The sequence below is a fragment of the Trachurus trachurus genome, assembly GCF_905171665.1.
Source record: "Trachurus trachurus genome assembly, chromosome: 18".
In the NCBI taxonomy this organism is placed as follows: Eukaryota; Metazoa; Chordata; class Actinopteri; order Carangiformes; family Carangidae; genus Trachurus; species Trachurus trachurus.
Genome location: NC_139909.1, coordinates 11571903 through 11693798, shown reverse-complemented (window position 1 = coordinate 11693798; position 121896 = coordinate 11571903). Strand labels below are relative to the sequence as shown.

The following is a 121896-nucleotide window of genomic DNA, read 5'->3' as shown; positions in this document are numbered from 1 at the left end:
AAGTCTTTATCACAAACTAAAACTGTTACGTTAAAAGTGTCACTGTTGTGATGTAAATGGTTACAGCTTGAAGTGGCGGTGAGGTACTGAAAAATATTGAGAAGGTCTTGAAAAAAGTCTTAAAAGGGTATTAGAATTAACTTCAAGATTCCTGTATATACCCTGTGAGTGAAATTGAGTAAAAAGAGTATAATATGGGATCTTTAATTTTTTTCCAGAGCTGTATATACAGTATGTTGTTACTTTATATGTACATATGTTAATTCAAAGTAGTACCCTAACCCATGTGTCTTTCTCCTGACCTCTGTTTCTTGTAGTGTTGGCGGAGAGGGGGCAGAGGGGGGGTGGACTATCTGATGTCAGCCTCTCACACATGGACCCGTCGACTTCCTCCCCGCTGTAACAGGCAGCCTGAGGAAACTCTAGAAAACACACACACACACACACACACACATTGCAGCATTTTCTTCTACTTCTACTTCTTGTTGAGCCTCCAGTTGTGCGAGGGGGGATGATGAGGTAACAGTGTGTGAGCTCAGCGTGTGTTTCACCGGGGAGAGGAAAAGAGAGAAAAAGCTGCTGCACGGTGGAGACAAGAAGGAAAAAACAAAAGAAGATCCACATGGAGCTGTAACAGGCAGACAGGGACCAAAAGACGGAGAATGTGAGTGAGTATTAACACAATAACAACAACAACACAGCAGCAGCGTCTGTGGTCTCACTGTGCAGGAATGTTATGTATTCAGGGCGTGCTGAGGAATGACAGAGAAGCAGCTCTCTCCTCTCACACTCAGCTCAATCACTGGAAAAACGACTTGTTCCGACTTGTAACTGTGTAGATTTTATCGTTTTGGGCTCATTTTTTACATTTTCATACTTTGCATTATGTTATATTGTTTTTTCTCCCCCCCCATAACAATCTAAGTCTACATCTGTGTTGGTGTGAGGACAGAGGATGTCAGTGCATGTCCTCGCGAGAAGCAGAGCTATTTAATTAGATTTATTGGCCAAGTCATGACTTTACATCCAGGCAGATTTACTGGAGGAGGGGGTTGGGTTTCATGCAGGGAAACCCTCAGATATAATCTCATTGATAAATTCATGCTTAAACAGTATTTTAATGTTGACACTTGTTGTGGTGGTGTGTTATAGCAACTTTAACACAAACTATCTGTCTTCACTCTCTGGAACATGTCAGAGATGTTTGAAGATGCAGATGGAGACTGGAGATGGTTAACAACTACACTTTGAGATATTAAAGTCACTTCTACCATTTAAAAATGATTGAATATAACAGATTAGTACTTGATATTTATTTGAAATGAAGAATTTATATGTTGATCTGATCCCAACCTTGAGGACAGTGGCAAGATACTATAGGTACAGCAGACTGTGGATGGTTGCAATGTACAAAAGAAAAATACATGAAATCTATCGTATTACCTTTTATAGTCCAAATGAAGTGAAGTGTTCTGAAAATGCATTGTTTTACAACAATATTGTTTATTTAAACAATTACTTTGTATTGTATTTACAAAAAAAACAATTGAGAACCGTTCTGTCTTTAGTCAAAACTGTCGCGATTTATCTTTTCTGTTGCTTATAATGCGGAACATTACAAAATAATTCCCAAAATAACTTTTATATTTTCTTAAGTGTTAAATGAGGTTTTATTGTTAAATCTGTTCTGTTATGGGAAACAGTGACATAACTTAATATGTTGAAACAAACTGTTGTGACATGGGGACAGTGACAGAGTAATTTTTTTATTGACTGGACAGTTGCACAAAATCACATGACCAAACCGGTAATAAAACTTTTAATTTTCACTATGACGTTTTTAAGGGGAAGTGTATTATTGAATACTTCCCTCCTGAATGTGTTTTTTTGTCTTAATGGTGTCTGTATCGGTCTGTAGTGAACTATTTAAAGCTAAAACAGTCTGGGACTCACTAAGGACAGTGACGTGCAGCACTTGAACCAATGAGTTTTGTTTTCAGGGACTGTAAACATCTGAAGTTTGGACCTGTTGTAACAGGAAGGGCACATGTGTAACCACCACTAGTAGCATTTACTGTAAATGTGACGTGAAGGTTGCTACTTGAACGGTCCATAATCTGCTGATGATGATCTGTGAATTTGGTTTTGTTTTTGTTTTGCAGGTTCAGCTTCAGGCTCATCTACATCTTCTCGTACAACCTCCTCCAGTTCTGCGGACACACATGGATACTGGCTAACACCATCGCCAGGTTCTTCATGTTTGGGCGAGGTGAGCTTCGTTTAAAAGCAAAACTAATGAGTTATTCTACCAAAACAGGATGGTTTTACAACTGTTTTGGCATTTAATTGGGCGTATCAAGGAGATTGTCTCCTGTCATTGACACAGCGCCCCCTGCTGGCCTGGTATTACACTACAGTATGTAACTTTACATCAACGCCTGTGGCCTCGCTATAAGAAGCTAGGTAGTGTGTTGGTCATGGCGGAGGAAGAAGAAGACGATACCAAAGAAGACGTTGATGGAGCAACAGAAGAAGACCAAGAAGAAGGGAGAGGAGACCGGACAAGAGACAATCCTGGACTGGATTTTACTGGTTGATGAGAGGTCAGAGAAAAGACACGATGGAAGGCCGATGCGATCTTCTTTCTGGACCAATCAGTGATGTCTTTGTCGGTTACGTCGGCTTCAACTTGTCAACAAATGCTGGTGTACTTCTGTTTGTGAGTGGGATTCAATCGTGACTTGAATTTCCGACAGTGCCGCTAAAGGAAATTACACTTCCGCAACTGTAGGGGGAGCCAGAGGGCGAAAAAAAAAACCAAAACAACCAAAAACAGTGGGGCATTAAAGGGATAGTTAAACATTTTGGCAAATTGGCCCATTGCCATAATCCCTATAGTCATAGCAGTAGGTTTGTTACCTTTAATTGTCGGTGCAAGCTATTTTAGAACGGCGGAGCAGAGCCGTGAGCTGCTCAGAGCTACGCTACGGAGGCTAATGGGATTTCTTGGTTTCCCTCATCAAACTCATCAAATACACAATCCAACAACTCCAAAACGCTCTGGTGGACAAGTTGTGACCTGCACATTCACCACGCTATGAGATAATAACAGAACGTGCTGATGCGCGTTCCCGTCGGGGGCAGTTTTTCAGCGAGCAGTCTCTGTATTTACCTCTAAAACAACTCTGTCTGGTAAAGTTCTGTTATTATCTCATAGCGTGGTGAATGTGCAGGTCACAACTTGCCCACCAGAGCGTTTTGGAGTTGTTGGATTGTATATTTGATGAGTTTGTTGGGTAGCTTTATTTTTTTGTTTTGTTTTTGTTTGTTTGTTTTTTCTCTGCTATTTAAAAATGTATTTACTACAATATATTTAAATACTGGTAACCTTATTGGTTCCGTTTTTTTGTTGTTTGTTTGTTTGTTTTTTTCCTCTGGTTTAGTTTAGTTTGTTCATTAGCTTGTTTGTTTGTTAGTTGTTGTTTTATGTTTGTGTTTTATGTTTTATATGGTAAAAATGCTGGGTAGCTTAATTTGGTATGTAGGACAGGCATTAATATAAGCATCATGCTTCTGCCTGTGCCTTTTCAGTCACTATTTTGTCGATAATGTTTTGTGTCGATAATGTTATTGTGTGATGCGACTGAATAAAGAATTTCAATCAATCAGTTTGATGAGGGAAACCAAGAAATCCCATTAGCCTCCGTAGCGTAGCTCTGAGCAGCTCGCGGCTCTGCTCTGCCGTTCTAAAAATAGCTTGCACCGACAATTAAAGGTAACGAACCTACTGCTATGACTATAGGGATTATACCAATGGACCTATTTGTCAAAATGTTGAACTATCCCTTTAACTCATCAGTATCAATGCGATATCTGTCCTTTATGCCAACATGTGATGATGGTTTGACGTTGCAGATGCCTTGGCCGACACCTTCTACTCCGTTGGCTTCGTCATCAGTCTCTGCCAGCTGCTCTCCAACCTCGAGCTCTTCCACATCGCCGATGGGCTCGAGAAAGCCAGACTCCTCCCTCGCTTCATCCAGGTGAGCGACCTCCTCGTTGATCCAGTCGTCTGGAGGTTTAATAATCTGAAGTTCTTCGTGTTTGTTGATGTTGTTTTTGGTCTGTTTCAGGTCATGGAGAAGAACCTGCTGCTGATCCTGGTCATCGTGCTCGAGGACCTTCAGAGTAAACCAGTCGTGTGTGTCCAGTTCTTCTTGTGGAACATTTTGGACCTTTTACGGTAAAGACATCAACACGACCATAAGGGATAGTTCACCCAAAATTGAAATTTCACTCATCATCTACTCTCCCTCATGTCGACTAAGGGCTGGGAGAAGTTTCAGAGTCCTCCGTGGCTTCTCTGAGTTATAGGGGGTCTCGGCGTAGGAGTGCATGTCCATATAACGGTTGCAAATGGATACCAACTGTCTTCGTAAGAAAAAGACACACCAAAAAACATCCAAATACCTCCATGCTGCTCGTATGTAATGTCCGTCTTGTATTGAAGCCCCGAAATGCGAAATTGTCCCGAAAAAAATTAAATAAGTCTATTTTTCAAGCTTGTTTTGTAGCGGAAGCTTCTCGAAGCTCCTCTTCCCGGTTCGTCCAAATTTGACGAACTGGGAAGAGGAGCTTCCGCTACAAACAAGCTTGAAAAATAGACTTATTTAATTTTTTTCGGAACAATTTCTCATGTCGGGGCTTCAATACAAAAGGGACATTACAGACGAGCAGCATGGAGGTATTTGGATGTTTTTTGGTGTGTCTTTTTGGACAAAGAAAAGTGAGCTCCGTTCGCTACCGTCATATGGACATGCAGTGCTGCACGGAGCCCCGCTGTAACTCAGAGAAGCCACGGAGGACTCTGAAACTTCTCCCAGCCCTTAGTCGACATGAGGGAGAGTAGATAATGAGTGAAATTTCAATTTTGGGTGAACTATCCCTTTAAAGGACAACTGATGATTGTTACTGACTGACTGTCCTGTGTGATGCAGGTATCCACACGAGCTGCTGTGTGCGATGGACACACCCTCCATCGCCATGCTGTGGACGCGCTACACACTCTGCATCCCCGTGTACGTCCTGTCAGTCGCCACTGAAGGTACAGGAACATCTTTTATTATACTACTGACCCTTCACAATAAGAGCCTTTCCTCCTCACATGAACGTATCGAAGACGTTGTTGTTGTGTAAGGGAACGTTAGTGTGTATATACAGGAAATGAGTTGGCAAAGCAGAGACGATGATAAAATGTCAGGAAGTGTGTGAGGAAAGCACATTCCAGTTCAGTGTGTAGTGTGTGTGTGTGTCCATTGCAGCCAAACACACACATCAGTGCCAGACACTGTTAGTCATCGCAGGAAACAGCTTTTACTATCAGGTTCTGACAGATAATCAATAATACGGGCAATGTCAAAAATATTTCCTGTTATATGCAACATGTTGTGTTATAAAACATATTTTCACATTACATGTTGCATTATTAAAGTTTGTGCGGTCGTTTCCTCCACGGAAATTTGGTCTCAACCTTCTCCTCTTGAGTTACAGCACTGAAAAAGTGTTTTTACAGACCACAGTGAAGTTAACCTTTGAACTTCTAGATATAAAATGTGATCAGAGACATAACAACACCTAAAATATAAAATGCAATAATGTCATTGTATTATAATGGAAGGATAATAGGGGAATTACTGTATGGAAATATTACGTAACCCTTTAATTTACAGGCCGCTAATTACATTATAATGTCAAGAAATAGGCAAGAAATAACAATTGATTGCATCATAATGTCAAGAAATAACCAAGAAATAACAATTAATTGCATCATAATGTCATGAAATAGCCAAGAAATAACAATTAATTGCATCATAATGTCATGAAATAGCCAAGAAATAACAATTAATTGGGTCATAATGTAAAGAAATAGCCAAGAAATAACAATTAATTGGGTCATAATGTAAAGAAATAGCCAAGAAATAACAATTAATTGCATCATAATGTCTAGCAATAACGGTCAACTTCAGAGTAATGTCAAAAAATATAGCCAAGAAATAACGATTGATTGCATAGAAAAAGCCAAGAAGTATCGGTCTATTGAAAAGACTTGGTGGAGAAAAAATTCTGGCCTTTCCCAAAAAATTCAAAGCATGAAAAAGCATGTGTAAGCTTTTGCCTTTATGAAAAACATGACATTACTATGAAACTGACCGTTATTTCTAGACTATTTCTTGACATTATCACATAATTAGCGGCCTGTAAATTAAATGGTTACCAAATATGACATTTTTTGGTACTAAAACGTTGTGATCTGTTTGTGTTTGTCCAGGCGTCACGCTGTACCAGGCTCTGTCGTACACTGAGCCAACTGCACTAAACTCAACCTACAACCACTTCCCTGTCGTCCTGATGATCTACCTGCCTGTTCTCGCTCTCGGTAAGACGACGTTCACGTTAACGTTCATATATACTAACTATGCAAGTCCGGTTGCGTTTCCTCTGTTTTGCTAACCCTCCTCCCGGCCATGTGCATTTGTTTTCAACAAAGCCGATGATAATAGAGCGGTAGATAACGTTATTTATCATGTAAGATATTACGATGTATATTTGTGTAGTTAAATCTGTCATAAACAAGAGATTACGGGTTACGGGGGTGCGTTTGTGTTGTGGTGCCGCTGAGACGAGAGCTGGGACACCGGGTAGGAGGTTCTGATCTAATAAAGTTGGTTTTCGGCCAATAGACGCTACATTGAAGGCAAAAAGCCTTGATTCTCTCAGTAACAAGTCACTTAACCATCACAATTCCTCCCAAATTGCTTAATAAATGAATAATCTAAATTTAATAATGGCAAAAAAAATGTTGCATAGTTCCTCTTTAAAGCAGATATCAGTGGAATGTTTTTGTTAATATAAGTCCTAAATAGTCCTATTTTCCGTCAGCAATCACTTACATGAAGTATTTCAGCCTAAACACGAGTCTCTCCGTCACTCTGCTCTGCTGTAACCCGAGGAGAAAATTTTCCTTGTGGGATACAAGTGTTATCCAATGAGGAGAGAGAACGGCATGAAGGGCTGTGTGTGCAGCCAAGGGATGCGCGTGAATGTGGTGACGTAGCACGAGGACCAATTGATGCCTGACAAGGGCGGGGGCTGCTAACTCATGGTGCGTTCAAAGAAACTCGTACTTTGTGTTTTTCCTTCCTGTGAAGTCATACCAGTTCGATCTGGTACGAGTTCACGGGTCGGAAGTTACGAGTGGCCGTTATAGGGAACTTTCACAGACAACAGGATGGTAAAAACACGAGCTACGGGTTACCTGGAACGCTACCAAGTCGTAGTTGTGACTTGAAGCTGTAACTTACGGTTTCAAAAGCCTGCCTTGAACGCAGCATTAGCCGAAACGGCCGTGAAGCTGATATCTGCTTTAAGTGTTAAAGCTTTAAGTTGTTGTGCTCTCTAGCTCCCCCTACAGTTGTGGATTGTAGCTAATTAGCTTTTACAGTGCAGTTGTAAATACAAGTCGAGAATGAGTCCCACTAACAGACAAAAGTTACATGAGCAAACTTATGTCTAGGTAACTTGCAAAAACGTTACTCACCAGTCCAGAAACAAGATGGCGTCCTTGTTTCCTCCTGTTTTTTCTCTGAGCTCTCACCAACCGGCCAGTCCAGGACTTCCCCTTGTCCAGTTCCTCTCTTTTCTTCTTCTTCCATGAACGTCTTCCTCTACCTTGACCAAAACACTGAGAACAGTGAGCTAGCTAGCTTCTTGTAGCAAGGCCACATAGATATATCTACTGTATGGAGGTCACAGGTGTTGATGTTGGTGTGACGTATTGTTGACGTGATGTGATGTGTTCAGGTGTATGGAAGCCGGGTGGGAAACCACAGTTACATAGTGACATCCCTATCATTTTAAGGTTGTTTTTTTTTTTGCACTTTTTTTTCTGGCACTTGTTAACAACTTCAGTTTAGTGGATGTATCCAAATCAGTTTCTAACAGGTGAAACAGGAATCTAGAAATTATCATTTTTATTTTCGAAAATGTTGAACGAGTCCATCAAACTAACAGAATTCAGGAGCAAAAGTTTATCAACCTCATATATATATATATTTTAAAAAACAAACAACTAATTCCTGACCTTCGACTGTAAATAAAGATGGACACATTATAGAATATAGCTGTTATTCTGTTTACAGCCATGTTTATATACGTGGCACATCATAGACACATCTGTAACGGCCTGACGTTAAATACAAAATAACCACAGACTCCATTTTGTTTAGTTTTTTAGCCGTCTTTCTAACTGTTGTCGTCCTTTCAGGAGCGTCAGTGACCGTGTGGCAGCTGCTGAAGGAGAGACAACGTCGCCTGGAGAGATGGAACAAGAAGTTGAAGAGGAAATAGACGTAAAAAATGTCCAGTCAACGGACCGTTTAGTTTCTTCCTGGAAATTCCTGGACAGTTTTTTTTTTTTTTTTTTTTTTAATTCAGTGAGTTTTGATGCGTTAAAGCAAAAAAAAAAAATCAAATTTACAACCAGACCATTTAAAAAAAATCGTTACACTTTATTTTTGTATCGTCATTAATACTGTTTGACAGAGCAGCACTTTTTTTTTGTTGTTGTAGCTGAAGCAGAGACGACAGCGGTGCAGTTTTCTTTTTCTTTTCTTCTGTGTCCACGTCCGTATGTTTACAAAATCGTTGGGAAGACTCGCCTCTGGGCCCGTTGTAACCATGGTTACAGTTACGACGTGGTCACCAGCCGTAAGCTCTGGTCCACACGGCTTTCTTCTTGAACTCAGCGGACGACTTCAAGGCCAAGAGAGCAGCTGGAGGAGAGAGAGAGAGAGAGAGACGGATAAACAGATGAAACACTCAGAAACAGAAACAGTTTGTTTCTCGCTCTTGTGGACGTGTGATGTACTTGAGGAAGAGAGAGGAGGGAGATTTGTCTTTTTGACTGTTAACTGTCGTGTGGCCAAACAAATTAAATTTTCATCTCATTTTCATCATGAATCTGAATTCTTTGTTGAACCGAACGCAGCTTTTGTCGACATGTTGCACGTTATTGTTTAGTTTTTCTTTATCAACAAGTGTCACTGTTGTCGTTGTTGTAGTTTTCAAACAAAACGAACATTGGGAAAGGATTTCTGGAGTCCAGGGTCTTTCTGATGTTTTTACATGACAGTTGAAAAAAAACAAATTATGGCCTTAATCCAACTAGAACTGGACGACTAAAGTGCATGTAAATGTGTGAATTCGACTAAGACCGGACCTCTCCAGATCCAACTTAAACACCCAAAAAATGCGATTGGAAACCGTTTTTCTTCTGCGTGTTTACGCCTTAATCTGACTGAAACTGGACAACGTATGTGTGCGTGCTAGACGAGACAAAATGGAACACAGAAGTCGGCCCGAACCTGGCCAAAAACAAAACAAAACAAAACAAAACAAAAAAACGCCTGGGCTGATGCGTCGAGTCAGTGCATTTCACACAATACAACCAGTGAGAAGATGTGTTTTATGTACAGTATATACAGTGGGGAAAGTAAGTGTTTGATACCCTGCTGATTTTTGGCCTTATTTCACTTGATCAAATGTAAATTAATTTATAACCTTGATATGATGATATTATTTCAGGATTGTTTTGGTTGATTTTCTGTCTTTTTCTGTTAAAATAAACTTACCATATAAACTATAGACCGTCCATTTCTTTGTGGGGGAGCAAACTTACAAAAACAGAAGGGGATCAAATACTTATTTTCCTCACTATATATACATACAAAAAAGGAAGTCTGACCCGACCCGAGTCATTTGTTTATATTTTCAGCCCAGACAGGTGCGACCGGTCTGGAACTGTAGCTGAGAGTTATTTATTTCCATCTTTTTACTCGGTGACAGAAAAGACGATCGGAAAAGGGGTTTGTATGAAACGACGCATATCGCCACGTAGTGTTGAGGAGAAGGACACCGTCAGTTATTTGATTTTTCCTGTTGCATGTAAACTGGGACAACGAAAGAACTCCGAAGAGACCGATCTCTGGATTCATGTTCATCAACAGGAGCGTGTGTCATGTGACCTGTGAGGCGTCCTGTAGAGTTACTGTTAGAAACTCTCCTGTGTTTGTGTGTCTCAGTATTTTAGAGACGATTTAGGGATGTCATGATTACTTTTTTTTTCACAATTAATCGTGGTATTAAACGCCACAATTAATTAATCGTAAAGATTCCTAAATACCGTTACTTCCCAAAAAAGATTGTCTGAACCATATCGACAGATGTGCGCCAAAATAAAGGTAAATGCTCAGATACTGGTCAATTTAACGTAACATTGAATTGGTAGAAATTTAAATAGTGTCATTTGTATTAAAAAAAACAAAACAAAATAAAAAACGATTCAAATAAATGTAAACATTTGGTATAGATGATCATTTATGACCAGAATATTTCAAACACTTCCCCTGGGGATTAATAATTGGTCATATATTAATAGATAATTACTACTTATAATACTTATATTTTATAATTAGTAATGTATATTTTGACTATATTTGATTTTACACATTCATAGTGTTGTGAAATTAATTAATGCATAATAATCGTGATAATCGTTAGCTACACCGTGATTATTTCTCCGAAAATAATCGTGCCAAGAAATTTTATAATCGTGACATCCCTACTTCAGACACACGTGTTGTATTCATGTGTGTGTGTGTGTGTGTGTGTGTTGTTCACCTTTGGCTGTGCTGATGGTCGTCGTCGACACGCTGTGGTCAGGAGCTTCTGTGATGCTGAAGAGCCAGTCGATGAACTGAAACACACACATAAACACTTGTCGTCTTAAACTAAATCCCATCCTGAAATAAATGATTTGACCAGAACGTGCAGCGACACCGACCTTCTGTATCTGCCCGCTCCACGGCTCCTTGTCCAGAAGCAGAGCCAGGCTGTGGGGCAATCCCAGCAGGCACTGGGGCAATGCACCGTCACAGAGCGACTCCTCTCCGTAGAGACGGTGTCGCAGAGCTCCGGGTTTGGCGTTCGCTTCCCATGGAAACCACTTGGCCCGGACGCCGTAGAGGAGCGGCATGAGGTGGTCACCCCAGGAAACGACCGCGGCGGCAAAAACCTGGAACAGGAAATCTGTGGCCTGAGGAGAGAGGAAAGAAAAAGAGGTAAATCGACTTAACACCGGGAAAAATAATATTTCTTGGAGTCTGTTAATACAGATAAAAAGGTGAAAGATTAGGCCAAGAAATACAGTATACACACAACTCTGGCCAATTATGCTTCTGGAAAACAAAGGTTACACACGAACCTCCACACAAGACCTTCTCTTCTCTATTCAAAATCAACAGTTTCCGACTCCCCCTGTAACTTTTTGGACTAGAGGAGTGAGATTCTGGTGGTCCGACAGACATTTATCCGTGTTCAGTTTGTGTTCGATCATTTTCAAATTTTTTTTTTTTGCCTCCCCCAACAAAAACCCTCCTTCTTTTCCTCCAACACCGGATTAATCAACAAATTCACGTTTTGTGCTTCCCCGGGGTTATTATAATCAACTAAAACTAAAACTAGCAGTGAAAAATTATTTAGGAAACTGAAATAAACATAAAAATGACTGTTTTTCCAAAAATGAAATTTAGGAAACTGAGATAAAAAAGTAAAACTGAAAAACTAAAAAAAAGAAAAGAAAAAAAGAATGGAGAACATTTTTTAAACTCCTTAACGGCAGTTGCAGCCGGTGCAACAACGCGCTCAGGCTGCAGCGACGGCACGATTCATCCTATTAGATGTTTTTCTACCACTTGAATGAGTTTAGAAACATTATTTTAAAGACATGCTATGTAAAAATGTCTTCTCACTAGCGGTGACGTTGTAAATCGCAACCAACTGAATCGTATTCTTTTTTTTTTTGCATATATATTTTAATTGAAAGTTTAAATAATAGAAATAAACATTTTTGGTGGTGTACAGACGTCGTAAATCTCAGTAGTCCAGAGGGAGGGGAGGGGGGAAACAGTTTGTAGGCAATTGAGGACCAGGCGTATACAGTCTGTATGAGCTCAAACTCACCCTTAAGACACTTAAGTTCTCTGGAAAGAGGGTAGCCTGCCCTGCGTATCATATTAATTATCTCTCTCCATAAGAGCTGTTCCTCATTACACTTTTCCAGAAGATTAGAAGCAGCTCCCTCCAAAGAAACCATCCAACCATCTTCCCATTTCCAGATGGTCAGCATTTTTCCAATTGGTAGCGATGAGTCTTTGGCCGTCATACATCCAGTTATTATAATTTGTTTGTGATCATTGGGCCAAGATCCAGAGGCCATATAATTCAATAGACAAGGTGTTGCACTGCATTCAACGGAATCGTTTTTTTTATGCTTCATTCATTCATTCAGAAAGACGGACGACAGCCGCTGCACGTAACGGGATGAACTAGTGGAAAAATAAAAGCTCACCAGAACACTCGATGGAGTTAATTACTAATTAATGAAACACATAGTTTTGAACAAATTACTAGATTTTTGCAAACAGACAACAAGAGAAGTTAGACACTGGGGCTTTAAGGTCAAGAAACTACAGTGTTGCTTTTAAAAACTCTTCTGCCTGTGCAAGATAAAGGATCGGACGCCTGCAGCGTGGCCTCGGGGGGTCGGGAGGGAAGACGAAGTAAAAAACCAGTTTGGGTGTGAAACTGTTGAAGAGGAGGAGACGCCTCCGCTGCAGCGTTCCCACCAACTTCTGGAGCGACTAGTTGTTCCACCTGAAGACGTGTCGACACCGACGACCTTCAGGCTACAACACACACACACACAGCTCCTAACATGTAACATCTCAGGTAACACACACACACACACACACACACACACACACACACACACACACACACACACACACACACACACACACACACACACACACACACACACACACACACACACACACACACACACACACACGGCTGAGGAACTCACCAGTTTGACATCTCCACATGTGACCGGTGTCGCTCCGTAGGCGACGTTCCGGACGTGGCCCATCAGCTCCAGGAGCCACTCGGTCCGCCGGGACACGTCTGGAAAAACACACAGGAGGAGGAGGAGGAGGAGCTGGTTCAGGAGCCTCCTACAGGCCGGACTGAGGCCACGCAGCCATGCATTCATTCAATCATGCATTCATTTATTCATGCATTTATTCATTCATGCATTTATTCATCCATGCATTTCTTCATCCATGGATTTATTCATTCATGCATTTATTCATTCATTCATGTGTTTATTCATTCATTCATGTGTTTATTCATTCATTCGTTCATGCGGTCATTCATTCATGCATGTATTCATGCATTTATTCATTCATGCAGTCATTCATTCATGCATTAATTCATTCATTCATTCATGCATTTATTCATTCATGCATTTATTCAGTCATTCATTCATGCATGCATTTAATTCATTCATGCACTTATTCATTCATTCATTCGTGCATTTATTCATGCATTCATGCAATTATTCAGTCATTCATTCATGCATGCATTTAATTCATTCATTCATGCATTTATTCAGTCATTCATGCATGCATTTAATTCATTCATGCACTTATTCATTCATTCATTCGTGCATTTATTCATGCATTTATTCAGTCATTCATTCATGCATGCATTTAATTCATTCATGCACTTATTCATTCATTGCATGCATTTAATTCATTCATTCGTGCATGCATTTAATTCATTCATGCACTTATTCATTTATTCATGCATTTATTCATTCATGCATTTATTCATCCATGCATTTCTTCATCCATGGATTTATTCATTCATGCATTTATTCATTCATTCATGTGTTTATTCATTCATTCATGTGTTTATTCATTCATTCGTTCATGCGGTCATTCATTCATGCATGTATTCATGCATTTATTCATTCATGCAGTCATTCATTCATGCATTAATTCATTCATTCATTCATGCATTTATTCATTCATGCATTTATTCAGTCATTCATTCATGCATGCATTTAATTCATTCATGCACTTATTCATTCATTCATTCGTGCATTTATTCATGCATTCATGCAATTATTCAGTCATTCATTCATGCATGCATTTAATTCATTCATTCATGCATTTATTCAGTCATTCATGCATGCATTTAATTCATTCATGCACTTATTCATTCATTCATTCGTGCATTTATTCATGCATTTATTCAGTCATTCATTCATGCATGCATTTAATTCATTCATGCACTTATTCATTCATTGCATGCATTTAATTCATTCATTCGTGCATGCATTTAATTCATTCATGCACTTATTCATTTATTCATTCATTCATCTATTCATGCATTTATTCAGTCATTCATTCATTCATGCATGCATTTAATTCATTCATTCATTTATTCATTCATTCATGTGTTTATTCATTCATTCATGTGTTTATTCATTCATTCGTTCATGCGGTCATTCATTCATGCATGTATTCATGCATTTATTCATTCATGCAGTCATTCATTCATGCATTAATTCATTCATTCATTCATGCATTTATTCATTCATGCATTTATTCAGTCATTCATTCATGCATGCATTTAATTCATTCATGCACTTATTCATTCATTCATTCGTGCATTTATTCATGCATTCATGCAATTATTCAGTCATTCATTCATGCATGCATTTAATTCATTCATTCATGCATTTATTCAGTCATTCATGCATGCATTTAATTCATTCATGCACTTATTCATTCATTCATTCGTGCATTTATTCATGCATTTATTCAGTCATTCATTCATGCATGCATTTAATTCATTCATGCACTTATTCATTCATTGCATGCATTTAATTCATTCATTCGTGCATGCATTTAATTCATTCATGCACTTATTCATTTATTCATTCATTCATCTATTCATGCATTTATTCAGTCATTCATTCATTCATGCATGCATTTAATTCATTCATTCATTCATTCATGCATTTATTCAGTCATTCATCTTTTTTTTTTTTTTTTTTCTTAAAGCTTAGTGGTTCATGTTTTTTGTTCTATTGGGATTATCTGTTTGTCCTGTGTTTTTTCATTTTAAAAAACAATAAACATATATATATATATATGTGTCTATCCTGTATATTATATATTTTGAAGCTTCTTCTCTGACTTGTGTTGGCGCTGGTTGCCAGGCGACACTGGTAAAACGTCTGCAGGAGGATCCAGCCGACTCGGCGGCTCGGCCAGCCGCGGAGAACGCCGGCGATGATGTCGTTGAGGCCGAGCAGCGGCACGCGGCCCTGAGCGGTGAGGAAGGCCAGGACGAAGCACGTCTTCTCCATCTGAGGCTGAGAACAGGAAGCAGGAATTTAAATACCTGGAGTTAAAGATGCCATCTGTAAATTTGTATTTAGCTTTCAAAAAAAAGAAAAAAAAACTACACTGTTGCCCATAAAGTTGGAATAAAATATATATATTTTTTGTCTCTACTCATGAAATGATTGTAACAATGTGATTTATTCTTGATAGATAAAGTGTAAATCTTCTCAAAACTGGTAACTGTGACTATGTAGTAAGTAAGTTAGTGTGTAATCATTGGTGAAACCTTATTACTGATGTGTATAAATAGGAATATGAAGAGGAATGTGTCTGAAAACATTATTATAGTATGTTATTATATGTTATATTATATTAATATTTATGTGCGGCAGTGTTACAGTGCTGTGAAAAAGTATTCCCGATTTCTTACCTTTTTGCATATTTGTCAGTCACACTTAAATGTTTAAGATCACAATTTTTTTATATTAGACAAAGATAACCCAAGTAAACATAAAATGCAGTTTTTAAATGATAGTTTCATTTATTAAGGGGGAAAAAAGCGATCCAAACCTTTCTAAACCTGTGTGAAAAAGTAATTGCCCCGCCTTGTTAAACCATGAATCAACTGTAATAAATCTGATTTATTGGAAAGCTGAGCTCAGTTTCACTGTCCACACCCAGACCTGATAGACCTGACCTCAATAAATCAAATCCCTTCAATAGAACCTGTTTGAGTGAAATGAAGGAGGCTGAGAGAAAAACAACCAACACACGACGCTGCTGCGATCTAAAGAAATTCATGAAAAGATGAAATAACAAAGGAAAGGAAGGGGGCAAATACTTTTTCACAGCTCTGTAGCAGCTGCATTCAGATCTCAGGGCCGTCCCTGACCAAAATGGGGCCCTAAGCGAAAATTTTTTGTCGGGCCCTCCTATAATCGATTATAATGCAAACTACAACCACTAATACTGGCAGTTTAGCAGTTCTATACTTATACCGGTACTAATATTAATAAAAAAAAAACTATTGCTATTGCTATCTATTATTTCTATTATTGTCATTATTAACATCATTATTATTATTATATAGGCTACAACTAAAGTCCTAATAAAACATACTAATTCAGCACCAAAGAGACTTATATTTCAAAATGTAGCTACATTCAAATGTAGTTCCTTCTGTCAACCAAAGTATCAAATACACTCATTTCTATCAATATTTATCTCTAATATCTCCTCCAAAGCTGCCTGTCATAGATTAAATTCACCAACAGATTCTTGTGTGGAGATCAAATAGATTATAAAGTTTAGCCAAAAATACGACCAACAACTGATAAATCTACCACTGCCTTTCAACAGAGGTGAATGCATATGCGGACAAAGGTGTTAAAGCAGAAGTGAGTGATATATTTGTGTTAATATAAGTCTTAAATAGTTATATCTTCCCACAGCAATCACTTACATAGAGTGTTTGGTCTGAAACACGGGTCTGTCAGTCCCTCTGCTCTGCTCTGAGCCGAAGAGAAAACATTTATCGTATCCTACAGTTTTTATCCAATGAGGAGAGAGAACGGCATGCAGGGCTGTGTGTGCAGCCAAGGGACGCCGTGAATGTGGCGACGTAGGGACGAGGACTGTTATGGTGCGTTCAAGGAAACTCGTATTTTTCCGACCGTGAAGTGGTACCAGTTCGATCTGGTACGAGTTCACAGGTCAGAAGTTACGAGTGGCCGTTATAGTGACTTTCACCGGTAAAACAGGTCGGAAAAACACGAGTGGGTTGCCTGGAACGCTACAAAGTCGTAAGTTGTGACTTGAAGCTGTAATTTACGATTTCAAAAGCCTGCCTGGAACGCAGCATTAGCGAAAACGACCGGATCGCTTACTTCTGCTTTAACAAGACATTTAATAAATGGTAAGGGCCGCTGGAAAATGACTTTCATCTCCAGACCACAGTCCACATCTACTGGAGGCTAGCAGCATCTCTCCTCCTACCTGCAGCAGCAGCAGCTGTGCTGAGCATGGAGGTTTCGTGCTTATGCCACAAAGTTTTACATTTTTACTAGTGCTGGCGTTAACGGCGCCGTTAATACGGCCCAGCAGCACTAACTTCAACAAATGCCCACCTTCGTGAGAAGCACGAGTTTACTCTTGTTTTGCTTTTTTCCCCTCTTGCTCGCACCTGAGTCGTTCTTTTCGAAGTCATGATCACGTCTTCACCTGCAGCTGCTTGACAAGTGCCTGCAGCGCATCTGACCAGTGATTGGTCAGATCGACGCGTGACGGCGCGTGCGGTGTCAGATTACAAAAAAAGAGGTCTCTTCTCCCTCTTCTCCTGCCTCGCGCTGACAGCTGATCTAGTAGCGCGCACCACGGCTGTGCATATGCGCATCCTTTGTGCAAAACGGGGCCCCTATTGGATCGCGGGGCCCTACGCACTGTGCGTGATCTGCGTGTAGGCAGGGGCGGCCCTGTCAGATCTATTAACAGTTAACAGTTAAGTTAACAGTATAAACAGTATAAAGTGAGCAAATGTAAAGTACAAAGTGTTAATGTTCCTCATGTGATTCACTTGTTGATCATTTCACAGGTGGAGTCAGAAACTGTTAAAACACACGTCGTTTCCTTCCTTCCTGACTCTCAGATAAGACGAATCCCTCCATCTCAGTGCTGTGTGTGTGTGTGTGTGTGTGTGTGTGTGTGTGTGTGTGTGTGTGTGTGTGTGTGTGTGTGTGTGTGTGTGTGTGTGTGTGTGTTAGGTCAGTAACACTGTAACTGTACCTCAGTGACTCGGGTTATTCGATCGATCTCCGTGTCCGACATCTCAGACAAACATCTGGCCACTCCTGTGTACAAATCCACTTCGTCGTCCTGAAACAGAAAGATTCATCTTCAGAACAAGAAAAACTGCACAAGCTGAACTAAATGAGAAGATAAAATGTGTTGTTTTTAAAGGGATAGTTCACTCAAAATTGAAATTTCACTCATTATCTACTCACCCTCATGTCAACTAAGGGCTGTGAGAAGTTTCAGAGTCCTCCGTGCCTTCTCTGAGTTACAGCGGGTCTCGGCATAGCACTGCATGTCCATATGACGGTAGCGAATGGGGCTCACTTTTCTTCGTCCAAAAAGACACACCAAAAAACATCCAAATACCTCCATACTGCTCGTCTGTCATGTCCCTCTTGTATTGAAGCCCCGACATGAGAAATTGTTCCGAAAAAAATTAAATAATTATATGTTTTAAGCTTGTTTGTAGCGGAAGCTCCCAGTGTCTCAGTTCACTGCTCTGCCTGTGTCCGTCCAAATCTCACGTGATTTGCATTGACACCCAGTTCCGGCAGAGCAACACTGGGAGCTTCTGCTACAAACAAGCTCAAAACATATAATTATTTAATTTTTTTCAGAACAATTTCTCATGTCGAGGCTTCAATACAAGAAGGACATTACAGACGAGCACTATGGAGGTATTTGGATGGTTTTTGGTGTGTCTTTTTGGACGAAGAAAAGTGAGCCCCGTTCGCAACCGTCATATGGACAAATACTGCTGCGTAGACCCCCACCCCTGTAACTCAGAGAAGGCACGGAGGACTCTGAAACTTCTCCCAGCCCTTAGTCGACATGAGGGCGAGTAGATAATGAGTGAAATTTCAACTTTGAGTGAACTATCCCTTGAAAAGAACCAGAAACCTCCTCGTTCTGACTTGTTTTCTACCTGTATCTGGTTCGGCAGGAGGCTGAAGATCTTCTCGGTGGTGGAGCAGAGGATGCTCCAGCAGTTACTGGGGGGGTTGGGCAGCGCCATGGCCTGAGCGAGGCCCCGCAGGACGGAGCAGCACAGCGACTGCTGCTGCTGCTGCTGCTCCTCCTCCTGCTGCTGCTCCTCCTCCTTCTGTTTCTGGTTGTTGAACTGCTGCAGAGCCAGAGTCTCCACAAAGAACTGGAGCTTGTCCTCGGCCACGTGCTTCATCCACAGGCCCAGAGACTCGTACAGGTGAGTTCTGGTCTGAGGCTGCAAGGCAAGGCAAGGCAATTTTATTTGTATAGCCTGTTTTTTACAAACAGTTTGTCTCAAAGGGCTTCACATGGCATTGTAACAACATCCTCTGTCCTTAGACCCTCACATCGACTGAGGAAAAACTCCATGGAAAACCCTTTTAACAGGGAAAAATCGGAGAAACCTCAGGGTGCAGGAGGACGATGACAACAACAGGATCAGTTCTCTAGTGACGCCTGCTGGTAGAAACTAGTCACTGCAGCCACAGCGTTCAATATAAATATCATCATGAGCCATAATGGAAATAACCGACACTGTATAAGATTTAAATCCACTTCTTACTGTTATCACTTCATTTTTACACATTGTTCAAAGAGGAAATTCTCAAAACTACTCTAAAAAATTGTCGCTTAAAGGGATAGTTCAACATTTTTGGCAAATTGCCCCGTTGGCATAATCCCTATAGTCATAGCAGTAGGTTCGTTACCTTTAATTGTCGGTGCAAGCTGTTTTTCGAACGGCGGAGCAGAGCCGTGAGCTGCTCAGAGCTACGCTACGGAGGCTAATGGGATTTCTTGGTTTCCCCTCATGAAACTTATCAAATACACAATCCAACAACTCCAAAACGCTCTGGTGGACAAGTTGTGACCTGCACATACACCACGCTATGTGATAATAACAGAACGTTAACAGACAGAGTTGTTTTGGGGGCAAAGTCATGCAAACAGCTGATGCGTGTTGCATTCAGGGACAGTTTTTCAGCAAAAAGTCTCTGCATTTACCTGGAAAACAACTCTGTTCTCCGGCTCTGCTCCGCCCTTCTAAAAACAGCTTGCACCGACAATTAAAGGTAACAAACTCCTAAGACTATAGGGATTATGGCAATGGACCAATTTGCCAAACATGTTGAACTAAACTGAAGTTCGAGAGGAAACTGTGAGTGTGTGATGTTGATCCTGGTGCAGCAGGTTCCCGTCTCTTACACTGAGGGTGTAGACCAGAGGCGGCGACAGCCAGGAGCCCAGGAAGAGAGATGCACTCTGGGAGGACTGAGCCTGACTCGCTGCCAGGACGACGCACTGATGCTGCACGTCGGCTCCTGTAGAAGACAAAACAACGTTTCAACGCTGCTGTGACTCTGAATTAATTAAGTATTTATCTATCTATCTGATCATCGACAACAACAACAGCCACCACGTGAGGACTGAACGTGTTACCGAAGCTGAGCCTCATCAGTGGAGACAGGACGGCGCTCCAGTTGATGGGCGGGTACTGGAAACTGGAGCCGACCGAAGCCAGAGGCGTCAGAGCGGCGTTCACCGCGGCCGGAGGAAACACCTCTGGACCTGGACGAAGGACGGAGAGAAAAATATTATAAACGGATTAAAACCTTCACGTGACTCAGGTTTGTGTTGATGAAGATAGAAGATAAAGAGTTGCTGCAGGTTTCAGTTAAAGGTACTGTAGGACTTTTGAAAAACACAACGATGCCAAATTAAGACCTGTTTTACATCCAAGATCGTAGAGATTTAAAAATATAAAATCTCAGAAAAGCATTAAGGACAAAGACACTCAAAGTTTATTAAATTATAGGGTCGGAAAAGGAGAATTAGAGTTGATTATTACTAGTAAAGTAAATAAATCTTTTCTCTTTTAATCACAGTTTGTTGACACAATTTGCATCAGTTTCCATGGTGGTTTTGTTTTGTAGCTTCATCACAGTGGGACAATTACAAATATTTCCCAATTATGCATTTAAAAGCTTTTAAAAGCATCGTTAAGATCTCAATCCAATCAGTTTTTAAGAACAGTAAAAAATTGTATTTCAGATCTTTTGAGAACTAAAATTCTGAATATTGTATTTAAGACATTTAAATAATTTTTTAATAATCCACTAAACCGGTCCACTGACCTTTCTTTCCAGCCTCTGAGATGAGGTCGATGACCGACCTGAGGACGCTTTTCTCCGGGAGGTAACTGAAGTCCTGAGGAACTGAGAGGACGAAGAAACAGAGGAAAATCAACAAAACAACACAACAGCAACAACAACAGATGAATAAATGAAGTGGTTTCATTTTAACGTACCTGCTGTGTGACTGTGGCTGGTCGACATGTGGGCCAGATGTAAGTGTCCGACCAAACAGGCGCTGTTGGACTGTAAACCGATGGCTGCTGAGAACGTGATGATCTGAAGAAGAGAAGAAGTTATTACTGTGATTCAGGTTTTGTTTGTCTGAAAAAAAAATAATATACACAACGTCGTCCTGAGGGTGGCGCAGGAGGACAGCTGTCAGAGCAGAGCCAGAGACGAGTTTATACCAGGAGGATTTTACTGTTTTTAATAGTAAATATAAATAAAAAAAATCTAAATGTGAAACCGACCTGTGTGATGGCTCGGATGACCTCGTTCAGTCGACTCTGCTGCTGAGAGGAAAGTTCCTGTTCACTGTTCAACTGAAGAAGAAAAAGAAAGGTACAAAAATGATGATTGTATTAAAGCTCCTTCAAAATAAAGGTAGATGTTTGTATTAAAGCTCCTTCAAAATAAAGGTAGATGTTTGTATTAAAGCTCCTTCAAAATAAAGGTAGATGTTCATATTAAAGCTCCATACAGTATAAAGGTAGATGTCAATGTGTAGTGTGATTATAAAGCAGCTCTAGGTTCTATATTAATACTGTGAAAGTATCAAAGCCTCAGTCCACAGAGAAATGCACACAGACTGTATTCAGAAACTGAGCCTTAAAACCAGCCGTCAGGACTTCCTGTCACTTTGTGATGTCACAACAATGCAGTCACCTAAAGCCCCGCCCACCACCATCTGGACCCACCATCCAACAACTTTGTAGGATTTGGTTTCTCTGAGTGTTTTATTCTGAAATCTGCTCTGTTTCTTAACAGTCAGCCAATCAGAAGAGCGACTCAGAGCCTCCTCTCTTCTGATTGGCTGACACCTTCCCATTGCCACTAAAGCTCCTAATAGGAGATGTAAAACGACACTGAGGTGGTTTTAGGTTCTTAAAACCACAAATAAATCTTCTTATGAATCAATATGTTCAATTAAACACAGAAAAAGAGAGAATTCAAAGCTTTAACAACAGAAACATGACGGCGTATCTCTCACCTGGATCAGGTAACTCTCAGATCCGACCAGAGCCACGAGTCCGTTGACGGCAGCCAGTCGCTGCATCGTTGGACAACCCTGGAAAAAAACAAAGACAGCTGCTCTGAAGCATCTGCAGGTGGAAAACAGACTGGATGTAAAGTCGTTCTGTGACTAAACGTACCTCCGTTAGTAGGATCTTGATCCAGGCCGCCAGCAGTCGAGGCTGGATGTCCTCAGCTTTGCCGTGACCGGACAGAGACAGGCCGTGGACGACCAGGCCTAAAGCCAGAGAGAAGCCCGGGGTCTGGACACAAAACAGAGAGATTATTATTATTATTATTATCATCAATTCTCAGGCGATTTTAAACAATTTAGTTCATGTTTTCATTCATTTGAACCAGATATTTATGTTAAATCTGCACAGGCCGACATAATCCAAATGTAAACGCCCTGTTACTTTTTATTTACTGAACATATTAAGTCAGTGTCTTGTAATGTTGAGCACAGAGGTGGAAATATTCTGCTTTGGGTGGGAAAACATTGATTCAGTGATCAATCAGCCGGTTGCATTGATCCAAAATGAAAAAGTCAATCAGATAGTAATACGTATCATTATTTGTAACACGCGCCTTTATTTTGAAATTCCCCTGGCACATCTGGGGGATGAGGATCTGCTGCAATTTCTTATTTAATTAGCAGAGACGCGAACGTAGCTAATTATTACAATCTAAAAATATTCAGTTTGAGACTCTAAGCAGGAGAAAGAAATTTAATTCAATGTAAACAAAAAGGAATTTTTAATGTTCTTTCAGTTTTATTTAGTAAAATGTGAAACTTGTTAAGCTCAATAAATCAGAAAGTGAACAGGAGGCAGATTTTTATGAAATAAAAGATAGATTGTTATTCATTTAAATGTCACGTTGTGCTCAGAAATAAAAATGCCAAATGATATACTGATCTCTGAATCCAATCCAATCGAAATTAACTTAGCAAAACTGGAAAACAACATCGAATCGCTGTCCACAGAAACAAATAAAATAGAAACTGACTTGACACAATATTGATAAATATAATTTTTTTCTGCATACGACTTTATATCCATAAATACTTGAAGAATACTACAACACAACTCTCTCCTGCTGACCTGCTGACTCTCCTCCGTCAGGCTCCGCAGCGTGTTCATGACCTCCTCGGCCTTGGCGGCGTCGACGAGGCCTCCGCTGAACGCCGCCACACACACACACGCCACCGAGTACGCCAGCACCTGCACACACACGGTCGGAGTTACACACCATGTTTAGTCAAGTGAAGTCATTTTATTATGTTTGGTTTGTGTGTGTGTGTCGGAGTAAAAGTAAAAAGCTGTGGTCACCTCCTGCATCATGCGTCCCTGCTGCCCGCCGCCGTCCTGCAGGTTGGACAGGAGTCTGTCCAGCGTCTGAGTGACGTGGACGTGTTGCTCCCTCTGCCCACTGGTGCACAGGGCCGCCAGCGACAGCCCCAGGCCCAACATACAGCCGGTGCTGAGGAGACCAGAGGCGGTGTGATGTTAGTCAGACTGGATCCATGCAGGATTTTACTTCTGTGTCTCATTTGTGAACTTCAGTTTATAATTAGTTCAGAAAAATATGAAAAATTAATGATTTTTCAAAATAAAAGCATAAAAATACTACTTATATATTACTTTTGTGTCTCTTTTTATTTATTTATGCTGTGTTGTTGTTGTCTTATCTGTATATTGTGTTGTAAACATCTGTCTTGTGCTCTCGACATCATTGAAAATGACGGCCTGCTCTCGATGATTCTAGAGATTAAATAGGCTAAAGGTTGAAGATCATTTGTTCAGTTCAATTTATAAGAAAGTTAAAAATATTATGAAACAACTTGACAATTTTTTTGTCCAGTCTTCTCCAATTCAGAAAAAAAAATCTGTTAACAACCAACTGATACGAACACATCACTGCAGGACTTACATCAGGAGTTACATCCTGCACTGATTTTTTCAAATTAAAAGCATAAATTGAATACTAATAAATACTAAATGTGGATGTTTTACATTTGATGTGTTATTTTCTCCATAACAGATGATTTTTCCGATATTTTTCACAGAACACCCCTCAGTTTCCTGTTTTCTTTTTTGATTTCCATTTTTCAATTATCAATTATGACCAGCAAATGATCAAGCGTTTGATCGATTTGTTTGCTTTGTGCTTTTTGTTGTATGTTATTGTTGTCATCCTTCTCTCTAACCACTTTTAATGCTTTTTATTCTTGTTTTTTTTATCATTTTATTATTCTTGTGTCTTCGATTATTTATTTATGACAATTATTTATTGTCACTTTTGTGCTAAATCATCATAAACAAACATTTTTCTGTTTCAACACAATAAAAACGAAGCCTTGTGTGTTTCAACACTGTAAATAAAGTTTCCTGTTATTGAACAGTGTGACACTGACTTGTACTCCAGCTCGGGGTTGAAGGAGCAGGTTTCCAGAGCGTCCAGGGAGCTGCGCAGGAGGTCGGCGTCCTTCTGCGCCGAGACGTCGCTGAGGAGACAGAGACAGAGCTCACAGTCAGTCACAGAGATCACAGGTTCGAGTCCCTCCCTCCCTCCCCGTCCGGACCGGGGCGTACTGAACCTACCTGAGGCGCTGGTGGTGCAGACTGGACAGGGGGAGGAGGAGGAAGGAGAAGAGGAGGAGGAGGAAGGAGAAGAGGAGGAGGAGGGAGGAGGAAGAAGAGGAGGGGGGGAAGGAGGAGGAGGAAGTGGAAGAGGAGGAGGAGAAGGGAAGAGGAAGAGGAAGGAAAAGAGGAGGGGGAGGAGAAGGAAGGAAGAGAAGGAGAAGGAGGAAAAGGAGGAAGAACAAAAGGAGGAGGAGGAGGGAGGAAGAGGAGGAAGAAGAGAAGGAGAAGGAGAAGGAGGAACAACAAAAGGAGGAGGAGGAGGATGAGGAGGAGGAGAAGAGGAGGAGGGAGGAAGAGGAGGAGGAGGGAGGAGGAAGAAGAAGAGGGGGGCAAGGAGGAGGAGGAGAAGGGAAGAGGAAGAGGAAGAGGAAGGAGAAGAGGAGGAGGGAGAGGAGGAGGAAGAAAGAGGAAGAGAAGGAGAAGGAGGAAAAGGAGGAAGAACAAAAGGAGGAGGGAGGAAGAGGAGGAGGAAGAGAAGGAGGAAAGGGAGGAAGAACAAAAGGAGGAGGAGGAGGAGGAGGAGGAGGAGGAAAAGGAGGAAGAACAAAAGGGGGAGGAGAAGAGAGAGGAGGAGGAGGGAGGAGGAAGAGGAAGAAAAGGAGGAGGAGAAGGGAAGAGGAAGGATAAGAGGAGGAGGGACAGGAGGAAGAGAAGGAGGAGGAGGGAGGAGGAAGAAGAGGAGGGGGGCAAGGAGGAGGAGGAAGAGGAGGAAGAGAAGGAGAAGGAGGAAAAGGAGGAAGACATAAAACCTTCACAAACTGTGACTGACGTTTAGTTTGAGCACATTGAAAACAAAGTGTGTAGCTCATCTGAACCGTGTTAGTAAAGTCGTCGTAAAGTCGTACAGACCAGACACAATGTTCCATTATTTATACCCGACTGTATTAAATTCTATTGTGGTGTAGTTTTATGGAATATTGTTTATTTGTTATTGAATATTGAGATATGTATATGTACTGTATTTATATTTGTTATATTGAAATGTCTTTGTGAGTGGTTTGTGCAACAACGGGTTTCTGTTCATGCCAATAAAGCTAATTGAATTGAATTGAATTGATTTGATAACTCCCTCCCTCCCTGGACCGGTGTGTACTGTACCTACCTGAGGCGCTGGTGGTGCAGACTGGACAGAACCAGTCCCAGCGCGAGGCCGGAGTGGAACTGGACGGCCTGGGAGTCGTCGGCGGACGGCGATCCGGGCAGAGCGGCGCGGAGCGCGGACACGACCTGGACCAGAGCGTCGCGCTGCCACACGACCAGGACCGGGACCAGGAGGGACAGGGACAGACTGGCACAGGACCGGGCGATCGCACTCGCCGTGTTCTCCCCCGAGTAGGAGCGCTGGGGGGGGGGGGGGGGATTGATTGATTGATTGAGATCTTTATTGACAACAGACAAATGTTTACAAAAGAAAACATACATCGACACAACTGCTGCCAAAGGGATGAAAACACAAAAAAGCCGACAGCTTATTTCCATTGTGGTCCCTTTAGTGAGTGAGTGTGTATGTCCGTGTGTGTCTGTGGGTGTATGCGCATGAAGGGGGAGGAGGAGGAGGAGGAGGAGAAGAAGAGAAGAAAGAGGAAGAGGAGGAGGAAGAAGAGAAGGAGGAAGATGAGAAGAAAGAGGAGGAAGAGGAGGAGGAAAAAGAGGAGGAAGAAGAGAGAGAGAGGAGGGGGAGGAGGAAGATGAAGAGGAGGAAGAGAAGGAGGGAGGAAGAGGAGGATGAAGAGAAGGAGGAGGAGGAGGGGGAGGAAGGAAAAGGAAGAAAAAGAGGAGGAAGAAGAGAAGGAGGAGGAGGAGGAAGAGGGGGAGGAGGAGAAGGAGGAGGAAGAGGAGGAGGAGGAGGAGGAAGAGGAGGAGGAGGAAGAGAAGGAGGAGGAGGAGGAAGAGGAGGAGGAGGAAGAGAAGGAGGAGGAGGAGGAAGAGGGGGAGGAGGAGAAGGAGGAGGAAGAGGAGGAGGAGGAGGAGGAAGAGGAGGAGGAGGAGGAGGAGGAGGAGGAGGAGGAGGAGGAGGAGGAAGAGGAGGAGGAAGAGGAGGAGGAGGAGGAGGAGGAGGAGGAGGAAGGAAGAAATAAAACCTTCTCAAACTGTGACTGACGTTTAGTTAGTTTGAGCACATTAAAAATAAAGTGTGCAGCTCATCTGAACCGTGTTAGTGACCAACTGAAGCGTCTTCTCTTCCTCTTCAGCGTCGTACAGACCAGAAACAGTAGCCATGTTTCCATCCAAAGTGATTCGAATTACTGGAAAATGCGCATTAAAAGAAATTCGAATCTTGTGTGTTTCCATTACCAGTACGGACTTTGCGTTCCGGCCGCCACAGACTTTATTAATGGGAAATGCTGGATGCGCTGGTTGATACTGTAAGTTGCGTTTTTACTGAGGAGGAACTATGACAAACTGTGTAGTGGAAAGGGTTGCAAAGTAGTGGCAATTGGTAGAGGAAACCCTGCTTTACATTGTTTTATATAAAAGAAAAAAAAACATTATTATGCAGGTGTGGGGGCTTTTATTTTGTCGTGGCCGTGCGGAAACCCTGTTGTTGTCTTGTGAGTGAACTGCAAACAGGGGAGCAGTTGGGGTGAAAGTGCGCTACGTCACACTTAATTCAAACATAACTGTTTCCATCTCTTTCAAATCAACCAAAACCCGGCTCTAGTGAGCGTATTTTAGTTTGTGCGAATCAGGGGGTTTTAGTTTGAATTATGGCGTTTCCATCATAATTTTCTGATGCGATACATCTAGATGCGCATCTCAATACGCTGATGGAAACATGGCTACTGTGATAATTCTCCGTCGTCTACACAGACAGATCTAATGGGAATATTGTTCATTTATCTGTTTCATACTAATTCTGCTGTTTAAACCCAACAGGATGAAAAATGTCTGTCCTTTATATCTGTTTTTTAAAGACAGAGGAGACGTTACGTACGTGGAGGAACCAGGGGAAGACTTGTCCTCGGGCCTTGTGGCTGCTGCTGATGATGCTGAGCAGCGTCTCCAGCACCATGGACAACCAGCTGGACGTGGGGACGAACTCTGGACCCGCCTGAAACAACAAACACGTTAAAAATAAAGAATTTAAATGATAAAAATGAGAGTGACAATAAATAGCTGATTACAAATTATACACATGAAGACAAAGAAATCTTAATTTATTGTGTATGTTTAACATTATATTACGTTTTTAAGTTTTTTTAACTCTCTGTTCTGTTTCACTTGTGCTGCTTTTAGGGTTATTTTATTTGTTTTGTACATTTTATTTAATGTAACTTGTGGCTTCAGTTTAGTTTTTATGGTCTGTTCTCTTGTTCTCTGGGATTTCTATGATGTTGTAAATGACCAGACGACACAACAGCTGTTCAATGTTTGAAGCAGCGTCAACAGGAAACAATAATTTTGTGGAGTCAAAGGGTAAAAACGTCCACAAACACAAACTAAATTCAATTCAATTCAAACTGACAAAATGAGTAAAAAACTGTGTTAAATCAACTCGAATGTGATTATTTAGAAACAAACAGCAGTAAACGTGAATGAAGAGTAGTAGTAACTCACCCCCAGGCCGCCGTCGCCGTCCGCCGGCAGGTTGCTCTCATACTTGGCCAGAACGGCGGCTAAACTGCTCAGAGCCAGGATGGAGTTCCCCTGGACGACAGGACTGTCCCTGAAGGCAACACGGACATGTGTGTGTGTGTGTGGGTCACAGGTTTGAGCTTGATGCCTTCGTATTTGTGCATATTACTGCAAGAAACAAGCAGTAGTTATGTTTTGCGCTCTTGTTCAACCCTTGTTTTATCTGTTCCCCGGGTAAGGACTGAATTTGGGAAAAGAGTATTCAGCTCCGCCGCCCCTTCGGCATGGAACACTTTACAGAAAGAGCTGAAACTCGCTAAACTAATCCCACTTGGAGCCTTTCGCTCTATTTTGAAAGATAGGCAGCAGAAATTCACCCAGCAGTGCCTGTGCTTCAAATCTTAAATTATTTATTTTGTTGTTCCAATTGTTGTATCTGAAATTGTAAAACTCTGTATATTTTCTAATTGTTATTCTTTGCATTTCTGTGTTGACATGTATTGCTGCTGTACCGCGTGCTGCTGACCATTTTTGGCCAGGTCACCCTTGCGAAAGAGATCCTGATCTCAATGGGCTTTTATCTGGTTAAATAAAGGTTAAAAAAAAAAAAAAAAAAAAGGTTGTGTGTTACTACAGGTGTGTGTGTGTGTGTGTGTGTGTGTGTGTGTGTGTGTGTGTGTGTGTGTGTGTGTGTGTGTGTGTGTGTGTGTGTGTGTGTGTGTGTGTGTGTGGTGCAGAGACTCACTTTGTAGCAGCTTTGATGGCGTCCGTCAGCTGATCTCTGGCCCTGAGAGACAAAGACAAAGAGACAGACTGAGCTTCTTCTGTGTGTTAATGCAGCGGTGCGTTCAAGGACAAACCGACATATCTGTTCTGTTCTTTCATCTCAGACAGACTGAGCTGTTGTTAACATGTTTTATTGGTTGTTTATTTTTATTTCCAGACTCAGCAGCTAAACCTCACTTTGTGTATATTATATTTGTTGTTTTTATCTTTTATTTTGACAGTAAAGCACTTTGTGACTGGTGTCTCTACTTCACTAACTTATTGATTGCTAATCACTAAAGTTTGTAATTTTCTGTTTTCTTTTTTGCGTGTTCTTGGTGAAAAATCAAAAAAAGTCTGAAAACTTAAAACGTGTCCTTGTAACAGTGAGTTTAAATGTAATTTAGTAAAAAAAAAAAAAAAAAAAATTCTGTTCACCAATCACAGTTAATTAAACTGTGATGTGATTTGACTCTTGTGGTTCAAATTACATGAAATTAGATTTCAATTTCTCTGTACAAGCTACATCAATCAGCTTTATAACATTAGAACAGGTGACTCATTGAATTGTGTTTTTGTTTTGTTTTTTACACTGAGTGAAAAATGAAATTAAGTTTCAAATTAAATCACTAATGAAAACAGGCACAACGATAAAATCTGTTTTAATGGTTTACATCTGATCATGTGTTTAACGTCTAAAAACACTTTGATCATCACTCCAGATGTTGCAAAGTGCTTTATAAATAAACTTTGATTGTTTCATTGAATAAATAACGATTTTTCATATTTCATATTTCAATTATAACCATGTCTGTACCAACATATATCAACAAGTCTTGTACATACATCCAAAATGTAATTTAACATTCACTATTGTGAGTTACAGCTCGATAAATGACACTCACAGCAGCTTCATGAGCATCAGCACATCTACATCACATATACTGTTTATTTTGTTTATTTGTTAGGATCCCCATTAGCTGCTTTATATATATATATACTATATATATACTGTATGTGTGTGTGTGTGTGTGTGTGTGTGTGTGTGTGTGTGTGTGCTGCTCACCACATCCAGGCACAGTGCTGTTTGTACTGCAGCTCCTCTGGGTTTCCTTTGCCCTGTTTCTGCTGCAACTCCAAGTCGGCTCGTCGACCCTGAACACAACACAACACAACACAACACAAATACACACCTCCATCTGTAACTGCACAACCTCCTCCTCCACCCGGGGAAATCAGTCCACACACAGTCTTCCCTTGTTATCTGTGGATTTTTACTCCTTTAACTCAGTGACCTGGACGTAAACAGTGAAAGTGAAACAGACATAACAACGTGTCTGGATTGGGTATTTAGATTAGGGAACATATTCACCATTAACTAGGTGCTTATTAATATGCATATAAGTAGCTTACTAGCTCCTTATTAGGAATTATTAAGCACGTATTAACACCTTATTCTACCTCTATTACAGCATGAATTAAGATTTTTCCTGATATTAACTCCTAATTATCGCTTATTCATTGTAAATGAATGCATTGTTGTTTCTGAATAATGATGTGAATAACCCGTGGGTTATTGGGGCCTTGTACAGGGGCAGTAGCACAAGAACAATAATTCTTCCTGTATCACTCTGAATTAGTATAGCATTAATGCATTAATTTACAATGAATAAGCAATAATTAGGAGTTAATATCAGGAAAAATCTTAATTCATGGTGTAATAGAGGTAGAATAAGGCTATGTAGAATAAGGTGTTAATACGTGCTTAATACTTACTAATAAGGAGCTACTGTAGTAAGCTACTTATATGCATATTAATAAGCACCTAGTTAATGGTGAATGTGTTCCCTAATCTAAAGTGTTAGCCTGAATTGAATTGTTTCTGCAGGAAAAACAGAAACAAAGTTGTAGTTGTGTGTCTGTAGACGTGAGACGTGTCCTCCCTGCTCTAGTTATCATCGCCTGCAGAAGCTTTCCTCTCTCTCTCTCTCTCTCTCTCTCTCTGTCATCTATAAATACGTAATGAGCTGCGAGGAGTTCAGACCTGCAGGACGGCGTGGAAGGCTCGGCTCATGAAGCTCCTCCAGGCCTGAGGCAGCAGCAGCGCTCGGTGCCACTCCGACGGCTGGATGTTCACCTGCACAACAACAATAAATAATATTACAATAAACAATAGGGGTGTGCCAAAAAATCGATTCACGTAAGAAACACAATTCTCATTTAATACGACATAACATAAAATGTCCCAAAATCAATTTTAAAGAATAAAAAAATGAAGCAAATCGACTGTCTGCCTCCATTTCATTCTATTTTTTTTTTTATAATAAAGAGGCACTTTTAATTTTGTTACTTAAGCAATATGTGATATTGCTTTTATGCAACAGTTTCAACAATTCCATCTAAGCATGGATGAATGTTTAAAACTCAATAAATGTGAAAAAGACACGTTAGTCATTCTGTCTTGCAAAGCGGACTGCAGTAGATCATGAGGATCCTTTGCAGCGATGGACTGAAGCAGAAATCATTAGGAATCAAATCAAATTTTTAATCAAAAATCGTTTTGAATCGAATCGTAGCCCCAAAAATCAGAATCAGACAGTGAAAGATTCCCACCCCTAATATACAACAACAACAACGACACAAAGACACAGCGTTGTCGTGTGGCGTTCGCTGCTACCTCGTGAATCAGAGCGCTGAGCGTCTGCTGGAAGCTGCGGCTGCGGTTGACCAGGAAGCGATCGATGGGTTTGCCGTTGCGGTCGGTCTGAACGGGGAGCTCGTAGCTCAGCAGCAGGCCGGCTGCAACACACACACACAAATACACACTTTACTCAAGGTCGAGCGCTGGAGTGGACAACGGGGAAACAGAAATTTCAGCTCAGGGCAGAAACCTGCACTCTGTGTGGATCTGTGATGGTTCCTGACTTTATTAATAATATAAAAAATAACATTTTTGTCATTGTTATTATTACATTGTAACATTATTATGGATAATGGAGGATCCTTGCTCTTATGTACAAGATTTCTACAATCTCTGCCCTCAAAGATTGCCTTCTTCTTTTTTTTTCTCTTTTCTTTTATCCTGTTTTTCTGTGTCCTTGTCTTGTTTTGTATGATTGTTAGTTGTTTGGGGTTTTGTTGTTTGTTATGTTCAGTAATGATTTGGTAATTTTTAAACCAAATCAAATCAAATAAATAAAAAAAAGTTGATCACAAAAATTATTATTACATTGTTAAGCACCAAACTGACAATTAACGACAATTAATTAATTTTTTTAGTTTTTTTGATTCTTTGTACTGCTCTGTTCACATTGTAGCTGTAATACTGCACATGTTCCCATCTACTGTCTTTCTATTGTTTAATTCCAGTGTTCTTCTATTCTTCTTACTGTTGCTGTTGTTGTTATAATAACACCAACATAACAGTGTTAGTAATAGCAGTAATAATAACAAGAAGCAGAGGAAGAGACAGAAGATCTTTGAGTGGATTTACATGAACAACATTTACACTGAGTCTAATTCTGAATAAACAACAGACATCGTGTTTTTTTGTCGTTATTATCAATGACAATTTAGTCCATGTGCAATAACCTAAGACTGCATGTTGCTGAAATGTGCTGCAGTTTCTATTCATTTCATTTTGTTATATTCATTTTTGTTATATAGATATCTTATCAATATGATGTTATTATGTTATTTATAGTTTTTGAAGTATTTAGTGTCGTCATGTTTTATTTCTTTGTGCTGTTTGTTGCTGTAAAACTGAACATTTCCCATCTACTGTGGTTCTATTGTTTAGTTTCAAGCTTCTTCTACTCTTATTATTATCATCATTGTTGTCATAATAACAACAACATCAATAATATTAACACTAGTAGAGAAGGAGAAAGGGCAGAAGAAGAAGAAGTGTGGATGTTTGGTTTGTCCACCTGCCAGTCCAGGTTTGAGTCCCGGCTGCTTGTTCTTCTCGTAGGTCTTCAACATGAACGCTGGGATCCCCGCCACCGTCTTGCCCTGGTCTGAGCGCAGGCCGCCGCCCCGCAGCGCCGAGAAGTAAACGCCCCGCGGCATCTGGCTCATCTCCTGCCGCGCCAGGGACGACAGGAACACGCTGAACGCTGACGAACAAGAACAAGAACATAGATACATATATAGATATAGATATCACTATGAACAGACCCAGAGTGTGTGTGTGTGTGTGTGTGTGTGTGTGTGTGTGTGTGTGTGTGTGTGTGTGTGTGTGTGTGTGTGACCACTGGTCTACCTGGGAGGACGGAAGAAGGTGTGAGCGCCATCAGTTTCACGTACGACGCCCCCGGGACGGACAGATCCTTCTCCTCTTCTTCCTCTCCTTCTTTCTCCTTCTGTTCATCCTCTTCCTCCTCAGGCAGCTTCACACAGGGCCGCGCCTCAACCACACAGACAGAGACAAGATCTCAACAGCTGACATTATTAAATGTTTGTTTTGATACATTAAAGGGATAGTTCAACATTTTGGCAAATTGTCCCATTGCCATAATCCCTATAATCATAGCAGTAGGTTCTTTACCTTTAATTGTTGGTGCAAGCTATTTTTAGAACGGCGGAGCAGAGCCGTGAGCTGCTCAGAGCTACAGTACACTACGGAGGCTAATGGGATTTCTTGGTTTCCCTCATCAAACTCATCAAATACACAATCCAACAACTCCACAACGCTCTGGTGGACAAGTTGTGACCTGCACATTCACCACGCTATGAGATAATAACAGAACGTTATGAGACAGAGTTGTTTTAGAGGTAAATTCATGCAAAACAGCTGATGCACGTTCCCATCAGGGACAGTTTTTCATCAAGCAGTCTCTGCATTTGCCTCTCCTTCTTTCTCCTTCCAATTTGCCAAAATGTTGAACTATCCCTTTAATATATGATCTAATTTGTGAAAGGATTTCTTGAAAAGAAAGGGAGTAGACAACGTAAGTTCACTTCTTTCTGCTCCTTCTCATTCAGGAGTTGCATCATTATTAGTTTTATTTTGTATTGAACTGTTTTATTTTATTTTTTTCAATGAATGAAACAAATAAACTAAACTAAAAAGAAATACCACAACATATAAATTGTGTTGTACTGTGTTACATTAGTTCCTATATAACAGTGAAATAAATAATGTTATAAACTTGAGTTCGTCTTACTGCCTCAGGAAGGAGAGTTATTTTGTGGACGTCTTCGGGAAAATCTGCCAGAGCCTTGTAGCCACAGCTGGCCACCTCTGGATCCTGTTACAGCAACACACACACACACACACACACACACACACACACACACACACACACACACACACACACACACACACACACACACTTGAGTGGAATTTATGGACTGTAAAACCAAAACAATAAAAGTCAAGAGGATAAAAAGCTTCATTCATCTGAGAGCTTGTGAAAGTTCACTGTTGGTTTTTCATTAAGAGCAACAAAACATTATTATTATTATTATTATTATACATTATATTATTCATCCATCTTATTGATTAGTGTACGTTTATGTATAAGGTGTTCAGTTCATTTCCTAAACTCATGGAGCTCCTTTACTTTTGTCATTGTGTTACACAGACACACACACCTTGTTCAGAGCGTAACTCCAGAGGAAGCTCACCACCTCCTCTTTCAGTTTCTGAGGGAAAAACAGATAGAAACAGTTTTTAAAAACATAAAATTGAGGAACACTGACACAAATAAATCCCCTTTAATACAACTAAAGTGTTTTTTGCACTATTATTATGAGATGTTCTGATGTTCTGTATGTAATTATTTTCTGTGAGGCGACCTTGAGTGCCATGAAAGGCGCCATACAAATAAAATGTATTATTATTATTATTATTAATTATCAACAGTCATTTGATCCATATGTTCCTCTTTTAGGTTTAAAGGGATAGTTCAATATTTTGGCAAATTGGCCCATTGCCATAATCCCTATAGTCATAGCAGGAGGTTCGTTACCTTTAATTGTCGGTGTAAGCTATTTTTAGAACGGCGGAGCAGAGCTGTGAGCTGCTCAGAGCTACGCTACGGAGGCTCATGGGATTTCTTGGTTTCCCTCATCAAACTCATCAAATACACAATCCAACAACTCCAAAACGCTCTGGTGGACAAGTTGTGACCTGCACATTCACCACGCTGTGAGATAATAACAGAACGTTGCTTGATGAAAAACTGCCCCTGAAGGCAACACGCATCAGCGGTTTTGCATGAATTTGTCTCTAAAACAAAAAAAACCCGACAATTAAAACAAACGTACTGCTATGACTATAGGGATTATGGCAATGGACCAAATTTGCCAAAATGTTGAACTATCCCTAACATTTCAGTTTCTTTTTTAAACTGAGAGTGAGATGAGGAAATGAAGGTGCGACACCTCGTACTCCTCCGACTTGACGCTGAGCTGAGGAACCAGAGCCAGAAGCTCCGCGACCACCTTGACCACCAGAGGACGAGAGTCTGAGCTGAGCTGCGGCCCGAGGCGTTTCCACGTCGACACCATGTCCACCACCTGCAGTGTGAACAACAACAACGTTTACTAGTGAAACAGTGAACAACACAAGTGTGTGTGTGTGTATATATGTGTGTATATATGTGTGTATATGTGTGTGTGTGAGACCTCAGCGCGGCACAGCTCCTGAAGTCCTTGCAGAACGAGAGCAGCCGGAGTCGCCATGTCTGGTTTGGTGCACTGGTTCAGAGTGTGTGTTATAGCGGCCAACATGTCTCCTCCATGTTGGTAGGGCCTGACACACACACACACACACACACAGGATGGAAGAACCTTCATCAACATATGATGGAGCCAACGTGGACAAAGATGTTTGTGGTGTGCATCTTCACTGACCTCACTATTCAATTCAGTTACAATTCACCGGTTTACAATTTGGTTTGATTCAATTACATGATTCATCTCGACGCATTTCGATGCATCACATCTTCAATTCTCTATGTTGCCACACATGGCCTTTTCATTAATTACAGAGGATTTGTAGCTCCACTATGCAACATTTTTACTTTAATGAAACAGCTCTGGAGTAGTTGTGACGGTTTAATAAATGGCTTCACATGTAACGAGGCACAATGGAGGCTCTCTGTCTTCCACCTAGTGTCTCTCGGCTGAGAAACAACTTTGCAAGATCAGCGCCGCTGTCCCAACTACACAAATATACACATCGTAACATCATATGATAAATAACATTATCTACCGCTCTATTGATTGATTTCTGGACAGCTTCGTTGTAAACAAATGCACATGGCCGAGAGGAGGGTTAGAAAAACGCGGAAAAGAGACTGACTTGCATCATTCCTCTTTAACATAAATAGTCAGATAAAAGTGATGACTTTTTATTTACATAAAATAACATAGAAAATATCATTTAAATGCATCACAGTGCAGCAGCTTCCTAGAGTCTGAACACACAAAAAGGCCTACTTAAAGCTGCACTTGTTGATTTCTAATTCAAAGATCGATTATGTGACCTAACGGCATCGATTCAGAATCGTCCCATCAAGAATCTCGATGCATCTGTGAAAAGATTATTTTTGGCACTGCTAGTGTGTGTGTGTGTGTGTGTGTGTGTGTGTGTGTGTGTGTGTGTGTGTGTGTGTGTGTGGGACCTCTCTCTGCAGATGTCCCTGACGCAGGCGGCCCGGGCCAGGAGCTGCTCCCACTGGGCGTCCCTCCCCACCACCACCCTGCTGCCGTCCTGCTGAGTCAGCAGACGCTGCAGCTCCGGGTACACCCGATCCTGACGGAGAGAAGTAATACAGTTTATTAATTATTAATAATAATAATAATGGCAATGATGAGTAATGTGATAACACTTTACAATAAGGGTCCCTTAATTAACACTAGTTATTACATTATTAAGCATTAATTAACTGTTTAAAAATGTATTAACAATCATTATTATGTATTACTTAGCATTAGGAAACACATTAATTATTGTATCCTATTAGTAAGCAGTTAATTAATGTTTACTACTCGAAGTTAGTTCATAAATTATAAAGCATAGGCTAATGATGTGATTAGTTATCATTATGTATGCATTACTCAGCATTAATTATACATATTAATGCTTAATAATGTGTTAACTAATGTTAATTAAGGGACCCTTATTGATGATGATGTTCACCACTGATTCTCACAGACCTGTTTCTTCCAGAGAGCCGTCATGAGGCGCATGGCCACCGCTCGCAGCCGGGGGGCGCTGGCGAGCATGTGGAGCGTCTGCAGCACCATGGGAACACACAGCTGCTCGGACACACACACACACACACACACACACACACACACACACACACACACACACACACACACACACACAAACACAAACACACACAGTTTAGGTATATAAACCTTTCTTCTTTTTTTTTTTAAACAAAGAGAGGCTCCATGAGGAGAGGGTTCGGTACCTTGTGCGTCCCCAGGTTGGGCAGACAGCTGAGCAGAGCGTGAGCCACATCTGGATCCTTCTCCTTCCCCAGTTTGAACAGCAGCACGGGGACGAGGGCGGGAACCTGCAGACAGACACCTGTCAATCACATGAAGCTGGGGGATGATGCTTTATATTCAGTATTCTGCACCTCTTTCACTGCTCTCGCCTTTTTTTCCACTATTTATCCCACAAATCATTCACCTATAGATCAAGTGTTGGATGAACAGTCGATTCGATTGATGTTTTATTTAAAAAATGTTTATTTATTATTATTTGTTTTGTGGTTATTTGCTGTCACAACTGTTATTCATTCATTTATTTTTTATATTATTATTATTATTTATTATTTATTTTTCCAATACTGTTATTATGACCAAGGTTTTCTTTTTTGACCAATTTTCCTTTTCATTATTATTATGATTACCATTTATATAAATATAACTGACCTACACACGCACACGCACCTACCTTATTTCACATGTTATGTACACATCAATGTAAGCTATCAATGCATGTTCACTGTGTTGTCTGTCGCGTTTTTTTTCATGTTCACTGTGTTGTCTGTTTTTCACAATTAAAAAAAAAAAAAAATGTTTATTAACAGTGACAAATCACAGTTTTTTAGCCTCTTTTAGCTTTTTATTAAATGTGTTTTAATAAAAGACAGACCAGGTCGGTGACTACAGGAAGTGTCTGCATCGTTTCTGGTCCCTGTTTATCCAAATTTATATAAAATATGAACCATTTGTGTGAAATCTTGAACGAAAATGGAATGGAAAAGGATTTCCCCTAGCAGTTTTCCAGATATTGCATTCAAAAGACTAAAACTGAACTTTACCCATCAACATTTTATCTGTTCATCCTCAAATCTGATGAATATTTGAACCAAATGTGAGAACAGGAAAACGATCCAACACAAACACAGCTCCTATTAAAATCATCATGTTTCTCTGCGTCTCTGCAGGTTTGAATCTAAACTTGTCCGTCCTGTCTCCTCATGATCTGACTGAACCCGCGGTCAGGGTCTGCAGAGCCCCCCCCCCCCTCCCTGCTCATTTCCATTCAGACAGAGGTGGACCGTGGACGTCGGGGACAAAGCAGAGTTCAACACTTCATCATCACTCCCTTTTCTATTTTAGAGCCGGGGTCAAAACACAACGCAGCGGCTCAGGGTCCTTGGACACATGTTAAGTCAGCGTCCGTGCCGTGTGTGTGTGCAGCCTTTAATAAACATAAAAGCACTTACTGCTGCCCTGCACCTTGGCTGTTGCATAGCAACCACTTCACCTGCATGACTTAGGAGGACAGAGCAGCAGAGAGGACGGAGACGGAGGTTGAATCCCTGAGGAGTTTGTTGTTGATCCTAAACCTCCACCTTAAATCAATTCATATTTTAAATTATTGATGTAATAGCAATGTAATGTCATGTATTTTTCCAATTTATAGATATAATAGAGTGTAATTATCTCTCTGTATTTGATTTTTAGGCAGTGCGACAAGATTATGAATGATTTTCTGTGGGAAATGAGTAAAATGTGTGTTTACGACTTTGTAAATCAGAGTGTGGAGTATTTTAACTAAACCAAACTGACTTAACACCGGCTGCAAACCATTTTATTACAAGGTGGAAAATAAGATAAAATGGTTGACAAGCTTCAGTTATACACTTAGGTAAAAAACTAGTGTCCAAGGAAGAAAATAATGTTGGTGAAAAAGTGTTAAAGTGTCAAATCTGGATCTTCAGATGATTTATTTTCTCGTAAAGCAACAAGACGTCTTGGAAATAAATATTCACAACTAATAATATTATGATTTATATGGTAGAAATAAGTTCCCATTGATACTGAGGATCAGGAATGAATGGAGCTGGAAAAACAACAAAGACTAGAGTTCAGTTTTTAGTTACGCCTTAAACTGAAATATGTGTTTCATGTCCACCGTTGTTTTATTTTTCATTAATGGTTTGTTTTTTCCCTCCTCTCCTGTAACAAAGAGCTGATGTGAGTGTTTGTTGGAGACGTGAGGAGGAGATGAGACGCTGCGACGTGAGGAAATCCATCCAGTGGATCCAAAATATCGCCAATAACCTCCTACCGGTGCATCGGATGACGGCACAAGTTGCACCGAGGGAGCAATTAGACCAGCGAGGGGTGGAGGTAGGGGGGGTTAGTGGGGGGTTATACTGTGAGGCGTCTAACAAGCCTCGGTAATGATGAGTCCATAACACACGTGTGATATTTCACATCATCGCCTGAAGATCCATTTACAGTCCCACAGAGTCTGTCAGTGAATTTATACAGATGCAGGAAATTCAATGAGGAAGGAGGGGGAGTTTTTTTTCTTTTTTTCTTTTCTTTTATTAATGACTGAGTGATAAAGTTAGCTTTTTTGTTTTGTTTTGTGTGTCCTTTTTGTTTCGTTTGCTTTGTTGTTGCAGGTTTCTGTTTATTTATTTGCTATGTGATTTTGTCATTTGTCATTGTTGTCAGGGATGGTGTTAGTGGATGTAATTGTTATAATTTTTTCTTACTTTCTGTAAAAAAACAAAAAAAGGAAACATAAGTGTCGACTGTTAATTTCTCTGTTAATTGATTAACATTGATAAACATATTTGAAAGGTTGTTGCAATTTCTAAACTGACTGGCATGAAGAAACAGTGTTGTTAACCTTTGTTGTTACATTTACAGATATTATTTAGCCACTTAGCTACCTAGCTCACTAGCTAGAGCAACTAGCGCGAACAAAGTTTACTAAAGCAGCTAACGCTAGCTAACTTTTTGGACAATCCTGAGCTACTTTGCACAGAGGATATCTGCTAATCATTTACTAAGATAAGATTATCAATTACATGGGGAATTTCTGATTTAGTTTTATAATAAATGAGCAGTTTTTGCTTTTTGGACAAACCTTAGCTTCTTTCCACTGAGAACAAATGCTAATCACTTGCTGGTTTATTATTAATTACATGTGGAATATTAGAAGAAGGTATTTCAACATGCCGTATCAATAAGTGGGTGTGCTCAGCAGTTGAAGTTGGAGTTTCCTCATTGGCTGCTGCAACTTGGCACAAAGAAACTGTGTTGCTAACTTCTGTCATTAGATCTACTTTTATTTTATTTTTTCTCCTTTTTTTGACAATGAATAATCTTGAGCAGCCACTTTTAGCTTTTTGGAAAAACCTTGGCTACTTTCCATTGAGGACATTTGCTAATAGGATTATCAGTTGCATGGGGAATATCAGAAGAAGCTTTTTTTCCTCCAACATGCTGCATCAATATTATGAAAGAGCTCACACTCTCCTCTGTGTTCTCCTGTGTGAGGGTGATCATCTGGTTTGAAATGTTACAATATCTAATATTCATCGGTAAATTATTAATTACCAGTCTGTATCCTTTGGAAAAGAAAACACAAAGAGTTTTCGCCTCTTCCACCACTGTAAATGATCAAATTGTTCTTTTCACTTGTGTATTTTTAACTGTGTAAAATAAATCTAAATCTAAAATCTAAATATGTAGCTCCTAGTTTTACAGTTATCTCTATTGTTACTATTGCTGCACAAACATAGGGCTTTGTTTGTCCACTTCAACAAAACAAAACACCAGATAGATGGAGAAACATTTGTGTCTTTATTATTCAATCAAAAAAAAAAAGTTGATTTCAACAAAATAATATGTTTTCAATCAAAACAAACTTCACTTCAATCAAAAAAAACCTTTTCAATCAAAGACAAAAAGGGTTCAAATGCAATTTTTTGGGGTCTCTACATATTTTTTTTTGCATTCAAACACTTTTTTTTCTGATTGAAAAGGTTTTTTTGATTGACGTGAAGTTTGTTTTGATTGAAAACATCTTTTTTTATTGAAATCAACTTTTTTTAAATTTAATAATAAAGACACAAATGTATCTCCATACAGATACAGGACAAATGTTGTGCCTCATGAACCTCTGATTTTTGATTATAGTTGTATTCTTGTTGTCTGTGTGTGTGCATTTTTATATTGTTCATATTACTTGTTTCCATATTTAAAAAGCTTATACAGTATAGATCTTATAAGCTTATGTTATGAGAAAGGCTTTAACTTGAGATGTGGCCGGCGGCAGCGTGGAGCCGAGCCGTGTGGATTATCTACCTGGCAGGGGTCGGCTGCGGCGACGGCCTGGCTGGCGCTCAGGGCCAGCTGGCAGACGTCGTCCTGGCCCGTGACGACCAGATAGGTCACGATGAGGGCGAGGGAGCAGGGCAGCCGCTGGCCGGACGACAGGGCCGAGCCGACCGACAGCAGCCAGTCGGCGGCCGAGGACGGACTGGCCGCCACTTTGTACAGGACGGACAGAGACACGGAGAGTTCACTGTACCAGGAGCTGAGAGGAAACGTCAGTGGTGGAGCGGGCTGAGGAAGAGGAGGAGGAGGAGGAGGAGGAGGACATAGGGAGCAAGATTTTACTTGATGCTGAAATATGTATAATTGTACAAACAAATAATGAGTGTAAACTTTCTAACACATAACCTGGCAGATATTAGGTAGGAGTTCAAAAAATCTTTCAAGGCAGTTTCTGCTCTCATTTTAATTTCTTAGTTTCAGAACAATAACTTCTTGTGCCCAAATTAATGATCTTTAGATTTTAACTCCTCAATTTACCATAGAGTTAGGGAGGGTACTAGTATGGGACTATGTTTTTTCAAGAATCGATATGTATGTATGTACATTTTTGTCTTTCTAACCAAAAATGCTTTAAATAAAGTTAATAATTTATAGAGTTTTAAATGTTTAAGTGCACAATAGTTGTGTGTGACGATCTGCCCTATCATGGGGTATGTTTAATGTCATCTAAAGGTACTGGCTCATAATCTGGAGTTGGTCCCCGGGCGCCGCACCATGGCTGCCCACTGCTCCTCAGGGATGGGTTAAATGCAGAGAAAGAATTTCACTGTACTAGCTGTATATGTGACCAATAAAGTACCTTTACCTTTACCTTACCTCTAACCGTCTATTGTAACAAAGCCATCATCAGTAAGATCAGCAAGATTGAATGTAAATGCAAAGATCTGACAGGTGTGAAGGGGTGCACATTGGCAGCCATTCAAACTTGGTTTTCTGAAAAAGAAGCAGTTTTTTACTCTATAGAACGAGACCTAAATCTCAATTAGATTGGGGATTAAAGTTGAATCAATAAAGAAGCAGCAAAATCAACGACTCTATCTGCTTTCATTGTTTTCCATATCATAACCATCAATGTTTTCCTTCATCTTCTGACATGTGATGCTCATCTTCTCAACACTTCTATAGCTTTTTTACTCTACACGTCCGATCTGAGTATCAGTGTTTGATTTGTTTTCACTGGTCCTGTGCTCAGGAGGCCGGAGACTGTGACTATCACAGAGGTTGTAGATTCAATCTTAGAACAAACAACTTATTTTTTTCTGTTTTGGGTGAAAAAAAGAGACAAAAAACCAGTGAGATCCATCCAGCTTCATTGTGTCCGTTACCTGTCGGGGTTTGTCCGTCTGCCTGCTGACGCTGCGCAGCAGGCTGTGGGCCAGGCTCTGGTTCAGGGCGTGTGTCCTGCGGTCAGTCAGAGCCTCGGTGAGGCCCGAACAGGACAAGAGCTGCAGCACCGGCAGAACCAGGACCGGAGCCAACCAGGGAGACAGGTCGGCCTGCTCCGGAGCTAAAGTCAGAGCTGTGGATAGAGAGGAGAGAGAGAGAGATGTTGTATGGTGGGTTCATCCAGTTCTAATCATTAATTTATAGTTTTATTTATTTATTTATTTAATAATTACAGATTGTCTTTATTCCGGAAGTATGGATAAAATGATTGAATTTGGCATCAATGATGGAAAAATACAAAGTTTTAAGATAAAACTAATTCAATTTGAATGCAAAATTATAAGATGGAGCCAAAAAATGAGATGGTTCAGTGCTTAATGTCGACTTTTACTGAATGTTACTCAATTATTTCAATACAGTATAAAATAATATGTTGTAGCCTGTTAGTTATTGTTGTTTTCAGGCCTGTTGGTCGGTCTTGGTTCATGCTGGTGGTGTGTGTCTTTGACTTTATCACTAAAATACGCAAATCAATCGCTGTCTTGTGAGTAGACATTAAGATATTGTTTTTTTGTTGATCTTAAGGTGGACTGTGTCTATTGTGTGTTTTGATCTGTTTGTTTTTATTAAATGTTGCTGTAAAAAAGGGCAAACGCCTCCGATAACAGTGTCTTTAGGAGCATCTGAGGTGGAACAGCTGTTGAATCACAGAGGAAATGACAAAATAATGACGTCACACGACATCACACTGTCATTCACTGTTACTGTATAACTTCACAAGAAAGAGAGGAGTCATAAAAAGAGAATAAAACAGTGACTGGAGCCTGATCATATTATATCATTAACAGACTTTAGATCGTTGCAGATGTTTTAACATCAGGAGACACATCAGCTGATAAATGACGAGAAAATCGAGTCCAGAAACACCAAAGATGTTCTCGTATATCACGGCTCTGCTCTGACCAGTTAAATCCACACGAGCGCTGCTTCCTGCTAAATCACTTTGTCACATCAAAGTATCGCTGCACATCTGCTCAGCGATGCTTTTAAACTTGGAGACGGCGTCTTAGTCTGTCTTACCTAGACTGAGCAGGCTGCTCTGCTGAGCTGCCGGCGCCTCCAGCAGCAGCAGCGCCACGCCCAGCAGCAGCTCGTCCACCGGCGGCTCCTGGAGATGAAAACACCGACTTTAGACTGAGATGGAGCTCGTTGAGTATGAGTTGTTTTAGTATGAGTTAAGTATGAGTTGTTAAAGGGATAGTTCAACATTTTTGGCAAATTGGCCCATTGCCATAATCCCTATAGTCATAGCAGTAGATTTGTTATTTTTAATCGTCGGTGCAAGCTATTTTTAGAACGGTGGAGCAGAGCGGCGAGCTGCTCAGAGCTATGCTACGGAGGCTAATGGGATTTCTTGGTTTCCCTCATCAAACTCATCAAATACACAATCCAACAACTCCAAAACGCTTTCGTGGACAAGTTGTGACCTGCACATTCACCACGCTATGAGATAATAACAGAACGTTACGAGACAGAGTTGTTTTAGAGGTAAATGCAGAGACTGCTTGCTGAAAAACTGCCCCCGACGGGAATGTGCATCAGCGGTTTTGCATGAATTTACCTCTAAAACAACTCTGTCTGGTAACGTTGTGTTATTATCTCATAGCGTGGTGAATGTGCAGGTCACAACTTGTCCACCAGAGCGTTGTGGAGTTGTTGGATTGTGTATTTGATGAGTTTGATGAGGGAAACCAAGAAATCCCATCAGCCTCCGTAGCGTAGCTCTGAGCAGCTCGCGGCTCTGCTCCGCCGTTCTAAAAAATAGCTTGCACCGACAATTAAAGGTAACAAACCTACTGCTATGACTATAGGGATTATGGCAATGGGCCAATTTGCCAAAATGTTGAACTATCCATTTAACAAAGCATTGGCGCTGCTGTGTGACCTGTGTGCAGACGGGGAGCAGCTGCTGCAGGAGGCCGAGCAGCGGCCGGCAGTCTCCGTTGAGCTGGAGGCAGCGCTGGCAGGCGCAGAGCAGGTGCAGCAGCAGCCGGGTTCTGTCGGACCGGCGCCGCTGCTCCGAGGACCCGGAGAGACCCTGAAGGAGAGCGTCCACGAAGCCACACAGCTCCAGCACGGCCTCCACGCTGTCCACCTGAAGACGTGAAGACACCAGCACCAAGACCGGTTAGAGACAACACGACTCCACTGAGGCTGCTGCAGCTGTTAGCTCCAGATGTTACATTTAAAGTAGGGATGCACCGATGCAGCGGCTGAACATCGGTATCGGCCATTGGAAAATACTGATGGCAGCAGCCGATGTCTATCTGTTAAGTGGCGTGTTGTGCTGACTTGAAGGAAAAGGCTGTTTTTTTTTCTCTTTTTTGGGGGACGAGATGCCAAAGGGTAGCCAGGCTAGCGCCGCCTACTGGTTCCGGCAAATTTCATTTGCCTCAACAATGTAGTCAGGACACTAGCAATGCGTTTCGGTTTGCTCCGTCCGCCAGAGCGGACGGACCAATCAGCGAACAGACGGGTAAGTGAAGGCGATGACGTTGAACTCAAGCGCTCAAGATTAACCTATGAGCTTAACCGGTGTATAGCACACGTGACCACCAAGCAGCAGCGATTAGTTGAAGCAAATGTAAGCAACCGCCTCCCGGAAGCAAACGAATCCCTATGGCTCGTGTTCAGACGCTATATGAAATGTAATGAAGTAAGCGGCTGATGCATCAGGCTAGCCAAAGGGTGCATACACGTTCAATTTGTTCAAGTTGTGTGAGTGAAAATGTTGTTGTTTTTTTAAGTAATGAATAGGAATAAACAACAGAGAAAAAACATCGGTACCAGCATCGGCCATCGGCCAAATTGTTATTTTAAACATCGGTATCAGCCCAGAGTGGGTTTTTTTCTCTTTCTAATCATTATAAGATCTTTAAAATGTAAAATCTGATTACAGAAAATATCCCTGCTGTATAAAGATTTCTCCTTTTTTGATTCAACAAAGGTGCTTTTTTTTTTGAGGGATCACTTTATCCTAGTTGCAGCAGCCATGGGTTCAAGCCCTAATCTTCCTGTCTCTCTCTCTCTCTCTCTCCACTGTCCCATCAAAATAAAAGCAAAATGGCCCCTAAAATGTCCAAATCCTACAAATAAAAGCTGTGAGGGGAGCAGAGTTTTCATTATTAAGCATAATTTGATGGATAGGATACCATTAATGAGGGCTCTTTATACTATATGGAACCTTTAAGAAAAAGACAGCAATATACTGTAACAAAACAGAAGCAGTAACATCATTAGTGGATGTGACTAAGCAGGAAGGGAAGAAGACCATGAGCTGGAAATAATAAACATAATTAAATACACTCTGTTTGCTTATTAAGTTATTGAACTCACTTACTAACGTCAGATGGAAACTCATGTTCATCTACACTGTTGCTACGTATCAATCAAAAAACCCCTGATTGATTTAAGTGTTTCTATATTGCTCATCAAAAACACCACTTCTGTGTCACCTGCATTAGGGGTGGGAGAAAAAATCGATACACATAAGTATCGCAATATTTTTTTTGACAATTTTTAAATCGATTTTTTTTTCAAAAATCGATAATAATAAATATTGTGCAGTGTGCATTTGTTCGCCTTTTTTACATACAGAGAGTCCATGTTTTGAAAAGGGTTTAAGTTCACTTTATAATGAAGTATGTTAATTTATAGGCTCCTACAGTATTTGTGTGCAGATAAATGTTAAAATGTAGCAGTTTACCTCAGTCTATATCTCATTTTGTCAGAAAGGTTTCAGAAGCCTGTTTTTTCTATACTCCTTTATTTTATTTTTGCCTCTTTTATGCAGTCCAGGCTTTTTAAAAGAGAGTAAACATAATTGCTGCTGAATAAATCTTAAAAACTGACTTACATGTGATGTGTGTTTTGTGGGGAAATATGGTTCCTGGAATATATCATAATCATTCACCTGTTTTCATGCAGACTAAAAATCGGGAATATTGTAGAATCGCAATTTAAATCGAATCGACATCCAAAAAAACGTAGAAGAATTGAATCGGGAGAAAAGCGTATCGTCACAGCCCTAACCTGCATGTGTGGGACCAGTTGGCAGAGACACTGCAGCAGGCTGTCCGACACCGTGGACGTTTCCTCCTTCTCCTTCCCCTCCTCCTTCCCCTCCTCCTTCCCCTGGTCCTGGTCCTGGTGGTGGACCGATCCGGCTCTGGGGTGCGCGGGCAGCAGCACCCTGAGGAGGCTGTGTCTCAGCAGGGCGTGCTGCGGTTGTCTCTGCGGTTCACAGTACAGGTAGCGCAGGAACGGGGCCAGCATGGTGATGTAGGCCGGCTCACACCTGCAGTTTGTGTGTAAATAATTTAAACCAAAAAATGATAGGTTAAATCAACCAAATGGTTTCTATATGTAATGTGTGTAGTTATTATACTGAATATATGAATTTGTGTATTTGTGTTATTATTTTTCTGTCTTTAAATGTAAAATTGGATGTTAACGATACTTAAAACCTGACCTACGGTTGCAAAAATCTTAAATTATTGTAAAAAACAAAAAAAAACACAATGATAAAATAAGAATGTGTTTGTAGACACCCTAAGGGATAGATACCAAAGAAATAACCTTAAAATAATGATTAGGAATGAATATATATTTTTATAAATATTTGGTTGCGCCACCTGACATTTTTTTTGCCGTGAAGTTAAAAATACTGTTAAAAAATTAGTTAAAACAGTTGTTCAATAAATGAGACTTGTTCAAACACATTGTTCTGGACTCAAAAATATGCATTACATCTATACTGAAAATACTTTTAAAAAATATATTTTTAGAAGCTTTATTTGTCATTGACCCATATACACACACACATCAATGTTATGATTTACTATCCATACTGTGGGTTGTATCTGTATCTGTATCTGTATAAAAAAGTGTCATTGACGCCATGGCAACTACAGCTGCCAGGGGTGTGATGAGCTGTTCGAGGTGGGGCCGCTCTTTCACAGATGGATTTGAAATTCATGCGCTTCACGCCGCCGCAGCAGCAGCAGCAGCAGTGGGTGAGTGAGTGATTGGACGGACGTAGGAGGGTTCAGGGCCTCGGCTGTGTGACCGACCTGTCAGCGGCCTGCTGGATGAAGTCATCAATCTCCAGCAGCAGAGCGGGCCAGCAGTCCGCACGGTTCTCCAGGGCCGTGATGAATGGGTGAGGGCTGCTCCTGGAAGACAAAGACCACAACGCTCACAACAACTACTATAACCACAGATTTGGATTTTCTTCTCAGGCACTTGAAACCAGAAGCTTATTGCTCAGATCACCACCAACCAGCAAATAATTCCTGCGTTATGGCCACAACTGTGTCATATGAGGTCATCGGGACCTTGACCTTTGATGACCACAATCAAAACCAACTTTTTTATTGAGATATTGCGTTAATAACCATTGTACCACTGCACCATCCAACAACCAGTGAAGTATCAGTAGAAAAATGGTGACGATCTCTTCCCCCAGTTTTGAGTAATGGCCAAAGGTGCTTTTGCAGAACATTTAGATCTTCACCTTTTACCCTTTTTAGGTAAATTTGGTCCTAATTAGTGTAATCATTCCTGAGTTATGGCCAGAACTGTGTTGTTTGACGTCATCGGGACCTTGACCTTTGATCACCTATGTCTAAACCAGTCCAAGTCACCAGTTGGGTCAAATCAAGAAGAACTTTTTTATTGAGATATCGCGTAAATAAGCACTAACCACAGTACCATTGTACCACCAACCAGCCAAGTATCACGAAATATGGTGACGATCTCTTCCTCCAGCTTTGAGTTACAGCTAAAGGTGCTTTTGCAGAACATTTAAATCTTCACCTTTGACCATTTTGGGGTAAATTTGGTCATAATTAGCTTAATGATTCCTGAGTTATGGCCAGAACTGTGTCATGTGACGTCATTGGGACCATGACCTTTAAGCACCAACGTTTAAACCAGTCCAAGTCAACGGTTGGGTCAAATCAAGAAGAACTTCCCTCAACTTTTTTATTGAGATATCACGTTAATAATCATCGTACCAGGGCGCCATCCACCAAACAACCAAAGTATCAGTAGAAATATGGCGACGATCTCTTCCTCCAGCTTTGAGTGACAGCTAAAGGTGCTTTCGCAGAACCAAGAGAAGGAAATTCCCTCAACTTTTCCATTGAGATATCGCGTTAATTGGAGTTGAAGAAACAGACAGGACAACCAGATGTTGGAGTCATAAACATCTGAGCTGCTCGGTTTCATCTTCTGGTGACGACTGAACGTCACAACGACTTGAGGGTTTAACAGTCGTTTAACTAACTAAACTGTCGAACTGAGCTGAAATCGAATTATTGACTTGTTTGCCTTTACTTAACAATAAAAATCTAGGGATGGACTGGATCTGTTGGCGCTTTTGTTGACCAGAAAAGAAGGAGGCGTTTGAAAGAGCCTTCGAAATGAGACGTCTTCCTCGTCCACTGTGTCATCAAATCCAGCCTTTGATGGATGTAGCACCTGATTTGGGACGCAGCTAATATCTCCGGTTCTGTTGCTTTTCTTGGTGAATAAGACAGAAATTCAATATCTTGTGTCCCTCGGTGCCACCGTCGCCCGACATCCACCTCATTTCTATTCTGTGTGTCGCTGCCTCCATTATTCTTAAAACCCATTACGTCCAGACAAAACACCGGGGTCAAATCCAAGGTGAAGTCTCTGGGTATTGTTAACACGCCGGCCACACAGACGTTAACAAACACGGCTGGAGTGTGTCTGTGTGTGTGTGTGTGTGTGTGTGTGTGTGTGTGTGTGTGTGTGTGTGTGTGTGTGTGTGTGTGGGGTTGGACACCCACCACCATCAGCTCCACTTAACCGATGCATTAACATCAATCACCACGTATCTAAGTGTAGGAAGGAAGTTGAGTTCAGGGCATGTCCGTGCCTGCGACAGCCTGCAGCAGCGTGGACTGAATTCCTCCGTGGTTATCTGTCTGACCATCTTTAAACCCCCTCCCCACCCCTACTCCCCCCCCCCCCCCCGGTGGCCATCTCCAAACCTTCTGCTTCAATGCAGCTCCCATCACTCAGCCACGCTCACACCGGCCGCTGCTCTTCAGCTGCCGTGTGAAGGAGGTGACAGGAAGCGAAGACGGAGACCACCCTCCTTTTTTTTTTTTTTTGTTAGTTCAACTCCAAGTTCACAGCTGAGTCACAGCGTTGGCAGACGAACAAGGCTGCACCAACGTGAACCCATTGCCACCAATGCAAAGTAGTGAAAAATATATGAAATAATAACAGATTCAGGAGGTAAAATAAAATGGTTGTGGCAGAAAAGAGAAGTCCATGTCTGTTTCTGGACCTGTTCTCCAACTCTTAACTTTTGTAAAATTGTAAGAGTCTAAAAAAGGCCAAAGAAAAGTTCAGTGGAGATGATCAGAGTTTGATCCAATAGCAACTCTATGATGGCACTTCTACTTCTTTTCTAAAATTGTAGAGTCTCTCTTCAAATGTGATTTGATGATGATCAGAAATTAAAACATCAATTGATACTTAAGTTGTTTTTTGTGATTTGATGTGAATGGAAGTGATGCAGCAGATGATGTCGATCATTGGAATCAAATCTAAATCATATCATGACAGACTTTGTGATATTGTCAAAAATCAAATATTGTCCATTGAATCGATTTAAGTTGTAATGTGTTGTTGTAATGACACGTTATTTTCACCATTGCTCCTGAGTTTACCTATGGTCACTCCTCCTGGTCTGGCGAACTTCAGAAAGGAGCCCAATATGTTAATTAATGAAGGTTAAAGTGAAAAAATGATTGTCAGATCTTATAGGGGAAGTTGTGCCAAAACAAAAAGACCAAACATGGGTACGGTGAACATTTTTTCAAGTGGTATGTAAAGGTAAAAATCAAAAAAAGTATCCAAAAGGCCAAAATACCGGCTCAGATCCCTGAAGGGTTAGTAATCAGGATCTTTATTTCAGCATAAACGAGCGGATCACCTCGACACTGCACCTGAAGAATCAGGCCAGAAGCGCCCTGAGTACGTGGGAACGGCTGCAGGAGACGCTCAGGCCCGTCCACGCCGCTGCAGCTGGAGCTAACAACATCACATGACAAATGAGCCGGTGGCGGCGAGACCCCGGTCTTGATCCAGTCCTGGTCCCTGCTGGGGGCTCGAGTGGCTCGGGGTCTCGGCGGTGGCAGATTGCACGGAGGGCAGCGGCGAGCAGACGGTCGACAATGGGCACCAGTGTGCTTCATCTTCCATTAATCCCAACAGCATTTTACAGTTGCCCCGGTGGTGCCAGGCCCCCGGCAACCAATGGCAGACCGGATCGCCGGTCCGCCGGCGCCACCCTGCTGCCCTCGACACATTCATCTTCCCACCGGGGGAGGTGGAGACCGCCAGACAGATGCAGACAGCAGAGACAGCGATGAAGACGAAATGGAGAAAAAAAGAGAGAAGGGACAATGGGAAGGAAGGAGCAGAAGAAAGTAGGGATAGAGATGTAAGGAGGAGGAGGGGAGGAGGGGAGGAGGAGGTGGGGGTTAAGAGGGATCAAACACAAAAAAGAGGAAAGGGTGTTGGAGGAAGAGAGAGAAAAAAAAGCTGGAGAGCAGCAGAAACATGAAGGAGAGAAAAAGTGAAGTCTTTTTATCACCCGCTGTAACTGATTAAGGAGGCCCCAGGATCCTGGCAGAGGTGCAGATCTGAGAGGGGGGGCGGGGGGGGGAGGAGGGGGAGGCGGTGGGGGTGGGGTGGCTGGGGACATCCAACCAGTCGGACCAACTATTACCACTGTAAACTCTCATACTCATACTTAAAGGAAACGTCCCACCGGCCAAACTAACACCAATCAGACCAAGAGGCACATGGACTGTGTTTGTCTGCATTGCTAAAGAGTCTTATTGGAAAAATATGGAAATTAAACACCACAGAAATAAAAAATATTGGCAAATATAGGAAATAAAGTTAAAAAAATAGTCCATTGAAGGCACCACAAGTCTGTCTCCCTGTCAGTTAAAGAGGAACTACACTATGTAAGTCCGGTGGCTTTCCCTCTGTTTTGCTAACCCTCCTCTTGGCCATGTGCATTAGTTTACAACAAAGCCAGCGAGAAATCAATAAATAGAGTGGTATATAATGTTATATATCATATATAATGTTACAATGTGTATATTTGTATAGTTTAATCTTTCATAAGCTGTGATCTTGTTGGGAAGTTGGTTTTCATCCAATAGACGCAATAAGTGACACGCACGTGGAAGGCAGAGAGCCTCCGTTCTCCCTCGTAACAAGTTAAGCCATTTATTAAACCATCACAATTACTCCAAAGCTGTTTAATTAAGGTAAAATGTAGCATAGTTAAGCTACAAATGCTGCATAGTAGTTCCTCTTAAACTTCAGGCAAAAAAGGAAACGTGACACATCCCAACATGTTCGGACCATAAGAGTCAGAGGAATCGTCAACATTGATCGACAGCAGGTGGAAACATCCAGTAGGATGTTCAGCTCCTTATCAGTGAGTCCCAGTGGAGTTTGGAGCCGTTTTAAAAACACTCTGGTGGTGAACTTCACTTCTGTTCAATCTCTTTTTACAAAAGCAATAAACTTCTTCTTCCTCCCAACCCGAACACATCACCAATTTTGAGGCGCTTTTAAGGGAATGAACCATTGGGGAACATCCCATTATATAACTGATTTCCCAGCCACAGAGAGTTTAAAATTATGTTCACCTGTGAACTATCAAAATAAAAGTGTTCCAACCTGATGGAGTAGGGGCAGGTGAAGGCTGCTGCTCTGTCTCTCTGGTCGGCCTGGATCTGCAGCAGCCGTCCAATCACCTTTATCAGGCCCTGAGCGTTGCTGTACAGGAGAGATAAAGACTTAAAATAAATGGCTTCGCTCACTGTATCTAAATACATCCCAACATATCATATCGTGTTCTCCTCTTCAGGATAAGTTTGTTATGAAACTGAGTCGTGAGTGGAAACACGGTGGAGGATTTGAGCAGGTCGCAGCATCAAGAACACAAATATGTAACAAAGAGGCTCCGACCTTCAGACGCTGCGTTTTAATCTTCCACCTGATGTTTCAACACACACCGCTGCTTGTGTAATACAGTGTGTGTGTGTGTGTGTGTGTGTGTGTGTGTGTGTGTGTGTGTGTGTGTGTGTGTGTGTGTGTGTGTGTTCCTGTCCGCTACTAGTGTCTAATATGCCCTTAAAATAACGGTGGAACAATGCAACAGTGACTCACCAGGCTCTCACAACACACACACACACTCTCTTTCCACTGCCTTGTGTTAGCAATGCACCAAAACCGAGTCTGACTGACTACATACTATATATCAATTGATTTGATTGATTGATGACTGCATTGATCAGACTGAAGCTCAGTCTACAGTAATAAGTTAGTTTGTTAAGAAACAAACTGGGATGATCAAGAAGTTTTCAGTTTTATTGAACGTGTCGAGAATAAAACAAAAATAAAAATAAAAGCATATAAGCAATACTTAAATTTTAGTATAGATGGGTCAATAAAGTATATCTATCTATACTAAAATTTAAAAAACACATGAATAAAGAAACAATACACCAAACTCCTCTGTAACATAATAATAAACACACGTTAAAGGGATAGTTCACCCAAACTTGAAATTTCACTCATTATCTACTCACCCTCATGTCGACTAAGGGCTGGGAGAAGTTTCAGAGTTACATCCAAATACCTCCATGCTGCTCGTATGTAATGTCCATCTTGTATTGAAGCCCCGAAATGCGAAATTGTCCCAAAAAAAATTAAATAAGTCTATATTTCAAGCTTGTTTGTAGCGGAAGCTCCTCTTCCCAGTTCGTCCAAATTTGACGAATTTGACGAATATAGACTTATTTAATTTTTTTTGGGACAATTTTGCATTTCGGGGCTTCAATACAAGACGGACATTACATACAAGCAGCATGGAGGTATTTGGATGTTTTTTGGTGTGTCTTTTTGTTACGAAGACAGTTGGTATCCATTTGCAACCGTTATATGGACATGCAGTGCTACGCCGAGACCCCCTGTAACTTAGAGAAGCCACGGAGGACTCTGAAACTTCTCCCAAATTTCAATTTTGGGTGAACTATCCCTTTAATAATCAGCAGAACAATAAAATAAAAGTAGAGCTGAACAAATCACAACTTCATCCTGCAGTTCAGCCTGTGGTGTTGTGGTGCCAGGTGTGTGTGTGTGTGTGTGTGTTACCTGGCGGAGGGCAGCAGGTTGAGGACGGTGTTGAGGACGTGGTGCAGGTCAGCGTGTCTCTGGTCCACCAGCAGCACCACAGCGTCACAGCAGGACGAGCTGACGGGAGCAACGTCGCTGCAGCACTGCTGCCACAGAGCCTCCAGGGCCGGGCCCTACACACACACACACACACACAGCGACATTAAATACTTAACATTTCTTACTAGTAGAGGAATTAAAGTCATTAAAAGTTGAGATTCCTCCACTTGAAGTAGAACCACTGTGTTTTTTCTTATCTTTGATGTACAAATATTTCGCTACAAAAGGAATTTATTTGGATGATATATTGATCCTACACAAAATTGAAAATACAGAAAATGTTGGATTCGACAAAAGAAGTAGTGTTTTACGATTACATAATATACAGCACATAGACATACAGAGGAATAGGAAGCTCAAATATCCCTCACTATACAGACTCTTAAACAAACATCTGGTCAGAAGTTGAGCAGATGTTTGAAACCGGAAAAGATGACGACATAGATCTGTCACTTTATTTATAGCACATTTCCAAAACATAAAAGTTTACGTTGAAGTACAGTGGTTTACATACAGGACATAGAGCCAAAATGGTCAAGAAAAACGTTATGAGAATTAAAAAATAAAGATAAAACATAATTAAATAAATAAATAAATAAATAACAAAGAGCCGTAAAAGAACAGACGGATTAAAAGATTTGACTGATAGACGATCCATGCCACCAGACCTTCACCATGAAAACTATGTACACTGATCTGCTGCTGATTTGTTTTAGTATTGTTTTGTTTATTGTTATATTTCAGTATTTAATTGTACCTCTATTATTCTGTCATCATCATATGTCATCTCATATGATGTGAACACATTGTGTCTCTGAACAGGTTCTTGAACTCAGAGTCAGGATATTATAATGAATCTCTAAAACCATGTTCTCTTCTCGTTCTCCTCCTCAGATGAGTGAACACCTGGACGAGGACCTCACCTGATGAGACGACTGTGTGATTTGTCCATTTTGTCCTTTTTCCTTCAGCACGGCGGCGACAAGGTTCCTCACCGTCTGAAAAACAAAACAACACAGCATGTACGTATGTGGCTGAGCTGCTCACTCAGTAACTTTATCACAGACACTCACATGTGTCTTAGTAACAGTGTTGGGCACGCTACTTTTGAAAAGTTATTAGTTATAGTTACTAGTTACTGAGTTAGTAACTGAATTACTACATTATAAAAGTGACTAATGACCAGGAAAAGTTACTTTTTTTTAAAGAAAATGCTCAAATATGTTAAATTACTTGGACTCACCCCCTGACCTAAAAAAAATGTGTGTATAACGTAGCTACACTTTAACAGGTGTATTATTTTGTGACGGGACTTCTTGCCTCAGTAACAGTAACGGCGTTATAACGGGGAAAACAGTCAGTGACTGTCACTTTTTTTGATAAGTCGTTACTGAAAAAAGTAGTGCCGTTATTTCATAAAGCTGTTATTCCCATCACTGCTTTAATAATATACTGACTGACTTCAATGTGTTTGTGTGACAGTCTAAACATGACTCGGCATCTTACCTGTGCTTGAATGACGGGGCTGGGGAAGTCTAACTGCGTCTTTAAACCCTCCATCACGCCTGCCAGTCATCCCTGAGGGCAGAGGGAAACATTAGAGACAGAGCTGTGAAAAGCTGGTGAAGCTCTTCTGTGTTAAATCTACCAGCCTGACATCGTGACATGTGAGTGGAGCTGAGAGAAGCTGATGCTGCAGCACCTGTTGCTCCACAGCACCGATGGACCAGACTCCTCAGACCGGACCAGAGGTCGGAGGTCTCTCCATGAACGGACCCTTTGAAAACTGAACCACGATGAGTCGGCAAATTATTGGCCCGGAGCCACGACATAACTTTGCATTAAATTATTCACGAGCCGTCAGTGAAAGAGTAACTCATCTCAGGTTTTCTGCTCCTCAGGCCCAACAACAACAACAACAATAAGGTGGAGGAGAGTCTGTGCTCCACAGCTGCTCCACCAGCTGATGACTACAAGGTTTCAACAGGGATCTGAGCTGTTTCTATTCACTTCTTTCACTTTAAAATGTTCAGTTTTAGTCTTGATGGAGATGAATCAGCAGCATGAGAATCTAAAACTTGAATTTTAACCAATGATGAGATGAATCTATAATGAGATTATTTATAAAGAACCTTTTTTAGACTCTTGTTTAGGGAAAAGTCCAGCTTGTCTCTCTCAATTTAAAGTATTGGTCCCATTATTGTTAAATAATCTGTATTTAAAAACTAGAAATTAATTATTACTGTCATTTGTTTTACCAACTAAAATGAAAAAAAAACAAAAAACATTTATGGTCTTAGAATCAGAAAAAAACTAACTTTATTTTTTTTCCGTCTCCCCAAAAAGTGAGATTTACGAAAAACAGTCCAACTTAGTTTTTTTGCCAATTCATTTTAATTTCTCAGTCGATGTGTGGACAGATAGGAAGAGGAAGTGTAAAAAAGATAAACAAATAAAAGCCCAAAAGTGTAAATTAAGCAAACAAATGATCTATACCAGGATGAAAAGATACATATCTTAGAATAAATGAAAAAATACATATTTTATAACATAGATTTGCATTTTTAAACTCCAAATGAATTACAGATTATCTAATAATGACATATTATGTTCACCAAACCACAGGTGCTGTATTTTATTCATTTAAACACCAAATTGCAAAAGTTTTAAAAGTAAAAAAGAAATAGTAATGTGTTTCCATCTTTAGAAGCGTGACTTTTCTTCTTTTATCTCTGAATTTTGGACCGTTCATTCAAACCAAGCTGGTTTTAACCTGTTAACCGTGGGGACGAAGTACAAAACCATTCAGCAGAGTGAGTTTAGATTAGTTATCACCACCCACCCTCCGTTTATCTACAAAAAACAACGTTAATATAATGTTTTTATTCCAGTATTTTCGTCTCCAGCTCCACTGAGTTAAACTCTCTGTAAACTGATCTATTGCTCTAATATTACCACAAGGAATATGAGCCTCATTTAGCCCACCCACCCCCCCTCTACAAACAAAGACCCCCCCACCCCCATCCCCCCGTCCCCCTCCCCTCTCTGCTGTTATCTAAGTGATAAGCCAGCCTGCTGCTGCTGCTGCTGCTGCTGTACTGTCCACCACCACCTCCTCCTCCCTCCTGCTCCTGCACAGTTGACGCCGGCCGCCACAGCTTCACGGCCACACGAACAGGTAAGTCTGCTGCACCTGTTACCACACACACACACACTACACACACACACAGCTACACTTCTAACTACAGCTTTAAATACGAATATTTGTTGAAAATGTGGAAGTTGTGATCACGACACGCTTTGTTTGTATCCAGCACTCTTTGGTTAAACTGTCTTTTAAAAAACACACACACATTGTTATTGACTTTTAAAGCTAACGTCAAGTTAATTCACTCCCATTGAGAAGAGCCTGGTTTCTTCTTCTTCTTGTCAGCTAAACCTTTAAAAAAAAAAAACTTTATACAGCAAATACTTCCAGAGGTTTCTGCAGCATATTTACCTTACAGCAAAAAAAAACAATATAGGCTGGCCCTGTACTGCTAGGTCTGCATTAGCAATACAAGTGAGGACAATGCATGAACAGTGTTGAGCCAACAGTGCTTTAGAAATGACACGGCTGAGGCTTTACTGTGTGACACTCGCTGCTGCACGGGGACAGACACATGGGTTGGGTTTTTTTTTTTTTTTTGACAGGCTTTCAGGTGGCACAGAGCACATTCTTTCACAGCCATGTTGGAAATCATAGAAGGACGTATGACATGGATGAATTATAGCTGCTCTGGTGGTTAATTCATTGGTTTGGCTTCATTTCAGATGCATCTGGACAAGTTTGGTGAATGTGATTCAATTAAAATCAGTCAAAAGACCAAAAATGATCAAGAATTATTCTAGATATTGATTAAAAGTTTGAGCCAATTGACAGAAAAGTAAGTTTAGTGTATAACCAGTTTGTTAATTAGCTTATTTACACTATAAAACACTACAAAACTCATATAACACGTCAGATTGAAGAGGAGAAACTGTCAGCAGCTGCTTGCCAAATAGTGAGCCCACATTTATCTGTACTGTTTAAACCTCATATCTTATTAGTTAGTGAACTATCTTTATTTATTTTTTTTTTCTCCCTTTTATCTCTGCTCATTATCACGATTATCTTTATTTTTCATGCTGTTTTACTGACACAGCAGCACAGTATACAGCCTTTACTCTCTCAGTGTTGCTGACCAGTCACCCAGCTGGGCTCAGCTACGTCAGCACAAACACGTCACTGCGTCCCACAGTGGTGTAACTTACTGCACGTCATGCAACACGATTGTGGTTTTAATTCAATAAAGCATACAATTTGGTACATTTAATTCATGCCGAATTGAAGATTATTATATGTTTTAATAGAAAATACCTTTAAAAGAGGCTTTTGCGCTTTAATATGTGGATAATACAAAGATATAAATCAAAATGGTGAATGTTTCAATGGGGTTTAATGTACGCGCGTAATCTCAACATAGACGTGGGTCCTGATAACTGGCTATTTCTCGCATATTGCCACATTAACCATAAACGACCTTTATCACAAGCCCGTGTTGAACAAAACGCATTGACACCAGAGGAAAATTAACAATAAAAGCAAGTTAAACTCAACAAAACAGGTGAAAAGTTAGCTACACTGTGCTAGCAATAGCGACAGTGACGTTATCAAAACTTACTAACAGTAAAGACAGGTGGACTGGTGCTAAGCAACAGCAGCAGCAGCAGCAGGAAGACTGACACACACATACACACACACATTCACACACTCACATCTTCTCAGGTAACACGTATTAGTGAAAGTTGAACAGGTTGCTGGTCAAACTTTACCTCATTCACTGCGCGTCCTGTAGTCAAACAACCGGCGTGTGACTACGGTGCGGGTCGAGGACCAAAACAGGCGGAGACGAGCCAAACGCGAACGCGCATTGCAACCGTTCACACCGTCACCGTTATAAATCAGCCTGTACTATGTGATGAGACAGCTCAAATGTTGGTTAGATTAAACTGTAAATAACAAGTGAATATATAATCAATATTATACTTTTTTACATTATGTGTATTGATGTATAATGGACCATATGCTTTGCTTTCATAAGAGTGAGGAAGGAGAGTTGTATGGAAGCCACTAGCTGCATAAAATACATAACCTGCATTGCAGTGAAATTTCTTGCACCAATTTGTGCATATTGTTTTTTGTTTTGTTTTTTTATGATAAAATAATATAATGAAAAATATGCACACCAGGGCTCCAGACTGCCCATAAATTTGAGACAGTGCAAGTTCATTTTTCATCAGTAAATTTGCAGTTGTTTTTTCGTTTGTTTTTTAACACTGGTGAAATGTATGCCTGTCATTACAGGTGTCAGGCCAATGTGTGTGAGGATCATGAATGAAAATGAAATGTGAATATTTGCTTTGCAAGTTCATTTATGGTTTGCTTCCCAAAATGTTCTGCTTGCGCTCCTAAAATTTTAAGTTAGGGGTCACTGTGCTCTTAAAAAAAGTTAGTCTGGAGCCCTGCTCATCACTATCCAGTGAACTTCATTCTTAAGAATTCACAGCACTGTTAAATTTTGAATTATTTTAAAATTAACTAACAACAACAAAAACTCTTGAAATCCTCTGATATAAAACATTTCTTTGCCCAGAAAGAGGAAAAATATTGAGATCTTAAGGTCTGTTAATGCATTTCATTTTAATTGCCATTAAACAGAATATAGGTGTGTAGACATTAGGCCTACAGAGGGCAACTGAATATTTTTTTCAGATTCAAGTAAAAGCAACATGAATAGCTTTGACAACTAAAGAGTAGATTATTTATATGAGAAATTCAAATTTGATTTAATTTTAAAATCACTATGACCTCAGGTTAAAAACTGTTATTCCAAATAAAACTGTAGCTTCACATGGACTGAAATTATGCTTACAGAGCAAATTTCCAAGGTGGCAATACCTGCAAATGATAATCAGAGGCACTTCTGAAGGGATTTCCTCCAGGGACTTGAAGGCAACACAATTACAGGAAGGTTGCGGCCGCCTGATTGGAGGTCCGTGTGTCTGCCGCTCTGTTATTGGCCTTTTCCGTCTCGTGCTAAGGCTTGGCCCCAGCGGGTACACCAAGCTGCGCCTGCGCTCTTCCCCTCAGCGCCATGAAGGCGGCGGGATTGTGCCAGGAAAACGACGGAAATGCGAATATTTCGTATTCAAAATAAAAGTTTGAAGCACAAAAGTGAAATGTCATGTCATGAAGTTGTAGCCTATTTAAACCACGTTTCTCAGTGTTGCAACTTTAAAGGACTTTCAAGTGTTAAGAATGAATGTCATCATGCAAGGGAATTACATTCATAAACAGTGATAAAATCAAACTTTTAATTCAAAGAAATATGAGAGCTGTGACTAATAAATTATTATAATTATACAGGCCCTACAAGGAGAACATATTTGCATTTTTTCCCCCTTATTATATTTTTGCTACATTTTGAGATTCTTTAATCGTATTCATGTTATTATTGATGGTCTTATAATTTTACAGTCTACTGTTGCAGTACTGCAAATTTCCCCATCGTGGGACTATAAGGAAAGGAGAAAGGAATATTTTTTTTAAAATCTTAATCCAATAACTTTATATTGAATTGCACAGACAGGCATTAAGGTAATCAATAAAAGTCATATGGTCAATTTCATTTAATTTCATTTTGATTTATTCCATTCATGGTTTACATACCTCACACGATTGCACATATTTACATAATGTACACATAATCACCATCAATGAAATAGATAGATAGATAGATAGATAGATAGATAGATAGATAGATAGATAGATAGATAGATAGATAGATAGATAGATAGATAGATAGACACTTTATTTATCCCGAAGGAAATTCAGTTTCTCAGCTGCACAATAAACGTAATAAAAATGTAAATTTCTATATCTCCTATGTTTTATGAGGTATGGAGTGAAAAATGGTCATGGTGGCGATGGAGTTTGGATTTTTTATGGGATGATATCAGCATTTTTAGACTGCAGACTAATGCAAATTTGACGTATCACATGTCTTAGGTAATTTAACAAATGAAGGAGGTAGTTTTAGTCTTTTAGTTTCCATATTGAGCTATGAAATCCGAAATATAAATGAGAAGAAAATCTAATTAAACAGACTTGGAGACTTGAGAGAACAGAAGACCTCACTTGGTGTTAAATGAGAGAAATATTATGCAATTACTGTAGGTTTGAATGGTTTTAGTGGTATCCCTAGCTCAGCGTCACTGCGAGGAGTTTATTCTGAAAATCCAAAGCGGAAGTCGTGTCTGTTAGATCGGGTAATTGACAGCCGGCGAGCCTTTGAAAGTCTTGAGTCTGACTTCAGTCCAGGAGAGACCATGTCCGCCGTCATAGGCAAACTGCACTCACCTCTGCTCTCACTTAAAAGTAATTCTCCATGAAATAACAGTAACGTGGGGCCTTCCAGGATGGCCAACTCGGTGAGTAGTCTGCGGGAGGATTCGCCCCCTTGTCCCGGTCTAACGGAGCAAGTTTGGATCGTTAATGCCGTTTTTTTCCTCGTCGCACCGGAGGAGAGTCGGTGGCTTTTTTCGGTCCGTAATGAGGATTTTCCAGCCCGAGCAGCAGCTAGCTCGAGCCGATGCGTGCCGCTGTTCCAGAATGACCGTTGTAATTCAAAAGTCCGTTGAAGAATCGAACGTTTTTAAATATTTTTGAACTCAACGGCAAAAACGTCATTTTTTCTCACGTGTAAATTAAATGGAAAAATCCACACTGTTATTCGGCATACTGTTGAATACAATTAATAAAGTGTAGTAGAAATCAGATAAATGTCAACTTTATGCATGGTTTTCTTGCCATTTTTCACCACGTTGTATATTTTTTTCTTTTTTCTTTACAACATAATTAATTTGGAGCAAATCTGCAGAAAAAAGTGTGTGAACATGTGTTGCTTTTAGCTTGGTAGTGATTCAGATTTTACACTGACAGTAGAAAATATGTCAGGTTTTTCCCCAAAATGACATTAAATCGACACATTTTTAAACGGAGTTCCCTTTTACGGGATTCAATGAAGACATTAAAAGCAGCACATCAATCCGCAGAAAAGGTTTATTCTAACCTTGGTTTCTGGAGTTTGTAGGTTTTTTTTCTATGCATTTTTTTGGACCCTGTCAAACACGTGGAGGGCTCTTGAGTTTTTTTTCTTCATCTTTTTCTTTTTTTCTCCAGTAACCCAACATCATTGTATTTCACAGGGTGCTGTTCAGGTGAAACTAGAACTTGGTCACCGTGCCCAAGTCAGGAAGAAACCCACTGTGGAAGGCTTTACCCACGACTGGATGGTGTTTGTCCGAGGACCAGAGCACAGCAACATTCAGCACTTTGTGGAGAAAGTAGTTTTTCACCTGCATGAAAGCTTCCCTAAACCAAAAAGAGGTAAATATTGTTTTCTTTCTCCTTGTGTTTCTGCATGGCTTGGTTTCTTATTATGTTGTCAGACAGGGGGGACCTTCAAACAAATGAAAGTTCAAACCCCTGATATGAGTAAGCATTGTGTCCCCCTGTGGAGTCACTGCTGCAGACTCTGAACTCTGACTCTGTGGATGGTGTCAGGAAAAAAAAGGATCTCAGAGTCTGCACTGTTAAAACAAGTTGCTTTAATGCACATTGTGGAGAACAGATGGTGTTTTTTTGGTTCTGTGAACAAAACTGTGGTGCGTTTACTGCCCTGCTGCAAAGTGTTTGTGATAAATGATGGCGATTTTTTTTTTCTCCGACAACAGAAGGAAAAGGTTGCAAATTATGTTTTAATGATGAAAAATCCAGTTTGCATTGCGTTGACATCTTTCCTGCAGCAGTTGGAGCTTTTTCTTCTAAATGTAACCGCTTGCACACGTGTTGGTTTGAACCCCTGCCAGACACAAGTAATCGCATGCAGTGTTGCTTTTGGACATGAAACAGATAAAGCCTGTTTATAAGAGCTGCATGGGGGTTTTTTTCAGTTGGGGAAACTTGTGGATATTTTCTTGGCTTTGATTGGCTGGGTGGTTGCAGGCCTGAAGGTGCTCAGGTCATACAAACCTGAATTTAACCTGAAATATAACTATAACCCTAAAGTCAAGGCTACACACATTCACATAGAAGCTATAAAGCAAATATACTGTGTCTTTGAGGTTGTAGGTTGATTTTGTGTCGAACCGTGCAACATTATTTCCAGTATTCATCGTTTTATCTGTGGACAATAACAGCATTTATAAGGTAATGATTTACATGAGGCGGTGAGAAAAGTCTGTAACCCTGATGTTCAAGTATTTGCAACCACCCAGTAACGGTTTAATAAAGTGACCTGTTTATTATCAGAACATTAGCAGATGTATTATATCTGTCCACCGACTTTGTTTACCAAAGCTCCAGATTTTCTGTGTCTCACTGTTTGGTAAATGATGACCAGACATGCGGCATTACGCTCATTACTGTCATGCCAGAATCGCTGTTCCCTCGGAGCCCCGGGTCTTTGTGGTCCGACCTGCTTTTGTCATGTGAGTTGATGGAGTCCTGATAGAGTGAGATGAGTTCAAATATCTCGCGGTTGAGGTTTTTCTGACCCACTTCGGGGCCTTCGGGGAGTTTTTGAGGATTGTTTGGTGTGGCCGGTGCTGGGAATCCGTCCAGTGTTGATTGGACGAGAATATTTAGTTCATTGGCTCCGGCCTGTTGTACAGTGATGTGGCAAATCCTCACAGGAGTTTTGTAGTGACGCGAATCAGGAGCAGTATGTCAGTGTGTCAGTTTGTGTCTTTTGTTATCTGCCACTTAGTGATGATCTCCTGCAGGTACATTAGTGCTTTAATGGTAATTTATTGAAGAAGCAGGTAGCAGTCATTTTCGCTATAATGATTAATCCCATGATTCATTCCTCGATTGGATTGAAGGAGAAAATGTAGAAAGTACTGTTTCTTTGTTCTCTGCTCCTGCTGTGCTCAGCAGTGTCATGTACATTTTCATTATAAAAGACTGAAGCTTGTGCGCTTCCAGTCGAGAAGGAGTGGGTTGAAATGAACTTGTGATTCAAGTGATTCAAGAAATGGAAAAAAATAATTGCTCCAAGTCTGAGTCTGGTTTTGTTTTTTTTTCGAGGAGACTTTTGCGCCGGTTTCACAAAGATAATCCCATCAGGGAAATTCACTCCGCAGCAGGACAATCAGCACAAACACACAGGCAGGGTTACAAGGAACAGGTAAGACATGTCCTACAAGGTGACATGGGTCTGGTCCTCAGAGCCCCGGGGCCAGTCCCTCAAAGGCAGACAGACGTTGACTCCGTCTTACAACAATCAGGCAACAGATAGGACGAGTCTAAATCCATCCATTGTCCAAGACAGAGTAGCTCTTGCCTATCCAAATCCAGACCGTGGTACAGTTGTTGATTGTCGAACATCTGGAATAAATCAACAGAAGTTGGACATCGGAGACAACAAGCGTCACATCTAAAAGTTACTTCGGGCTAAAATCGCTGACCCAGAAGGACGGTGTACAGAAGACACAATTATTGTCCCAATGCCACTTTTCAGTGCTACTAACTGTGGACAACATGTCTCAAGCAGAACTAGGAGACATTGCAGGCTTGTGTCAAAAATAATATCCAACAGCAGGAAGGAATACACTGCGATATAAACAAGCAGTTAAAGGAAAAAAACAAAGAGGACACGTCTCCACATCGGACTAACCCGGATGTTTGTGCAGTTTGATTCAGCTGGGGTTGAGTACAACAGCAGGCAGATTTCAAGAAGGCGGGGCTTCACCATGGGACCGTTACCATGGAAACCATCACCAAACTCCAGCCATGGAGTACAACAGGGACACGAGGACTCAGAAACACACACACACACACACACACATGGCAGCCAGGAAAACCAATGCAAGAATAAAAAGACAAAATTCTTCCTGAAGGAAGTTGAGAAAACGGTGAGATTCATAAAACAAAGGTGAACTGGGATCTAAAGTCTCTACGTTCGTCACATTGAGGAAATGGCAGGAAAATGAGGGCTCCTTCAACAAAAGAAACAATCCAGGAAGTGTTGGAAACGTACTGTAAATCATTACACAGACACCAGGCGGACTAATAATCAGGAGTTCTTGGTCCTCGTTGACCTCCCGTCCATCGATAAAGACCAACATGAAAAACATCATCTGAGATTTCAATGGAGGACATTGACGGGGTAATTTCAGGCCTTGGTGCTAACAAGTCCACAGGCTGAGAACCATGGCTGCTCTTTCTAAAAGCCTCTTTTAATTACACCCTGAAACAGCGGAGCCCTCCCACCACTCATGAAGGAAGTATTTATATCACTCTGTCGCACCTAGGAAAAGGTTAGATGGACTGTAAAGGCTGCGGACCAATCAATGATATAAACACTGATTATAAAGGATACGCGGCCACGATGACTAAGAGACAGAGCAGATAAGGACCAGACGGACATTAGAAGGACCAGACAAACACATCACTGTCCTCATGTTATTGATCACATTTCTAATGGAAAACTGAGTCTTAACTCTGAAAAGGAAGCTCAGAAACTATACTGGACGCATGACTCAGGAAAACCTTTCTCTCAAATGTTGGATAAGAAATAAATATTGTAAACAGAAGTTTGTCCTTTTTTGGTGATCCGGAAACTTTTATGGCTTGTGTTTTGACTGGAGGTAGCAGGTCTTTGTTGAGTTCCTTCTGTTTTCTGTCTGACTTCAGATCAGCTGAAACACAATAAAAAATGTGGAATACAACTTCCTGAAGGAACTTTCTGATTCTTTCAATCGTATCTTAGTAAAAAAAATTGCTTGCCTGTCGTCTCCTGTTGTGTTTTTCTTTCTTGTCTTTATAACCAGTTTAGAAACTGATGTACTTCAAAGCTGTCTTTAAAGTCAGGCTGAATATCACAGAAAGCTCTTTGACCCCAGTGCCTCCAAGCAGCCTATACATTAAACGCCTCTATCTGCGGATACCGAGCCTTCAGCACTTTGTTTCTCTTTTAAGGCCTTTGATTTGCAAGGTACCAAATGAATCCTGGCTTGTGAACACTGCGCTCCTTTCCCAGCTCCTAAGCTCCAGGACCAGTCTTTTTTAGAAATGTGAGATTTGGCTGGAAGACTTTTTGCTTTAAAGCCCAGCAGGAGAGTACTTAACCTTAACGATGACATATGCCGTAAGATCTTTCTTCCCAGCGCTGCTGAAGTCTGCATTGCCTCTTGTGCTTTTTAACATGGTGACAAATTGCGTCGCCGCTGATCTGCTGGAGCTCCAGAAGCTCCTGAGCGTTTTCTAGTTGAACCACAGCCCAGATCACGGAGGGTGACTGTGTTGTTTCATCAGGAGATGCTGGTGTTTTGTTTCATTGAAGCTAATGTCGCCTACTGTTCCTCCTCTGTCAGAACAAGACCAAACTCAAACAATTGAAATATTATTAGAGCTGATTGGACGTGCACAGATTGATGATGAATTATCTCTTTTCACTTATAGTTCAGGATGTTTTGTTCTGTTTTGGTATAAAGTATTAAAATTAACGTTCTATCTGTGCCTTTTTTGTAACACCCAAATTCTCTCCTGGACATATGCAAATGTGGAGCAGAGGAGTAACGGTCTCACATTTGCAAAAATGGAAAACGACAAAGACTTTGTAGAAACAAACAAGACAGTCAAAGATATAAATGCTCTGACAAAAATGAATCAATCGATTTACCAACAGACAAACAATGGGCAACTATTTTGACAATCAGTTTGTTGTTTTAGTCTTTTTTTTGTCAGACAGTAATTAGAAAACTCTAGGTTCGGCACTGTTGGTTAGACAAAACAAGCAAATTGAAGATGACCACAGTCTGAGAAATGTGATTAACTGATCATCTAGACAAATGTGAATATGGCAGCAATCATTTCTTTGTCCATTATGTTGAGCTCGTGTAATCCCCAGTCACCGGCCCTTTTCTGTTTATTTTTAATGTGCCTCATTGAGACACTGATTTGTTAACTGAGCACCAAAACTACAAACTCTTGACTGCACACAAGCCTTTGTCAGTAAACACACTCATGAAGAGAGATGTTATACTTCCTCAGATATCCTCGTCATCCAGAAATCATAAACCAGACTGGATATTATTTCACAGAGATGGATACTGTGACTTTTATCTGGACAATACCATCGACATTTATCCTGCTGTGGTGTGTCGAAGGTTCACAGATCCTGAAAAAAACGTATTGAAAGACTCTTTCCTCTCCTCACTGAGTCTTGAGTCTCTGATGGTTGGTGAAGGATCTGCTCGCTACTAACCAGGATATTACACAGCTTCATCTCATTATACCAAAATACGCAGCATTATTTGCTGCTCAAATCTGCGAGAGAAAATTAGTGTTTAATTATACATATGTGAGGTTAATTGAGTTCCTGTCTTCATGTATTTCATTGTACAGAATATCATCCATATTTACTAGGTGGGTGTGTATATGCACAGTATACAGATGCTTAATGGCTATTTCTGTTGATCTCATAAGACAGAGGAGATTAGCATGATCTTCTGGTTCTCTTTTGTGTCTGAGAAGCTGTTGCGTCACATTTATAATGATGGTGGGATTGGTGAAAAGATGAATAAATAAATGAACACAAAAAAAGATGGTGAATTATGTTCATCACATCGTGATTCAGTTTATAAAATCATGAACAAAGAGAAGAAGCTCTGAAACCAGAGAAGGACATTTCTGCATGATTAAATGAATCCATTAATTAATTATGAAGTGTTGTTTTGTATTAACTCATTTAAATGGAACTATATTAACTAGATGAGCTGTTGATCAAACAGGATGAAGGGGTCGGGGTAGAGAGTGGCTTTAACAGATTATGTTGAAGTGTCTTGGAGATTATATTAATGTTCAGCTCCTGAGGGTTCCAGGTTTTCACTCGCATGGTGACTCTTCATCTGCCTCTAAGATAAAATGGGAGGCATTTAAACGCACCCTAATCACAAGGTAAATGTGTCAAAAGGAGCAGAGTTTCTTGTACAGGAGTCTACAGATAACATTTTATCTTTCTTTCTTTCTTTTTTTTTTACTTTTAAGGACAGCGGGAGTATTTGTGGAGCGTCGGGAAAGTAGCTGTGATTGGTTTCATACTGTGTCGCCTTGGAAACCTGATATTTAGTGTGAGGAGTGGGCTGGTGCGGGGAGGAAAGAGCCCATCTCAAACTAAATGGACTGGAACATCGTTTTTACTTCTCCCTGTTTCTCCTGGTTGTGTGCAGGCAGATTTGACTGATGGCTTTTTAATGCTCGAATTTATTATCATTTTTTTTTCATCACGTCACCGCCGCTTAGAGAAAATTGGATCCTCAAAACTTTCCCCGTGATGCATTCGAGTACAGGTCGGAAAATGCTGCAAGTCTCTTGACATCTGCCCGTTCCACTTGGCTCATTTTGCAGGTTTCATTTTTTTTTTTTTTTGTTGATATTTACGTTGGCCTTGTTTTTATTCACCGACGACAAACGAGCTTGCGTAGCGTGGCGAAACAGCCTCTCCACGTCCGATCGACATCAACGCCGTCACTTTTTCTATGAATCTCTCTGCACGCCGGTCGGTGCAGCGGTAGCAGCAGCAGTCAAAACACAGAGGAGCAGTCAGGATAAGGAAGTGATGGCTTCCTCCCACACTCTCGGTGATTTGTCGTGCGGCCCGGAGAAGCTGCCAGATGCACATTAAGATTAATGACGAATCAGTCAGTAAAGCTGCCACCGCTCTTGATTATTGCCATGCGGTCAACTGGGCCAGCGTTGAGGTGTTGCTATGGAGACGGGCCAAATGGCAATGCCGTTTTGAACAAATGGAGGCAAAAAAAAAGGAAGCTCTTTGGAACCAGTGAAGGGGTTGAGGGGGGGTAGCTATTTTGCCAATAGGCGGCAGTGGCTCATGCTGCTTAAGCACCTCATTTGGAGCCTCGGCTGCCATTTAATCTACTCTGGAGATGGCATCTCTTCAGAGGTGTTTGTGATATTTCAGAGAATTGTCACTTTTATGGAAAGACGTGAGACGGTTTAATGGGCAAGAAATGGGCCGAGAAGAGTCAGAGAGTCTGTGCAGAGCAGGAAAAGACGCAGTTGTGATTAGGTGTTTTAAAGACCGAGGTGCTTTTTGTTATGGAGGGAGAAAAAAAAACACTTGAAACCAGACGAAGGTGTAGAGTTTGCCTGGTCTGGCTCCTTAATCACGGCTGCTTTGACAAAACCTGCAGCCTCGTGTTGGATTCATACTGAAACATGTGGTACACAAAACTGGGAATATGCAAATGCACTCAAATTCAGATGATGAAACTGTGGATGTGCAAAAATCTATGCATATGCCCACGCTGACTATCAAATTTATGATGTTAATGAGTGTTGGTGTGGTTTGGTCCTGACTTGTCCTGCACCTGAATCATTTTTGTTTTTAACCTGAATCAGTTCGTTTTGATTAAGATCAGCAGTATTTGGTTTATTCCACCCACTATTGAAATCCACCACATACTCCCAATGGAATGCAGAGATGTACCAGGAAAAAGATGAGAAATCTTTTCCAACATTTGGCATTGGTTTATTGATATTCAGTACATAACTCGCAGACAAACAGGGGTTTGTTGGAAAGCCCAGATTGTCTAGTTTAACAGGATTAAACGTCATGTCTCCGTCTCAAACCACTGAGGAGTGAAGACGCCCCAAAGTCAGTGATATATTTCAGGCCTTATGTGCTGATGCTTTTATATAAATTCAAGTTATGAATTAATTACTTGTCAACAAGCCACCCAGAGCTGTTAGTTGGGATAAATCAGTTCTGGGTTAATCCAGGACATGTGGCACTAGTCGCATTTTCATTAATAAAATGGAAATACTTTCTGTTGATATAGGCAAATTCATCCTCAGCTTTTGTCAGTGTTGTACTCTTCTTCCATTATTAGACACTTAGCATTAAGCATTATTAGCATTGTAAATCAGAGATTAGCACCATGGTTTGGCATGTGGCTATTTTCCTGCTCAGGAGGACATATAAAAGAAACATTGATGATTTATTTAAGGCAGTGGGTAATTCCTGAATGACTTCAGGGCATACTTGTTTATACAGGGAAGTGTATAATTCCTGGATGACTACAGCTTGTGTTCATATATAAACAAAGTAGGGTACAATGCCGGGATAACGGCGGCTTGTAATTATTTATACAGGATGGTGGATAATTCCTGGATGACGACAGCTCGGTTTCATATAAATCTCAGACATCTGCAGAAGTTGATACGAGACCGACACGACTGCGTGACTCACAACGCACAGGTGAACGTTACAGTAGGTTTCAAATGCAACACGCCGTCAGAGCAGTCGGTGTGTTTGATGCCGTCTTCAATGGACAGTTTGATGTCAGCTCACAGTTTGAGCCTGAGCCGCCGCTCTTTGTTCAGAGTTGCTGCAAGTTAAAAGAAATCCATGAAGTACCCCGAACTACAGAGGCGGTTGCACCTCTGGGGTTTGACATTTACTGTATGAGCTGGATTAGATATCAAACAATATCATGTATTAACCACAGGTGATCAGAGACTGGGAGCATGATTTGGGAACACATTTTTTAAATAAAAATCAGCCAGTCATGACCAGCAGCTTGTACCGTTTCACCTTTATACTTCTTTCGAAGGTTGATGAGCTGTCAAGGAACTCATTTTAGCCAATAGGAATCTGTGTACAGTGGTGATCCTATTGAGTGCTGTCTGTTGAAAACTGTAGGGAAATACTTTCGTCTTTTATCCTGTGGTGCTTTTCTCTCATCAAAATCAGACATATCATCTGGAAAAACTTCCTCTGTGTGAGGTTTGTCTTTGCTTCTGTTAGCAGGTGTGTTTTCCTTATTTATCTCAAACCTTCCTCTGAAAGTCGGAGCTACGTGGAGCTTCACGCTTATTCCTCCAGTTCAGTTTTCGGACCTTCTCAAAAGGCTTCAGGTTATGCCTGCACAATATCAGCAAAATGTCTGATTTGCCAAGACACTGTTCCATAGGCGTCATTTACGCTGGGGACGCTGGGGACATGTCCCCACCACTTTTTGTCAAGAACAATTTTGTCCCCACCACAAAATGAACTTAACATTATCCTAATGAAGAATGACGAAAAAACGTTGATAAACGACAATGACAAAATAGACAGCTGAAACAGTGTGCACGGCGCAGAGCTTCTGCTGGAGCCAACTCGCAACAATGTAGCTTCAATTAAAGACTTCTCACAGCCCGGAGCGGGCGCTGCGCGCGTCCTCGCAGCCGCTTGGCTGGTTACACAGGGAGCTGCTTCTCCTGCTCTCCTCGCCGGTAAAACATCGACTCCACTCGTCTGTACTCGGTTTTCCACACACACAGGTCTGTCTCAAGCTCTGTATGTATGGATGTGTGTGTGTCTCGTGTGCAGACGCAACTGACAAATATTTATAGACGGACAAGCAACAACTTCATTACCGGTAATCATCATTTTATTTTGAAAATTGACCGGATTCTCTCGCCTTTTCTGTGCCCGACTTCCTGTCTGGTACGATGCGTCTATCCCATGGATGTATTAGGTCTATCCAGCTTGACAACGGCGCTCACGGCTCGCGTGAAAAATAGAACAGACGCCGAACTGAAGGGCGGCAGCACGCGAGCCTCCACGCGGGGTTGATTGTACCGGATGAGACAGCACCCGATAGGCTATGCTTAATGTTTGGGTGCAAAGTCACTGTTAACGAAATCAACATCTAATCTGTCCCTTCAAAATGAGGTGCGCATATGGTCATTGTCCCCACCACTTTTCAAAGTAAACTGACGCCCTTGCACTGTTCAATATTGCGATGGTGCTATGACTTGTGATAGATAAGCAAATATTCAGGTGTACATATTAAAGGGATAGTTCAACACTTTGGCAAATTGGCCCATTGCCATAATTCCTATAGTTTTAGGAGTAGGTTCGTTACCTTTAATTGTCAGTGCAAGCTATTTTTAGAACAGCGGAGCAGAGCCGCGAGCTGCTCAGAGCTACGCTACGGAGGCTCATGGGATTGTTACCTCTAAAACAACTCAGTCTCGTAACGTTCCATTATTATCTCATAGCGTGGTGAATGTGCAGCTCACAACTTGTCCACCAGAGCGTTTTGGAGTTGTTGGATTGTGTATTTGATGAGTTTGATGAGGGAAACCAAGAAATCCCATGAGCCTCTGTAGCGTAGCTCTGAGCAGCTTGTGGGTTTCAGGCGCGGTATTCAAGGGATCCGACTGAAAGTCCGAGTGGTGTAGCTCAGGTTATAGGTATGAGGTGCCTGTAAATAAAACTTACTCCTCGCATTTCAGGCAACGATGAAAATAAGAGTAATCGTGCAGCCCTACTTCAAGACGAAGTCGTCGTCATCGTCGACAACAACAATAGTCGAGGGTGAAGAGTATCTCCTCTCTGCTCTGTGCTCTGTTAGCCACATTGGCAACAGCATGAGCCCTTCACAGTGTACACATTACACACACCCTCAGATTGATGCCTTAATGATTGGGCCAACATGTTAGCCTCTGGCCATCTCCTGGGCTGCCTGGAACGCTCGCATGAAACCTTTTAACTCCGCTCAACCTCCATTCCGCCTTAATTTGTGGCTTGTGAGCACATACCACATAAGTCAAGTCATTGCAGTGACCTATACATGAGATACAGATCCTCGGGCTGAAATATGTCTCACAAGCTGCACTCACCGCTTTCCTTTTTTTTTTCTTCTCCTTTTTACTCTCGGTTTGCTAATGTGATCTCTGTGAGCTGCGGCGATGGTAGTAGTATTGATGTCCTCACAGGAGATGAACGATGCCTTTCTCTGCATGTGTGCACATGTGGTTCCTTTTGTCCTGGCTCTGAGTGAAGTTTCAGAAAGCAAGCATTTTTATTTTTACAAGGCATTTGTGACTTTTTACAGTAAGAGATGACACATGACGTAAGTTAAACGTACATTTCTGTGTTGTAATTTAGTCTGCTGGTGTTTTTTAACGGATTTGTATTCTAGAAAGTATTCGTGCGTGATAGAAATACTTGTATCACAGCCCCCCTTAAGACGGTCAGTAGTGTTAAAGGTCTCTGCAGTGAATACGTGAGCAGACTATAGGGACATTTACATTTATTGTTGAAGCCTTTCCCGTTTTGCTGATGTTATGTGAAGGAAACCTGGGTTTCGTTTTCATAGTTCGGGGTTCAAGGAGTTCAGAGCTTCTCCGTGAGGACTGAGCAGCTCGTTATGCTGAGGAAAGATACAGCAGAAAGTTCAACAAATATCTAGCAAGTGGACTTGTAAGTAGGGTTGCATTTTTGTTTTTTAAATCAGGTTTGTGTCAGGGTTGGGGTTAGTCTTTCTCCAGCATCGCTAAGATTTGTTTCACATTAAAAGTCTCCTGAAACTTAGATTGAAAACAGAGTAAGATAATTACCCACACATCTTCAGATATAAAACAGATAGTTTCAGTGTCTAAATGTCTGAAAGTGAAACTAACATCATAGAAACTTTTTGTAAACTTTCACAATTCTAAAAAAGTCAAAACAGTTTGCACTCCTAATTTCAACCGCAAGTTCCTAAAAAGTTTTTTTTTTAAAGTCTCCTCAAACTTGCATTGGAAACGATAATTAGCCACACATCTTCATAGATCAATTCAACATCTAAATGAAAGTGAAACCAACATCACAGAAACTCTTTCATAAACTTGTATAAAAGCCTTAAAAAAAGGTCAAAGAATAGTTTGCACTTCAGTTGCGAGTTTCTAAAAAGCTTTTAAAAAGTTGAAATTGCAATCCCAGAGAAGACACAACAACAAGGAATCAGACCCAATCACTGTGGTCCATTAGCGTCTGTTTTCAGGTGATAATACCAGACCCAGGTATAAAAGACCCTAAGACCCCTTTCGCCGTTCCTCGTCCCCCCCGTTTCTAGAAATCAAAGAGCTGCAGGAATTTGCCTGTAATTATTTTATGATTGCTCTGAAATCATAGGTGGAGCACAAAGAAAAGCAAAGACCCTGAATGCTGGAGGCTGCTGCTGCTGCTGCTGCTGCTGCTGCTGCTGCTGCTGCTGCTGCTGCTGGCATGAAAGGATGGAGAAGGTGGGGGAGAGAGGGAGGGAAGGAGGGAGGGAAGTGCAGATAGACGGGGCAGCCACCACCAAATAACAGGAACTGAGCTGTAAATGCTGGCCGTCCCTCAGCTCAGTCAATGAAAGGAGGTTGGAGGAAGTGGTTTATTGAAGCATGGTTTATATGGGCTGTCTGTTTGGCAGCTCTTTCTCTCCTTTCTCACTCTGCCCCTGCCATAAAACATTTGTCTTTTATTTACGGCACCTCCACGCAACAAAAGCCGTAAGTCAGGAGGAGACCCGGGCCTCCGGTTCTACCACCGAGATAAGTGGAGCCAAAAGGTGAAATCATTTTACCGCAGCTAACATGGACTGTTACTGCACTGCTGCTGGTACAGTGGTGTAAAGTTAATTATGTGTAGTCAAATTAAAGCTCTAACCGGTTCCATGTTCTGATTCACTGCCATATATATGAAGTCTTTTGGTTTCGAGCATTGATTAAGAGGATTGAAGATGCTTTGGTTTTCTATAACATTAGCCCCTGATAGTTGAGTCATAGTCGCCCAAAGTTTGGAATAATTGGCATTTATCAGGCACTTTTTAAAAATAATTCATTCCCCAGTTCAATATGTTGGACTCAAATACAGAACAGATCCAATTAATGGTATTAAAAGCACTGTAGTGTAAGTTATTCACATCGATTGTGTTGTAATATTGTAAGATTTTTGCCTTGAGATAATGTTTGTAATGATGTGGACCCAGGTCTGCACAATATGAGAAAAATCTGTAACGTGCAATAACACTGGTTGACTTTCTGGTGATGGTAGGAGCTGTAATAAAAGACTGAACACAGAAGAGTGCATCTGTAATGTTGTTGAGAGAAGAACACAGGTTAAAGGTTGTCTCCTGCTGCTGCTGCTGCCTCAGGTTGTGGTCATATACAAATCCACTGTTGACTTCATGTAAAACAAACCACAGTGAACAATGAAGTTTTGAATGTAGCTTCTCTTGTTTAACAGGTGTGAGAGGATTTTTACAAAGCTTGTGATGATTCCCAATGCAGCAAATGGTCAAGAAACGTAGTATCATGATAATGGCTCTGAAAACAATAATGGTTCTTAGTAATAAAACAACAGAAATGTGAAATAATGTAAAAGGAAACGTTTGGATCTAAATGACACGTCCAACACATCTATTTGGATCCAAGGAGGCAGGTTCAGTTGAGCTGTCAGATGCTCTGCTCTCACCAACATGTCTGTACATGTGAGCTGTCAGGACGAAGGTTCAAAATAGTCTCAACCCAACGGCAGGTAAACTAGAAGGTAACGTAGTAGGTGGGCTGCCTGAAGGAACAGGAGCATACAGGACGGATGGTTGTACAGGGTTTCTTTCTGTGATTGCTGTAGGTGTGTGTTTGTAAAGCTGCGGTTTCCCTATGGTTTTTTATTTTACCAGATATTGGACAGAGCAGAGTATCTTCTTTCTGGTACATAAATGACATGGATAACAAAAAGTAAATGAAAAATGGATGAAAATCAGGCAAGTTTGGTGTGGAAAAGAAAAATCAGAGGTTTTATTTTTATTGCTCAAGTAGATGGAGGTCTTATTCATGACATCATCACAGTCGACGATGGTGTTGGATAATTTTTTGAATATTTTAAATGCATATTCTAGCCAAATTTTGCACATTTAATTTTTGTTTTGTTTAGTTTATTTGGGTTTTTGTCCTTGTTGCTTCTGTAGCCAGTCTGAGAATAAATGTGGTCCAGGATCTTGGTCGGTACTTGGATCAACTCGCTGGGGCCACTCTGGTGTCCATGAATAGGAAATAGGTCTTTATTCTAAAACTCCCCCTTCTAATAACCTGAGCTCCAGGATGAAGTCCCATCACCGCTCTGTTGTTTCTGTGCTACATTCACATATTTACGGCAAAGGTCATGTGACTTTCTAAAAAAAAAGCCCCCGGAGGCCGACGCAGCAGCGTTCAGACATAATGGTTCTCAAGGGGGAGGAGGAGGAAGACGAAGGAGTCGTCCCACTGTGCACGCTGTTTACCTGGGACCTGATATCAACAGATCAGAACCCCCACACCATCATTTCAACCCCAACCCCCTCAACAATCCACCTCTCCATCCTTGTTTGGTCCCCTGAGGTGGGCGAGGCCTCAGACATCTGTGGTTTCAACCCAGGAAGTTCAGATGTTACTTCTTTTTGTGTCTTTTTTCTTTGTCATCCAGCTTGTTTCATCAGAGAAGTGTGTCCTAAACTTGGTTTGTTATTTCACCCCAGTGCATGATGGGTTCGTGTGTATGTGTGTGTGTCTTTAACTGCCTCAGGCCGGCCACCTGTTGGTCCTTTCTTCTCCAGCCCGTTGTCTTCCAACACAAACTTGGGTGTTTCTTGTGTTGTGGTCTTTTTAATCTGGGCAGATTAATGTTGACCTCGGGGTCTGGTGGTTAACTGATTAGCACGAGGTTGTTTGGGTCAGGAGGACGGACGGGTCCTGCAGGACTGTGGAGCACCAGGTTGTTTTTAAGGGGCTGTGCTCAGCCGACCAGAGACACCATCCCCACTGAGCTGCTAATCACCACCCGCCATTGTTACAGAGGCTCAGGCAAGTTTGTTAGACAGCAACACTCGTACAACTCTGTTGTTGTTGTGCAACTGTTCCCTCAAACTGAAATAAAACTACAGAGCTGAGTGAATGAATGCTTGAAATAAATTAGATTTATTAGTTTACTCGGATCCCCATCAGCCAATGAGTTGTAACAGTGACTGCTCCTCGTAGACTCATAAATACACAATCCTTAGTACGACACGCAATCCAACACTTGCAGTAGCTCCATTTATTAAAGTAATTTCAAAATCAGAAAAGACTTTATTGGTATTGTACAAGGTCCAATGAAATTGTGGGTGCTCAGCCCACACAGTGCATAGGAAAACAATAAAAACATACATGATACAAAACACATACGCGATATAAATAGACACAACTGTGCAAATTTTTCAATAACTGAAAGAGAAACTTCATAATTCAATCTCTAAAAATGAAAAAGTGGGATGAAACAGCTGCTCTGTCCATTTCTAGTTGAGTCTTAATGTTCAATACTATTATTTATATGAACAAATACAGTCTTAACTTAAAAAACAAACAAACATTGTACTACTGGCAATAAATTCATGTTTAATCGTTCCCTGTATGAATTAGTTGAACTTGGTCAGTAGAAATTAGTTAGCTACTATGATGTATTTGTGGAGTGTTTATTGCTGCTGAAGTAGTTGGAGTGAATAGCACAACTTATACTCTCCAAAGACGTAAACAACAGGCTGATTGGCTCCGTGCAGGATTTCTACAGGTCTTTATTAGTCCAAGCGTCTCCTCCTGTGGAGCCTGGACATCCACATATTGGGAGTTTTTTGGAAGAAGACGACGACTCCACGGCCCGTCCACCACTTCAGACGATCTGTTTCACTCTGGAACAGCAACAGAATAAAAGTAGTTTCAGGGTCATTTTCATTTGCCTCCCACTGTGTCGGTGCTGTGCCGGTTATTGTGAGTGTTTCAAGAAGCTTTTCTTCTTCTTTTTCTTCTTTTTGTTCTGAGCTGGACGTCTCATCAGCTGCTTACGTGTTTGTTTGGCTCTGAACTGCGGATCCACAGTTTAGTTACACCGTGTGCGTGTCCAAGAAGTAATTGCTGTTTCTGGGTCAGAGTGGGATACTCACCGGACAGGCAGCTTTTGGGGAGGTCCTGATGTGTGTGTGTGTGTGTGTGTGTGTGTGTGTATGAGGGGGGGGGGCTTCTGGAAACTCCTCCAGGTCACGTAGGGACAACATGTCTGGACTTTTGTCCTCAGCAGACAGTTTTTTTCCTCCTGCTCCTCCAGGAACCTCTGGATCATTGGCTGTTTGATCCTCAGCGTGAAGCCGACTGAGATCCAGCTGAGTCGGGACTTAGTCCAACTGCAAGAGAAGCTGCTTCATCGTCCATGTGATGTCCTGTAGTGCTGTTAAAGAGGAACTATGCAGGATCTTTATCTTAACTCTGCTACATTTTTACATTAATTAAAGAGCTTTGGAGTAATTGTGATAGTTAAATAACTAGTTCCAGGGAGAATGGAGGCTCTCTGCCCTCCTCGTAGCGTCTCTTGGCTGAAAACCAACCTTGTAAGATCTGAGCCTCCGACCCGGTGTCCCAGCTCTCGTCTCTGCGGCACCGTGACACAAACGCCCCGCAACCTCTTGTTTATGACAGATAAGACTACAGAAATATATACATCGTAACATCGTATATGATAAATAGCAACATAGGCCTTGACAGGTTTGAATGGAGAGACACATTTACTGGTTGAGCTTTACAAAAGACACCAGTGACATCAGGCTCGATCAATAAACGGTTTTGTCGCGTTTGAAAATGTCGATACGCCTGAGGAAGTCGATTCCCCGCTCCTCCTTCCCTATGTGACCACATGCCTTTATACGGAGAGAGACAGAAAAGTCAAATATTAACCCTTTAACAGTTCCTGTATCCTGGGGGATACAGACATTTGGCAGGCTGTGGGGGGGAGGGGCATTAAGTATCTGAACTTAATATCATGAGAAAGTCTTAAGGGGGGATGGGTCAAGTACCCAGGTCATGTGACTTTATGGCAGCATTCAAAACTAAATTGATACTTTTATGTCAAACTCCAAAATGGCCACCTACGTGGACAGAGACACTAGACATAAGTAAAGTGTTTTGGTTTTTCTTGTTAATTACATTATGGGGGGATTTGTTTTTGAAATTATTGCTCTTTAAGGATAACTTTATGTATTCTTGTTGAAAAATAATGAATTGCATTAACACAACTTTGATAAACAGGCATTGAATGTCTGTATCCTGGGGGATACGTTGTCCAGACAGGGGTATATAAACTGGCATAATCACTCTCAGATATACTTATGTTTGGAAGCCTAAACTCTACAGATAATCAATAATATAAAGGTGTTAAAGGTTGAAAATGGAATATTACTAGAATACCACCATCTATTGATCAAGACAGGCAACAAATAATTAGAAAAGGGAGCGAACGACAGTAAAAGAGGGAGGATGTTCAGGTCATGATTAGAGTAGTATGGTGAATTCTTATGTAAAAGATCCAGTGATGGATACAGCATCTGTCTGCAACAAAACATGATGTGTTGTGGGGCGGTGTTTAGCTCAGTGTGGAGGCTATAGTCCTAATTGCAGGCGACCCCGGTTTGAATCCCGCGCCGAGTGGTCCTATCCTCTACACATACACTTGCACACACACAGAGCCACAGAGAGTGGCTAATTAATTGCTTATAATATGTTTTAAAAGTTCATAAATTAAATATTTGATAAATTGGTAAATGGCAAATTTATACCCTAAACGGGCAATGTATCTTGGGAGATACAAACTCTAAAATGAAAAATAAAGGTCATATTTTGAAAAAAATCATAAAATTGTGTTATTCTACCCTAGAAACATTAGAAAATAATATTTTTTTATTTTTCCAAAATTTTTATATATGCTTGCCCATTTAAGGGTTAATAGGATGTGAATGCTCTTACCTGTTAGAGAGGGTTGAGCTTGGTGCATCATGGGAAGTCATGGCAGTCTAGGCCTGTAGCAGCATAACTAAGGGTTGGGGTTTGGTTAGTAGTTCCACCTGCACTTGTTGCACATGTTGTTATTGTTTACAGAGTTTGATGTCAGACTTCAGTCATGTAATAAGAAAATATAACACATTCTCATCACATGAATCAAAATATGCAGCAGATCAAAATCATTAATGTATAGCTGTAATGAATGGAAGTCCAATTTCCAGATTTTAGCTTCACCGACTCAGTAAAACGAAGAATGAAAGTAAAAGTCTTTAACCTGAAAGTCAAACCAATGAGCCAAAAAAAATGACTTCAGTCATCATGTAATAAAACATGCAGCAGAGCTATTAGCATTAATGTGTAGCCACTTTTCAGTTTTTGGCTTCATCAACTCAGTAAAGTTAAAAAATGAAAGTAAACTCTGAAGAAGCATAGTTTTCCATTGTTAATATAAAGATATTGATCTTTTAATCTGCTGGTAAAGATCAGAGAGGGAAAAAGTGTGAGCTACTTTTCTAAAAACACTTGTTCGTGGCTGATTGCTTTAAATCTGGTCATTAAGTTTTCTGATAAGTTCGATATTAACGACCGTCGCCGCCCAAACATCCGGCCGTTTCCTCTGGACGACCGGTGTGAAGATGAATGAGGACGGATTAACAGTAAACGAGCGAGCGGAAGCGGCTCATATCCGAGCCACAAAGCCTTTTCCCAAAAGAATTTCTTCTTATTTTTTTCTCGTCTTGCCTTTTGTTTTACGCCGCCACCGGCCGTCTGCGCCCCGCGGCCTCATTACAACCCAGTCTGTGTAGAAAAGGGCAAATACGTAGTGACTGGCATTGTTCTGTGATTGGCATCTCAGTTTAAACGGCGGCCGCGCTGCACGGCCTCGTCCCTCCTTTGTAAAAAGCTTCTGTGACCACTGGTGAAATTTTTTTTTTTTTTGGGCCGTTACAGGTCAGTGGCCGCTTTGTTGCCTCTCAGACGCTGCTTCAGATAATGGTAACCTTTTCAACCTGAACTGCTGAACCCCGGCCAAGATGCTCCCCTGACTTCTCCTTCACATTGACTCACTTCATCTCGTCGTCGTGTCCTCAGGAAACTCCTGGGGGGGTTTCCCCCCTCTCTCTTTCTCTCTCTTTCTCTCTATCGTCTCGACCGGTGCTCAGTCACTCCGGGTGTAGACTGAGTTTACTGTTGGTGAGAAGGAAGCTCGGACACAAGCTGCAACGTATACAGAGCAAACCATCAAAAAATGATCTGGAATTCATTTATAGGCTGTTAATTATGTAATAATGTCACAAAATAGCCAAGAAATGACGGTCAATTCCATAGTAATGTCATGTTTTTCATAAAAGGAAAAAGATTATCATGCTTTTTATGCTTTGAATTTTTTGGAAAAGGCCAGAATTTTTCTCCACCAAGTACTTGCAATTGACCAATATTTCTGGGCTGTTTCTACGCAATCAATCGTTATATATTTAGCTATATTTCTTGACATTACAATGAAATTGACAGTTATTTGTCTATTTGTAGTCTATTTGTAGATATTATGACGCAATTAGTTGTTATTTCTTGACATCATCATGTAATGAACAGCCTGTAAATTGAAGGGTTACCTAAAACGTTTGTCCGACATTATTTTGTTTTATCCGAACAATAGTTCAGAGTTTATTGACATGAAATAAAGAGATATAAAAGAAAGAGAGAGAAGCAAATCCTCATATTTGAGTTTATTGGTTTGAAAAATGACTAAACCATGTAATTGATAATATATTTTGATCATTAATAACTCGGCTTCATCTCAGCTCTTATGATAATAATGACCAGTCAAGGTCGGTCACCTCTGCTGTGAGTGTATATACCTTTAACTTGTCAAAAGGGACATTAAAATTAAAGAGATGTTTTTTATCAGTCACCAATATTTCATTGGTATTTCATCACTTTATCAATTGAGCCACCAGTTAACTTCAGTTAAGAGTATTTTCTAAAATTATCAGGACACAGTCGGACCTTTCACAGAGGACAATGCGACTGACATTTGTTGAAATATAAGTGACCATCAGATGTGTTAAAGACCAACAGTTTGATCTGTGATTTATTTTCTATTTTGATTCTAATTTTATAAAGCACTAGTCGTGACATTATGATGTTATAACGAGCACTAATATGGTTGAAAAAACAATAACATACCAAATATGATGGAGCACCTTCACATTAGTGAATAAAGCTTTTATTTGTCTCGCATTTCAGGTGTTAATGACAGTTTAATGAGCTTGTGGGAACTTGAACTTGTGAAGTTTTTTTTATCAGCGAATCGACCTGTAAAATACGAGAAATTCAAGTTTCACACAAAGAGAGAGAGACAGGTTTTGGCTGTGAAGCTGGAAAGAGACGAGTCTGTGAACGTCAGCGAAGCAGAAAACTGAAAGCGTCCAAAACTCACTCGAGTCTAGTTTTTAATTCTTCTCATGACTCAGGCAGGAGTCACTGAAAGTATCTGGCCATGACATCACGTCTGCACGCTCCGATCCACGCCAATAAGAAAAATATACCAACGTGTGTCCAGACTTTGTGTGAATTTTTCTTTCCATCTCGGCTCGGCTCGGCTCATCTCCGTCTCCACCTCGGCGTGTTAAGAGGAGCGACCGGCGTCTTCAGCCGGCTTGTAATTGAACCTGACCCGCTTGCACAATTAACTCTAACCCATAATATTTGCTCAGCGGTACTCGGGTTGTGGATGGCTCGGCTCCAGCGGTGAGGTCGACCTCAGCGTCGTCGGCCTGAACCATCAATCACCGCTGCTTCCTGGAGCGGGCGGGCGGGGCCACGGGATGAAACCGGAGAGCAGAGGGACGACGCCTTGATGGAGCGAGACAACTTTTAAAGAGCTCATAGCTACATTTTCTCTTTGTGCTTTTGGTGTAAAAACCAAAAAATAATTGTTTTATGATAAAGAATAATGACAGTGTTAGAAAAAAACAAAAAAAAAACAGGGCAGCCGTTTACTAAAAATGATTAATTAACTGTCAAAGTAGGAGACAGTTAATTAAAACTAAACCTCTTAGCTCGAAACAGTTGTGTTTTTTGTAATTATGATAATTGGATAATAGTGAATAATAAGCTATAATGGGCAACAACAACAAAGCCACTTAATGGCCTTTTCCTGGAGCTTTCAGTTGCATCTCATGGTCAAGTTCCTCTCTAGACATGTTTTTAAACTCTGTACAAAAAAAACTTAGTTTAACTTTCTTTTTTTTTTTAAACGAACTTCATTATCATATTAAAGACAATATACAAACAACATGACATCATACAGTCATGAAACAACAGTGAAGTACAGGGAGTGCGTAATAAATATCACACAAAAAGCAGCTAGTTTAACAGTTTTCACACATTAAAACCTTAAGCCCCGCCCACAACCACCTGCTGGATACAGGTTGACAGGTGAAAAAGCATCAGAGAGACTCGGCTTCAGGTCGTTTGTGAGCTTGTAACTGACTGTAGCTGCTGCTTTGGCACTTGAGTGAGTTTCTCTTTGGGAATGACGTGGACCAGGCTGCAACACAGTGGGTTTATCTGATACATTATCATTGTTCTGGCCGGATCGTCTCTGCAGCATCATCACTCTCATGCTGCTAACAATGAAGCTAAAATGCTGGGAAAAATTCACTAGCAGCACAGTGGCCCTAACTTGAAATTTTAAGAGTGCAAGCAGAAAATTTAGGGGCGTACACTGTAAATCAACTTGCAAAGCCAATATTCAAATTTCCTTTCGTTCATCATCCTCAAACCTGTAATGACAGATAGTAGATTATTTGAGTCGTCCTTTTCACATTTCAGTGGTGGGGAAAAAAAGAAGGTAAATTTACTACATGCGCAAGTAGATGAAATATCTGTGCACTCTCTCACATTTTAGGGGCAAAATGCCTCCATTTAGGGGCAGGGTTCATTTGCTTTGTCATGTAGTGGCTGTTTGATGCATCAGTGTTTGCACATCGTCAGTCTGTGTCTGTCGTCTGTCTGTGGTTCAGCACCAGTGAGAAAACAACACACTGACTTTTTAAAATCACTCCTTATCCTCTTTGACAAAGAAGTGTTTTTTTTGTGTGTGAATCCAAATCTTTCTTTCTTTTCAAACCTTCTTCCTGTGACTGGAAGAAACTTGACAGAAACACATGAATAATTTTCACTTAAATCATCATAATTATCGTCCATTCATGCAGCCCATCATGAGAATAATGCACCACAGACACATTCATAGTAATTACTGATGACTGCAGTGTTTTATTTTTAACTAGAGTAACACGGAGGTTTCATCTGTTGCTGCTGTAAACACACCCCCATCGGGTCTCTAGTACTCGACCTCCGTGGACTTTAATTGGTGCTTTTTTTGTGTGTGAGACGCGGCCACGGGGGACGGCTGCTGACAGAAACTCTCCTCCAGGGAGGAACACCTGAGCACGGAGCTTGTTTGTCTCTGAAAAGCCCACGAGGGCGACGGGAGGAAGCGTTCACCTCGTCGTCATCAGCTGGGAGGACGAGGAGGAGGAGGAGGAGGATTTATGAGCGTTAAAGACCCGGCTGCTTCTCATTTAAACCACGTTTCTGTGTGTATGATAATAAGTTGTAATGCTGAGGTGATGTTTGTGTTTGAAATGCAGCGGTTATGTTTTAATTTTTTGCATTTTATGGCACAAAATGAAGTCTTTGTTTGGTTTTGTCGCCTGGTGTTAAAGGTCAACGACCTCTCTCTCTTTCTCTGTTTCCTTTCAGTGTGCAAGGATCCACCGTACAAAGTGGAGGAGTCTGGATACGCAGGCTTCATCTTGCCCATTGAAGTTTACTTCAAAAACAAGGTACATGCTCCACTTTCCTCTCAGACACATTAAACCAGACCCCCTCCCCTCACCCCCCTCTCTCTCTTCTACTGCTCTCATTTAAATCTCTGCCTGCTTCTACTTCTTCTTTTTCTTCTTCTGCCAGGTTTGTTTTTGGTTGTCTGAAGGTTTTATGCTAACAAGGCTTCACAGTGAGAAGGCTTTAGCTTTTTGGGTTATAGACTCAGACGTGTGCACGCCTCTACCCCAGATTATGGTTTTAAAACTTTACTCATCGAAACCATCACAACTTTTCTCTATATCTCTGTTGTTGTTCATTTTTAGACTGAAGTCAATGGTGCAAATGTTAAATATTTAATGTAGAGTACTGTCATTCATTGTAACTGCTCTATTTAGCAATTTACATTTACAATTTCAGGTTTGTTTGTTTGTTTGTTTGTTTTTCAAAATAAAATCACTTATTTCACACTTTTCAACTATTTTTTGTCTGGTTTGCTGCATGTGAGGAGAAGTACGGAGGCCCTGAGGGGTCAAAGCACTCCGACTTATGAAAACACATGCAGACAGGCAAAACACAACAAACACATGCAGAAACCATCTCCATCAGTTTGACAGAACGTGCTGGAGTGGGACGCACTCACTGTCTCTCTGGGCCACCGTAGTTTATTAATATATAAGCAGTAAATTGTTCTATATTATAGTCGTATTACTGTGTTTTATATTTCAGCAATACAAAGTTTTATTATTAACAAACCAAAGGTCAATATATGGGAGGCAAAGCGGTGAAATTAGAGCTTTGAACAATAAAAAATGAAATAAATTGCATGTGGATGCATGTGAGGTGTTTATTGCAGTCTGTAAATTGTAGTATCTGCCCCTCTGTGGGAAACACAGCTGGATTTGTACTGGATGTTTCAGACTGCAGATTGTTCCTGTTGTTCTTGCTCAGTGAGGTAGAATAAAAACTAACTGTATTCTCATGGTTGTCATTGTGTTAACAGTTCCTGTTTGAAAACAGTGTTTGTTAAAAAGGTGCGAGTGTGACCTACTGAGGATGAGCAATAAGACAATACGAGATTTGTCAACTAATTTTACTAAACTAAAAATTAAAACACTTTGCCATAACTTAAAAAGAATTGACTCGGTGAATTTTACATATTGCAGCTGTTTATCAATGTTTAAAATGTAGTTTACATGTCTCATGGCAACGTAACCTGTCAGGAGTCGTACTCTTTGAGGGCCGTGGTGCGTTCAGGTGCCTCCGTCCGTCAGGAGTTGGTCACCTGGCTCCGACCGGGGTAGGAATCTGAAATCTGACGACACGTTTGTCTTTGGAGCAGCAGGAGGCGACTGATCAGAGTTTGTGTTCGACTACCTGCGAGCTCAGGCCGGTCAGCAGCTGTCTGCAGATGTCAGGCCGAACGTCTCCTCGTCACAGCAGGAGACGCAGCTGGTGCCGACCGTCCACCGTCGACTTTATTCTGAAATGTAAAACTTTTACTGGAGCTTCGACAGTTCCCTTCAACAAGAGTCGATTTTTAGAGACGGTAGTTTGATAGACAATTGATTTGCTGATGCAAAGACCCTGATCACTGAACTTGAGTCTAAGTCGTTCTGATTGTAGCTACTTAGTAGTTAGTTTAAACCTCTATTCACACCAGGCTGTTAGCTCACTTGGTGTGAATACAAACCACCGGACTCTGGTGCGGATCAAACAAGTGAACCAAGACCACCTCTTCAGCTGGGATTCGGCTCTCTTGTTTGGTCCGTCCGCACCAGAGTCCTGAACGAACCCTGGTATGATTCGTTTGTGAATGCGATCCAAACCTTTTCTGAACCAAATGCAAAATCCAAGCGCCTTTTTTGGACTCAACAGAGGCCTAATGAGTCCAAAAAATACATTTGAGTTGTCAGAAAAGGCCCAAATCATCACTCATTAGCAATGTGCCGGCCAAAAATGTGCTCGATATTTGGTCAGAGGTTTTATCAAATGCTGGAGAGGACGTAGCCGCCTTGCACATCTTTGTCTTTGCCCGTGTATAATCAGGAGGTTGTGCAAGTGATGTCAACGCATCTCCAGTCGCACCTGTCGCTCATGTTCTTCTAACATAAGCAACAGGTGCGACTGGAAAAACCAAATTAAAAGGGCAGCAAGAAACGCATGCATGACCAATGTTTTGGATTGAGCGACTGTGAGAGACATGTGCTTTTATTTACAATGTTGGTCGACTTGTAAAAGGAAAGAAAAAAAAAAGGAATGTGAAATTGACAAAAATTGACTCGGACTTTCCTGGTGTGAATACGCCCTTAATCTAAAAAGATCCTCACTGCAGCTTAAAAACCAAAACTCTTCACTCTGAATCTGACCGTTCCTTCTCTCTCTCTCTCTCTCTCTCTCTCTCTCTCTCTCTCTCTCTCTCTCTCTCTTTTATTTTTTTCTGGGATCGCCCACTTCTCCTCAGGAAGAACCGAAGAAAGTTCGCTTCGACTACGACCTGTTCCTCCACCTGGACGGCCACCCACCTGTCAATCATCTCCGCTGCGAGAAGCTGACCTTCAACAACCCCACGGAGGAGTTTCGCAGGAAGCTACTGAAAGCCGGAGGGGTAGGAGTGCAACGGGGGGAGGGGGAGGGGGAGGAAGGTGGACGGGGGAGGAGGAGGACTGAGGCTTTTGACATCTCCTAATGCAACACAGACATTTACCACTGTGGGAAAAACTAAAAACTTTAAGCGCCAGTATTATACCCCTTTAACTTTTCCACATTTTCCACAACCTTAAATGTATTTTATTGGGATTTTATGTGATGGACCAACACCGTCTATCATTTTCCTTCCACTTTACGATTATGTGCTACTTTGTGTTGGCCCATCACCTAAAATACCAATAAAAAAAACATTTAAAGGGATAGTTAAACATTTTGGCAAATTGGCCCATAATCCCTATAGTCATAGCAGTAGGTTTGTTACCTTTAATTGTCGGTGCAAGATATTTTTAGAACAGCGGAGCAGAGCCGTGAGCTGCTCAGAGCTACGCTACGGAGGCTCATGGGATTTCTTGGTTTCCCTCATCAAACTCATCAAATACACAATCCAACAACTCCACAACGCTCTGGTGGACAAGTTGTGACCTGCACATTCACCACGCTATGAGATAATAACAGAACGTTACCAGACAGAGTTGTTTTAGAGGGAAATTCATGCAAAACCGCTGATGCGCGTTGCCTTCAGGGACAGTTTTTCAGCAAGGAGTCTCTGCATTTACCTCCAAAACAACTCTGTCTGGTAACGTTCTGTTATTATCTCAGCGTGGTGAATGTGCAGGTCACAACTTGTCCACCAGAGTGTTTTGGAGTTGTTGGATTGTGTATTTGATGAGTTTGATGAGGGAAACTAAGAAATCCCATTAGCCTCCGTAGCGTAGCTCGGAGCAGCTCGCAGCTCTGCTCTGCCGTTCTAAAAACAGCTTGCACCGACAATTAAAGGTAACCAACCTACTGCTACTATGACTATAGGGATTATGGCAATGGGCCAATTTGCCAAAATGTTGAACTATCCCTTTTAAATATGTGGTTGTAACGTGACAAAATGTGGAAAAGTTCACGGCACTATCGATCCAGAATTGACAATTATCAATCTCCATCCCTAAGCAGGAGATTCTCACAGTTGGTTTGGTGTTTACGTAACAAAAACATTGTAACTCGGTGAGAAGAAGATGCGTCTCTGTTACAGTAGAGGGGATGTAACCGAAGCGCGGCTCTTTAAAAAAAAAAACTCGTAAAAGTCCACTTACAGTTACAGGACAGGATGATAAACTTTGATCACACACACACCCTCCCTCGGTCCGTGTCCTCAGTGTCGGGTTCAGTCAGTTGGTCGGTGGCCAGAGAGCCTCCGTCTGTCTGTAAGTCTGTGGCTTTTATGACTGCGGCTAAGTGCTCTCTATTTACTTTGCCCTGCACCCTCCTCCGTCAGCCGTCAGAGGGGCTCGAGCCCTGATACACACCATATCTCACACACACAACACACACACTGACTCTCTGCATTGTCTGCTGTTGTCTCTCTGGTAGATCACACTGGATAGGTTACTGTTACTGTTTTTGTTTTATATCGTGTATCATGTTGCAGATGATTAAATACTGAATCTTTGTTTCCTTTTGCAGCAGCGGGATCCTCACAAACGAAGTTCAGAAGACTCAAAAGTAAGATTTCTCACATGTTGATTCAGTGTTTTTATTTTTTTTAAATCTTTATCTTTACTGTCGTGTCTCATCTCTTTGCTTATTCTGGCCCTGTAATTACTGCAGCTGAGTGTTGACGTTCATTACTTCTCACACTGAAGATGACACGACTTCACCGCCTCATTAACATCCCTTAGTTCGTACTGGAGCACTTTTTTAAAACGGGGCTAATTATGACACAATTTACCACACATGTCCAAATGTTAAAGGTCAACTCCATCATAACGCACTGCAAAAAAAAAAAAGATGCTATAGCTCAGGAGCAGGAGGTTGTGACAAGATTTGTGCCTCATAGTTGACAAGGTAATGAGTTGATTAACGTGTTTATTCAATTAACACAAAACACTCCTAAAGCTAATTAATTAATCTGCCAAACAATGAATGTAAAATGACATTTTGTGGCTGTGAGTCAAACAGCATGTTTGGGGCTTGGTGTCATTTAATAAATCAATAAAGAAAGATATAAGGAAGTCAAGTCTGGGAAGTCCAGTCTAAATGCTAAGCTAGGCTAACACCGTGATAGACATTAATGGACATGAGACCATGATTGTTTAATATGCAGATGATGTATGTATTTATGCTGTAGATGTAAAAAACAAAAAAAACAAAAAAATTAGGTAACCCTTTAATTTACAGGCCGTTCATTACATGATAATGTCAGGAAATGGCCAAGAAATAACAAATAATTGTGTCATAATGTCTAGAAATAGCCTAGAAGTAACGGCCTATTTTATAGTAATGTCAAGAAATAGCAAAGAAATAACGATTGATTGCACAGAAATATCCCAGAAATATCGGTCAATTTCAAGGACTTGGTGGAGAAAAATTCTGGCCTTTCCCCAAAAAATTCAAAGCATGAAAAGCATGTTTAATCTTTTGCCTTTATGAAAAACATGACCTTAATATGAAATTGACTGTTATTTCTTGACATTATCACGTAATTAACGGCCTGTAAATTGAAGGGTTACCAAAAATGAGTTCAGTGTCAGTTTATAACATGAGCTGGTTTTCATTACCACCTCTAAATATGTCAGTAGCTGACTAGGAATGCTAGTTTTTTTTTAAATCAAATTAGTATCCATAGTAAATAGCTACACAGAGGTTTGATACCTGCTACTTCCCACATATTCTGTCAGTTCTTGATCAGTGGGAAGTTTTGGGTTTTCCTCCGGTCACGTCTTGTTTCCCGTTGCTCCTCTGGCAGGTGATGGTGATGCAGGAAGGCTCCACCTCCCTGTTCGGCCAGCACCTGAAGCTGCCCACGCTGCCCAACAGCTCGCTCACCCCGGCCTTCTCCGACCCCAAGAAGAGCAAGAGCTTCCTCGGGTCAAAGGTCAGAGTCGCCTCCAGCTCCGTCATGGAGATAAACAACCTCCTTGTTCTTGTTCTTCCTTCTTCCTCTTCCTCTTCCTCTTCTTCTTAAGCCAGAGTTGGATGCCTTCATCTTCTTCTTTCATCCTCCTCTTCCTCTTCTTCTCCTTCCTCTTCCTCTTCTTCTTTTTCTCCCTTCCTCTTCTTCCTCTTTCTCATCCTCTTCTTCCTCCTCTTCCTCCTCTTCTTCCTCCTCCTTCCTCTTCTTCCTCTTCCTCCTCCTCTTCTTCCTTCCTCTTCCACCCCCTCCTCCTCTTCTTCCTTCTTCTTCCACCCCCTCCTCCTCTTCTTCTTCCTCTTCCTCCTCCTCTTCTTCTTCCTTCTTCTTCCTCTTCCTCCTCTTCTTCCTCCTCCTCCTCCTCCTCCTCTTCCTCTTCTTCTTCTTCTTCCTCCTCCTCCTTCCTCCTCCTCTTCCTCCTCCTCCTCCTCTTCTTCTTCCTCCCCCTTCTCCTCTTCTTCCTCCTCTTCCTTCCTCTTTCTCCTCCTCTTCTTCCTCCTCTTCCTGTTCTTCTTCCTTCTTCTTTTTCCTCCTCCCCCTCCTCTTCTTCCTTCCTCCTCTTCTTCTTCTTCCTCCTCCTCCTCCTCCTCCCCCTCCTCTTCCTCTTCCTCTTCTTCCTCTTCCTTCTCCTCTTCCTTCTTCCTCTTCCTATTCTTCTTCTTCCTCCTCCTTCCTCCTCCTCCTCCTCCTCCTCCTCCTCCTCCTCCTCCTCCTCCTTCCTCCTCCTCCTCCTCCTCTGCTCTGCTCTCCGGCCCCACCCCTCCCTTCACCCTGCTCTGATCCTCCAGAGTCTCCGGGTCCTAATCCCCCTCCACATATTTGGCAGGTTCAAAGTCGTCCAGCATATTTAAACTCTGGGATTTCAAAGGCATCCAACTTCTGTCTTAAGCAAACTAAACTGTATCTTGGCTGCTGCTCGGTCGTAAGCGGTTACTCCACTGACTCGATGTGCGATGTGCTGCGAATCTCTGCCGACCTGTAGGTGAGAGGACGGACTTCATCTCTTAATGTGTTTTTCCTAAAGTCCCAAATTTGGACGATAAATTTTCCCTCATTCAGAAAACACCAAAGAGGGGAAAGGATGATGGTGATGATGATGATGATGAGGCCAAGAGGATTAGTTAAGTGTCGATTGAAGACGTTGTTATTATCTCGAGCGCTAAATCATACGTGTCGATAACGCGGCGTGTTGTTTCCATCCAGTGTTATTTTTAGTCCCTTTAAATGGTGTCGTTTAAGAGCCGGGTCAGGAGAGGCCCGTTTCACATGGAAACGGTTTCCAGTCTAAACACAGTGTGTGTGATGAATTACCGCTGGAGCAGGAGGTCACATACATTCTGTGTCATACACCCCTCCCTCCCTTTCTCTCTCCTTCTCTCTCCTTCTCTCTTTCTTTCCTTCCCTCTCTCTCTTTCCATCACATGTTAGAAATTATCGCTCTGGAAACATTTGATTTTTATGTCTTTATATATTGATTTTTATGTCTTTATATATCTTTTATGTGTCTCTATAAATCAGAGCTATTTGACACACAGTTTGTTCAATACTGCAGGTTTATCCATTTATCAAAGTCACATTATTACACAGCTACACCTGGAAAAACAGTTTATAATACATCACATTACACTAGCATGTAATATACAGTAGATATAAATGAAATAGGTCAAATGAAATAAGACTGAGAAAAGCTATAAAAAGCTGTATTATACACATTAAAACACCTCGCACTGTATAAACTGTGCAGTCCAGCATCAGGTAGTTTATTGTTTATAGTCATAATAATGATGATAATTGTTCTTTATCATTATATTAATATGACTGCTATAATAATATAGTCATATAACAGGTAAGCTGATATTTGATATTGTTTTGTTGTGCAATATATGTAATATACGTAATATTGACGTAAGAATTGGTTGATTAAGAGACATAAATATAGATACTTACATATTAGATATTAGTAAGATAATGTAGAAAGCTGATTGTGCTTTTAGTTCTATTACTACTATACCGTATTATAATAATAATTAGGGTTGGCAAAATACCTAAATTTAAATTAATTAAGAAAAACTACACATTAAAGAAACAGATTAATCTTAATCTATGATGTCATTCGACACTGCAGACACTACAGGATGTGGGTAATTCTGTCATCCACCGGGGGTCCGGTCTGTAAGCGCTTTAGCTCTCGCCTCGGCTCCTTGGTGACAATGAAACAACTTATTGATCCCCCCCCCCCCACCCTACTCCCCCTCTGCAAAGGGAACAGATCATTGAGATCCTCCTGCGCCACAATAGCCCCCAAACATCTGACGTGACGTGTTCAGACGAGGAGTCAGCAGGTGATCCTAAGGCCTGGGAAATAAGGCTCACACAGTTTACATGGTCGACATACTGCAAAGAAAGGAAACGCCACGTGAGCGCAGTAGGCTCGTCGAGCTTAAAGCATAAAATAGAGGGTGTGTATTTACATATGCGATTAATTTAAATCGATTCCAAGGCACATAATTGGTGGATTTTTACTAGGGCTGCCCCCAAATAGTCGACCAAGCACTGGTCGACCAAAAAATCTTTAGCCGACCAAGATTTCATTAGTCGATTGGTCGCAGGACAAAAAAAAAAAAACATTTGGAGCCGTGTCCTGTCAAAATTAAGTCAAAATCAATATGACTGAACTGTATATAAAAGGCTATAGGGCTTTTAATTTGAAGGGCCAGTCGTGACACTCACTCGCTGTCATTTTTTGTTGTTGTTGTGGTTACACAGCACAGCAGGTCCCTACTTTTTTTTTTCTTTTTTCGATTAGTCGACAAGAAAATCTTTGGTCGGGGGCAGCCCTAATTTTTACAGTCCTAACAGTTACAGTTGAAGGCCCCTGCAGAGATTTACATCGGCCTGCGTCACCTGCTAACCTGCCAGTGTCACGGTGCTGAAAGATTTGTTGAAAAGTGCCATTTTAGTTCGTCTCCTCAATGTTGACGGCTGCAGAGAACTCTGCGTGTCCACTCCGCAGCACCGAGACAGTTTTATGTGGGGCTGCCCAGGGAGGGAAATGGCTTTACTGCGGTGGAGGAGCACGCTGGAGGTTAGAACGAGCCGGCAGCTTTATATCCCGGGGTCCCGGGGTCACCGGCAGATAGACAAAATGAAAGGTTTTAGTGGTGGTTGGGCAGAGTTGTAACACACCCACCGTCGTCTAGACTGCTTTAATGGGTTTACTGCATTGATGAAATATTGACAAGGGGGCTTGAGGTGAGACCCGGGGACAAATGGCCCCTGTTGTTTGAACGAATGCATTTCCTCCTCCTCTCCACGTTGCCCTTCGCTCCACTTTTTTTTAAGGTTGCACATGTGTGGCTGTTGAAAAGGCCCCCTTCACCCCGCTGAACGGCGTTGCTCAAAAGAAGCCCAGAGTTTGCTGTTTAAGCCCATAGATGAGGGCTAAGAAGACCCTTTTGAACTCCCTTTTAAGAATGGACCCTCTTTTCACAGATGGTAATGCCAAACTGCAGGGTGGCATGCATGTTTTCTCTTGTGTAAAAGGCAGAGGATTAATCTTCCTTTGACCTAGCTGCCACTTTTTTTTGCTCACTTTGTCGTTAGGGACGATGCTTTTAAAAAGTTGCACATGTAGCCCAATCACAGGAGGCATTTTTCTGTAGGATTTGAACGCTGCTTGAGATGTTTTATTTCCAGTGGCACTTCACTTTTATACATATATCGGTATTTATCAAAAGAATTAAAGGCTTGCAGCGCCCTCAGACAACTGCGGCTCTCAGTGGCTAATTATGTCCTTACTCCATTGTGTTTGCCCATTGACCTAAAGTTCCTTGTGCAGTAACCCTGCTGAGCTGAGCTTAGACGTCTTAGGTGTTGGTTTGAGAGTTGAACCCAAGTTTAGACCTTTTATTGTGTCAAGAACCAGGAAAGTTATTGTTGAGTTCCTACGTTGTGCAGGGTTTCATTCATTTGTTGGGTTTTAATCCGCAGGATGGCTCCAAAGGAAGTGGGACTACCCTCCTCACCACCGCCACGACCACCAGCACCAACAGCAGCAGCTTCTCCAAACTCCACAAACCTTCCAAGGACCATAAAGACAAGCCCCCAAAAGACTTGAAAGAGCCCAAAAGTGCCTTCAGAGACTCTGGCTGGGAACCCAGCAAAGCCCCCAAAGAACCTTCCAGGAAACCCAAAGAGAACCAGCCACTTAGAGATATCAACCCCAAAATGGGCTTCAAGGAACCCAAGTCTTTGTCCAAGGAGCATCGGACTGAAGGGATCACCCACGGGCCGGGGCTGAACAAGCGCCTGTCCGCGCCCGTCGACGGAGACGATCACGTGGCCAAAAAACGTAAAAAGGGATTTGCAGATTTGTCGGGGAAGCAGCTGTCGGGCCCGGACGCTCAGCATCCAGATAACAAACTGTTGAAGGATAGACCGCAAATGCGAACAAGTAAATTACGACCGGACGCCGGGGACGAGGCCGAGCGCAGGAAGGCGCCGAAGCTTCCGCCCTTCCAGGAACTGGTGGATCCCAACGACTCTGATATGGAGGACCAGTCCAACAAATCAGATGTAAGTAGAACCTCTTTTCTTTTACTTCTCTGACCTTTGTTTGTCATTAAAGCCAAGAGAATGAGATCTGTTGGTCTGTCTTAAGCCTATCGGACACAATTCTTTGATTGACGATTGAAGAAAACCCATGTCTTTTCTTTTTTATTATTGAGGAGGTTCAAGAAAGTCCGCCATGTTGGACTTGGTGATTGGCACTTTCAGGCCACTTTTACTGTGGAAAAGGTTGAAGGGGGGATCAGTGGAGGGAAAGGTCTCTGGTTTTTTCCAGGACTTTGAGGGGTGGAGCGTTTGTTGGTGGTCAGTTCTTCCCTGGGTGTTGAAGGGCTGTAAAATCGAATGACCTGCAGGGAGAGAATCTTCTTTAATGGTGGTCTGGTGGACTCCAAGGGGGGTGAAGTGGGGGAGGTTGTGGAGGTTGGGGGGCAAGGAAATTGCAAGAAGGGGTGGGCACCAATAAACCTGGTGGGAGCTCAGTTGCAATGTGTCTGGGTGGCCAAACAGGAAGTGGGTGCAACCAATGATGATGGCTCCAGGAGCAAGATGCAGCTTTGTTGCTTTTATTGTATTGTAATACGTGATTGTTGTTGCACATTTTATAAATATTTCTGTATCGGAAGGGGGAAAATATTGGTCAGAAGTTCTGACTACAACAACTTCCTCCCACCTCTAGCTGAGTAGAAGAATTAAAAAAAAAAAAAAAAAACTTGGTGCTTTTTCATGAATAGCTTGACATTTAACTGGGTTGCCTGGTCCACGCACATTTGGTGGAGAACCTCCCCATAAAGAGGGGTTGCTTTAAAAGCCAAGTAGTAGACAAGAAAGATTTATGGTTTTACAACACCTGAGGAGAAAGGGGAGACGTGGCAGTGAATAGCACAGAGTTCCCCTTTAATCCTTTTAGCTGTTGAAAGAAGAAAAAGGCCGTGCGTTTGTCAAAGAAAGGTCTAAATCCCCATGCTCCCGGCACTTTTCTTTTTTTTTTTTTTTTTTTTTGCAACAGTGTTTTCATTTCTATTCTCTGTGCTTGTATAAAGTGTGAGTCTTTGTGTATCTTTCTGCAGTGGCAGCATGTTTAGGCAGGGGAGTTATTACTTAGCACTAGCAGAACTTGTGTTTTTGTCTGCGCTGTATGTAAATGCCTTCTTTTTTTTTTAAGTTTTCCCACACAGGGACCAGGGGGTCGGCTCGACTGTAAAAAAAAAAAAAAAAAAAAAAGAAAGAAAGAGGGGGGATGTGGGGTGACAAATGCCAGGTGTTTGATTCTCCTCAGGCAGCGGAGCAACCCCGGTGGCCGAGAGCCGGACCGACACAAAGTGCCGCTCTCATTTCTCATGTGACCACTTGTTTGATCTCAGTGTTTTCCTCCGAGCGCCGGGGCCAGAAACAGCACAGAGGAGGAAATGTGGAGTAGGTGATGACATGAAGGGAAAGCAGGCTGCCGCTGCCGCTGCTGCTGCTGCTGCTGCTGCTGCTGCTGCTGCTGCTGCTGCTGCTGCTGCTGTGGCACGTTTGCATAGAAAGCTTGTTTTCTTACCACACGGGAGTGAGAGCGGCCGTCACCTGTACACGTTTCACCACAGAGCCCTGGAGTTTAGATGGATAAATGGCTGAAAATTGGTTATAAAGCTGCAAAAACTTTAATTTATTTTCAGTCTCTTCAGTCTGAGTCTCTACAACAGGAAGGGAAATAAATATAAGAGGTGATGGTGATGTTTATGCAAAACTTTGTCCAGTTCGTACTGAAATAACTGTGACAATAAAAGAACCAGTGTTTTAAAAAAAAAAAAAAAATTGGTATTTTTGCGGGATAAGTGTCAGTTTGTCATTCGTCATGAAAAAAAAAACTGAATAGTAATGATTTCCTTTTCAATCATGTGCAAACTGCAAGTGGACTTCAGTGTGTGAGGTCATTGATCCTCTGTCGGTGCTTTTGTAGACATCATCGTTTTGCAGACATCAGTGCCGACTCAGTGTTTCCTGCACAGCTTTGCAACCCTCACTAGTCTCTGTGATAGTACTGCTCTCACTTCAGCTCAGTAGTGACTCTGCTTTATTTAAAGGGATAGTTCACCCAAAATTCAAATTTCACTCATTATCTACTCACCTCATGTGGACTAAGGGCTGGGAGAAGTTTCAGAGTCTTCCGTGCCTTCTCAGAGTTACGGGGGGGGTCCATGTGATGGTTTTGAATGGATACCACTTTTCTTCGTTCAAAAAGACACACCAAAAAACATCCAAATACCTCTATACTGCTCGTCTGTAATGTCCCTCTTGTATTGAAGCCCCGACATGAGAAATTGTTCCGCCGGTCAGTGCAAATCACGGAAGAGCAGTGAACTGAGACACTGGGAGCTTCCGCTACAAACACGCTTAAAATATAGACTTATTTAATTTTTTTTCTGAACAATTTCTCATGTCGGGGCTTCAATACAAGAGGGACATTACAGACGAGCACAATGGACGTATTTGGATGTTTTTTGGTGTGTCTTTTTGGACGAAGAAAGTTGGTATCCATTTGCAACCGTTACATGGACAAATACTGCTGTGCGGACCCCCCCCGTAACTCCGAGAAGAAACGGAGGACTCTGAAACTTCTCCCAGCTCTTAGTCGACATGAGGGTGAGTAGATAATGAGTGAATTTTAAATTTTGGGTGAACTATCCCTTTAAAAAAACACCTCAATGACTCTTTTTTTTTTTTTTTTAAGGCAGAAAAACATGAATCACTCGATTTATATCAAAAAACACTTTGCAGCTTAAAACCGTCAACAGTGCGTCGCCGGGGGGGTCAGAAGTTTAAAGTGCGTTTGTGTCACGAGCTCCAACATTTCAGTTTAAATGGCTTTGTTTGAATCAAAGTGTCAAACTGAAAAGCTGCTTAATTCACATTAAAACAGTTTTGTTTGGACAGCCCCCGCTGAATCGGACAAGAGAAAAACCAAATAGCCTCTTGTCGGTCGGCTCGGTCTTCGTTTCGCTGGCGTTTTCTTTTCGGGGTCCGTCCCAAACTGTGCCAGGACAGAGAGAGAGAGAGAGAGAGGAGAGGAGGCCCAGATTGATGGCAGTAAACTGCAGCTAAAGACTATTTATTGTCTTTGAAGAGGCCTGCTTTGGTGGTTTTTGAGTGAAGCAAGACAAAAGCCCTAAAAAGGAGTGGTGCTAAGATTTATGCCACTCTGAAGAAGCTGTCCCATAAACCAACAGACCAGCTGTGTGTTGTTTGTTGGCAGGAGGTGACATCCATTGAAGTCCCTCTGCCTTTTGTCCGCACTCCTCTTCTTTTTCTCTCATGTTTCTTCTTTTTCTTCGTCTTCTTTGCCGCTCGCTTCTCTCCCCCCAATTTGTTTTCTCAGGCAGCAGAAGCAGCACACTCACTCACTCACTCACTCACTTTGCAAATTTTTTAAGGTTTTTACATAACAAGAAGCGCATTTTGTGTCAGTCCTTTTCTTTTTCTTTTTTTTTTTCTTTCCCCAAACTGACACACTGATGCTAATCTGGTCCTCCAGCCCGAGGGTGAATGAGTTCAGGGCACGACGGCATGAAAACAGTTCACAGGAGGGGGAAAAAAATTGAAAACTTTTTTTTTGTTTTGTTTAAAAATTGTAAATGAATGAGTGAAGGGGTTTAGAGTTACTGGAATATTTGAGTTATTGGGAACCGGGACATTGTTTGAATTATTGGACTGTGGGTTTATGTATCGGTATGTCTGGGTTGTTGTTGGATTGATTGTCTGAGGGGATCACAGGACGGTGTATTTATCCATTTTTATTTATGGAAACATGTTGCAGACGACGATGAAATCCAAGTGTTATTTACTTTCTACCATCACCACCGCCGCCAGATAAATGTCTTTGTTCTCCAGGGAGAGAGAGAGTACAACGCTGCTGCTGCTGCTGATGTTACTGATGTTGAGTCTCACTCTGTGGACGCATCATTAACCATAACGCTGTGTTAAGTTGTTTTCTTCACCCGACCAGAACTGACTGGTTTTGTACCGGCTCAATTATATTTGGTCGATTTGGTTTGTTGGAGCCTCGGGTTTGGTTTTAGAGATTAAAATGTATTCACATTACTTCACTTTCATCTTAAAGGCTTATTATTAAAGGTGTCAGTATAAAGGTAGATGTTTGTGTTAAAGTTCCTTCAAAATAAAGGTAGATGTTTGTGTTAAAGCTCCTTCAAAATAAAGGTAGATGTTTGTGTTAAAGCTCCTTCAAAATAAAGGTAGATGTTTGTGTTAAAGCTCCTTCAAAATAAAGGTAGATGTTTGTGTTAAAGCTCCTTCAAAATAAAGGTAGATGTTTGTGTTAAAGCTCTTTCAAAATAAAGGGAGATGTTTGTGTTAAAGCTCCTTCAAAATAAAGGTAGATGTTTGTGTTAAAGCTCCTTCAAAATAAAGGTAGATGTTTGTGTTAAAGCTCCTTCAAAATAAAGGTAGATGTTTGTGTTAAAGCTCCTTCAAAATAAAGGTAGATGTTTGTGTTAAAGCTCCTTCAAAATAAAGGTAGATGTTTGTGTTAAAGCTCCATACAGTACAAAGGTAGATGTTTGTATTAAAGCTCCTTCAAAATAAAGGTAGATGTTTGTGTTAAAGCTCTTTCAAAATAAAGGGAGATGTTTGTGTTAAAGCTCCTTCAAAATAAAGGTAGATGTTTGTGTTAAAGCTCCATACAGTATAAAGGTAGATGTTTGTGTTAAAGCTCCATACAGTATAAAGGTAGATGTTTGTGTTAAAGCTCCATACGGTATAAAGGTAGATGTTTGTGTTAAAGCTCCATACAGTATAAAGGTAGATGTTTGTATTAAAGCTCCTTCAAAATAAAGGTAGATGTTTGTGTTAAAGCTCCATACAGTATAAAGGTAGATGTTTGTGTTAAAGCTCCATACAATATAAAGGTAGATGTTTGTATTAAAGCTCCATACTGTATAAAGGTAGATGTTTGTATTAAAGCTCCATACAGTATAAAGGTAGATGTCCATGTGTAGTGTGATTATAAAGCAGCTCTAGGTTCTATATTAATACTGTGAAAGTATCAAAGCCTCAGTCCACAGAGAAATGCACACAGCCTGTATTCAGAAACTGAGCCTTAAAAAAAAGTGTTTCAGTTGAAATCGGATCTGGGTTGGATCTGACTTGGATTATTCTATTCATTGATTCAGTGTTGAGGGTTTTTCAGATTAATGAACAAATCAAGAGGCCAGATAATAATCACATCTGACTGTTTAGATGTCTCCTCTCTCGAGCACTTGGCTTCATCTTCTTTGTAATTTATGAGGTGTCCGCACATCTGTTTGAAGGATGAGGAGGAGTGACAAATTTGATTATCAAAGTGATGAGAACTGGTCAGTGAAGCTGCTGATGTTTAATAAAGGGTCAGATCCCCTTTTCTTTGGCTGACTGTTATGTTGGTGATGCATTGAGAATAAAAACGGAGCACATTTCATGTAAACACTTGCAAATTTGGATGGTGAGTCCAGGTGAGCAGGTCTGGTAGCAGTGACTGCATTGTTGTGACATCATAAAGTTACAGGAAGTCCTGACGGCTCGTTTTAAGACTCTTTAATCATAAAGCAGATCTCAGTTCTGTATTAAAGGAGAATTCCGGTCATTTTCTAAATAACGCTCTACAGCTCTAGGTCCCCGAGTGCGACCATAGGAAAAAATCCGAGAAAAATATGTGCAGACCGGACCTAGCTCACCTCCTGCTAGCTGCGCTACACTGCAGTTAGCAAAGTAATGGGGGCAGTTCTTCTAACTGCGACTTTGGCCTCTATATAATGGTCAAAATATCACTACAAATGCTTTGCAACATCCACCAGTTCCTCACCACACAACACTGAGTGTATATAACTCTGTTAATATGAGAGAGCAGTGTTAACGTGTTTTTATCACGTAGCTTTGTTTAGCTTCCTGGGTAGACCTTACTAGTCGACTGTCGAGCTCGGGACTGTTTCCATATTAACAAAGACAAAAACACGAGGAAAACATGGATTTAGGAGGAAGAAAATGATTTTGGATGGGAAATAAAGCAGTTATATTCGTAATGATGCTTTTTCCCATCCAAAATCATTTTTTTTCCTCCTAAATCCATGTTTTCCTCATGTTTTTGTCTTCACTGACATGAAAAAAGTCCCGATCTCGACAGTCGAGTTTTTCCTGTGGTGTAGAGCATTACTTAGAAAATGACCGTGATTCTCCTTTAATACAGTGCAATCATCAAAGAGCACAGACGTTGTTAGACGTTTACTATTAAAAGCTGATAGTAGAAACATTGTCCTTTTAAAGTAAAGTTACAAAACTGGACTTTTAGTGAAATCTGCATCTCTATTGCGTTTCCTCGTCATTTATTTGCATCATAAACAGTTCAGGGCTTCAGCGTCGGTGCGTTCAGAGGACCGACCGTCGGTCTGAGTCTGAGAAAACCACTGCTTCGTCCTCGGGAGGAGTCGGGCCCCATCAAATGTCTTTTAAAGGAGGAAGCTAAATTAATTGTGATGAGGTCTGATCCAACGTCTCTGAGTGGGACGAGGTAAAAGCCGAGATGTTTTACTACAGAACCAGTCGGTGCTTTGTGTCGGGCAAATTGTTTAAAATCAATACCTGTGGGGCTGAAGACGAGCGAGTCGACGTCAACAAACCTCTTCCAGCTCCAGGCAGCAGACTCACACACACTCACACACACACACACACACACAACTGGCTGATTCACAAATATGAGGAATGTGGTGAGGAGGATCTGGTGAGCACCTGGAGGCTCGGCCCCGTCCTCAGACCTCTGCACACACCTGGGATCCGATCAGATCAGATGAAAGATCAATGATTGGACGTGGCTAATTAACTGGACGAGTCCCAAAGCTTCAGAAACCAAATGACATGAGCTCCTCTCTCCTCTCCAGACTCTGCTCGTATTATAAAGATGTAAAATGTGCTCGTATATAAACTGCCCTAAAGATATTTTAAAGGGATGGTTCACCCAAAATTCAAATTTCACTCATTATCTACTCACCCTCATGTCGACTAAGGGCTGGGAGAAGTTTCAGAGTCCTCCGTGCCTTCTCTGAGTTACAGCGGGGGTCCGTGCAGCACTGCATGTCCATATAATGGTTGTGAATGGCGCTCACTTTTCTTCGTCCAAAAAGACACACCAAAAGACATCCAAATACCTCCATACTGCTCGTCTGTAATGTCCCTCTTGTATTGAAGCCCCGACATGAGAAACTGTTCCGCCGGTTTGCACTGACACAGGAAGAGCAGTGAACTGAGACACTGGGAGCTTCCACTCCAAACAAGCTTAAAATATAAACTTATTTAATTTTTTTCGGAACAATTTCTCATGTCGGGGCTTCAATACAAGAGGGACATTACAGACGAGCAGTATGGAGGTATTTGGATGTTTTTTGGTGTGTCTTTTTGGACGAAGAAAAGTGGTATCCATTCACAACCATTATATGGACAAATACTGCTGCACGGAGCCCCACTGTAACTCAGAGAAGGCACGGAGGACTCTAAAACTTCTCCCAGCTCTTAGTCGACATGAGGGTGAGTAGATAATGAGTGCAATTTGAATTTTGGGTGAACTATCCCCTTAATATCTGTTTCACCCTGGTTCAAATTATTGATCCTTATAACCAAATACTTATTGATTTTTAGCATTTTCGCCCTTTAAATCCTAGTTTTCCTCTGTTTTTCAATTTCCCACTATAACCCACATACTGTATGTGCTGTGTGAAGTGTAGTGAATAGTGATTTTTAGTGAGTTTGAAGGCCAGTGTGTGCCGGTGTGTGTGTGTGCAGGTGTGTGTGTGTTTGAGAGCGGGGGAGAGAGACTGCAGGACAGTATAATCTCTCCAACTACACAGAAACACATATTTATGTATATTTATACACATGTACATGACAATTTAACATCCACACCAACACACCCACCTGTGTTTATCCCACTGACCCACAGAGCAGCAGTGTCTCTAGTGGACGGCAGGGAAACAGCAGCTTCAAACAGTGACAAATATTCAATTAAATGAATAAATTTCAAGGATTTCAGAATAAAAGCCTAATAAAAAAAAATAGGATGTTTGATTGTGTGGTGGGTTTTTTTGCATCTTCAAGGACAAAAATGTGGAAAAAAGGAGTCAGATGACTTTTATTACAGACGTTACAACAAACCTGCTTATTGTTTGTAGTTTGTTGCCCAGATTTTTTTCTGGTTTTCCTTTCTTATCGTTCCTAGTTTTCAAAATAAAACACTCGTCGTGGCTTTGATGTTGGGTGTTATCTCATAACATGCTCGGTCAATTTCCGTGAGAAGAGGAAGTGAAAGTGTCGACTCTGCACCAAACATTGGGTGTTGGTGGTACGTTGCATCATATCTTTATTGCAGACTCATGGTCCATTGAATGAAAATAAAGGTACAATACAAAACAAAGAGAATGCAATAATACTAAACAATGTATGAATAATTTAAAAACAAATTAATTAATATACAGGCTTTTATGCCACAGCGCTCCCTGAGGCTTCATGTGCAGCGGATACAGCTCTTCTTTAAGATTACGTAGTTAGAGCCATGACGATGCTAACGTTTGATCAGGCTTGATTGTGTTTTTGATGTGTCGTGTTTGTTCACCACTTGTTTTCTCTTCCTCCTCCTCCTCCTCCTCTTCCTCCTCCTCCTCCTCCTCCTCTTCCTCCTCCTCTTCTTCCTCTTCATCCTCCTCTTCCTCCTCCTCCTCTTCTTCCTCTTCCTCCTCCTCTTCTTCCTCTTCCTCCTCCTCCTCCTCCTCCTCTTCCTCCTCCTCCTCTTCTTCCTCTTCCTCTTCCTCCTCCTCTTCTTCCTCTTCATCCTCCTCTTCCTCCTCCTCCTCTTCCTCCTCCTCCTCTTCTTCCTCCTCCTCTTCCTCCTCCTCTTCTTCTTCTTCCTCCTCCTCTTCTTCCTCCTCCTCCTCTTCCTCCTCCTCTTCCTCCTCCTCCTCTTCTTCCTCTTCCTCCTCCTCTTCTTCCTCTTCATCCTCCTCTTCCTCCTCCTCCTCTTCTTCCTCTTCCTCCTCCTCTTCTTCCTCTTCCTCCTCCTCCTCCTCCTCCTCTTCCTCCTCCTCCTCTTCTTCCTCTTCCTCTTCCTCCTCCTCTTCTTCCTCTTCATCCTCCTCCTCCTCTTCTTCCTCTTCCTCCTCCTCCTCCTCCTCCTCCTCTTCTTCTTCTTCCTCCTCCTCCTCTTCCTCTTCCTCCTCTTCCTCTTCTTCCTCCTCTTCTTCTTCCTTCTCCTCCTCCTCCCCCTCCTCCTCTTCTTCCTCTTCCTCCTCTTCTTCTTCCTCTTCCTCCTCCTCTTCTTCCTCCTCCTCCTCTTCCTCTTCTTCTTCCTCTTCCTCCTCCTCTTCTTCCTCCTCCTCCTCCTCCTCCTCTTCTTCCTCCTCCTCCTCCTCCTCCTCCTCTTCCTCCTCCTCCTCCTCTTCCTCCTCCTCCTCCTCCTCTTCCTCCTCCTCCTCCTCCTCTTCTTCTTCTTCCTCCTCCTCCTCTTCTTCCTCCTCCTCCTCTTCTTCCTCCTCCTCCTCCTCCTCCTCCTCCTCCTCCTCCTCCTCCTCCTCCTCCTCCTCCAGTCTGAACAGCCCAGTCCGGCCAGTTCCAGCTCCAGTTCAGGCTTCGCACCCACACACCACAAACGACAAGGTCAGTGCCCCGAGGCTCGAGTGGAGCTTCATCTTTTATGTGCATTTCAGATCTGTTTGAATATCGAAGTCTGGTTTTTATAGGACGAATCACAACATGGTCATATATTAACCCTCCTTTGAGACGGAGGGCAGGAAATACAAGTGAAAGAACCTTGAACATTTATTTTTTTTAATACAAGAGCTTAAAAATCTGATCTGGACAATTTTTCTCTTTTATTTGTGTTGGTAACAGCAGTTTTATCAGGGTCGCAGAGGGGGAGGCCATATTCAGAGATTTTATCAACTGTATCTATCAAGGAAAATCAAGTTTTGATTTTCAAAATGTGAAATAAATGCATTATAATCTGAGATGAAGCTGCAGTTTTATGATAAAAATCATCATAAAGTTCAAGTTTTAACTTGAGGAGAGAAAAGAAAAGATACAATATTAATCAGATGTTAAAGGGATTGTTCAACATTTTGGCAAATTGTTCCCATTGCCATAATCCCTATAGTTTTAGGAGTAGTAGGTTCGTTACCTTTAATTGTCGGTGCAAGCTATTTTTAGAACGGCGGAGCAGAGCCGCGAGCTGCTCAGAGCTACGCTACGGAGGCTAATGGGATTTCCATGCTATGAGATAATAACACAACGTTACCAGACAGAGTTGTTTTAGAGGTAAATTCATGCAAAACTGCTGATGCACGTTCCCGTCTGGGGCAGTTTTTCATCAAGCAGTCTCTGCATTTCCCTCTAAAACAACTCTGTGTGGTAACATTCTGTTATTATCTCATAGCGTGGTGAATGTGCAGGTCACAACTTGTCCACCAGAGCGTTTTGGAGTTGTTGGATTGTGTATTTGATGAGTTTTGATGAGTTTAATGAGGGAAACCAAGAAATCCCATTAGCCTCCGTAGCGTAGCTCTGAGCAGCTCGCGGCTCTGCTCTGCCGTTCTAAAAATAGCTTGCACCGACAATTAAAGGTAACGAACCTACTGCTAAAACTGTAAGATTATAGGGATTATGGCAATGGGCCAATTTGCCAAAATGTTGAACTATCCCTTTAAGTTTAACTTTTTTTTTCTGCTCCCTTCTGTTTACAACCTGTTTGACCAGAGCAGCGATCAATTATCAGACAGAAATTGCATCAAACTGTGTTAAAAAATAAAGAAAAAGCAGCTTTAAAATGGACTGAGAGGCTCCGACGGCTCCGACCGAGTCCAGAAACCTGGGTGGTGTTGTTTTCAATGTGAGGGTCCTCATGTGACCTCTGCTTGTGTTTGTAATCCTTCTCTGGGTGCAGTGGTGGACTTCATCATCAGGAAAAGGGTGGCTCTCCCCCCCTCCACCACCACCCACCCCACCACCCACACAGGTAAACGGCTCCACTGAGACGCTGTGACGCCTCCACAACCTCCGTCACACATGCAATCGTGCATGGACGATGTTTTGTCCCCTCACCCGTTCATGCATCTCCTTCAGTCACGTCAGCTCAGTGTTGTTATTATTATCAGAATTACTGTTATTATTATTTCCTCTGCCAGCTGTTTGAGTCATTGCTTTGACTTAAAAATTGATTTAAAAACGTAATTGTAATTTTTTTTGTTAGGCCATATCGCCCTGCTTATGCAACTCATTCATTTTTGGTAGTGAAAGGTCAAACGTTATGGAGCCAGATCACTGACATTAAAATTTAGCATTGAAAACAGAATTTGGCATTGTAATAAAAGGTTTTTTACACTCTTTTTTTCAGTCCCACTGGTTTTCAGTTTCTATTTTCTTTTTTTTTCTTTTTTCAGTTTAGCTTCGTTGGTCTGTTGTGATTCACTTTGCTCAGCTGCTCGAGGCCGCGCTCCTCCCAGTCCCTTTTTTAAAAACCTGGAGGTGCGTTCACGCGTCCCTAGGCCCCTCCCCTCCGCACCAAAAACCCTGCCAGCAACTTGAAACGGAAAAAAAGAAAATTGAAACTGAAAACCAGTGAGATTGGGGGGAAAAAATGACAGTGTAAAAAAAAAAAAAAAAACTTTTATTGCAATACCAAATTTTATTTTTTAAGCCAAATTTTTTATTATAATTAGGGATGTCATGATTACTTGTTTTCACTATTAATCGTGGTATGAAACGCCACAATTAATTAATCGTAAAGATTCCTAAATACCGTCACTTCCCAAAAAAGATGATGTTGGAACCATATCGGCAGATGTGCGCCAAAATAAAGGTAAATGCTCAGATACTGGTCAATTTAACTAACGTATACATTTAATTGGTATGAATATAAATGTTAGCATGTCATTTGTATTTTATTTTATTTTAAAACAAAACAAAAAATGATTAAAATAAACGTAGATGACAATTTCCCTGGGGGATTAATAATTGGTCATATAGATACTTGAAATATTTTGTGTAAACAATGAGTAATGTTATCTTTTGGCTCTATTTGATTTTACACATTCATAGTGTTGTGAAATTAATTTGTGCATAATAATCGTGATTATTTCTCTGACAATAATCGTACCAAGAAAATGTATAGTTGTGACATCTCTAACTATAATGCCAAATTCTGTTTTCAATGCTAAATTTTAATGTCAGTGATTTGGCTCCATAAAAGTCCAGGGTCGCCGTGAACTCACAAAACACAGCGAGTGTTGGTTTGGTTTTGAGGAATCACTTCCAGTTGGGCTCATTGGTTCAGTTGGGTTCAGGGAAGCACTGAGTAGAGTTGAGTAACCTGAGGTCAAAGGTCAAGGTCAGTGTGACCTCACAAAACGTGTTTTTGGCCTCTTGAACCTAAGGCAGATTTTACCGGTTAAAGGACAATTCCGGGCAAATTCAACTCGGGGGTGTATTTTCCTAACATTTTAGGTCTAAAAGAAGGAATCTGAAGATTTTCAGTTTAATCGCTCCTGTTTTGCGGTAGTTGTGTCTGTCCCCGCATCGCCACGGCAGCGATGAATGGGAGCGGATTGAAGTTCCGCTGTTTAGGCTGTTTACATCCCTCAAAGCCGCAATTTTTTTCCACAGACAGCGTCAGATGGCGACTCAAACATGCACAGAGAAGTTTATTTACTTCAAGCAAGTCGACATGTTTGTAAAACTAGATCTAATTCAAAGTCTCGCGCGAGACCTAAGTTGCCGTGCTCGGTGTATTCAGGTACAGTCAGAAGCTCCCGTTTGCGGCTTTGAGGGATGTAAACGCCTAAACAGCGAAACTTGCATCCGCTCCCATTCATCGCGATGACAGACACAACTACCGCAAAACAGGAGCAATTAAACTGAAAATCTTCAGATTCCTTCTTTTAGACCTAAAATGTTAAGAAAATACAGCCCCGAGTTGAATTTGCCCAGAATTGTCCTTTAACACACTGTTGTTTGATCTGTTCATGATAAATCCAGTTTCCTCCCACCTCACTGCCCCTCCACTCCCCCGCCCCCCTCCCTCACACAACATGACCTGCTGCTGCTTCACGCATTTAAATTTAAATTTGAATTATTAATAAATAAATAAATCAATAAAACCAACCTTAACCCCAGTGTGGTCGTGTCGTGTCGTGTCTCCCCTCTCAGTCCTCGGCCCGCTGCAGTCGGTGATGCAGGACCTGCACTCGGACGACAACGACGACGACTCGGAGGACGACGACGACAACGACATGGACTCGGACATGGAGCGACTCGCGCACACACACCTCACACACCACCAACGCAGGTCAGTGGACGTGTTGTCGTGGGATGTTTTAAATACAGTGTGACCTAACCTAGCCTGAGCCTTGAGGGTTTAAACATGATGCACAGAGCACTTCTGAAATTGACAGCTGCTAGAATTTTTTAACTGAAGCACTTTGTGAATGTTTTTATGTTGTGTGATGTCTTGTTTGTCCTGATGCTGCTCTTTATGCCTTTTAAATTGCCCCTTGGGGACAAATAAAGTGTTTGATTGATTAAAAGTTGTGGTTTTTTTGTGGTTGTCACTCTTCAGGGTCAGTTTAAGCGACGGCAGTGAGAGTGACAGCTCCTCGCCCTCGCCCCCCTCCCACAACGAGGCCCCGCCCCTATTAAAGACTACTAATAACCAGGTAGGATGACATCACACTATAACCCAGGTGTGTTGTTGTGTTATTAGTGTGTGTGTGTGTGTGTGTGTGTGTCGGGTGTGTGTTCACTCTGCTCCCTCCCTCCCTCAGATACTGGAAGTGAAGAGTCCGACCAAACAGAGCAAACAGGACAAGAACAAGAACATGGACTGTGACAAGGTACACGCAGCTTTTCACAATAAAAGTCCCCGTGTGAACCAGAGGTTAGGAAATATCATCAAGAAGAAACGATTGAGACAGATGATGTTGTCATGGTGATGGATGGATGGATGGATGGATGGATGGATGGATGGATGGATGGATGTGTGTTTTAATGTGAGGTTAATGGGTTTATCCTCAGTTGTTGTTTTTGGATTATTATTATTTTATTATCACTTTGTAATATATTTGGCTAAATACTTATAATAATACTAATACTATGCTAATATTATCATGACTTGAATTTGTATGAAGGACATAAGACTTATAAAATAAATAAGTATGAAAAAATGCATTTGGACACAGAAACACATAAATTAATAAAATGAGAAATATCGAAATAAATGAATAAAAACAAACAGATTTTTTTTTTTTTACTTTTTTTTAAGTACATTTTTGGGACTCTTTTGGCTTTAATGGACAGGAGAGTTGAGAGAGTGACAGGAAATGGGAGGCAGAGAGGGGGGGGAATGACACGCAAGATAGGGCCGCTCGGCACGGAGAAACAGAATTTTTTTTTATACAAAAATGAATGTGTTCTTTCTCTCTTTCCTTTTTCTTTCCATATTTATTGTCATTTTCTGTCATAAGTTTGATGCTTGTTGCATAAACTTCCTCTAACTCGGTCTAAACTCATGCAGCTTTTGAAACTTTATTATTTATGTGACTCTGTCAAACAAAATCATAGTATTTGGAGGAGGAGACGTAAGAAATCTGATTGTAGAGACGCTGGTTCGACTGTTTCTGTCTCCGTTTCCTCATCAAATAAACTTCATAATAAATGCACAGACACATAAACAACAAGAATTGAAATCGAATGTGTGATAAAACAGCTGACCTGAGGCTGGTGTGTGTGTGTGTTTGCAGGCGTACCTGGACGAGCTGGTGGAGCTGCACAAAAGACTGATGACACTAAGAGAAGGTCACATACTGCAACAGGTGGGTCATCATCATCATCATCATCTTCTTCTTCCTCATCATCATCATCATCATCATCCTGCTGTGGTTTGTTGACATTTCTTTAACCCAGTCACAGTCGTCTTGAGCAGCGCTGAGCTGAAGGAACTTGTTGTAGTACTTCACACACACAGAGAGACAGGTGAGGCTGCTGGGTGTTTGTGTTGGCGGTCACGGTCGTTTCAGTGAAATCACGCGCGTCCTGAACCGCAGTCGGTCTGACGGTTGAAGCTTCAGATGTTTCCTGACTGAGTCACTCTCTGGTCTCAGCAGGTTGGGGTTTCCATCCACCTACGGTATTCTTATTCACATTTTCAATATTTGCGGGGAAAAACTTGGATAGAAACGCCAGAAATTCGGAAAAAAAAGGCAGAAAATTCGAAAAAAAATAAACAAAAAAAACGTTTTTATGCTCGGAGAAGGTGGATTTGTCAGCTCATCGATAAAAGGAAAATGTGACTTTTTGCTATGAAAACAGGTTTTGTGAATAAACGATGACCGACGCTGTTCACACTGCAGTATACAGTATACAAGTTTCCCAGAATGCAGCGGCATATACAGTATATACAGCTGTAAAACAGGTGAAAAGCTGTTTTATTTCCCACTGTAGCGCTGTTGTTATTACGTCACTTGATTAAGTTTAAATGTCTTTCATGCGAGAAAGTAACTGTTTAGATCCCCAATGTGCGGTTGGTTTATCCAAATGACGGTTGTTTAGTTTGCTACGATGTTTTTCAGAGAAGTGAAGCTCCACAGGGATAAATTCACTTTTTCTTTTTGCACATTTTCACAAAATTAGCTCAAAAATTTCGATACATTTGGATGGAAACCTGACTAGTGTTTTCTCTCTTCCTGGCTCCCAACGAGTCTTTACAGACCTGAACTTTCTGGTCCCAAGCAGCTTTTTGAGGAAGTTGAATCTCGGGTCACAGAGGTCTCCACTGTAGTTGAGCTGCCTCCTAATCTTCTTGTTTTTGCTTCTTCTGCTTCTTCTTCAATTTTGCCGCTAGGTTGACAGTTGTGTTACTTAACCAATTCAAATCGGTGCATTAACTATCTAGTAGCAACATTTATTCTGAAGTAACAAGTGACAAAGATGTGTAGATGACTTGTGTAAATGTAACGGAGTAAAAGAACATATTTTATTTAGGAAATGCAGTCGAGTAGAAAGTGAAAGTTGACAAAAATCAATCAATCAATTATTTCTATAGCACTTTTCATACAATTAAAGACCCCAACCCAGAAATACAACATAAAACAAAAGAAAGGGGATATCCAAAAGCTGGAGCAACTGACAGGCTTTGCGTTTCCAACTCAAATTGGTGCATTTTCTTAACAATGTAGGATCTACCTTTATTTTGTAGTAAGACGTAACGAAGATATGTAGATGTGTAAATGTATCGGAGTCAAATTTCACATTTTATTTAGGAAATGTAGTGGAGTGAAGGTGAAAGTTGACAGAGATCAGTCATCAGACTTGATTTCTTTAGCACTTCTCATACAATTAAAAATGCAACACAAAGTGCTTCATATAATAAAACACACCCAAAACACCCCCATCCTACCCACAATCCCCCTCCCCACCACCTCAACCCACAGATACAACATAAAACAAAAACAGGGAATATTCAAAGTGAGGAAATCTAAATAAAAAAGTCAAGTCCAAATATGTGAAAATCCTACACAAGTATAAAAACAAAGTATTTGTACTTTGTTACATGACAACGCTGCATTTCAGCTGCTTCTGTATCTGGGACCTCGGGACCAGAGGTGAGGGTCCGAACAGAGAGGAATTACAGCAGGTCACATCTAAGATCCAATTAACTGAAGACAAGAAAGTCAAAACACCGAACCTCAGTAGTAAAAACTTGGATGGATGGATGGTGACTTTCAGTAACTCCTGCTAATTAAGTGGAAAAGAAGCTTTAAATCGTTAAACCTTCAGTAAAACATAAAACGTGTAAAACTTTATCTTTAATTGCGTGTGTTTTTCTCTGATCTGGTGATGTCAGAGCTGCTGTGGCGTTGGATTAGAGGAGGATCCCTCTGTAATCTGCTCCAGATCCCTCTCTGTAATCTGCAGCTTCATCTGGAAGCAATGAATTATTCGGTTGACCTCCCTCCACCTCGGGAGAGATTGCTCGTTTTTCTTGCTTCATATTCTTTCTTTCGAGGGGCCTATCATGTGACGGCGGCATTAATGGATCTTCCCGGCGGCGGCGGCCAACTAAACTTCTGCCTCGCTCCCCCTGGAAAACACACACAATCCCGTCCCGAGCCGAAGCCGAACAACGCCACCGTAGCTCCACAGTAATCAAGCTAATCTAGCAGAGTTCACCAACTGGCTCCATTTCCTGTTACAAGAGATGGAAATGATTAAGTATCAGCCTCTGTGCTCAGTGGTGGAGGGGAGAGAAGGAGGGAGGATCACACAGAGAAGTGTAATGCAGATGGCATGTGTGTGTGTAGTGTGTGTGTAGAGAGAGACAGTGGGACTCTTTGGTAGCTGTTTCCAGTTGAAACCAATCCTGAACGGTGATGAAACGGGTCCAGATCACCTCCCTCCCTCCCTCCCGCACCACGGAGACGGAGACAAGACGAATGGGAGCGAAGAAGAGACGCCCGGCCGGCCGACGAGCATCTGACTCTGATCTGCTCTGTAATCAATGTGGGCTGCAGCTCCTTCTGCAGAGGCTTTGTGGTGTGAACTGGATCAGGTTTTGGTTCCTGGTTGGCTCCTTTTTTTTTTTTTTTTTCCCAAACAGACTCTTGCTTAAAGGGTTAGTTCACCCAAAATTGAAATTTCACTCATTATCTACTCACCCCTCATGTGGACTAAGGGCTGGGAGAAGTTTCAGAGTTTTCCGTGGCTTCTCTGAGTTACAGGGGGTCTCGGCGTAGCAGTGCATGTCCATATAACGGTTGCAAATGGATACCAACTGTCTTCGTAACAAAAAGACACGCCAAAAAACATCCAAATACCTCCATGCTGCTCGTATGTAATGTCCGTCTTGTATTGAAGCCCCAAAATGCGACATTGTCCCGAAAAAAATTTAATAAGTCTATTTTTCAAGCTTGTTTTGTAGCGGAAGCTTCTTGAAGCTCCTCTTCCCGGTTCGAGTGAAATTTCAATTTTGGGTGAACTATCCCTTTAAACCAGAGCCATGTTCACCACCGTGAAGCAGCCGGTTCTGAAAACACAGTTTGGTCTTGGTCTTTTAGTAACACCAAGACGTTGAATCACCAAACGGCAGAAAAACCATGTGACCGCCATCGTAGTAGTTTAATACGTAGTTCATTAGAGATTTATTACGAAACCACAACCCAATGGAGAAGAAATCATGTTTGGTTTCTTTTTATGATTCAAGGTTTTTTTATTATATTTTCATGATTGAAAGCAAAAGACAAACAAACAAACAAACAAACAGAAGACACAGAATGGAGGTTAAAGGGATACTGTAGTACACTGTACATTTTGGCAAATTGGCCCATTGCTATAATCCCTACACTGTAAAAACTCAAAATCTTTCCAAGAATATTTGTCTTATTTCTTGTCAAAATGTCTCAATTTTAATCAAAACTAATCTCTTTCCACTTAAAATAAGACTCGTCACCTAAAAATTAACTTGTTTTTAGATAATTTTCACTTGTTTCAAAGAAATTTTCAATTGAAATAAGTAGAAAAATCTGCCAGTGAAAGGAAGTTTTTTGTGCTTGTAATAAGAAAGAAAAACTTGCTCCACTATCAGATTTTTCTACTTATTTCAATTGAAAATTTGTTTGAAACAAGTGAAAACTGTCTAAAAACAAGTTCATTTTTAGGTGACGAGTCTTATTTTAAGTATAATTAGATTTGTTTTGACTAGAAATTACATTTTAACTTAGTCAGATTTTGAGTTTTTGCAGTGTATAGTCATAGCAGTAGGTTCGTTACCTTTAATTGTCGGTGCAAGCTATTTTTAGAACGGCGGAGCAGAGCCGTGAGCTGCTCAGAGCTACGCTACGGAGGCTAATGGGATTTCTTGGTTTAACCTCATCAAACTCATCAAATACACAATCCAACAACTCCACAACGCTCTGGTGGACAAGTTGTGACCTGCACATTCACCACGCTTTCACCACGTTTTGTTTCATTCGCTTTTATCTCCCCAACGCCTTTCTCATGAAGACAGTGCTAAATGAGTAAGACAAAATAAGCAAATAAGTGATGCTGATAAGGGCGACACGTTGCTACTGTGGTTTTCACTGTTACCTCTCTGCAAGATGAGTGATTCCTGGGACTTTTCTGGGTTGAGTGTACATGTTCTCCAGCTTCCTTTTGCACAATAGGTTGATTGCCGTATGTTGTTTGTCTCTATAGATCAGTCATGTGATGGACTTCAGACGGGTCCAGGTGTACACTGCCCTCACCCTATGTCAGTTGGGAATGAATGAATTAATGAATGAATGAATTTATATTTATTTACGTGTCGTGCACCAATTAAGGCGCCCAGCCTATAAGGGCATATTATTTATATTTATATATCATATTTAGACACCCAACAAAATCATCAGAGCACAGACAAAACAAAACAAAAACCACATGGAATTCACATAAATAATTCACTTTTTCTTTTTGACCAGGCACTAGTAGCTATAGTAAAGACTTCTTTTCTGAAGAACCATTCCAGCCAGTTGGGATTGGATCCAGCCCCCATGACCCTAAATTTAAAATGTAGTAGTCGTTGTAGTACCGCTAAGATCTCAACGATACCCTTACCTTGGGATTGTCAATACTTTCCAAAAAAACCAAAACCATTATACAGGGTTTTCTTGAGTTCTCTTCTGTCCCGTCAAAATAAAACACTCCACAGACACAGACCTTTTTTTTTTTTTTTTTATCTAAGGGACTCAGGTGTCCGTTAAAACCACAAGATTTGATTGCACCCAAATTCTCTGAACTCACTGTCCGTTGTGTTTTTGCATTGGATCGGAAACGGACCTGAGCGCGTTGGGGTTAGTGAGGAGATACTAAACTATCCACCTTTTTCCGAACGTCAAAAACATAAGCCGGTTTTGCTCTTCTGGTGGAATTTTATGTTTACGTTTCCATGGTTTTGGTAGTCACGGTAAATGCATGGATTTTTTTTTTTTTTTTTTCAATGAAACTCTGTAAAACGCATGGATCATCACACCAGCTTTTAACAGTGGATATCACACAAACTGACATCCGTGTTAAAAGCCAGCATTAATAGATCCATGCGTTTACCGCAACTATGACAACGACTGAAAACCATGGAAACGTAAACGTAAAATTCCACCAAACTGGCAAATGGATGACGTTCGGAAACTTGTGGATAGACCACGACTCTTCTGCCCTGTCAAGAGTCAGATTGTCTTAAGTGTGTCTCAATGATCAGCTTTGAAAGTCATTGATCTGCTCTGTTTTTAAAAACTCCATGGAAAAAAGTCGAACCTTGGAGTTCGGACTCTAGAAAACAACTTCCTGACCTGTGTTCACCTCGAGCTCTTTTGTGTTTTCCAGATTGTGAACCTGATCGAAGAGACCGGACACTTCCACATCACAAACACTACTTTTGACTTCGACCTTTGCTCCTTGGACAGAAGTACAGTCAGGAAACTGCAGAGTTACCTGGAAACCTCTGGACTGTCCTGAGGCTCTGAGCAGCTGGCTGCTGGATCTGTCTCCACACAGACTTTTTATTTTTTATTTTTCTTTCGTTGGATTATTATTTTTCTTTTTCTTGAATAAACTCCCAACTTTTTTGGATGCAATGCAAACGCCCCACTGTGGCTGGGTCCAGTTGCGGTGTGTCCGGCCAATGCTGGCTGGACTGGGCTCCACCAGGACCAGGTGTGGTGGGGATGAACCCTGTCGATCAGGAGATCACCCGAAGCCTTGAAAACTCACTTGATTTAAAAAGAAGAAGAGAAAAAAGAAAAAAGGAAACTAGCGGGGGAGTTGCGACCATGTTGCTTTAATGAATGTGCATATTGTTACCATGTATGTTTCTTGATTTGTTGTTCATTGTGACAAATGCATGGTCAACATTGCCTTACAACATTGTAAGTCTTATTTATTGAATTTAATTTGCAGGTGGGTGTGTGTGTGTGTGTGTGCGTGCGTGTGTGTGTGTGTGTGTGTATTTGAAATGACTTAAAAAAGAGAAAAAAAGGAGAAAATCAGCAGAAGAGACTTTGTTAAAGCACTTCACAACACTACAACGCTCAGTTGAACTAAAATCAAACGTCAGACCAAATCAATTAAACATTTACACAGGAACAAGGAACTGCCACAGCAGGCCTGAAGAAGGTCACACTGTAAAAAACGCCAATCAAGTTTGTTCCATTACACAAAAAAAACGCCAACCAATCAATGAATGCTGGACTTTCAAAGTAAAAGTTAAATAATGTGAAAACACATTGCATAAGTATAATGACGATCCAACCAACGACCCAACCTCTGGCTCCATGAGTAAACCTCGACACAGCGGCTCTGGCTCGTGCTTCTATCACTGAGTTTCTATCCATCATGACTTGTTTGTGGCAGTTTTTTAATTCCCGTACTTCTACACTGTACCAATCAATAAGAGTGAATCCTGTGCTGATCTGCGACTGCAATTGAAACAAAGCTCGGTTGTGTTGTGTCGGCTGGTTTCTGCCACACGGCCAAAAGCCTAATTAATAGATTCACCTGGTTTAGGGAAACTACTAACGATTGTCTATAGATCCTGATTTGAATTGAAATCAATGGGGAAAATAAATGGATTTGTGGGAACAGAGCGAAGCCGCTAAAATCCGTCGGAGGAAAAGAAGGCGGAGCCAATGAAAAGGTGGTTAATTTTTGACTGACAGGTACTGTTACGGGTGTAAAAGAGAAAAAAAAAACATCTTTTATTTATTTTATGGGAGTTTTGAGTTGTTCAATCGAAGCTCAGCGTTAATTTTTCCAGAGGAGAAGCCTTTGTTTTGATTTGTAACAGGACACTTCTGTCGTCAGGGCGGCCGACCACGGTCGTCCTCTACACATGAAAGACCTTAAAGGGGTTTTTTTCTGGCCCTGTGTTCTGTCTCATGGTTTCCTGTGTATTTTGAGGACATACAATAAATATTCTGTATGATGTACAGATTGAGTTTTTAAGTGACTTCTCAACCAGCTTCCTGCCTTTTTTTTTTTCCACTTTGTGGCGATTTCACCAATTCAGGGTTTTAAAACAAAAACTAGAAAATTCTTATTAGTTTATACTAATATTTGTTTTCCACAGCAAAGGATTTTGCTCTGAATTTCAAATTAAAGTGTCAGTTTATAGGGATTTTATTCATCTGGCTACGATGCCTCCAATTGGTGAGATGAAAAACTACAGACAATCTGATATAATCGGAAAACAAAGAGTCAACTGCAGATTTCTAAACAGTCATTTCTAATACTAACTTCAGACTATTGACGTTTCCTGTTTGCAGGTTTCTCAAAGACAAGAACATTACATTTTTCATTTCAAGTGTCGCATATAATGAATTAACAGCTAGCTAACTAGATTTGGTATTTTGGCTCTGTGACGTTCACTGACACCAATGTCATCTTTTGACTCAACAATTTCAGATTCGGTCTGTTTCGTTTCCCTCTTAAAAAGCAACAAAAATACCTTTTCAAATTTTAATCTTCGCTGTATTTTAGGTTTAGGCTTGGAGAAAGCTGCAGTACTCAGCCATAATAAACAGTAACATAATCAATACCAGTACATCCTTTTCAAGTTGTTCACAGTGAGTTATATAAGGTATTTTTATTGATGTATTTAAGACATATTTATTATCAAAAGACAAGAAAACTTTTTCAAAACTACTCAAAACTTCAACATTGACTTTGACACAGTTTGAGTTTAAGTACTGTGGAGTAAAACCACCCTAGAGGCATAAATGTGGCAATGCAAACAGAATTAAATATGTAGAAATATTAGAAAAAAGTAAAGGAAGACTTCTACCTATACTTTTCCTTTCGTTAGTCTTTCATTTGTTCCTCTTTATTTCACTCCTACATATGGCTTCTACAGCAGCTCACAGGTACAGAACATACAAACTCTATATTTGAAGGGCTACCGAGGTCAAAACAAACTGAAAACACAAATATATACAGTAAAGTCTGTGTCTTCTTATTGGACCCATTAGAGAGCGAACAGGTCAATAACGAGGTGAATGATCTGGACTAAACCGTCCCTCTCCTCCCTCCTCCTGTGGACAGACACTGAGCTTGTCGTCCTGACGTCGGTCTAAGTGGGTGGTCTGATGGAAGAAAAGTTGGAAGTCGTCCAGTTTTCCCCATTTTCTCGTGGGCGAAGAAGAAGAAGAGTCTCACGCTTTAATCAGCCTCCGTGTGGAGCATCTTACCGGGCCTGAGCTGCATGAGCTAGAACAACCTGTTCCTGCTGACTGGAGGAGAAAATGTTAAAAATGTCTGTGTGGAGGAGGAGGAGGAGGTAGGTGTTTGATCGCTCTTCCTCTTATAGTATCTCTGCTGCTGCTGCTGCTGCTCCACTTGATCTCGCTGCTGTAGATCCATAAGGAAACAAAACGCTTTCACTTGTGTGCAATAAAATAAAAAAAATCTGAATCTGTCAGTTTGCTGTTGGATTTATCTGCCCTGTGGATTTTATTTTATCTATTCCAGAGGTCAAAGATCAACAGCTGCCATCAAGTTTGACGATGGAAAAAAAAAACTGCTGAATATCTACAATGATTGGAAGGTTGAAGGCAATGAAGATGATGCATGGATATGTATAGGAGGTTAGGGACGTCTTGATTGGCTGGTTTAGATCGTAGCGAGGTCCGACCGGTTGCCGAACACCTGGAGTCGGCTGATCAACAGAAACCAGAAACAGAAAAAGTCATCTAAGCTTCATTGAAACTGACTTAAAGGGATAGTTCACCCAAAATTCAAATTTAACTCATTATCTACTCACCCTCATGTCGACTGAGGGCTGGGAGAAGTTTCAGAGTCCTCCGTGGCTTCTCTGAGTTACGGGGGGGCTCATGCAGCGCTGCATGTCCATATGATGGTTGTGAATGGTGCTCACCTTTCTTCGTCCAAAAAGACACACCAAAAAACATCCAAATACCTCCATACTGCTCGTCTGTAATGTCCCTCTTGTATTGAAGCCCCAACATGAGAAATTGTTCAGATAAAACTTAAATAAGTCTATGTTTTAAGCTTGTTTGTAGCGGAAGCTCCCAGTGTCTCGGTTCACTGCTCGGCGGAACAATTTCTCATGTTGGGGATTCAATACAAGAGGGACATTACAGACGAGCACTATGGAGGTATTTGGATGTTTTTTGGTGTGTCTTTTTGGACGAAGAAAAGTGAGCACCATTCACAACCATTAAATGGACAAATACTGCTGCGCGGACCCCCGCTGTAACTCAGAGAAGGCACGGAGGACCCTGAAAATTCTCCCAGCCCTTAGTCGACATGAGCTTGAGTAGATAATGAAATGAAATTTGAAATTTGGGTGAACTATCCCTTTAAAGGTCCTTTATGTAAGTTTTGGTTCATCTGAAGTTCTGATTGACCTGGTGACATCGGATCGATGTCATTCATCAAGAGTGTTTCTACTTTGTTCAGCTGAGGACGACCTTGAGTTTTTAGAAATCTGGTCATTTTACAAAACATCTCTACTGCAGTGAGATTGTTTTGTTTTTTTTAAACATTTTAAAGGTTTGTGCCAAAAATCTCGCTTCCTGTGATCAGCCTGATTGTTTCCTGTTTGTTAAGTAGCTGCTTATTAGGATGATTAGCTTTCAAATGGACGTTGGTGTTGAACTCCTGCAGCTCTTCTTTTCCAGCTCATTACCGATGTAGATGTGTTTTTAATGTAAAGCAAACAAAAGCAAATTATTTTCCGCTTGTTAAATTTCTTCAGAAACACGTCGACCTCAGCTGTAAAAACCTGCTCGGTCAACAAAAGAGCTCCCGACCTTCTTCTGAGAAAGTCTTTTTCTTTAAACTGGCATCTGTCCCAGATACTGTAGGACGTCTAAGATAAAACACCTGTTTACAAACCCCCCGTTTAAAACCTGCGGCGGAGCAGCAGAGACCTCCATTCACCTCATGTTAAAGCTTCTGATTTATGTTTGATCTGCATTGGTTTTTACATCGTGGAGTCAAGATCGAAGTTTGATCCAAGTGTCGTCTTCGAAAGTGTTTAAAGGGGTAGTTCAACATTTTGGCAAATTGGCCCATTGCCATAATCCCATTCCCTATAGTCATAGCAGTAGGTTTGTTACCTTTAATTGGTGCAAGCTATTTTTAGAACGGCGGAGCAGAGCCGCGAGCTGCTCAAGGCTATGCTATGGAGGCTAAGGGAATTTCTTTGTTTCCCTCATCAAACTCATCAAATACACAACCCAACAACTCAAAAACGCTGTCGTGGACAAGTTGTGAGCTGCACATTCACCACGCTATGAGATAATAACAGAACGTTACCAGACAGAGTTGTTTTAGAGGTAAATTCATGCAAAACTGCTGAGGCGCGTTGCGTTCAGGGACAGTTTTTCGGCAAGCAGACACTGTATTTACCCTGTATTTACCTCTAAAACAACTCTGTCTGGTAACGTTCTGTTATTATCTCATAGCGTGGTGATTGTGCAGGTCACAACTTGTCCACGAAAGCGTTTTGGAGTTGTTGGATTGTGTATTTGATGAATTTGATGAGGGAAACCAAGAAATTCCTTTAGCCTCCGTAGCGTAGCCCTGAGCAGCCTGCTGCCCCGCTCCGCCGTTCTAAAAATAGCTTACACCGACAAATAAAGTTAACGAACCTACTGCTAAAACTATAGGGATTATGGCAATGGGCCAATTTGCCAAAATGTTGAACTATCCCTTTAAATAAAAAGTAAAGATGTTTTATATCAAGTGTCCGACCATTGTTTTCATTTGTGTTAAACACCGTCCATATGCTCCTTCCACAGAGCGATGGCCCTAATGATGATGAATCTCTATTATAAATCACCTTATAAAGCGTTAACCCCTTAATGCTGGGTCCTGCACAGGCCAGCGGGTGTTAAGGGGTTAACCGTCCGCCATCCAGCAGCTTCGGTAAAGTTTCATTTGTCAATGATTTCTCTGCCGTTTCCAAATGGAGACACGAAAAAGAGAAAGTGGCTGCGCTTAGTCTCCTGGATTAATTTAAGCTATTTTCCTCTGGGAGAATGGGGAAGGAGGGAGGGAGGGGAGGGGAGGGGAGTGGAGGGGAGGGGGGCTGCAGAGGAAGAATGGAGCCCAAGAGGGTGGGAGGGGTTGTTGAGGGAGGGGGTTCAGAGTCCAGGCCAGCCAGCAGGACATCCTGTTTGAGCTTCCAAATACCATTTCCTCCAATAAAAAGGGGGGAGACCTTCGAAATAATCTCCCACAGAAGAGACACAGAGACATTGATTGTCACCTTGGCACG

General features: G+C 41.3%; 3 protein-coding genes across 6 annotated transcripts; 2 read left to right on the top strand and 1 right to left on the bottom strand.

Annotated features, from left to right (window-relative positions):
* The first annotated feature begins 506 nt into the window (after positions 1 to 506).
* On the top strand, positions 507 to 8468 carry hacd4 (3-hydroxyacyl-CoA dehydratase 4). 2 transcript variants are annotated; one of them, XM_083993441.1, is made up of 7 exons: positions 507 to 664; positions 2163 to 2269; positions 3916 to 4043; positions 4134 to 4243; positions 4998 to 5104; positions 6329 to 6436; positions 8324 to 8468. In XM_083993441.1, coding segments are annotated over exons 1-7 (645 nt in total). In that variant the 5' UTR covers positions 507 to 662; the 3' UTR covers positions 8407 to 8468. The 2 variants fall into 2 exon arrangements, with proteins under 2 accessions (XP_083849567.1, XP_083849566.1); XM_083993440.1 differs by having other exon boundaries at positions 3916 to 4243.
* Positions 8469 to 8557: 89 nt separating this feature from the next.
* focad (focadhesin) lies at positions 8558 to 59711 on the bottom strand. 2 transcript variants are annotated; one of them, XM_083993429.1, is made up of 45 exons: positions 59665 to 59711; positions 56317 to 56388; positions 55734 to 55808; positions 54730 to 54884; positions 53251 to 53349; positions 48579 to 48680; positions 47539 to 47803; positions 45392 to 45601; positions 44527 to 44614; positions 43386 to 43579; positions 42028 to 42288; positions 37875 to 37979; positions 37612 to 37713; positions 37077 to 37207; positions 36076 to 36202; positions 35833 to 35967; positions 35041 to 35091; positions 34611 to 34694; positions 33707 to 33851; positions 33372 to 33560; positions 32120 to 32241; positions 31487 to 31579; positions 30509 to 30597; positions 29423 to 29464; positions 28660 to 28768; positions 28037 to 28153; positions 26204 to 26442; positions 25060 to 25080; positions 24873 to 24962; positions 23788 to 23938; positions 23560 to 23679; positions 22597 to 22719; positions 22434 to 22511; positions 21694 to 21765; positions 21397 to 21499; positions 21224 to 21304; positions 20529 to 20657; positions 20295 to 20410; positions 19030 to 19326; positions 18096 to 18185; positions 15166 to 15343; positions 12983 to 13080; positions 10901 to 11152; positions 10738 to 10813; positions 8558 to 8831 (listed from the first exon to the last, which is right to left on the bottom strand). In XM_083993429.1, exons 2-45 carry the CDS (start codon positions 56368 to 56370, stop codon positions 8758 to 8760), a joined length of 5532 nt encoding a protein of 1843 aa, XP_083849555.1. In that variant the 5' UTR covers positions 56371 to 56388; positions 59665 to 59711; the 3' UTR covers positions 8558 to 8757. The 2 variants fall into 2 exon arrangements, with proteins under 2 accessions (XP_083849555.1, XP_083849556.1); XM_083993430.1 differs by lacking the exon at positions 25060 to 25080.
* mllt3 (MLLT3 super elongation complex subunit) lies at positions 57965 to 117506 on the top strand. Of its 2 annotated transcripts, none has more exons than XM_083993438.1 (14): positions 57965 to 57988; positions 63100 to 63280; positions 85328 to 85410; positions 87855 to 87998; positions 89555 to 89593; positions 90837 to 90965; positions 94992 to 95576; positions 105167 to 105236; positions 106519 to 106590; positions 108780 to 108918; positions 109189 to 109285; positions 109394 to 109462; positions 110369 to 110440; positions 115983 to 117506. In XM_083993438.1, exons 2-14 carry the CDS (start codon positions 63184 to 63186, stop codon positions 116112 to 116114), a joined length of 1728 nt encoding a protein of 575 aa, XP_083849564.1. In that variant the 5' UTR covers positions 57965 to 57988; positions 63100 to 63183; the 3' UTR covers positions 116115 to 117506. The 2 variants fall into 2 exon arrangements, with proteins under 2 accessions (XP_083849564.1, XP_083849563.1); XM_083993437.1 differs by lacking the exon at positions 57965 to 57988 and adding an exon at positions 62219 to 62322.
* The last annotated feature ends 4390 nt before the right edge of the window (positions 117507 to 121896 follow it).

What these genes read in the sequence shown, in the direction of transcription:
- hacd4 (XM_083993440.1), top strand. An exon ending in CCTGTCAGTCGCCACTGAAG is followed by an intron (nt 5,105 to 6,328) that starts GTACAGGAACAT and finishes GTGTTTGTCCAG; the next exon opens with GCGTCACGCTGTACCAGGCT. An exon ending in CCTGCCTGTTCTCGCTCTCG is followed by an intron (nt 6,437 to 8,323) that starts GTAAGACGACGT and finishes TCGTCCTTTCAG; the next exon opens with GAGCGTCAGTGACCGTGTGG.
- focad (XM_083993429.1), bottom strand. Translation starts at nt 56,370, where the DNA reads ATGGAGGGTTTAAAGACGCAGTTAGACTTCCCCAGCCCCGTCATTCAA. An exon ending in AGGAGCTGTGCCGCGCTGAG is followed by an intron (nt 35,968 to 36,075) that starts GTCTCACACACA and finishes TTCACACTGCAG; the next exon opens with GTGGTGGACATGGTGTCGAC. An exon ending in CTCAGAGGCTGGAAAGAAAG is followed by an intron (nt 20,658 to 21,223) that starts GTCAGTGGACCG and finishes TCCTTCGTCCAG; the next exon opens with GTCCAGAGGTGTTTCCTCCG.
- mllt3 (XM_083993437.1), top strand. An exon ending in AGAGCTTCCTCGGGTCAAAG is followed by an intron (nt 90,966 to 94,991) that starts GTCAGAGTCGCC and finishes TTTAATCCGCAG; the next exon opens with GATGGCTCCAAAGGAAGTGG. An exon ending in AGAACATGGACTGTGACAAG is followed by an intron (nt 109,463 to 110,368) that starts GTACACGCAGCT and finishes GTGTGTTTGCAG; the next exon opens with GCGTACCTGGACGAGCTGGT.